Here is a 144,179-nt window from a genome sequence, read left to right on the forward strand (position 1 = left end):
CAAGCTTCCTTCACACAAAGAACAGGCACGCCAGGAGCAACAGCACTGCAAACTTTCCTCGCACAGAATAGGTACAGCATGGACATCATCATTCAAATCGCTATGAAATCAGTGCGTTACTGTGAGCATTAGTGCAAGTCTTTCTAGAAAAACAGGTCCAGCATGGACAGCAGATGTGAAAGCTTCTCTCACTAGACATGAAAAATATGAGCATCGGCTGTAGGATTCTCCTTCAAGAAACAGCACAGGAAACATGAGTACTGCAAACATCCCTTACAACAGCGATAAGCCAAGGGAAGCTCGAAGCAATGACTGCCACCTTCATTAGAGTAGTACTGTAGTGGCAGCATCTGTGCAAGCATCTCTCACTGAAACAGGTAAAATACCACAGCAGCAGATCAAGCCTATGTGACAAAACATGTGATGAGCATGAAGGGATAGGTGTGAACAGTTGCCAACATGTAACATGCGACACCAGCAGTCATTCCTGGCATTTTTTCCAAATGCACAGTTCAAACAAGGATTTCTGTTCCCAAGCTAAACACAAAACTACAAGTTCCAGAATGCACAGTGATCTTGGATAAAAAGCAAGAAACAACTGAGGTTTCTCATGTGATGGCAGGAAAGTGTGGGTGTAAGTGAAAACGTACACAACACTGTCAAATTTGCCAGGCACGAATAGCAAAATGTGATCATATATTCAACCTCAGTGTGCTATCAGGTGCATTTGTGTCATGCATTTAAGAAGCATTGTTTTTAATCTTGTAGCTTTCAGAGTTATAATATATAGGTTTTAGAGATACCTGCAGGATCAAATATGCTTTTTAAAGATATTTTGTTTTATTTTACCTATGGTTCCAATTCACCTTATGGGGCGTGCCTGGGTTCCATTTCACTATGTGTTTTTGGCTATCTGTTTATTGTTTTCGTCCATTCAGGCCATTTAATTGAACATGAAAAAACTTAGTTTAAAGAGTTGATAATGATCTAAGTAAAGAGGTAAGTCAGGGGATTCTGCACCATGGAAAATGAAATATGAATGGGTGATTGGCACTATGTTTTACTTTCTGAATCCAGGGTAGATCACACAAACTCCCAGGGCTGGGTTTCGCATTACAGGCACCCAGTAGGGCAATCTTTGTTGGCACACCGCCCCACTGCCATTGATCTTCTTCTCCGTGGATTCCCTCACTACCTCCCTCCATCGGTACACCTCATAACCCCAATGTATTGCGTGAGAGCACGCTTTATGTCACACACACATAGTACACAGAGACAATAAATCATACAAATGTATAAATCAATGTTAGGAAATGTTACATAAGACAATGTGAGCAGTAAGATGTAAGAATCATGTCATCCTTTCTGATTGGCATTATAGGCCACATGTATCATGCATTTTACCTGTCGCAAATGGCCCGATCCACAGAATAGGACTGTTTGAGACCAGTAAAAAGTTTTTGGGTATGTATGAAATCCAATTTGCGCTACAGTAACATGTTACTGAATCGCAATTTGGAATTGAAAATACATACCGATTCAGTTTTAGTAAGGGGTGTGTGCAGGGCGTCCCTTCCTAATATTAGATCGCAACGGTATGTATGAATGTTTTGTGACTGAAATGCAGTTGCAAAACAATCGCATTTTACTATCTACTTCAAGTAGGTTGTAACCCATTCGCAAATGGCCTTCTTCTTTGTGAATGTTCGTAAAAATGTTTTTAAGAGCAGGTAGTGGTCCCATGGACCAATACCTGTTCTTTAAAAAATGTTAAGAAAACTTTGCATTTTTCTTTTTTAAACGCATTCCGTTTTCCTTTACGGAAAACAAGCTGCATCTTTTTAAAAAAAACTGCTTTATTTAAAAGCAATCACAGACATGGTTGTCTACTGACCCCAGCAGGCCACCATCACTGTGATTTTTGAGAATCCTAATGGATCTCACATTGCGACCTGCCTCATTAATATCAATGAGGTAGGTCGATTTGCGACCCTTTAGGAAACGCTAAATGAAACTGATGGAGTTTCACTCATTCAAATAGCGATTGCCCTACTACGATTCGCAGAGAATCGCAATTCGGTAATTGCTGATTGAAATTATGCTACATTGGCCCTATATGTTAAGAGTGATTTCTCTGGAGAAACACAAACTCTGAATTTTAAATGTAACAGTGGTTGGGGTTTTATATATCAATGAGAACTTTTTTACTACTGAACAGTAACTTTTTTAGCAACCTTACAATAACAAAAGTTTGAGAAAAAAATAAGGTTCTAAGCTTATGCCTTGCAGTTTGCATGCAGCTCTTTGATAATGGTACATAGCTCACTGTGCTATATTATGAGGATTGTAGCTTACGAACTGCAAGTACCAAACATTCTCTGTGAGAAAAGCAGTAGCCTACTGAGCTATCACCATCAAATTCTAATCTGTGATCTGCTTGTTAGACAATTGCAGCAGGCTCATTAACTTTACTGTGCTACTTAATAAGTCAAAACCATGACTAGACCAAAAACAGCTCTATCCAGCAAGTACATTATTCATCAGAGTAAGCTTTCTGTTATTGTGTCGTGAAAAATTTGGGGCACACAAAGATCTTCGCAGGCTGCTTTGTCTCCCCTGTCCTCTGGCCTGTCTTAAAGACACAGAGGCACTGGGTGTGCAAACTGGAAGTGCAGAAGGAAAAGAGTGACCATATTTTAACCCTCCAAGATCCCCTCAATTTAGAATGAAAGGCACTCTTCAGTGAAATTGTTTTTTTCCATCCATCTTTGCCATTGATGATGCACCCTGGCCGGCCTCTGTAGCATTTTCTTTTCTCGTCAGCTGGATCTTTAGGGGCCCCCCCTGTGCTTTAAGGTGCAGGCCCCCCCCCCCGCATTGCGGGAGCCTCCGTTACGCCCCTGCTTTAGCACTCTTTCCAGCTTGTTGCTAAATACCTCTATAATCACTGCTATAATAACCTACAGTCATGATTACGTTGCCATGGGGCCTCACGGGGCTAATTAGATGTTTAAAAAGTGAAATATAACACCAAAAATGTAAACCCCATAGGGCCATCAATATATATCCACTTTTTTAACACAACATCCACATACATCCAGTGTGTTTAAGTATTAAGATCATAATTATTTTATGCAATTATTTTTTAGCAAAAGTGTTTCATTCATTCTTGGGCTTTTCGTCTGCAATACATGTAACAATTAACACTATATACAACATGTAATTCAATTAACAAAAAACAATACTACATAAACACGTTTACAGTGAAGAAAAAACATAAGGAATTTTTGGGGAATTGTTTATTAAACAAGATCCAGAATCCCATGAAAATCGTGAAGGTATGTGATGTCCAGGTTATTTTCACCTCATAGCACCTACAGCTAGATTCATGAAGCCAAATTGCGATCGCAATAGCTGCGAATTAGCAATTGCGATCGCAATTTGAAGGAAAGGAATTCATGATACTGAAATCTCCAAAAATGCGAATTCGCAAAATAAAAATTGCGACTTTGCAAATAAATTCGCAGAATCCTGGAAGATGGCCATTAGCGAATCTGAAATTGCGAGAAACCATGGATTCTGCAAAGTCATTCGCGAAATCGCAAAACATTCGCAATCGCTATTCATGAAAAATCACAAAATGCGAAAAACCCGAAAATCGCAATTTGCGACGCGCAAATTAAGAAGAACACAAATCAGGTGGTAACCAGTAAGGAAATTTATTTTTTTCAAAAAACGGTTAACAAACTACCAACAGGTGCAGGCCTGACCAAACACATTTAAGGACATGCAGCTGGAGCCTGAGTACTCTCACAATGCCAGGACTCTACATGGTGGTGAGGCGGCGAAGGCTACAGCGAGCAGCACGGAACAGACGTAGGATCCAGGAGCGGATATTCCGCCAGCGGGTCACCCTTCTGGGCCAAACCAGGGAGCAAATTTACGCATAGTACCGCCTGACTTGGGCAATGATCATCAAGCTTATCCGGGACCTAGACCCCCTGATGCAGCACCCAACAAGGAGGACCAATGCCGTGCCCACACATGTGCAGGTATTGTGCTGCCTGCACCTCCTGGCCTCCGGAAGCTTCCAGGGGATGTACGCTATTGCAGGGGGGATATCCCAGCCCACCATGTCCCGCTGCCTAAGGAGTTTCCTGGATGCTATGCTGACCCGGCTACACCACTACATCTCATTCCCCACCAGCCAACAGGACCTGAATGAGACCAAGCTACAATTTTACAATGTAGCAAAATTTCCACATGTCATAGGATGTATTGACTGTACCCACATCCACATCTGCCCACCTGCAGAAACGGAGTACATGTACCGCAACCGAAAAAACGACCACTCCCTCAACATCCAGATGGCGTGCAATGCAAAAACATTTATCATGGACATTGTGGCACAGTACCCGGGAAGCACACAGGACTCCTTCATATTCAGGCACAGCGGCATCCACACACGACTGGCCAGGGGAGACTTTGGGGAAGGACACCTACTAGGTAAGTACACATGCCCCAAAATAGTACACTGTGATCATATAGCTGCGCAGAACAGGCACTCACCCTCTGCTCCTTTCATTCAGGTGACAGCGGCTACAGTCTCCGTGAGTACCTCCTCACCCCGTACCTCAACCCTGCAACACCACAGCAACGGCGTTACAATGCTGCACACTTACGCACAAGAAATTGTATTGAGAGGACATTTGGCCTGTTGAAAAGCAGGTTCCGCATAGTTCACAACACTGGTGGGGCCATGAAATACGAGCCTAAGGTCTGCTGCCGCATCGTGGCCGTGTGTGCTATCCTCCACAACATTGCTACCAAGCGCAGGATACCTGTTGACATCTCTGGCAGTGAGTCGGAAGGGGACAACCGACCACCTGCACATGTGCGTCACACACGGGGGAGAATCCTGCAGAAGGACAGAGGCGTCGTAACCAAATCTGCATGAACTATTTCTAGTGCACCCACTCCCCACACCCATAACTTCACTCATGCATGACAATAGTAATAATGACATGAGTCAGATTAAGTTAGACAGCATGCATGTTATTGTTACAGCACAATAAAGTGGGGATTTCCCAAACTGTTACATGATTGACATATTTCGTCATATGTCCCATGTTCCTGTGGAGGGCATGCTTGTAGCAGCAGCATGGCCCCTCATGGTAATGTTCAATTGTTCAATGCCGCCTCCGGGCAGATGCTCCCAACCTCCTTTTACCATCCTCCTCCTGATTCGGCCGTGAGGCAGCAGAGGTGCTACCACCGGTGGCTCGGACTGGCTACTATGGCTGGAAGTAGACTTACTGGTGTCGTCACCCCCCCGCCTGGCCATGGGCAGTTGCCTGCATGGCCTGTACTGCTGTTGTCACCTGCTCCAGAGCTCTCGCGACGTCCTGACAACACTTGACCATTTGGACCTGCATGGCCAAGGAGCGTCGCGAGTGCTGGGAGGTCGCGTTGCCAATAATGTAATTGGACCGCGTGTAAGCTGACAGGCGGGTCAGCAGCTGCCGGTGTCTGCGCCGGTAGAGGTTGCGTTGGCTGTACATGGCCTGAGTGTTGGCCTCCATAGCAACTGTTATCCTCTCCATGCGGTAAGACATCTGACCGCCATTCCTGGCGGTCTTGTTTAATTGGAGGTGTATAGCCGCAAGATGACGGGCTTGGGTTTGATGGACATGAAGCATGCGCGCTCAATAGAGAGCCCACCTGGTCGCACGTTAGCTCCCCTGCCAGCACGGGATGTGTTATTGCGCTGGTCCCTCACCAGTCCACTGGACTGGCTCCTCACAGCCGCAGGGAGGCGGGTTTGTCGGCGTGCTGCTGCTGTCAGCACCACTGGTGGTTGAGTGACGCGCTGTTGTACTGCTGCGCCTGTTGGCGCGGAGGTGGCACTGTTCACAGGGGCAGGTGGAGGAATGACCGCTGGTGTGGCAGCTTGCCCTGATGGTCCTGGCTGTGGTGATAGATTTGAGTCTCCCTCAGTGTCCTCTGGGATATCCTCAATTTGCAGGGCATCGCTGTCTGAATTGGGGACTGCTGCGCCACCTGTGATGTAAAGTGGACGTTGATTAGTGACATGTTTCTTCCACATTTGATCTTCCTACATGCATGCAGGCTACCATTCCCTGACTCACTGTTGGATAGACTCTCACTAAACAGGTCTGGTTCAATGGGGCTAGATGGTAATTGTGGCCAGACTACATCTCCCACAATGCAATAGCGCTTTTGTGGTGTGCTGTGGCTGCATGACTGGGGTTTGAAATGGGATGATCTGGAGTCATGGACATTGTTAGGGGACAGGGGGGCCGCAGTCTCATGGCACTTACCTTCTGTATCTTGGGTGCGTCGGGAGGAGTCCAGCTGGGTCACCCCCACGCATGCCTGCGGATGAATGGTGTCCTCGACTCGGTCCTTGAGTGGTGTGTTTGGGGGGACAGTGGGATTCCCTCCACCTGTCGCAGCACTCTCCCCCAGCTTCTCTGCAATCTTCTCCTTTGCCAGCCCTCTGAGATCATACCACGTTTCTTGATCTCGTCAACAGTGCGCTGGGTCACCCCCACAGAGTTCACTCTTGCGCGGATGCGCACCCATATCCGCCTTTTATCGGCTTCAGGCACCCTTTGGGAGTCTTTACCAAAGAGCCGATTATGGTCCTTGCAGACTCCCTCGATCAAATATTCGAGCTCTTGCTCTGAAAATTTAATTTTCCTTTTTCTTCCAGTGGAAGTTTCTCCTGCAGCCTCCTGTGACATGCTGGGCACTTGGGTGTCTCCTGGTTTTCACCTGTAGGCACTCTGGAGGGGAGCTCTGGCAATGCTGATTCCACTTCAGGCTCTCACTGCTGAATGGGGGTGGAACCTGCCTATTTCCTGGTTGTGATGTCATCACTGTGCTCAGAATGCGACTTCCCGTTTTTGCGATCTCGCAATTAGCGAGATTGCAATTTGCAATATTGGTAATTGTGAAATCGCAATTTCAACACGGGTATCGGCAGATTCTGCATTTTTTTACTGATTTATGGTAACTCGCAATCGGCGATTGCAGCCGATTGCGATTCGCTTTTTTTAATCGCAATTTATCATGAATGCCAATATGTGATTTCTAAATTGCGATTCGCTTTTTCTCGCAATTTAGAAATCGCAAATTTGGACATTGATGAATCTAGCTGCTAATGTATTACCCCTCTGGGGATGAACACATGTCTTTATGATTCCCCCCTCTATTTGTCTGACCTACCATTTCTTTTGGTATGATGTATGCAGGGTGGGTATTCCCACGCAACAAAGCCTCGTAGGATTGGTACAGCGAAATCCATCAGATTTCACTGCAACAATTGTAGGACGCCAGTTTGTCAGTACCTTACTTCTGAAACATGGCAGGTATAAGGGTGACGCAGCGCCACAGGGACAGGCTGGCCCCATGCATTGCTGGAGGTGCGTCATGCTTGTGACACAACTGCAGCAATGTGTGACTTTAACTCTGACAGATATGTCAGGATTCCAGATGTATCTTTCATTAATTGTGACATGGAGCACCGTACAGTGAAGACAGTGCATCCAGGTTGTCGCCAGAAGGGCACAGTGAAAGTGTTGCAAAGCTGTTTTGTCACAGCAATGCAACAGTTTTCATGAATGAGGTCCAGGAATGTGCCTTATCTTATTGATGGTGTGCATTCCTGTCCTGCAGTTTTGTCGCATGGCAGCACAGCAACACTCCTTGCAGCGCTGGCCCGCACCAAAACGTTCTGAAATGAGGCTCCAGGTTTTGCACCATTTTTAAGACCAGCTATTTTCGGGTCTTAAAATACTGCTTCTAACTGAAGTTAAAGGGAGTTTTGGGGGTTTTGCACCATACAAGGAATTCCTTCTAAATATTGCGGAGTGTTGTTAGCTGCAGTTTTTGCACGGGAACGCCTACCTTGCATCTCATTTTCTTTAAGTCCTGCTAACAGAATTGGCGACCCTAAAAATTCACGTTTATGCCAGAAAACTGCCACTAACTGATGCTAGCAACAACTTGTAAATATGGCGATGAAAAAAAAGCCACTGTAAGGTGCAATTCACAAAACGTTTATCACTACTAATTCTGAGGATCGCGAAAAGGCACATAGTGAATATAATCAACCAGCCAGGAGTCACAATACCAGAATTAACAAATATATACACCTTTGAGCTTCTTTTACAAATGAGGAAATTCTATTTTTGGGGCGCGCCTGCCCACTTCAGAAGTTTAGAGAAGGGACTGTAGCCATTTCTCGGTAGGGGGGGCTTGCAGAAGTAGACAAAGATATGTCTGGCAGGTTTTTTTTCATGGTGTGCATATCTTGCAATGGATGATCAATGGAAGCCTCAAATGTTTACAGTCAATTAGATGGCCCCAAGGTTCAAGAGAGTAAGAGGAAAGTCGTTTTTTGAGAAAGCCTAAGGGTATAGAATAGCTCCAGTATAGCTGTGTGCTCTTTTTCTCTTATTTTGAAAATCAAAAAGAGAAAGTGAGCTACTGAATATTAAGTTGGACCTCGTTTGCTGTCTGGTCACCCTGCACAAAAAGCATTTCTATGCAGTATTGAACTATAGATAAATATTTACCTTAGTCAGCAGCTTCCATTTATTGTTTCTGTCTTCTCCTGTAATTGGTTTAGTGTGACCATCATGCCATGAAAAACAGACCAGCACACTAAGGCTAGAGGAGTAGGGAAATACACAATGCAAACTCATCAATGGATGGTAAGTTTTCCAATTGCTAGTAAGAGTGAATGAATGGTGGCTGCATGACCTATGCAGCTACCAAAAACCTTTTTCAATGAATCACAGGCCTCCAATCATTAAAACATTCGAGGACCAGCAAATCCTTAATATGCATAAAAATGCAGGTGTGATTTAAAAGTGTACGATTCGGTTCACCTAGCCATAATTGAGTTCATCTCAAGAAAAGCATAAATGTCGGCTCAGTCAAAGTGTAAGAGTAAGGATTTTCCATGGTGTGAATGTGGATGAAATATACTCTAATCAAAAGGAGGTTTTACAACAGGAAATATTATTTTACCCATGGAGAATAAAATAAAACAAGACGTGCAAAAGCACAATCATGTCCTATTTATGCATGCAGACATTTCCACCAAGTAGAAAGCTTGATTCAGTAAATTCAATGTATTGGCATGCCACTGGATATCTAAGCTGGCCACTGATTTTCTGCAGTGATTCTGGAAATGTTTCTGAATACCCAAAATGTTTCAAATTTGTGTCAAAGATCACAGTAATCCCACAGGAGCAGATTCCCAACTGTTGTTTCTTTCCCTCTCTAGACTTGAATCACAAAGGTAAACTTACACTTTTGTGTATGTTTACAATTGTTTGCTATTCCCAAAGGTATTCTACTAGAAGTATATTTATGACTGCAAAGTCTCCGCATATAAAGTCCTATATTTTTATGTAAAGCTACTACTAGGAAAATACCTTTGTGAATGACAAACAATCCTAAACATACACAAAACTGTAAGTTTACATTTGTGAATCAGGCCCTAAACGAGAGAGCTTAGAAACTATCATTCTGTCCAATGGAACATTTTTCATGCAAATGAATGCAACTGTAATAACTCTTCGGGCATTCCATTATTGAAAAGATTAACACAAACAAATACTTCAATTACACATAATGTATATAGAAATGTAGAAACAGACATAGCGTTCACCTGATTGCTAGTTAAGGAAATGGATCCACAAGGGTAGGTAACAAAAATATAATGTTTCTCATGTTATTACTTAATGGAAAGAACAGATCTCTAATGCAAGGTCACCTCTAAAACAAATAGAAAGGGGCATAATTCAATACACAGTGTGAATGTAAGAGTCAACTGCTTGAGTAAATGTAAACGCTGCAGTGATAACCTTTCAGAGAACAGCCGGTGGGCTCTAATAAGTTACTTACTGTGATGATGTTAATATGATCAGACATCAATGTCTTTCACAACGATTGGTTTCCATTTATAATCATACTTTATTACAAAAAATCTATTCTGTTTTTCATGGCTCAGTAATGTGACAGATTATCATGAAATCGGACATACTTTATTTATAAAATGAGGCTCTGCCTTGGAAATTTCCCTGGCGGTCATATCCTAACTTTTGGTTTTGTCACAGTACAGCATTTGTCATCGCCAATAGCACACGAAAGGCATTTTTAGAACCAAAAGTCTCCTTTATAAGGGTGGTGTTATTTTGCTCTGAAATTTATGCATGTTGCTGACACTGGTGTTGTTTAAACCGCATGCGCGGTAGCGGTTTTTCCGCTGTGCGCTGCGTTTTTTCAAAAGCCGCGTAACTCATGACGAGCTGAGCTCATCATAAGCGCGGAAGGGGTTAAGGAAACAGGTGTTTCCTTTCTATTACCAATCGCGCCAGGATACTCCCCAGTAACAGAGCGCGCTACAAAACATTTTATACATACATACATACATACATACATACATACTACATGTTCTACTGGGCCATTCCTGTTAGTGGCAGTCAGACGTCCTTCACAGGCTTGTGTGTCTCAATCCACATCAAACCCAGGGACATATTATCAAGGGGGTTTATCTCCGCTTTTTTGGCTTTAAAAGCCAAGAAAGCTGGGATAAAATTATCTCCCGATTACCTAGCTGTCGCTAACACCAGTTAGCGACAGCTAGTAGGAGATAGCGACCATCTTGGGCCCCACTTTGCATGTCAGTGATATTTATCACTAATGACATGCAAAGTGGGCGTGCCAAGATGTTAGCGACTGGAAACAGTCGCTAACATCGCTATCTCCTATTACCAACTTTTGGAGATATTCGCGCTAAGCGCGAATATCTCCAAAAGCTAACACCTGCCCCTGAGCAGTTCTTAGCCATGTTATCCAATGCTAGGTGGATAACATGGCTAAGAGCATTAGCTCGGTAATGCATGAATATCGCTGACTTCTCAGCGATATTCATGCATTTCGGCCGATTTTTATCGCTTAGGAGATATACCTTGATAATAGCAAGGTTCCTAAGCGATAAAAATCGCCGCAGCACGGCGATAAAAATATTGCCGCTAAGCCAACATAGCGATAATTATCGCTAGTTGTTGGTAATATGCCCCCCATTTTGGTCTTATCTAACTTTAAAAAAGAGGACCAATCATTCTGTGAAAAGTCATATGCAGGATGCCAGGATCATTGTGGGTTCAAACACGTGAGGAGTCTGTTTCCAGAAGAGGTGGTGGCGTGGAAAAGGACAGCCAGAGGATTCTTCTTGATATTGACTGTGTGAAGTGCTCATGATCGCCATCGATTAGGACCTGGGAAAGTGGCATGTGCTCCTCCTCCTCCTCACCACCTTGACGCTGTTGTTTTGATCGCTCCTCACTCAATCCTCACACTCACCTTTGCCTCCTTGACTCTACCTGCCAAATCCTTACATTTTCAGAGCATTAAATTGTCAAAAGTTATTTGATTTCATATGATCAGGGCCGGATAGGCCTCTATTCCACCAGGCATTTCCCTGGTGGGCTGGAGCCCTCGGATGCTGGTTTTGAAAGCCAAGGGCCATTCCTGGTGCCTCTTTCAATTTCCCCAGCTCCCTGAGAGTGATTGCAGTAGGCACAGGTGGTTTCAAGAAACGGAGAAAGGGAAGGAACGAGGGATAAGGTAAAGGGAATAGCGGTCAGAGAGGGGGAAAAAGAGAGGAGAGAGAATGGATGGCTGGATTGACAGAGATTTCACAAGGAGCAGAATGGAGCATAGTTGGTTCGGGTATTTTTATCAGGGCTGCTTTTTGGTTCCTCAGTTCACTCTGCGGGTGATAAAAGTACTTCTCTGCTCTGACAAGAATATCTTCATAAATGCAATAATATCACTGAAATTGCAGGGAGGAAACAGGAGGGTATCACTTGGAGACGACATAAATTTCACCAAAAGTGCAGCTTTTCTCCATACTGGGGAAATTCAGCTCTGCCACAAGCAGCAGAGAAACGAATCTTTTGGGTGTATAAGAGTAACATTTGAGCAAAATCCAATCCACATAGAATAGGGTACTTTGGGTTATACTTAGCTGGGCTAGCACATCGGACTTCCTGCACTGCAATTTCTCACAACTGTCAGGACTAGTAACATTGAGTGAGATATTTCTCTGGCAAAACATTCCAGATGTCTGCAGTTGATAGTATTTGTCCGAAGCATGACATGCAACAAACAGTGCATCAACACATCACAGGCTGGGCTATGCAGGTTATTCCCGTCACAAACGTTGTGTTTAGATTCACATTTACTATATTTGCTTGATGCACTGGAGTGGCCATTTGTTACACTGCAGACCCAATCCCACTGAAATAAATGTGGTCCAATCACCCCTGCAGGCTCTCTATTCATGTACAAGTCATCTGCTTTACAGAAGTAACTTCGTGCATGTGTACGCCATGTCCCTGGAACAAGATATAACAACATTTTATCAGGCTCACCAATAACTTTAGATCTACTGCAGGCTGGTACCTTTGGAACAAGTGCCTGATTACAATCTCTGGTGAATCAAAGGTAAGCACTAACAACACTTTATTACAACAGTAAGGGAGCACAGACAATTGCATTGTTTATTGTGGTAGGAATGCAGTTTGTGACATAAGCTCGACTTGTGTATTGCTTGATCAACATGTAATATACAACTTAAGCCTCTTTCTCCTGCCAACCAAGATTGTGCCCTCATAAAATTAATATTAGGGGTAGGTGGAAAATTCTGCTTCACCGGCTGAGTTCATGGAGTTTTACCCACATTCCATGCAATGAGAGTATCACAGAGATCTGGCAAAACACCACCAAGAGCAGCATGGCAGAGTTTTTTCTTATGTGCAGCTCACCAATGCTAAGTTGGCGAGTGATAATTTGCATTCCCTACCGTGACTTTCGGGCACTAGAACATCTCTCTGCGAGATTTTCTCAATGTGGGCGGTCATGGCAGGTCGCAACCGTTCACATTGAGTTAGCTTCTGCTGAAGTAGAAAATCTACTTGTGCAGCAGAAAGAATCAGCGACCTCTGGTTTGCCGTGCGGTGCTGTTCGTGCTGATTTTAGAGCACTGAGTAAGGTCCTGGCACTACAAATCAGCATGAGCAGAGTGACGTGCTGAACTTCGTACATTTGCGGAACTCTGTGGAATCTTGAGGAGTTTTTATGTAACTTTGCGTCTCATCTACCTTTAGTTCGGATGCATGCGATTCATCAGCCTGTTCGCTCATTACCTGCCTCTCATCAGCAAACAGCACAGAACCCACCATCATCATTGCATCCAATTGACGTAGTGCTGCCTGAACATCGTTCCACACCTGTCTTGCCGCTAGTAGTCAGGCGCTTAACTGGTTTGGACAGTATTTGACTGTGTTTTGGCCAGGCATTAAAATGTTACTTCCCTGTTGATAGTCTGGGCATTTTGACACCACATGTTTGTTTGTTTATGACACTTACATGCAAGCCCCGGCCATGAAGAGCTTATTAGCCAGACTAATTGGCTGCACTGTTCCCCAAGGTGCTCAATGCCATAGTTTCAGCCTACAGCATGGAGTCGCAATGGGATGTTTGGTAGCTACTGCTATTGTTTGAGGCTCAGTTCTGAGTAGCTTTCTGTGGGCTTGCAACAGCAAAGAAAGTAAAAAACAAACAAACCTGGAATAGGTCTGATTGACTTTACAAGGCTGTTAGAAGGTGGTGGCTTGTGCTTTCAGTATGCACTTGAAAGATTTGGATGTATAAACTGTTTCGAATTTGGTCACTAAGAAATTGGAGGGCATATGTACAAGCCCCTTTCATGCTATGGTTAGCGTGAAAGGGGTGGGCAGTGGATGTTGCGGAGGGCGTTCTACTGCAACACCCATTCATTTTGACGCTGCCCTCCAAGTACAAGGGTGGCGTACATAGCAGTCAGCGCCAAAATTAAGACCAGGTAAAATCTGGTATTTAGGTGAAACAAGGAGAAATGCATTATTTTTCCAGTTGTGCTGCCTTGTGCAGCACACATGAAAAGAGCGAAATGCCATGTTTTTTTTATGTACAGGAAGGTGTCCCTTCCTGTACATAACCAAACCTTTTAAAAAATGCAATTTTGTGACTTTCATGTGTGCTACATGAAGCAGCACACATGACAGTGACAGAATGGCATTTTAAGATTGTTTATGTGCAGGAAGGCACACCTTCCTACACATAAAAAATCCTCCCCTGCACGCAGACACCTTGCACTATGGTGCCTGCATTGGCGCTAAGTTGCTAAACTTAGCACCATCGCAGGGGGAAATGCAAGGTTGAACCACATTCTTGTAAATATGGTGCAGCCTTGCGTTTCAAAAGTTACGGAGAGAGGCGTTAAGGCAGACAGGCTAACATCTCTCTCAGCCACTTCCTTGTACATATTCCCCTGGGTTTCTAGCTGGTAGAGGTATGCACCATGTCCAAGCAGGAACCACAATCTTAGTTGGGTAGTTGGGGTAAGTCAGTATCACACTCTATAATAACCAGTGCTCACCTTCTGGTCGCTTTGGCACATAGCAGTCAGACATAGCTAAGAAGCAATGTGTAAAGTATTTGTACACACAACACACAGTAACAGTGAAAACACCACAAAAAGGGCTCCACATCCGCTTAAACAAATCTGAGAATATTGTTATGAGTAAAACAAGACCAAAATAGCAAACATCCAATAAGCAAAAGTCAAGATATGAATTTTTAAGGAATAAACTTTTGTAGTGCTTAGAAACAAATAGCTCCAACCAAGGTTCTCTGCTTGCGTTTTACCAATGCCAATCCAAAGTTCAGGCCAACTGTGAAGGAGCGCAAGCCGTACACAGGGACCAGCCTTAGCCCCCTGAAAAGTACCTTGGATGCGTTGATGCCAAGAACGATGTGTGGAGCTAGCCTATGGTTTCCACTTTTCAGTAGTAACTAGTCGTTTGTTGGACAACAGATATGTTGGGATGGTTCTAGACTGATTCTATGCACCCCCTCCCCTCAGGATATGTTGGCCTAGAGACCAGCTAACTCACAGTGCTACCATAAGTACCTCTAAACCTATTAAGGTAAAGAATGGTTAGTGCAACTTCAGAACATGACAACCCTGATCCTCCCAGGAATCATGGTAACAGATCTAGAACCTTTTTTGCTCTGTCATTCATGCTCTCTCAGAGAGATATACAAGAAATACATAAAGAAGAGTTTTCAATATTTATTGAACGATTGGGATTCTTGTATTGAATATATGTGCTGCAATACTTAATAGACAGCAGATAAAAGTGATTAGCAATATAAGGACGGTGAAGAGAATGAACAATTCCGCCATCGTGCTAAAACAGTGCATATATGCTGGCATAGAAATACTAGGTAAAGTGTAAACCTACTATTCGTTCCCTAACCTAGTAGCCTAGAATGAGTGTTCTGCCAAGAATCCCTTATTGGATGATCTAACTCCCTGTTACCTGAAGGCAAGGTATATACGTCCTTGTCTTGCTCAAAAGATGGACATCCCTCCTACCAGATGTATAAACATGTACCAGCTGGGCTGAAGCTCTGACAGAGCAACGACCTGGCAATGACAGCAGAGTGGTCCTCTGATTTGAACACGGAAATATGTGTGTATTTACAACAACAGTACCCATGCTTCAGTGCCGAAGTTTCAGCCAAGATGACAATGTTTATTCTCCTGTGGTAGCCATGTCGCCTCATGGATGAATAACAAAAATACAACATTTGCACCATGTGTGTTAAGGCCTTGTACTAAATGTCTAAGGTGTCATGATAGTGGACTTTCAAAGTGTAATTTGTAGGCAATATGGATTCAGAGAAACTAATCCTGCAATGTCACACAAGCAAATGTGTATCAAAAGACATCATGTAGAAAAGAAGGTAACTTACGAAATGTGCACTCTTAAAATGGCAGTGTTTCTTTCCGGGCCTAACCTAACCACATGGCACCCACTCCTCAGACATGAGTCAATAAAAGCTATCTATTACTTATGAAGGCAAAAACCAAAGCAATGCTACGGTATATAAATAAACAAATAAATAAAGGCCGCTAATATCAATGTCAATACAAAGTTTATTGTATAGATTACTAAAAACCATGACAATAGAAAACATTTAAAAAGATGAAACATATTATACAAAGGCAAAAGAGAATAATGGTTCCTTGCAAGACTCTATAGTTTAGCTGGCATGTTAAGCCCGAAAAAAAAAACTCTTGGGCCCACATGCATCAAGCATTTTTGTAGTCGCAAACGGTGCGATTCCTTAAAATCGGCCGTTTGCGAATGCAAAAGTGCTTTTTGGGATGCATGAAGCAATTTTAGAATTCGTAACATTTTTGCGAGTTCTAAAATTGCGGGTGCTTTTAAGAAGTCGCAGATGTGCGATTTCTTAAAAGCAATGCATCATTACTTTTACAAGTGCAAATTCGCAATTAGGGTGCCAAATTTACCGAGTGGTTGAACCACTCGGTAAATTTGGAAAAAGTGTTTAAAATGCTGAAAATGGTTTTTTTTCAACATTCATGTTTCACACACACATGTCCTTAGGACATGTGTGTGTGAAACATGATGCGAAAAATACATTTCAGGGGTGCATGGGGGGGTCCTTTGGACCCCCCCCTGCACCCATGAAATTTTCAAAGTGCCACTCGCAATTTGCTGATGCCTTCCCATTCACTCCTATGGGCCTTTTGGCCCATAGGAATCAATGGGAATTGCGAAAATTAACTTAAGAATTCGGTATTCATTTGGGATTCGGTAAAAATTGCGATTTTTACCGAATCACAAATGAATACCGAAAATAATGATGCATAGCATTTTGCATTTCTTAATTTGCGATTCCTTATTTTTCGCAAATTAGGAAGCGCAAAATGTAACAATGATGCATTTGGGCCATGGTGTACAGGCTTACTCTCTACCTTCTTCCCTTTCCCTTATCTTTTATGGTAATAATGAATAAAAGTGAGTTAAAAATCCACCATAAAATGGGTTAAGTGTTTCAACTAAGAAAGAACTCAATTACAGCGTGATCAAAACTCTACAATGCTTAATGTCCGTGATCCAAAAGCTAAGAGTTAACAGTTCATGATCATCTCAGTGCTTTGTTGTGAGTTTTTAAGAAAGTCCTGCGCTGCTTTGAAAAATTTGCCTATTCTTGCCAATTCGAGGGGGACCATGGTGCAAAAAAATGCAGTTCATTGCATGTTCTTATACCATGAATTAAGAAGAGTGGCTTTAAAGGATCGGTGGGAGTCGAGCAACTTCGGACAACAGCACAGTAGATGAAAAAGAGTTTCCAATTTGTAGCCGCAAAGTCTACACTTAACATCTTTAGAAAGCAGCGGCGAGTTAGGATTAAAGTCTTTGATATGTGATGCCAGCATCCTTACTGCCAAGATTTGGGTCAGGCAAGCTTTTCCTATTGAGCAGTTAAGATAAGGTTGTGCCCGAAGTCTAACCTGGCTGTCCTTGTTGTATGATGCTGTCAGGGCCCTTAGTGGCAGTGTAGAATTAATCTTTTGCAAGTCCGTGGTCTTAGAAACTAGTTTAGTCTGTCTTTTCATTCTGCTTTTTATTGCAGTAGAAGTAAGTGACGAAGTCTTTAGAGTAGTCAGGTCCATTTGTAGAGTTACTACTGCCATCCTTAAATAAGTGGACCACAAGTTGATTTTATGTTTGAAAATGTCTTGCAAAATAAATTTCAGGGTACCCGGCATTGCCGTTGTGTATCTTTGGTAGTACTTTATAAAATGCCCCATGCTAGACCATGTGATGTCCTTCAGGCCGAATTCAAGTCTCACCAAGGGTCCCCTGTTGTAATAGGGCAATTTAAACACTCTTTTATATATTTTTAGGTGTAGTTTTTTGATGGTTTTGGTGAGTTGACCTGGAAAGGCCTCCCTGCCGTAAGGAATTGCGGATGGTAATACTGCCCTGAGTACCTTTCTAATTGGCGCTGAGGAGGAGCTTTCAAGGGCTGTATGTAATTGGCAGAGCCTAGTAGTTATTACTCCTGCCTTATCATTTAGGTGGTGCTTGTGTGTTGTTGACACACCGTTTGCAGAAAACCATTTGCCCATATTTATAAAAGATTTGGCTCCAGAGATTTTTAAGGGACCCAGGGACCAGTTATTACTTATTTTTTGTACGTCCTTCCAAAGGATAACACCTTTGTTTTGGCTTCATTTACTTTCATCTTGTTTACACTATTTTATAAGAGAAGAGAAAGTAATGCTCTGTGGAGTCCTATTTTGAGGATGTATTTCGCGTATTGCAATATTGTGATCTTGGGGCCATATGTATGAAAGTACCGATTTGCGAATCCTAATTTGCGATTTTTACCGAATCGCACATTCAGATTCGCAAATCGGTATGTATGAAAGAATTCGCAAATTTTTAGCGATTCCTTAGAAATCGCTATTTATTTGCGATTTACCCAAGTGCGATTCCTTAACCTGTAGGATTCGGCCAAATTGCGAATTCGCACGGAAAAATCGCTATTTATGCGAAAAATCGCAATTTATGCGAAAAATCGCAATTTTGCGAATTTCGCAGAGAAGCCAATCAGGGACTCAGGTGCAGCATGATGACATCACAACCAGGAAGTGATTGACTACCCATGCTGCACTTGAGTTCCTGATTCAGAGGCAGAGTGAAGATGTGTTTGGGAGAGTGTAGTGTGTTCCTGGAGAAACATGGCTGAGAGTGGAGACAAGTCCAGGCAGGAATCCCAGCAGCAGGAGAGTGAAAGCTCCAGGAAAAGAAAGCAAACGTTTTCTGAGGCAGAACTGGAGGCTTTGATTCATGAAATGGTGTCAAACCATGAATTACTATTTGGAAAAAATCCAGGGAGGTGCCAGAGAGCCGCAAAAGGAGAATCTGTGAAGAAATCCAGCATAAGGTGAATGCTGTGGGTGTGACACCCCGGAATGTGGAGGACCTCAGAAAGCGCTGGTATGACCTGCGCCTGCACTAAAAAGAAAAACTAGCTGCCTGGCTGGAGCAGTCCAGGATAACAGGTGGTGGGACCTCATCTGTTTCAGACTCCACACCCCTTGAGGAACTGGTAGAGGGGACCCTGCAACCAGAGAGTGTGGGAGGAGTGGCTGATCTTGACAGCTCTGACCAGCCAGCATCTGGAAAAGGTAAGAAGAATACCCTCACACCCCTTACACCCCCACACCCCCCAGCAGTGAGCAAGGGTCAGGAAACAAGATAGGTAGTCAAGAGCAGGCACACAGGCAGACATAGCAATGCATCATGGGAGATGTAGTCACATGTAAATCAAAGTGCAAAAATTGCAGCTAAAATAGTAAAACATATATTCTGCAGGTCATGACAGGGAAGCAAAACACCAATGTAAATCAAATAGGTGTGAAAAATGTATTTATACAGTGCAAGTTAGTAAAGTCAATTAATGTGTGCTGTTCTGTCCACAGCACCATCTTCAACACAGCCCTCAGGCAGTGGGACAGTCAGTAAGAGTTTTGAGTCAGGAGATGCCAGCCAAGATGTGAACACGGATGGGGAGGACAGCCCCGTGACCACTCACAGACAAAGGAGGAGACACATTGTAAGACCACTTGAGCCAATACAGGATGATGCAGATGCAAGTGTTGAAAATGTAACCAATGATGACACGCAGCCACAGCAAGAGGGACCTGCAAAAGACCAGCAAGTCCCACGAAGTGCAGCCAGGCGCAGACGGCCAACAATGTTGAAGGGCGAGGCGAGGATTCAGTTTTTGCCGGACTGGAACTCAACATGTTGCAGCTGCAGCGCCTGCAGGCCAAAAACATTAAACTACTACAAAGGGAGGTGAGGGAAGGCTTCCGTGGCCTCAGGAATGACCTAAGGGATGGCCTAGAGGCGGTACGCGAGGAATTGCGTAGAGAGGGTGCAGCTAGGCACAGAGCTTTGCAACGCCAAGATAGGTATACCCGTGCAATCAACCGCTTGGCGGCTACAACAAGCATCCAGGCCAGGCGCAGTATTGATTTGCAGCGGCAATTCACACATGCTGCACAAGACATTGCAAGTGCACTTTTGCAAGTAACCACTGCTGTGGATGAGTTGCGTCAAGTACGCACAACAGGGCCGGGAGTGCTGACTCCAAGTGAAGAAGATATGCAGTCAGGTCGGAGCAGTACCACCCCACCACCCACCTTAGAGAGGCGCCGTAGTGGCAGGACCAATAGGGCTACACCTTCAAATTAGCATTAGGCTGTGCATCATCTCACTCTAAAGTCACTCCTTTATTCTTCTGAGCACTGTGATTGAAACATGTGCCAAACATATGTTGTATGACTACTGTACGTTTTCTGTTAATATATATCCTGCTATTAAGGATTAAAAAACCACATTCACACTTACATGACTTGGCATAGTGTCATTTTTTCTTACCTAAAAATAGTTGTGCATAATCTCATCACGCCTCTGGCGCCCTGCCGCTGCAACAGCTCTACCAGCTACCATACGTCCTGGTCCAGGCCCCTCTACGTCAAAGGAACCTGAGTCACTCAGCTCCACTGGTGTCCCTTTTCTTGTGGCAATATTATTGAGCATGGCACAAGCCACCACTATTTTGCAACACGTATTGGGGCTGTATTGGAGTGCACCTCAACTTTTATGGAGGCACCTAAATATGCTTTTCAGGATCCCAAATGCCTCTGGTTGCAATGTGTGCCCTGTTGTACCTGCGTTCACTAGCATAGTTGGGATTGAGGTAGGAAGTCAAGATGAAATCCCGTACTGCATAAGCACTGTCACCTGTGGGTTTGAAAAAAAATGTTAGTCTGTGAATTGCACATGGTAGTTGGTACTAATGACCCCTATGTCTGAAAGGTATTTACCGAGTAGGTATCCCTCGCCAAACTCCCCTCTTGAGAGTCTACGGTATAGCCCACTGTGACGGAAGATGAATGCGTCATGTGTGCTGCCAGGGTACTTTGATACAATGTCAGTAATGATGTGTTTGGCATCACACACCACCTGAATGTTCAGTGAGTGGTAGCATTTCCGGTTCCTAAAGATGTATTCATTCCTTGAGGGGGGGGATATAGCAACATGTGTGCCATCTATGCATCCTATCACGTGTGGGAAATGCGAGATTTGATAAAAGTCCTGCTTTGTCTGTGCTATTGCCTGTGGTGTGCTGGGGAAGTAAATGTGATGTTGCATCCTGATAGGTTTCATTTTCTGATGCCCCGCCCACTTACATTTACATTTATGAGTTAGCATAATGTGTCTAATTAATGATGTATTCATTTATGCACTTACGTTTATATTCTCCATCTCATTTTTCATTTATGCGTGTGATGTTATTCAGTTTTCTTAGCTTAGCTTGTGTGCCACCATTTTGGGGTGCTTCTCTCTGCGTGTGAGTCGCACTCGCTCACTCCCCCTCCCGTAGTAATAGGAAAAACCCTGAATGCAGCAGTTTTCGTTTCTTAGCTAACTGTGACCGAAACTAATAACAAAAACTCTAATCAGTAATATTCTCATGTGCTGGAGATGCTAAGGCCCGGCTCCGCGGCCTTGGGCAGAGATAACCAAATGTTGCTATTGCAGGTGCAGATGCCTCTTGTGTGAGGCCATTGTTCACCCTCTCCGGGGTCCAGTACTTTTCCAGTATGGGCGTGTTTTACTTTGCTATACCATGCTATAATGTATTGCTGTGATGAGATGAGTCAGTCCTCTCGGCGCACTCCTAGGGGTGAGGTCGGGCATGGCCCTTTCATATGGGAGTTTGTGGCCAAATAAAATACTTTGGGCCAGATGTAGGTAATTTTATTTTACCACTTCTTAAATACCGAATCATACCGATTCGGTATTTAAGAAGTGGTAAAATAGAGGGGGGGAGGTGTAGGTATTTCGGATTCGGTAAATACCGAATCGTTAAGATTCGGTATTTACCGATTCTGTAAATACCGATTCGGTAATGCCCATTGATTCCTATGGGCATTGAAGCCCATAGGAATCAATGGGCATTACCGAATCGGTATTTACAGATTCGGTAAATACCGATTTCAGCAAGGGTGCAGGGGGTGTCACTTTGACACCCTCTAGCACCCCAAATACAGGCATGTGTGCCATGTGGCACACAGACATTCCCTAAGGGCATGTCTGTGTGTCACATGGCACAGGTGTGCATGCACGGATGTGCATGCACACCTGAATTTGGTATTTTACCACCCAATTGGTTTGGGTGGTAAAATACCGAATTCTGAAGGCCTGTAGCACTGTGAACAGTGCTACCTACATCTGGGTTTTACCGAATCGGGAAAATTACCGATTCGGTATTTTACAGATTCAGTAAATTTACCGTTTCGGTAAATTTACCGAATCTGTAAAATATTGGCCCCTACATCTCGAAAACCAATTACCGGTCGGTAACGGCCGAAATCAGCCGTTACCGACCTGTAATTGGCGACCTACATCTGGCCCTTTGTTTATTCTTCTCCACTGTCCGGCTGACTTCTTACGTGGTAATTATAGGTGAGTGCGGTAAGTCACTCGGGTGGATTTGAGCCACACTTATCAGATGGCGCCCGAACAGGTACCCCGCGATAAGGATCTTTCTCACCCGTAAGTGGGTAGCAGAAGGCCGGGGACCCTCTGGTCAGCATGGTGGGTCCAGGTACCCATTTCATGCCGAGCTTGGTTCTCGCAGCGCTGCCCCACCCTGCTGATCTGGAGAGGTCCCGGTTCATGATCTTGCACCGGGGTCCGGAAGGCGGAAATTTGGAGCTGACCGTGTTGGTCCCAGCAGCCGGCGGTGGAGAACAATAGAGGTCGGTACCGCGTTTAGAAGGTGAGTGGTCCGACTGTTGATTGAGGGAGCTGGGACGCTCCAAGAGACTGGTGTGTCTCCGAGACCGGTGTGTCTCTAGTGGTTGGTGTGCTCCTGGGGCTAGTGTGCTCCGGGGAACTCTAAGAGTGCGAGTGGTGCTCTGACAGACTTGGCGGAGGTTGGGTGGACGTTTGTTTGGGGTCATCCGACCGGGTGGTACTGCGGTCGAGGCGTGGATCATTGCGGGCGGATTCTGGGACTCACCCGAACCCCTAGTGTGTGTGGTTTGTTGGGAGCGGGTCCCGGGTCTCCCGTGGTAAAGTGCGCAGTGATCTGTAGTGCCGCCTGGGTGGCGGATGTGTTCCCCAATCTCGGAACAGTGAGTGTACTGTTCGGTCTGCGGTAGGGTCCAGGTTCCTCAGGACTTGGTCGACGGGCCTTGTCCCATTTTGGTAACACGTGTTTGGCAGGGATTTGACGCATAGGAAGCGTGAATATATGTGTGTGTGCGGTCTGGGTGTCAGTGAGAGGGTGAGTGTGAATTTTGTGTTGGTGTGTGATTGAGTGGGTGAAGATGCCGTGTTTCAGTAAGCTACGGTGCCTCGGGTGCTGCTGCGGCGCCTCGGACACTAGATTGGCTGAGAGCCAACCCGCCCCAGTGGAGGGCTCACCCAATTTCGAGATGTATGTCAAACATGGATTGACTCCAATTTTGTTTAATACTTTGTGGCACAAGTATACCAAGGGTAACGTAGATTTGCAATGGCCGTTGATTGGTTCTTTCGATGTGGCAAAACTAGATTATTTGCAGGACAGATTATTTGCTAAGCGTAGCCGCCAGAGTATGTTCGATTCCTTGAGGATGTGGCAGAAAGAAGTAAGGGAATGACAGATGAGAGAGGAGAAGGTGGCTCAAAAGAGAGCAGCGCGGACGATGGCACAAAAGGCGAGAGCGCATACGAAGAAAGAGAATGAGATACAGATTGAGCGCGCAGACAGATTTCATAGGTTACAGACGGATAAAAGCTATGTAGTAAGAGAGGAAGAGAAAGATGAGATGGAGGAACTTTTGAATGTTCAGCCCCCTCCCCCGTATGCTCCGCAATCATTGTACCCCGTGTTGACAGGTTCTGTTTCCCCTGCGGTGGTTTCAGTTCCACAAACGGTTGCTCCTCCCTTGTCCGGCACCCCCACTTCCTCTGTTTCGGCCCCTACTTTGTTGAGAGAAGTTGAACAAGCAATGTCTTCTGTCACCTCTTCCATGACTGCGCCCTTGGTTTCTCTCTTTGCGGTGAGCCCACCTGCCCCCTCTGTGATCTCTTCTGCACTTCCCACTGTTTCTGCTAGCGCTACCCCCCAAGGTGAGTTGACGACCCCGACTCGAGGTGCCGGAAGTGGGATACTTACCCAAGTACGTAAATTGCTTACACGCTCTACTGTTGGGGTGGATGAAAAAACGATAGTGGCTAATCAGGCTTGTCAGTGGGCTAGGAGTCCTATTTATGCACTGTAAGACATCTGGTCCACAATGAAGGATTATGAGCCTCTGATGCAGCAGCATGCTTTATGGCATATGTCGACGACGCTAATAGCGTTGTGGGAGCAGGGTTATGGTGGAACGGCGCCCCAGGTTCTTTATGACATTAAGGACAGAGCCTATAGGGCTAATACTAGTATGAGGGATGTGTTACAGAATGTGCGGACTTTGCTGGAATATAGAAATGCATTGCCGTCAGCAGGAGGGCAAGATTTTTTTGGAGTGCACCCAATGCGCGAAGTCCACCCTATTTTCCATCCTGAAGTGCCTGAAGTGGTAGACCCAGTAACTAATAATGTGACCAGAGCTCGTGTAGAGGCTCATTTCCAGGAACAGTGGGTATACGCGCCTTGGAAATGGAGCGAGGTGTTGGCGCTGAAGGCGCAGTTGCCCGACTCTAGAAAGAACCCGACTGCTTATTACAAAGAATTGACGGAAGCAGCTTCCTCGATGGTCATGACTTTAGCTGACATAGAATTGTTCTTTGGATTACTGGTTCTGGTGGATGTGTGGAGGCAGGTGAAGGGTACAGATCATGAGGAGGAATTGGGAGGTACTTGGGAGGAATTTAAGGACTGGGACAAGGAACGGAAGCCAGGGGAAAAACCAAAACTTGAGATCTTAGCATTACCGGGGCGAATAATAAAATGTATGCACTCTCTTAATCCTCCAAAGAAGGTGGATTGGGATAAGGTGACTGCATGTAGACAAAAAAAGGACGAGGCGGTTTCGGATTTCTTCACTCGTTTTGAGGAAGCCTTTATGGATTTTAGTGGTCAGGATCTCTCTCAGGATGTGGGCTTGCGACTTTTCGTGAATAGGTTCGTAACTAAGTTGTACCAGAAATATCGGCTAGATTGCAGGCATCGGAGAGTACGTGGATGACGTCCACCCCCTCTGGTATTCTGAGTATGGCTCAGTATTATGAACATAGAGAGAACGAGAACAAAGACAGACAGGAAAAGAAAGCCAAAGACTTGAAGACAAGGGTGCTGCTGCAGCAGGTGTCGAAGGGTCGGGGACGTGGAGCCCCACCTATGGTAGCGGGTCGAGGTAGAAGTAGTTATGGAAGGGGAGAGAAGAGACAGAGTCTGGGGCCGAATCAGTGTGCGAACTGCAAAAAGGAGGGGCACTGGTGGACAGATTGTCCAGGGCCTCGGTCCAATGCTGGACCGGGCAGAGGTAGAGGTCATGGTGAATTTCGCAGAGATGACAGACAGTTTGATGAAGGAAGGCGACCAGGGAGAAATTGCTTTGACGGGGAGAGGGATCGACAACATTTTCAAACTGAGGGTGACCATGACAGAGACAGACAGAACTACCACGACGCATATGCATTGGATGACATGACTGGCTTCTCCCATAACTAGGACAGCGTAGGACAGAGCATGGGACCAGTTTCTGTGGATGTTGATCAACGAGGACCCTATGTGACTGCGGATTTGTTGGGGTCTCCTCAGAAATATTTGGTGGACACGGGTTCTATGAAAAGTTCTGTAGCACATTCTCAGGGCCCAGGGGCAGCTCTGTCTGGCAGGAATAATGTTTCCGTTGAGTTCTCAGGTACTCCGGTAATTAGCCCCATTTCTAAGCCTCTTACACTTACGATTGGTCCTTTCACCGTTGACTCTCCTTTCCTTTTGACTTCGAATTGTGGCGAAAATTTGCTGGGTTTGGATTTGTTGAAGAGATTGTATTCCACCATTTACTGTTCTCTGGACGGCGTGTACGTCACTTTGGGTCCTACTGTCGCGCGTGCGCAACAGTGCTTCTCAAAAGACAAGCCTCTTCCAGCTGAGTTTGTGGGTATTCCGGAGACTTTGTGGGCCAGTGGTGATACTGATGTGGGAAAGGTGGATATTGCCCCCGTGTCCATCAAGGTTAAGGTGGGAGCCCGATTGCCACGAATACCGCAGTATAAAATATCTAGGGATGGTGAAAAGGCTTTGCAACAAATAATACAGGATTTGATACGGTCAGGTGTAGTGGAGGAGACGGCCTCTAATATTTGTAATAGCCCCATTCTCCCAATTCTTAAAAGACCCTCTGCTGATGCAGGTGATGGTGCACCTGATGTCTATCGTTTCGTGATTGATTTACGCCGCATTAATAAGGTGGTTGAACCCCAATATCCGGTGGTCTCTGACATTACAACGAGTTTAACAATGATCCCTCCCACCGCCAGATATTTCTCTGTTCTGGATTTGAAAAATGCTTTCTTTAGTATCCCGGTACACCCTGACAGCCGTCATCTTTTCGGATTCTCATTGGCTGGCGGCAGCTTCAGATTTTGTAGAATTCCCCAAGGCTATACCCCGAGAGCCCCAGCATTTATAGTCAGGCTTTGAAGGCTCTATTGGATGATTTGGAACTCCCCAAGGGCAATGTTTTATTGCAATATGTAGATGATCTTCTAATAGCATCTGACACCGAAGATGGGTGTCGAGATGCCACAGTTAAATTGTTGCACCATTTTGCTCGAAATGGACAAAAAAGTGTCCCTTCCTAAATTTCAATACTGTCGACAGGAGGTTACCTACTTAGGTCATCTCCTATCGAAGGAGGGGAGGAGGTTGACACCGGAGCGCATCAAGGCGATAACTAACATGGCTGTACCTAACACGCAGCGAGAGGTGCACGCGTTTTTGGGCATAACCTCGTATTGTCGCCAGTGGATACCCAATTATGCCTTACTAACCAAACCCCATCTGTATCTGACTACTAAGGAGGTACGCGAACCCCTACCCTGGACTCCAGCATGTCAAGAAGCTTTTGAGTCACTAAAAACTGCTTTGTGTTGGGGGGAGTTGGGGGGGGGAGAGATTTGCACTTAGGTGGTGGGCACAAGCACAATACACGGAGGAGAGTAGAGTATGACTTGAGGGGTAGGCTAAATAACAGTGTTGTTAAAAAAACGATTAATAAGGAAGTAACGAAGCAGACTGAGAATTCTTGGTACAGGCATAAGCAGAAAATAGGAAAGAATAAAAACTATAATGACCTGTAGGATAGTCACAATAAATATTTGTGGGTTGAACGAGTTAAATAAAAGGCTTAAAACTGCTGCCCTGCTAAAATCATTTAATCCTGACCTGGTGTGCCTTCAGGAAACACACATTGAAGGTACGAAGGCTTATTTGCTAGATCAACTTGGCTTTAATGTATTAGCAAAAACTAATCAAAATACAAAGACGAGAGGAGTGGCCATTCTAGGTAAGAGGCATGACACACAGGTCAAAAGAAAGAAAGAGGACCAGAGGGGGAGGTGGGTCATAGTAGAATTAACATTCAGAGGGGAAACTATTACGGTGGTTTCGGTCTATGGATCCACGGGAGACGATCCAGATATCTTTCAATATTTAGATACAGAACTAGCACAGTGGCCGGAGCCTATCATATTATGTGGGGACTTGAATATACACGATGAAGATAGCAGTTTTTTAGACCCTGGTAGGAAATATTCAGGGAGGAAAAAAAGGACTTATAGAGCCGTAGCAGATATGGTAATGAACAACTCCCTGGAAGATCCATGGTTAAGGTGTCACCCCAATCTAGACGGGAGTACCTTCTTTTCAGCCCCACACCAGAGAATGGCTAGGCTGGATTATTTCTTAATCTCGAGAGATTTAATGGATAGAGTAAGGATTGACAGAGAACCAAGGATTATTTCAGACCATAATCCGTTAGTTTTAACTGCAGTAGTTGGGCAAAGGAGAAATAAAGAGATAAGACAATGGACTTTTGACAGAGCATTACTACAGGACCAGTCCTATAGAGAAAGAATGAATACTTGGATTAAGGAGTATTGGGAGATAAATAGGGAATCAGCAGCACCGGGGATAGTGTGGGATGCTTTTAAAGCCAGTGTAAGAGGGGAAACCCTGAGTTATGTTATTAAGATGCAAAGAAAGTCAAAGGCAAAAGCTGAACAAGATAACAAACTAATTAGGGAAGCAGAGGAAGCACTCAGTGCAGCTATACTTAGACATTCCCCAATCGACCAGATATTACTGAAAATAATCGAGTTAAAAAATGAAGCTATGGATGGGATAGCGAAAAAGACAGTGGAGAAGTATGTAGCAAATAAAGAGAAGGTATACGAACTTAGTGAGCGAGTAGGGCATATATTGGCAGTGCGAGCCAGGCAAAGGGAGGGGTTGGTTGATATCAGGGAGATTAAAAATTCTCAGGGAGTCACGGTTAAGGAAGCTGAACAGATTAGAGAAGTTTTTAGACATTTTTACACGGAACTATATACCTTAGATGGTCAGGAAAGGGATGAAGATATTAGGACTTATTTAAGTGAGATAGAGCCCTCTGTGTTAACAGAGGAGGATAGAAATGGATTGGAAGAGACAGTGCAGCCGAATGAACTTGTGGAGGCTTTGAGGGATTTACCATCTGGGAAGGCGGCTGGTCCGGATCAAATACCGGTGGAATTTTATAAAGTATTCCAGCCATCTCTCTTGAAGGAGATGTTTAATATAATGTCTCTAGCACAAAAGGGTGAGTCTGTTCCTGAATCATGGGGCGGTGCAGACATTATTGTAATACCAAAGAAGGGTAAACCTGCAGATGCTCCGGGGTCGTATCGTCCCATTACTTTAATGAATGCGGACGTTAAGGTATTTTCCAAAATTTTAGCGAAAAGACTATCTAGGGTAATTGAAACACTGGTAGTTTCTTCACAGCATGGCTTTGTTCCGGGCAAGGGAACAACTCAGCATACCAGACAAGTAGTCATGGCATTTGATGTAGCAAACATTTTAAAAGACCCTATGGCTGCTTTGTTTCTGGATGCTGAGAAAGCATTTGACAGGGTCTCCTGGAGGTATTTGTGGGAAGTTTTGAGATGGAATGGTATAGGACCAAGGTATATAAAGGCTTTACAATCCCTATATATAAAACCGACGGCTAAGATAAGGGTTAACAGAGGTCAGTCTTCTGCAGTTAACATACAGAGAGGTACAAGGCAGGGGTGTCCTTCTTCCCCCCTGCTCTTCGCCCTATATCTTGACCCCTATATACGAAAGTTGGAAAGCAATGTTCAAATTCCGCCACTAATGTTAAATGGATGTAGATTGAAAACGCTAGCATATGCGGACGACGTGGCCATTCTGACTGCAAGTCCTTTAGTTGCTATAAGTATAATTGAGGGTGAAGCAGGGCGATTTGGACAATTTTCAGGCTATAATTTAAATAACACTAAAACCCAGATTGTAAAGAATCAGTGGGTAGTATGCACTGATGATAGAGTGGTGGGAGAGGCAACTTATTTAGGGGTGCGAATTACAGCAGACGTAGATAAGATTGTTAAAAACAATATGGATCCTTTGATTGTTCAAGTTAAAAAGGATTTGGAAAAAATGAACAGCTTACATCTATCTCTGGTAGGATGTACAAACATCATTAAGATGATGATTCTACCTAAATTTTTGTATCTTTTTAGGGCTATTCCTTTGCTGTTTGAAGCCAGCTGGTTTAATGGTATAGAGGCCCTATGTAACAGGTTTATCTGGGCACATGGCAAGACCCGGAGGGCCTATAGATATATGACACTTCCTAGGGAAAAAGGGGGGTGGGGAGCACCAGATTTTCGGTTGTATTATATGGCCACTGTTTTGCAATATATACAAGGACTAATTGGGGGGAATACGGACGATGTAAGAATGCAAACTATGTCTACCGAAGTTTATGCTGTTGTATTGGGGCCAAATGCTGGTAATTGTTTTCTAAAATGCACAGATTTCAGTTATTTCAAGAGAACCAGGTTTAAAACTGTTATGGCAGCAGTTACGGTATGGAATGCTTTCTTAAAGAAGGTTAAGTTGGGGAGATATAATAGATATGTCTCCCTGATTAATAATAGATCGCTCCCAGCGGAAATATTTGCTGATCAAACTATGGCAGAATGGGCAACAAGAGGGATTACGCAAATAGGTGATTTGTTTACTCAGGATGGCTTTAAACAGTTCTCAGAATTACGAGAGATATATGGTTTAGATAACAGGGGGTTTTTCAAGTACCTGCAGATCAGGAGTTTTTTAAAGAACAAAGCAGGAGGCCCAGCAGGATTTAATAAAATTGAAATAATGGAGAAAATAAAACTGATGGGGGATTGCACAATTAGGTCCTTTTACGCAGCCCTGTTGAAAGAGAAGCAGGATGATTTACAGAAATTTAGTCAGAAGTGGGCAGAAAAATTGGGGGTAGAAAGTAATTTGTTTTTTGATTCTTTAAACCTAGGATGCACAGTACTAAGTGCAGCCCCTTTGCAGTCCCAGCACTATAAAACACTGTATTTTCTTTATTTTACGCCGGCGAGGATTGCAAAATGGGGTGGGAACACGGGAATTAATTGCCCCCGTTGTAATGAATTGGAAGCAGACAGCATACACATCTTTGCAACATGTCCTCAGTTGCAATCTTTGATTAAGGACATAGAGTGGTTCTTAGCAAGGTCCCTGGATATCGCGATCTGTCTTACTCCAACTAGGATTATGTTAGGAGTGGTTGAGCAGGAGCACGAGCAGTACACAGAATTTTTGTTTGTATTAATGGCAGTTTACAGATTAACAATAGCCAGGGCTTGGCTAGACAAAGATCCCCCAAAATTCCAAAATTGGTTGGCAAGTATGCTGTATGCTCAAAAGATAGAAGAAAATATTTATGCCCGGAAAGGGAGGAGAGGAAGACGTTTGGGGAAAAGAATATGGGAGCCACTAAGTAAATGGAAAGAGAAGCAAAGAAAGGAAGACTAGAGGGTGTATGGGAGGACTGGTTAATTTGTGGTTAATTTGTGTTAAATGTCATAAATTTATCTTGGTGAAAGCTACCCTTTGTATGGCATACTATAAAGATGAGATTTAGAAACTAGAAACTAAGTAAATTACTGTAATTGTTAAAATATAACTTGTGCATGTAGAATTGTGCTTATGTTTGTAAAAAGAAAAATAAAAACTTTAAGAAAAAAAAAAGAAAAAAAAAAAACTGCTTTGTGTTCTGCACCTGTTTTGGGAACTCCTGATTACCAGAAGCCTTTTGTGCTTTATGTACATGAGGCGGAAGGTTGCGCATTGTCTGTCCTAACTCAATGTTTTGGAGGGAAACAGAGACCTTGCGCTTATTTTTCTGCTATGCTTGACAATGTGGCGAGAGCGTTGCAGAGCTGTCTAAGGGCTACAGCGGCTGCTGCGGTCTCAATTAGACAATCAGCGGGGCTCGTGCTGGGTTCTTATCTCACAGTAATGGTACCGCATGCTGTGGACATTTTATTGAACAGAACGCAGACGCAGCATTTAACTAGTGCTCGTCTTACTGGTTATGAGATCACATTATTCGGACCCCATGTTACAATTACAAGATGTGCCACTTTGAACCCGGCCCCATTGCTACCCATCCCTTCAGATGAAAAGGACGATGAAGTCCATGATTGTTTGTTTCTGACAGAGGAGGAGACGAAGAGAAGGATAGATTTAACGGACACCCCCCTAAATGATCCCGACGGGGAGCTGTATGTTGACGGTTCCTGTTTTAAACTTGCGGATGGTACCTCAACTGCAGCATACGCAGTCACAACATTGAAAACAGTGGTGGAGACTTCTAGGGTCCCGTACCACTCAGCCCAAGCTGCAGAAATAATAGCATTGATGCGAGCATGTGAATTGAGTGAAGGACTGGACGTGAATATTTACACTGACAGCCAATACGCCTTCGGCGTGGCTCATAGCTCTGGGCGACTGTGGGCCGAAAGAGGGCTTTTGACATCACACGGACAAAGGATCCAGAATGGTCCGTTGATATTACGACTATTGACAGCATTGACGCTTCCCAGACGACTGGCCGTGATCAAATGTAGTGCACACAAAGCGGTGGTGGATGATGTAGGACGGGGCAATGCATTTGCAGATCAGACAGCTAAGGAGACAGCTAGGACAAAACTCCCACGAATGTTTGTGGCAGGACCAACTAGGTGGGTACCGGACGTTGACATGTTCATGAATACTGTACAAAGTGTGCGGAACATACAAGAAAAAGTGACTGAGGATGAGCTGAGGACATGGAAGGATGGTGGGGGACGGTTGGACAAGGTTTAGTGTTGGACGGATGCGTCAGACAAAAGACGATGGTTACTCCCGGACGCATATGTTCTCCCAGTGGTGACAATGGCTCATGGGCCAGCTCATATTAGTGCGAAAGGAATATGTAAATTACTAGACCCAGTGTGGAGTAATAAGAACATTTCCAAGGTGGCAACACATTTAGTGCAGCAGTGCATGGTCTGTTTAAGACATAATCCTGGAAAGGGAACATCTGTTCCGGTTGGCAATTTTGCTCCCCCTTCTTTTCCTTTTGAAGTGATCCAAACGGATTATATTGAAATGGAGAGAGTCAATAACCTCAAGTACGTCCTGGTGGTGGTATGCTCCTTTCGTAGGTGGGTGGAGGCTTTCCCAACTAAGGATTCTACGGCTATCTCAACAGCTAAGATGTTGATAAAGGAATATTTCTCCCGCTACGGATTGCCCCGGGTGATCTGGAGTGATAACGGCACATCTTTTAATGCCGAATCGATGAAACATATATGTAAGGGACTACAGATCTCACAGAAATTTCATGCAGCACGACACCCCCAGGCTGCGGGTTTGGTAGAGAGGTTCAATGGGACTCTGAAGTTAAAGATGGCCAAGATACAGGAGAGTACAGGGTTACGTTGGCCAGACGCACTCCACCTGGATTTGCTTTCCACTAGAGTGACAGTCAATTCCACGACAGGTGTCTCACCCCACGAGGTCATTTTCGGCCGTCCGGCCAACGTGTGGGGTGTCCCTAGACCTAAATGTTTCTCGGAAATAGAATACCCTTTGTTGATAGATTACCTGTATGCTTTGACTAAAGATCTCCGTTCTGTTCATCAGCAGGTAGCAGACATCCTGAAGCCGCGGCCGGAGGGGAAAGGACACACTATACAACCCGGGGACTGGGTTGTCGTCAAGAAGTACCAAAGGGGATGATGGACGGAGCGTTTAAGCAAATCCCTGGACTGGAAACAAGCATCCTGGGACCGGTTTCGGATTCATAATCCTCATCAGCCAGGCTATCTTGAATCCAGTGGCCAAGTGAGCAAGGGACTCACGTCTGAGCATACCCTGCCACACTTAGGGCGAACAAAGCGATACAAAAGGGGATGATGGACGGAACGTTTAAGCAAATCTAACACTCACCCCCAGTCAGATCAGTTGACTGGGGGTGAGTGTTTGATTTGTTCAAACGCTCCGTCCATCATCCCCTTTTGTATCGCTTTGTTCGCCCTAAGTGTGGCAGGGTATGCTCAGACGTGAGTCCCTTGTTCACTTGGCCACTGGATTCAAGATAGCCTGGCTGATGAGGATTATGAATCCGAAACCGGTCCCAGGATGCTTGTTTCCGGTCCAGGGAAGACATGGCTTGGCAGTTCGGGCTGGACTGTTCCCACAAGGCACAGGGTCAGACTGATTTGCATATAGCCATGTCTGAACTGGGGTGGCTGAGTGAACTAAAGAATGGTGATGGATTAAACCCAGATCAGTTGACTGGGGGTGAGTGTTTGATTTGTTCAAACGCTCCGTCCATCATCCCCTTTTGTATCGCTTTGTTCGCCCTAAGTGTGTCAGGGTATGCTCAGACGTGAGTCCCTTGTTCACTTGGCCACTGGATTCAAGATAGCCTGGCTGATGAGGATTATGAATCCGAAACCGGTCCCAGGATGCTTGTTTCCGGTCCAGGGAAGACATGGCTTGGCAGTTCGGGCTGGACTGTTCCCACAAGGCACAGGGTCAGACTGATTTGCATATAGCCATGTCTGAACTGGGGTGGCTGAGTGAACTAAAGAATGGTGATGGATTAAACCCAGATCAGTTGACTGGGGGGTGAGTGTTTGATTTGTTCAAACGCTCCGTACATCATCCCCTTTTGTATCGCTTTGTTTGCCCTAAGTGTGGCAGGGTATGCTCAGACGTGAGTCTCTTGTTCACTTGGCCACTGGATTCAAGATAGCCTGGCTGATGAGGATTATGAATCCGAAACCGGTCCCAGGATGCTTGTTACCGGTCCAGGGAAGACATGGCTTGGCAGTTCGGGCTGGACTGTTCCCACAAGGCACAGGGTCAGACTGATTTGCATATAGCCATGTCTGAACTGGGGTGGCTGAGTGAACTAAAGAATGGTGATGGATTAAACCCAGATCAGTTGACTGGGGGTGAGTGTTTGATTTGTTCAAACGCTCCATCCATCATCCCCTTTTGTATCGCTTTGTTCGCCCTGAGTGTGGCAGGGTATGCTCAGACGTGAGTCCCTTGTTCACTTGGCCACTGGATTCAAGATAGCCTGGCTGATGAGGATTATGAATCCGAAACCGGTCCCAGGATGCTTGTTTCCGGTCCAGGGAAGACATGGCTTGGCAGTTTGGGCTGGACTGTTCCCACAAGGCACAGGGTCAGACTGATTTGCATATAGCCATGTCTGAACTGGGGTGGTTGAGTGAACTAAAGAATGGTGATGGATTAAACCCAGATCAGTTGACTGGGGGTGAGTGTTTGATTTGTTCAAACGCTCCGTCCATCATTCCCTTTTGTATCGTTTTGTTTGCCCTAAGTGTGGCAGGGTATGCTAAGACGTGAGTCCCTTGTTCACTTGGCCACTGGATTCAAGATAGCCTGGCTGATGAGGATTATGAATCCGAAACCGGTCCCAGGATGCTTGTTTCCGGTCCAGGGAATACATGGCTTGGCAGTTCGGGCTGGACTGTTCCCACAAGGCACAGGCTCAGACTGATTTGCATATAGCCATGTCTGAACTGGGGTGGCTGAGTGAACTAAAGAATGGTGATGGATTAAACCCAGATCAGTTGACTGGGGGTGAGTGTTTGATTTGTTCAAACGCTCCGTCCATCATCCCCTTTTGTATCGCTTTGTTCGCCCTAAGTGTGGCAGGGTATGCTCAGACGTGAGTCCCTTGTTCACTTGGCCACTGGATTCAAGATAGCATGGCTGATGAGGATTACGAATCCGAAACCGGTCCCAGGATGCTTGTTTCCGGTCCAGGGAAGACATGGCTTGGCAGTTCGGGCTGGACTGTTCCCACAAGGCACAGGGTCAGACTGATTTGCATATAGCCATGTCTGAACTGGGGTGGCTGAGTGAACTAAAGAATGGTGATGGATTAAACCCAGATCAGTTGACTGGGGGTGAGTATTTGATTTGTTCAAACGCTCCGTCCATCATCCCCTTTTGTATCGCTTTGTTCGCCCTAAGTGTGGCAGGGTATGCTCAGACGTGAGTCCCTTGTTCACTTGGCCACTGGATTCAAGATAGCCTGGCTGATGAGGATTATGAATCCGAAACCGGTCCCAGGATGCTTGTTTCCGGTCCAGGGAAGACATGGCTTGGCAGTTCGGGCAGGACTGTTCCCACAAGGCACAGGGTCAGACTGATTTGCATATAGCCATGTCTGAACTGGGGTGGATGAGTGAACTAAAGAATGGTGATGGATTAAACCCAGATCAGTTGACTGGGGGTGAGTGTTTGATTTGTTCAAACGCTCCGTCCATCATCCCCTTTTGTATCGCTTTGTTCGCCCTAAGTGTGGCAGAGTATGCTCAGACGTGAGTCCCTTGTTCACTTGGCCACTGGATTCAAGATAGCCTGGCTGATGAGGATTATGAATCCGAAACCAGTCCCAGGATGCTTGTTTCCGGTCCAGGGAAGACATGGCTTGGCAGTTCGGGCAGGACTGTTCCCACAAGGCACAGGGCCAGACTGATTTGCATATAGCCATGTCTGAACTGGGGTGGCTAAGTGAACTAAAGAATGGTGATGGATTAAACCCAGATCAGTTGACTGGGGGTGAGTGTTTGATTTGTTCAAACGCTTCGTCCATCATCCCCTTTTGTATCGCTTTGTTCGCCCTAAGTGTGGCAGGGTATGCTCGGACGTGAGTCCCTTGTTCACTTGGCCACTGGATTCAAGATAGCCTGGCTGATGAGGATTATGAATCCGAAACCGGTCCCAGGATGCTTGTTTCCGGTCCAGGGAAGACATGGCTTGATAGTTCGGGCTGGACTGTTCCCATAAGGCACAGGGTCAGACTGATTTGCATATAGCCATGTCTGAACTGGGGTGGCTGAGTGAACTAAAGAATGGTGATGGATTAAACCCAGATCAGTTGACTTGGGGTGAGTGCTTGGTTTGTTCAAACGCTCCGTCCATCATCCCCTTTTGTATCGCTTTGTCAAGAAGTACCAGCAGAAGTCCTGCTTGGATCCAAGGTGGTCGGAGCCAAGGCAAGTTCTCCTCACCACCCGCACCGCACTTCAGATCCAGGGCCGCAAGGCGTGGACACATGTGTCCCACGTGAAGCGCGTCCCACTGCTACTGCCACTGCCATATGACGAATGGGTGAGAAACGGCGTCGCTGATGACAAATGTGAAGTAGTTCCTCGGTACATACCCTTCTCGGATGCTTTGTTGAGGGGTGAGGAGCTGGAGCAAAGAGAGGAGAGGCCGGCTCTGATTGTAAGTGGTGAGGCCTCTCCTGATCACAGTGAGCAAACATCAGCGGATAAATCCCCTGCCATTAAGCCCCCATTCTGTTCACAGATCCAGAGGTGCGAGGGAGCACTCGCTATAATCTGTGGCCCAGGAAGGGAAAGAAGGAGAACTGAGCACTGGAAGAAGGGCTGAGATAGGGACTAGAAGAGAACAGTGCTGAAGAATAGTTAAGTGTTAGGGACGGACTGCTGGTAAGAGCCCTGGTGCACTGTCGAGACATTGTCAGATGGGACACTAGGATTGCGCCTGGGCCCGGATTAAGTGCTCCTGAGTTGCAAAAGCTGTGCGACTCCGTCGTGGGATTAGGAAACGAACAATAGAAGCCTGCCTGTGAGGCTTTAACGGACACAGGGAGGAGATCCCTTCTGAGGGTGAAGACTCCCCCTGGCCGGCTTCGGTGTGACTGTGACTTTTGATTGCCTTTTTAGTTTAGTTTTGGACTTTTAGTTAGGGAACATGTACCCCTTTGGCCGTCCCATTCCTGATGAGGAGCAGCCTTTTGCAGCTCCCCGTAGACCAGAACCCGACTCTCCATGGCTCGCTCTGTCACGAAAAGGAAAAATTGTGGTCATTGTGATATTCATCATTGTATTTTTAATAATTCTTGGAATACTGTTTTTCCTAGACGAAGCCTATCCTGTTCATATGTTTATCCCTACCCCTTCTGCCCTTCCGGAGCACAATATGGTTACTGTTGATTATGGTGAACAATGTTTGCGAAAAGGTTACCGTGATAATGTTTTTATCAAGACTCTACATCATGCCCATGCCGTGTATAATGTGACAGATTGTTGGGTTTGTGGGTTGCTACCTTCTGCTGCCTCTAAAAAGGATCGATTGCTGGCACTCCCTTTAACTCCCGTGAATAGTTGTGTGGGATGGTACACTTTAATTGGTATGGTGAAATTCTTTCAACAACCTCATTTTCTAGATCCTCGATTACCTGGTAAAGGATCTACTTTGACAATGCGAGTACGCCCTATGCCCATCTCTTCTCTTGGACAGTTGTTTACTGACGGACGTTTCGATCAGACATTTCTGGAAACATGCTAGAAGAAAGTGGGACGATTTGTGACTCCTAACGACACTGACAAAGTTAGGGAGAGTTTTCTACAGTTGAACTCTTCTCTGGCTTATAGACACCCTCCTGTGACAAATAGTAGTAGTCATTCTTTGGTGCCCCTGGAAGTTGTTGGGCCCTCACCATTCTTCTGTATCCTGGGAAGGGGCCCTATAAAGGTTGGGAAAGTTCTTGCAATGTGACTGCTACGATTCGCTTGCTCATTACTCCTTCTTTGGTCACTCCTCGAATATTTAGTTTGTTTGTGGAGATAATGGTTACCTGTGGTTGCCTGAGGGTTGGGGTGGGGTCTGCTATCTGACTTATCTGCTTCCTCCTGTCTATGTAGCACCCCCAGACTATCATAAGACTCATCGTCGGTTTGCTATAATGCCGGGACAGCGTCAAAGGACGGCACTCCAAGTTGAGGATGTAGATCAGACTGATACTTCTTTGCAGCAATGGACAGATTTTTCTAAGTGTTTACTGCCGTTCTGGGGTCCCATATTTAACAGTAGGACTATTCGGAGACTGTCATGGGTGATGGAGAAAGTAGTGAATACTGAGGCAGACATTGCAGCCAATATGTCTGTTGAGGTGCAGGCTATGAGATTATTTACGATCCAGAATAGGATGGTGCTTGACGTCATTCTTGCTGATAGGGGTGGAGCCTGTCGCGTCATCGGGACGTCTTGCTGTGTGTACATTCCTGACTCGGCCCCCACTGTTAACTTAGCTGTACAGAAACTTCATAGATTAGCGACTGAACTTCATTAGGACACTGGTACTTGGTCAGTACAGAAATGGCTGTGGGGTGTTTTCTCCTCTTGGGGCAGGAAGATTTTGATGGGTGTTGTAGGAGTAGTGGGTATATTGCTGACTTGTTACCTATGTGTTTATTGCCTTCCCCCTTGTTGTTCCATGTGTGCCAGTAATTTGCAATATCCTAAAAGACCGACCCGCCAGTATCCTGTTTCTACTGATATGGAGCTCCATGATGTTAACTGGTTGATCCTTATTGATGATGATGTTTTTGATTGATATGATTTCCCCGTCACTAGTATGATGTGTAAAGACCTTATCTTTTAGCTAATAAAGGCTACGTCCATGTTAGCCACATAATGCTAATAGGAGGGTCTGATAGGTTTCATTTTCTGATGCCCCGCCCACTTACATTTACATTTATGAGTTAGCATAATGTGTCTAACTAATGATGTATTCATTTATGCATTTACGTTTATATTCTCCATCTCATTATTCATTTATGCGTGTGATGTTATTCAGTTTTCTTAGCTTAGCTTGTGTGCCACCATTTTGGGGTGCTTCTCTCTGCGTGCGAGTCGCACTCGCTCACTCCCCCTCCCGTAGGAATAGGAAAAACCCTGAACGCAGCAGTTTTCGTTTCTTAGCTAACTGTGACCGAAACTAATAACAAAAACTCTAATCAGTAATGTTCTCATGCGCTGGAGATGCTGAGGCCCGGCCCTGCGGCCTTGGGCAGAGATAACCAAATGTTGCTATTGCAGGTGCAGATGCCTCTTGTGTGAGGCCATTGTTCACCCTCTCCGGGGTCCAGTACTTTTCCAATATGGGCGTGTTTTACTTTGCTATACCATGTTATAATGTATTGCTGTGATGAGATGAGTCAGTCCTCTCGGCGTACTCCTAGGGGTGAGGTCGGACAGGGCCCTCTCATATGGGAGTTTGTGGCCTAATAAAATACTTTGTTTATTCTTCTCCACTGTCCGGCTGACTTCTTACTTGGTAATTTTAGGTGAGTGCGGTAAGTCACTCGGGTGGATTTTAGCCACGCTTATCAATCCTCTGAACCATGGCATCTAGGAAGGCATGGAAGAATCGTGAAAGGGCACTTTGTGACACCCCTCCTGCTGAAGCAATCACCCCTGAAAACTTCCAGAGGCCAACAGGTGTAATGAACACAGGACCTGTATTTCAGTGGAGATGGCATTTGTCCTGCGTGTGGGGTGTTCAAGGTAGGGTCTGAGTTCTGCAATTAAATCATTAATGCTGTCTTCCTCCAGCCTGTAATGGTTGTAGAGCTCCTCCTCAAGGCGCTGGGAGATGCTGATGCGCAAACGGAATATCCTCTCCTGGCGTATCCTCCTCTGTGCAGCAGCTCTCAAACGCATCCTCCTAGCTATGATGTAAAGCCCCGCCATTGTGGTAAACAGTTTTTTTAATTCTGTTGCTGCTTAAATAGTTTGCACCTGGTTACCACCTGCTCCTACTTGGTGGTAATTGCGATTCTGTAATTTGCGAATTTTGGGAAATCGCTAATTGCGGATTTTTCATACATATCATTGCGAATCATTATTTTGCGAAATTTGCTATACTGCGATTTTTGAGCGATTTCCTACATTTGCGATTTTCCTTTTGCGAATTTCGCAAACTGAAAACTCGCAAATGTACAAAATCGCAGATTAATCGCTGATTGGCAAATTTCGCAAGATAAGGTATCGCATTTTTTGCGATTCCTTAAATCAAATACATTTTGCATTCATACATGCCATTAAGCAAATTCGCATTCGCAAAGGCCGAAATTCTGCGAATTTTGGCCTTTGCGAATGCGAATTTGCTTGATACATATGCCCCATGGTATTGCCTATTTTTGGAGAGATTAAATTAGCGTTGGTAAGTGCCCGGGACATATCCACTGTATATAAATTAAACAACATTGGAGCAAGGACGCACCCTTGCTTTGGCCCTTGGTTGGTGGTAATCTTCTTAGTCAATGCGGTGTCTAACAACTTGACCCTCACCCAGGTGGATGTGTATAATGATTTGATGGCGTTGTGGAGGCCGCTGAGAATCCCCCATACCTGGAATTTTCTCCATAAGATGTCTCTGTCCACCAGATCGAAAGCAGATGAATAGTCCACGAAACATGCATAGAGAGCTGTTGTCCTCTGGTTTATTGCCTGGTGGACAAGATAGGATAAGGTGATTATGTTATCCAGTATGGAGGAATTGGGTATAAAGCCAATTTGGCAGAAAGGAATTATTACATTTGTTGTTGCCCAAGCCGCTAGATCTTTTAAGAGTGTGGCTCGATATCCAGTAAGTCTATCAGCCGATAATTGCAGGGATTCTGTCTGTCGCTCTTTTTAAAAATTGGCTGCAATATTGAACCTCTCCAGCCGTTGGGCACTTGATGGAGTTTGGAGCAGATTGTAAACAGTGAGGAAAATATTGTGGACCATAATGGAAAGTCTTCTTTGAACAGTTGGGCCGGGAGGCCATTTGGCCCAGGTGCGCCTGAAGATCTTGTTTTGCTTAGTACTTTTTGAATACAGTTAGTCGTAAATATGGAGACACAATCGTCTGAGTCAACAGAAGGATCTAAGTGTTCAAACTGAAAGACTCCTGGTTGATCAACTACATAAAGGTTATTTACGTGCAAAGACCACATGGCTTCGGTGATGGAATTGCTCCTTATGACTTCTTGGATTGTTTTTTTGTTGATTTATCTCCATAGGACTGCCTGATTATGTTTACTCATGATTGAGTGGACGTATTGCCAATCCTTTTCCCTCTGCTGATTTTTTTACTGTCATATCAGTTGCCTATGCTGTTGTCTTGCACCCTTGAGTTCCAATGAGAGGTCGGCTTTGACTTGTTTGTTCCAAGTTTTCTTACGTGCCGTCGTCAGCTTGCGAATGTGCTGTGAACCAGCCAAATTAGTTTGATTTTTATTAATGGGTTTTAACTGATGTCGCCCAGGGCCTGTTTGGGGATTAAGTAATTCACGGACGCCCCTAGTAATGGGAGCCCAGTGAGTTCTTAGGTATTTACCACTTTGGGCTTGTAGGGACAGTCCAGTAGCATCTTTCCAAGATGGTAGGTTCCGTAGATTGACGTGGCACCAATTTAATTCTTTGAGTTAGGTGTAGTGTTTCGTCATTGCAGGAAATACAGAGAACCTTGTGGCCTTTGCATTTAGGTAGATTAATGTTAAAGTTTGTGCGAAGTGGAAGGTGATCTCTGTCATTTGAGAAATGCACTTTAAAGCTCACAAGGTGATTCGTAAATTCTCTGAGGCAAAAAATTAGTCGATGGAACTTATTCCCCTGAAGGTCTTCAAAAGTTGAGATGATGGTTCCAGATTGTTAGCTAAAATCTGTACCGATTGTAGGCCATGTTTACTTAAAATATTATTTATTTGAGTGCTTAAGGGATTTAGAGGTGGGCAGGTGGTGTTAAATAATCCTAGTTGTCGCAGGTTAAAATCGCCACAGATTATTATATCATGATTAACGTGATCACAAAGGATTTGATTCAAATTGTCGCACAGTTGGTAGGGTCTTGTTGCTCGTGCTGAGCCAAAGCTGTTAAAGTAGACGTTAATCAGGAGGATTTTAAGTCAGGACGCCAAAGACTTAGTGCTCTCCAGTACGAGGGCTTGAAGCATCTCATCTTGAGTTGAAATTGAGTGTGTTTTTATTTTCATGTTCAAGTTGAGGTATATTGACAGGCCTCCGGAAGGCCTCCCAAAGATAAACTGGAAAGGGGTTTTTAGGAAATTCAGATCTCTCGGGCGCACTGCCTCAGTTTTTACGTTACAGTGTGTGATGTGGATGGTTGGTGTGTAGTGCGTGAAGAGCAGGCGGAAAAACACCCTTAACCGTCTAAAATAGTCAGGAGACTAAACATATATACACAGCTATGCTCTCGCAACTACAATAAGGTATCACATATACAGTACAATGACTGATGAGTATCAAAGAAACAGAAGCAGAATCTTTAGTGTGTTCCTTGTCACAGCAAGAAGATGGTTTATTTTCTCCAGACTTGAGGAATGTCAAACAGAGCCGACACGTGTTTCGTCGTGTACAGTTGAGTCAACACGACTCTTCAGGGCTTAGGGTTCAGCTCAATCGAATGGATTGAAAATAAGTCTGGACTTAGTGTTCATGTTCTATATAGGTAGATAGGAGAGAGACACTTGTTTCTCAGTTTGTGACTAATTAAGAAGGGTATGTTCAAAAGAGTCACGTAAAAAAGCACTTTTTTCTTTGTATTCTGCCTTATTGTATTAGGAGAAGATCTTCGAGTGTTAGCACTCTGAATACCGGTGTGTATCAGGTGGTAACCGGGAGGGGATCCATCTATTGAAAGGCTCGCAGGAAACGGGTGCGCTTCCTTTGTGGCGGTGCGCCGTGATATGGTATCCCTCCTCCTGTGGTTCCCGGTCGTCGTCTCTCGGGTACGAACCAAAGATGTTTTTTTTCTTAGCTGCGTGATGGATCCCTTGGAAGCCAACAATTGATAGATGGGTTAGTGACCATTTTTTTTGGAAACAGAGAACATCGGATGCCAACCGCAGTGATTTTGCTGTGTTTGAACTTAGAAGTCTTTAGAGCTCAGCTACATTCCATGACAGAAAAGTTATCAGTTGCTGTGGCTCTAATGGGCACTTCTCACTGCTAGGAATAGGCCAAGGCTTCACTGGACAAAATGTGGGAAACTCGTTTCCGGTCGGGTTGGTGTTCTCCCCCTGTTTGTCCTGTTACTATTTTCCTGGTCATGCCCCTTGTTGAAGAGTGAAAACAAGATATATGTATGTTATATATCTGTGATTTTCAAAGCGGGGGCCCTGTCCCCCTTAGTATACTATAGAGGTGGACTTTTGTGTTGGATGGATCATGTAGCTTTCTTAATGGTGCTGAGTACTTCGGTGCTTGTATTTTTGAAATTACTATGCCCCATTCCTCGAGGATGCCCTTACAGTCTAGTATATCTAGGCTGCTAATATCATTTAAAGAGGCAATCATACAATTTGAAGGCAAAGTGTACTAAAAACCATTGTTAAAAGTATAAAAGTGAATAAAAACGAAACTTTAAAGGAATTTAAGTTGTTAAAAACAGGCCAAAATACAAGTTCCCACCAAACAGAATAACAAAATGTTTGTTTTCCTAGTTGTAGACGAACAACTTCTGTTCTCAGCAACCCCAGATGATGACCCGAGTGACACAACTCAGAGGAGGTTTATGGAGCAAATGTATTCCCATCCTACCCCCCACCCCCAGCAGCCACGGAAGAAGAGACCACTGCCAGTTGTAGATCCGCAGACCCAGAGCCAAGATCCAATTCGACAGGATCAAAAGCATCCCAGTAGAACTCATAGAATGCGTTCAGAAGCAATGGCAAATGAAGGGGACATCCATACAAATTTGCCTTTTTAAGGGGTCCACCAGTGATTCTATGTCCAGAAGCCATACCAGTTGCGTTCCAGGCATAAGTCTAAGGCACACTCGAAAGTGCTCAGCGGAAAACAGGCTGCACCCAGTGAAGCCACACAGGCCAATGCTTGTTTAGTTCCTGAAGCAAGGGTGCCCTAAAGCACTGTACCATGCGTTCACTGCTCAGAAGCACATGTGGTACTGCCAGTTCTACTTGATCTCGAAACGGGACATCCATAGCGGAGCAGAAAAATTAAAAACACAGTCCCTACAATTAGGAGCAGGACCAGCAGAACACCGCCAAAAGTATGGAGTGTGTGAAGGATGGAATGACTCAGAAACTGTCTGGAAGGTGCTAACCAAAACAGAGCCTATACTGTAAAAAAACGAGCACTACTCCCGCAGTATCACACATAATAAAAAATGTGGTGCACCAGCTCTCCAAAATGCAATAGGAAGTTAGTGCAGAGCAGTGACTGTATCTCTGAAGAGGACTTTGCAACTTGAAAATTAAACGTCTCTGCTGCAGATGTTAAGGCCACACTTTTCTGAAACAGTAAGAATTTCAGTTTTCTCAAACCATCGAAGTGCACACACGAAAGATTTATCGAATGCCAAAGTGTCGCCTCCCTAACTGTCCGGGCAAGTGGAAATATTATTTGTGTACAGCAAGTAACAACGGAGGAAAGGAAACCGTGATCAAATAGGCTATGACTGTCTCATGCCACAGCAACATTGATGGTTCAACATCAAATAACTCCTAATAGAGAGTAATCTGAAAGCAGAATAAATCAGGTCCCCTGGGGAACTTTTCAAGTAGCAAGTTAAGTTTGCTATAGAAACGTTACAAGCCCTGTGAAGCGAAACATACTTGCTTACTAGAGATTCACTTAAAGTTTTCTCGTAGCCGGAACCACTAAGAAAAACGTTAGTTTCCTAATTTCGACACCAAAATTTGAACAGTAATTCCCAAAACTCATGTACATACCCTTCCCCTAATGCTTGATATTTAGCCACTTTGTGGTATTGGAGTCAGTATTGAAAATGAAATGTCATACTAGGCAGAGTAATGAACCTGTGGATTAACCAATCCGTGGAAGGTGTTTCAGCAACGAATAAAGTTAACCTTTCTCGCTTTTCCTAATATATCATAGTGTATGTTGCATATTTGCATGCTTGACTATTTGCTGTTTCGTAAGGTGCTACGGTGAAAACAGACTTGTGGTATTAATATGTCGCCGTGGTGCGCAGCCAGAATTTAGTGTCTGAAGTGTCCAGCTCAACATCAAAATAGACCTAAGCTGGACTGCCAATGTTGTAGTGCAGACATATTATGTTGTATAGTGTCTATTGATGACAATACTATGTTCCCTGAGGAATACATTCTAGAGGACAAGGGTGTCATACCGTTGTCAACCACTGCTAGAGCTTTTACTAAATTAGCCCTGTCGGGCCGTCTCTCAGCAGACTCCGGCTGAGAAACCTTTCATATTTCATTGTATAATGCATAAAAGAAGCATCTTTGACATGGTTTTTGAGGACCTAACAAGAAGTCCTATAGTTCCAAGTCATCAGACATAAGGAACAAGTGTTGTTTCACCTAAGACAATGTTGATGTTTTTAGCTAATCAAGGCACAACTTCCAAACACTGTAAGTTTTCACCACCCCGTGTTTTCAGTCTGCATTTAGCGCAGGTCCGGCCTGCTGATCTTAAAACCCTTGGTCTCACTAAGGAACCATGCTTGATATTCATTACTATATAACGCCACACTAGCCATCCCCTCTAATAATTGATGTCTGATGAATTGTGCATTCTATTGCTTATCATGGTGTTTATTGTTTCCTCTTTGTATTTTGTAAAATGTTGCCAGTTTTTAAAGCAAGTAAATGTGGGAATGCATGGTGTTTTAAAATCCTTCATTTTAGCTAAGCCAAGACATCACATTTGTTGCACAGTTTTGTTCTATAAATCGTTTGTTGTGGTTTAAGGCATGCCCTAAACAATGCCACGTTTCTCTGAACCTTCCAATCTTTTTTCCCCGAAATTCATTTTATATTAATAGTGTCCCTCCAAAAGTCGAACCCTTATGTGGACAGCTGGGAAAGAAAAGAAGCAGAGTATATCATCTTGGTATCTGTCAGCATATTTTTCTTTGCAGGTGATGGTGCAAGCCTCTAATAATAAGAGGCTGGGTCTGCTGTGTCATACCTAGAAAAATAAGCAAACTTCTGAACAAATGTTTTTGAGCTATCCTGTGGTGGTATAAGGCAATAACCCCAATGTATGTAATTGAAAACAGCACATGGAGTGCTTGCTTTATGCAAGAAATGATGACCATAATGTTGAAAACAGTACATTTCATCATAGTTAGATGTATCTTCATACAGTTCATCAGATGAAAAAAACTGTCAAATGCCCTAGATCTTCAAGCACTTCAAACACTGTATCAATATTTCAATCACCAGAGACAGCACTCAGGGTGAGGATGTCATTCAATCATAATTTTAACAAATTAGGAATTTGTAAAAGTGCTGTGGGGCAATAAACATCAATTTGATACCCTATACAATACAATCCCATCAGGAACTGTGACCGCTAATATATTCACCAGGCAAATGTCTCTTCATTTTTTGCGCGATGACAAATGTGGTTTTAGAACAAAGTTCACCAGTTGTACAGCAGAGTGTTCTGGGAGATAGTGTCAATTTGGAAGCAAGAAAAAGACTGTCTCAAAACCAATCCAAAGGACCAGGTAAAGTAATGCAATTGTAATCCAAAGTTGTTACCATGGAGAATCAAAGTATGCCTTTTTCAGCCAAAGATAGAAAGTATGTAGCTTCAAGAAGGAATGGTAGAGGTGGTGGTGACGGTGGTGGTGGACCAGATTATTCCTCAAAGAAGTCATCAAAGTCAATGAAGTGTCCAGAAGCAGTCTGCTCTATTGTTGGCAGCTCTGCAGGTTTCGTAGAACTGGAAGATGACTCAATCTGTGCTACTTTGATGTAAACAGTAATCTTGACAGGATTCCAAATTGAAATCTGTGTTTCTGTGCTGGTTGACTATACAGTAGTTTAGTAGCAACTTATAGAAGGGACACTTCATTGTTGGTTACTGTTACCTCTCGTTTGAGAGGGGATGCTTCATCTGTAATTAAAACTTCCATCTGAACTTCCTGTATGGTAGGGAGAGGAGGCAGGTAACTATCCAGGAGCCCACATGGCTGAGAATTGGCCACAAAATGTGGTTTGATCAGATCAAAGGAGACAAATCTCTTGTTTTTAGAGTTGGCAAGAGGTGGAAGAAGTGCTGTTCTGGTACCTTCAACATCCAGGGCAGGTACAGGCACTCCGTAGTATGGCCCAAATTCTTTCTTGTCCACAATTTTCTCTCTGACCAGATCCCCAATCTTTGGGATTCAGCCTGGCATTGTGAGCATATCCTTCACTTCACCAGTGGAGGTGTGTTTTACTTTGTCTTTGTTTTGCTCGTCCAGGAAACCATTCAGTTCTTGTAAATCAGCCAAACATTAGTTTAGATCAAATGGTGTTTCCGCCGCAACTGTGGTGGAGCTGTCGAGGTCTGAGACCACATCCTTACCCCAATTAGGATTTTATAGGGAGTCGACCACACAGGGATTTTATAGGCAGATTGTTCACTGCCCTCTGGACACCGTATAGATGATGGACCCAACGGCGACCTGAGCCTAGTGCCGTAGCTGTTAAAGACTGATTGGTCCTCTCCACAATCGCGTTTCTCTTGGGATGGTATGGCAAGGAAAAATGCAGGGTCACACCCAGACTTCCCATGGCCTCTTTGTAAGCACTGTAGCCAAACGCCAGACCCTGGAAGGAATGTAGTTTGCCAATTGCATATGTTCTCATAAAGACTCGCAGATCCTTTCTAACAGTTTGGGCGTCATCTGACAGGTGTGATGGCCCATAGGAATCCAGAGAAGGAATCCACTTCTACCAAGATGTACTTGTAAGCCCCATCCGATGGGAAAGGGCCCACTGGTCTAGATATACACAAACCAGAGGTTTGTTGGAAATTAGTAGAGGTGTCTGTGGTAGACGTGCCCTGGTGGAATCTTAAATCTGCTGGCAGGTGGCGCATTTAAGGACAAAGGTCCTGATATAGATTTCGGTGGATGGGCTACTCCATCACAATGCGGATGGATCTCCCGTCCACCAAATATAAATCCCATATTATCCTATGGAATTTATATTTCGACAGACGGAATTTCCATCACTGTTGCGACATATTAACCTGTCAACCAAAATCTAAACCACGCCCAAAGTCCTTAGTCCATTCATTGAGTCCTTGCCACCAGTATCTTTGCTGCATTAGTGAAATTGTAGCAGCCACCCCTGCAAGTGAAGATGGTAGACTCTCGTGTGAGGCTAGAATAACACTAACCTGTGGTCTGATTTTGGCCTTACTCTATCCTTCTCTCCTCTCCAGGAATGTGAGCAAATTGTGTATTTTGTCATCTAACTTGTAGGAGTACTCGAGTGTAAAGTCTTTTGGCAGGTGGGTGTAATTGTGCACAGCACTGACAGCCACCATGATGTCTCTGTCCTTCTTCGTACTTGAATGAGAGACTGCAGCAGTTTGCATTGTTGCTTTAGCGGCTTCATCAGCCATGGAATTCCTTGCATCGTTTACGCCAACAGGCTTGTGACTTAACATGTGTATTACATGAGTACTTGGCAAGCAATGTTTCAGCTTTGTTACCTGTTCCCAAGGCATCTTGTGCTTTGTTGTGCACCCTTTTGAATCTCTGAATCCATTCTGGCTCCAATAGTGTAGATATTCATTATAGGTCTGCACACAGTTATACGAATCACACATTATAAGTGTAGGGAATCAAGGACTGATATTTTCCACTGCAAGTATTTGAGCCCTATGTTCAGCCAACTATGCACTGCAGTCACCAAGTGAATGTGTGTAGGTTTTCTCAGTATGGAATTCTCCATCATGTATGCACCCCTTTACATCTGAGCACACTACTGTGTATTGATGCTTTGTCCCCATGGCAGGCTAGCAGAACCGTCAGTATAGATGATGTAAACAAACTGATCTATTGGCATTCTCTCATTGGGAAGAGGATATTCGAGTTCATATTGCAGAAAGGCTTGTGTTTGTAATGTAGAGTCAAATGTGTAGTCTATATCAGTTGCAGTGAGTAGGTTAGCACATTGTATCCAACGTTGATCTAAGGCTTTAGCATTCGGAACACTTGCTCTTGTTACTCAAAGAACTGCACTGGGGTCATGACAAATATTAGTTTACCTTGAACCAGGGCTCGCTCCCTCACCACAGCAGTCTGTACCACTATCAGTATCTTTGTGTCAGTGCAAAATGCATTTCCGCATTGTTGTATAAATGTTATTTGTATGCATTGGTAAAGTGTCAACATCATTCATTGTAACGTAGGTATACCTGTGATGTGCCCCAATGTTCGGGGATCGCTAGGTTTGTTGTGTTTAAACGTGTTTGTAAGTGTTTTGAAGCTAGCATATCAACTTTATCGAACACAAAATATGTGTGTGTCCTTCATTTCCATTGTGTAATTAAAAAGTCTGGATTTATTAAAGTGTAGAACGGTTTAACATGTTCTGCTTAATCTGGAATGTATGTTCTGCCAAAATTTAGGAACCCAATATGGATTGCAAACTTTTCAACGTAGTTGGGGCTTGTAAGAGGCACACTTCTCTAAGAAATGTGTTGCAAGGCTTTTGTCTTCACTCCACAGCTCATATACCAGAAACAGGACATTGATGTTGGCAATCTTTGAATTTTTAAAGTTAAATTTGTGGCCCATGTGAGCAAATCCCACAATTATGTGATCTACTCTTGTCAAGTGTACCGAGAGGTCATCATCCATTAGATACATGTCATCAATATAGGACAATGCCTAGACATCAACATTTTATAATAGATCTGCTAGTGTAGCTGAAAATAGCCTAGAGCTATTCTTATACCCCTGATGCAATTAAAAGAATTGCCTCTGAAAGCCTAGCACAAAGAATGCAATCAAATACCTGCTTCCAAGCGCTATATTTTGGCATAAAAATCCATTCAAGATATCTAGTGTTGTTTTGTATGTTTTACACACTCTGTTATTCATTAGTGTCGCGCTGTGCGCGTTTTGTACTGCAAACGTGTGGTAGCTGTATTTAAGTGTCTGTAATCTAATACTAGATGGTATGAATGATCTGGTTTCATCATGAGAAACAAGGGATTGTTCATTGACGAGGTGCAGTTTTATATTAGACCCTGGTATTCAAGTTGTTGGAGAATTTCCCTAACTTGTTTTTTAGCCTTATTTTTAATGGGGTTTTGTCTTTGAGGTTGTGATTTCGACCTCAGTAGTATTTCATGGTATGGTGAACTATCATCCCACCCCACAAGGTTGTGGTATAATGAAGGAGCTTGTGCTAATGCACACTCCTGGGCATACGAGTATTTCACATATTTCGGAATGAGGTCAGAGAAGGCAGTATAAACTACAGTTTCTCCTTTATGGTAGTTTGTAACGAATTCTGGTTGCCAATTCTTTTCTTCCAAGAGTGTCATAGCCAAATGACAAGTTCTCCCAAAAGAGAACTTTAATGGGTCTTTGTATGTCCCCCTTCATCTGGAGTTGCATATCATATAACTGATGTAGAACACTTACCCATGTATACGGTGTTTCCACCTGCATATGGTCACTCAGCGTGACTTTCACCAGACAATCCATCTGGTTCCTGCAAACTATCGTGACCTCTGCAACGCTGTCCGGCATGGTCAGTTCCCACTCTGAGGTTCCGTGACGATTTTAACCCGTGTTTGTAACATTGTCGCAAATGCATAATTTTGGTATTAGTGAACCGCAAATGATCCATTTAGTATATCCTGGTGTTTTCGCTATGCTACGAGCAAGAGCACTCCTGTTACAAACACATTTCTGTTCTACCCGTGGCATCCATCTTAGAACAAGGAAGCCATTTTGTATTCCTTGCCCTCACATAGTCAATGGACATGCAATGACCTCTTTTCATTTAAGGACACGTAGGCTTTAGCCGGCAATTCACCTTGCTAGTGACACGTGCACCTTAGGCCAGCAACGCTGTGGCAGCATGACTCGGCAAAAGCTGCCTCCCCAGCCTGAGGCCAGTCCTGCTATACTGGTTCTCGTGTTCGTTGGTCTGATCATGATTAGGCGGCCGAAGCTGGTAACCGTGCCCATTTACGACCCACAAACATCTCTTATCCTACTTTTCTATCTTCTGCACCTGGCTCTGCTCCTTTCCTTCTGGGCCTTTATTAGGGGGAGGTAACGAAATTTACGATGAGGAGGTCCGGGTCTTGAATGGAAAGTTGACATGGGATTATGATGGAATAGTGGGAACCCCTCGTTCGTAATGTTTTGACATCAGAAATTGTTGACGATTCCTGTGCAACGCCAAATATTTATTGTTTAAGATACAAAGGTTTTGGAATGTGCTAACATGTAAAGAAATTTGCCTGAAGCCCAATATTCAGTATATAAGGAGCAACCCTCTTTGTACAAATTGAACAGGCTCCTAGATACTGCCCATGTGTAGTTTCTGTGACTTCTGTATCCCTGCAGTAATAAACCTTTGGTCTTTGACGCCACCATCGAGAAGCCCGTGTTTCTGTTTGTTTGTGCACCGAGGCAGGTTGAACTCCGGGGTCTTCGGGTGTTATCCCTGACACCTCTGGACGGAACCAAAAAGTCCAGAACTCCAATTGGCGCCCAACGTGGGGCGACGTCATTCGGTACCGGTCCAAAAGCCTGAAGAGTTCGAGAAGCTTCGTGTGAAGATTTCAGAGGGTGGCGCCCCACTTCATCGATCCCGGCATATCGCAAAAGTGGCCCGACGTTCTCTTCCACGAGGGTTCCCGTTCAGACGGCTGCAGTGGTTCGTTGCCTTGACCGTCGCCCTGTCTTGGACCCGAGGTGCAGTCCTTAGTACGGCGAGACGTGACGGGTTTCTCCTTGGTGACGTCTTCAGTGCCTCAGTTAAGTATTAAGTGGTTGATAGTTGGTTACTTCGTAAGGGTTGCTCCTGTTTGGATAATCCTTTTAGTTTTTGGTTTGGTTCGGTTTCATAAGATTCTCGCTGGTTATTCTGGTTACGATAATCATTCAGTTCAGTTCGGGTATCGATACGTTTGTCTGTTCTGGTAGGCCTAAGTTCTTGGTTCAAGTGCGCACCTTTCTTTTAATTTGTGTTTCGTCTGTTTTGTGTTCCGGGTTATAAAATGGTAAGTCGGAAAAATTGTATGTTGTCTTGTTTTAGTTGCAACAGGGATTCCCAGTTGGAGGACTCGTGTTCGGTTCCTCCGATTGGAACTCCCCTTTATGATCTGTATTGCAAATTTGGTGTGGGCCCTATCTCTTATAACGAGGTATGGATCCACTACACAGAGAAAGATGGTGTCCTTAGTTGGCCACTGCATGGTAGTTTCGAACCTCAAGTTCTTGATAATTTAGAAACGAAATTATTCAAGAAGAAAGCCCGGCCGGCAATGTTTGATTCTTTCCGTTATTGGCGAAAAGAATCTAAACAGAGAGAAATTAAAAAGTTGAAGAAAGAACAGAAAGAGCAAGAGTTGACTTTAGAACAGTCTGCTAAACAGCTACAACTCAACGAGTCTGAGAAAGCGATGGAGGTGGCCAATAGAGAGCATAATTTAGCAATAGACAAGTGCTATCCTGCTTTGCCATCAAGTACAGCTAAGATAGTAGAGGACCCTGAAAAGGATCCCCTGTTGTCTTACTTGTTACGATCACCCCCACCGTATGCACAGGGTGCTACGGCTCCACCTATACCGAATGTTCAATTACCGGTTGCTGGACAACCTGGTGTTCCCGCTCCTCTGAATCAAGTTCCTGTACCTCCTGTGGTCACTATTAATGTTCCTTCGGCACCCCCTCTTTCAGGGTTGCCGGCTTCTTTACCTATACCTGTATCGCTCACACCTGCTAGTTCACAAGCTGTTTTGCCCGCTACTCCTACTGTTCCTAATCTATCTGTTCCAACTGCTACTCTATTTACTGCTTCTGCTAATATTATGACTCCACTTTCTGTTCGTCGAAGAATCACTGATTCTGTCTCTAACATTCTATCTCCCTTCTATAAAACTCTGATTAAGACTCCTACCTCTGACTCTGTGCAGAGACGAAGTCAGCTTCCCAGTACTGAAGAAAGAGGGATATTAGATTCCACTGCTCTTAGATGGATTTCGAAAGTTGGAAGATATAATGTACAAGATGTATTAGATACATTTATGCAATGGAACGAACCGACACAACGATATGTGTTTGATGAAATGTGCTTCCTTCTACGTGAGGAATTAGAAGAGGATGACCCTGAATCAAATCTAGAAGAATTAATTAATGTTCAGAAAGAGTTTGCTGCAGGTATGATAGTTGGACAAAATATAAAAGAAGCGATGGAACTGGTTTTAAGTTATAGGAATGACCCATCCCTTCGTTCTCCGAGGGAGTCAGAGAAACGTAGTACGAAACAAAATCGTCAATATCCAATGAGAGAGGTTCCACCAATTTGGCGTGAAGCTGTGCAAGCTAATGTAAACCTTGGTATTGCAGCCGCTCCGGCCCAATTCCAGAGAGTATGGATACATATTCCATGGAAGCGAGCTGAAGTATTAGCAGTGAAACAGGCCTTGCCAGATCCGCGTAAAAATCCTGCAGGGTACTACAAAGAGTTGGCTCAGACAGTTGACGCTTGTGTATTAAATCTAGCTGACATAGATCTGCTATTTGGTAATGTAGTACCGCAACCAATTTAGGCTAAAATTCGTAAAGAGAATCATCCAGTTGCCCTAGGTGGTGATTGGGCAGCTATAATTGCAGCGGATGGTCAACAAATAGGTGGTTCTAAACCTGAACCCTTAATTGCTAATTTGCCTGGTAGAATAATCGATTTAATGAAAACCCTAATGCCAGCATTACGCGTTAACTGGGACAAATTGTCCGCGTGCAAACAGAAGAAAGACGAAAGCGTCTCCGACTTTTTCACAAGATTCGAGGAGACTTTTGTGGATCATAGTGGTCAGGATATGAGCACAGAAGGAGGCCAGAGATTATTTGTTGATAAATTTGTGCACAATCTGTTGCCAGAACTTAGTGGTAAATTAAAAAATTCTGAAAGTGCGTGGGCTGTCTCTACGACTGCGCAAATACTTGCTACTGCCCAGTACTATGAAAATAGGGACAAAGAGGAGAAAGAAAAATCAGATAAAAAGACGAAAGAGTTAAAAACTAAAGTTCTTTTACAGCAAGCATATCCGCCTCGCACCAATCAGACCAATACACAGCAAGGGTCATATCAAAGAACGGAGTATAATTCTCAGAGGCCACAGTACCAATGGAATCAGTGTGCTTATTGCAAAATGGAAGGCCATTATAAGACTGAGTGTCCGGTACGGGCACAAAATAATACTGCGGCAGCTCAGAGAGGTCGTGGTGGTTATATGCAGAATTCTAGAGGTCGAGGAAGAGGTGCTATGCCTCCACAGACAAGTGATCGCCCTTCTAATTATTTCGACCAACGAAATGGACAATCTGCCCAACAGAATAGGTCTCAACAATATCATGTTGAAGATTACTATGAAGCTAATGAGGAAGTTCAGCCAAGGGAGTACTAGGACAGCCATGGACAAAGAGAGGGAGTAGTATCAGTTCCAGTAGATCAGAGTGGGCCTTATGTCGCAGTAGCAACATCAGGTATAGTCGAACCGTTTCTGTTGGATACTGGTGCAGCAAAAAGTTCTATCATACATGCGAAACTCCCTGGCGCACCTTTGTCTGGCTCAACAAACGTTTCAGTAGGTTTTTCAGGCGCCCCTGTTCCCAACCCTGTTTCTGGTCCTTTGTCTATTTCTGTTGGACCCCGACAATTGAAAGCACCCCTGATTTTGACGACAGGTTGTAATGAAAATCTGCTTGGTTTAGACTTATTAAAACGCCTATATGCGACATTGTACTGTTCTCCAGAAGGAGTACAGCTTACGTTGGGTAAAAGAATCATCTCTCCAATGTACTTGTCGATGGATGCACTCCCACCAGAGCTGCGTTCACTCCCTAATACTCTTTGGGCGACTGGTCCTAATGATGTAGGTCTTTTAGAAATTCCACCATATGTAGTAACTTTGAAAGCGAATGTAAAATTTCCACGAATTCCACAATACAGAATTTCTACTGAAGGTGAGCGTGCGCTCCTACTGATAGTACAAGATCTGATCAAGAAAGGCGTTATAGAAGAAACTAGAGGTAATGTCTGTAATAGTCCTGTACTGCCCATTCTGAAACGAACTGACCCAACAAAACCTCCAGTATATAGATTTGTAATTGATCTTAGAGAGGTTAATAAAATTGTGATTCCACAGTTTCCTGTGGTTCCAGACATTACTGCATTGTTAACGTTAATTCCTGCTACAGCGGCATGGTTTTCAGTTATCGACTTGAAAAATGCCTTTTTCAGCATTCCGATAGCCGAGGAAAGCAGAGATATCTTCGGTTTCTCTCTAGGAGGACGAAGCTTCAGGTTTAAACGCGCTCCACAAGGTTATTGTGAAAGCCCATCCATTTAAAGTCAAGCATTAAAAAGCCAGTTAGACTCATTTGTACTTCCTCCTGGTTCTGCTTTAATACAATATGTCGATGATCTTCTAGTGGCTGCCGATGACAAGGAAACTTGCAAAACAGCTACAATTTCTTTATTGCATTATTTGTCAAATTTGAATCACAAGGTGTCACCTTCAAAAATGCAATACTGTTGCCAAGAAGTGACCTACCTAGGTCATCTCTTGTCAAAGGAGGGAAGGAAGTTGACCCCAGAGAGAATAAAAGCAATTACACAGATGAATGTTCCTAGCACGCAGAGAGAAGTACGTGCCTTTTTAGGTATTACCTCATATTGTAGGCAATGGATCCCAAATTTTTCTCTTTTGGCAAAACCGTTGGTAGCTTTGACTGGGAAAAATGTTCCGAGTCCAGTGCCATGGTCTGCCGAATGTCAGGAGAGTTTTTCTGAGTTACGAAATGCACTGTGTTCAGCTCCTGTATTGGGTACACCCGATTACAGTAAACCATTCACGCTCTATGTCCATGAGAGAGAAGGTTGTGCGTTGAGTGTTTTGACACAGAAATTTGGTGATAAACAACGCCCTTGTGCGTATTTTTCATCAACATTAGATCCAGTAGCTAGAGCGTTGCCTAGTTGCTTGAGAGCTACAGCCGCAGCTGCAGCCTCCATTCGACAATCTGCTGGTTTGGTAATGAACAACATGCTAGTAGTTATGGTTCCTCATGCTGTGGATACACTCATGAACCGAACCAAGACGCAGCACCTTACCAGTGCTAGATTATCAGGTTACGAACTGACATTGCTAGCAAGTCATATTCAGATCAAAAGATGCAATGTATTGAATCCAGCAACATTGTTGCCGACTAGCCAAGAGTCGAGTGATTCCGAACCACACGACTGTTGTTTCAGAACTGAGGAAGAAACAAAAGGACGAATTGATTTAAAAGATACTCCATTATCAGATCCAGATGGCACGTTGTATGTTGACGGGTCTTGCTTCAAATTGGAGAATGGTGATGTAACTGCTGCCTATGCAGTAACGACTTTGAGTACAATTGTGGAGACTGCGAGAGTGAGTCAGAATTCTGCCCAGGCTGCAGAATTGATCGCGCTGACAAGAGCGTGCGTTTTAGCTGAGGGAAAGAGAGTGAATGTGTTCACAGATAGTCAGTACGCGTTCGGCGTGGCCCATAGTTTTGGCCGTTTGTGGAAAGAGAGAGGTTTCATTACGTCCCATGGGACTAAGATTCAACATGGCCAACTAGTTAAGGACTTGTTGGAATCTCTAACCTTGCCGACTGAAGTTGCGATTGTGAAATGCAGTGCTCATAAAGCAATCACGGATGATGTTGGTCGTGGGAATGCTTTTGCTGATGAGACTGCAAAACAGACAGCTAGAAATATGATGAGTAGAATGTATGTTGCAACGTCTGCAAGATGGATTTCTGAGTCTGGAATGTGTGAGGACACAGTGGAAAGCGTGAAAGAAATTCAGAAAGAGGCGACTGAGGAGGAAAAGCGTGCATGGAAAGAGAGCACGGGTAAATTGGACTCGAGTGGGTGTTGGATTGACTTGTCGGAACAACAGCGTTGGATGTTGCCTGATGCGTATGTGCTTGCAGTAGTAACGATGGCACATGGAGCAGCGCACATCAGTTCTAAAGGGATTTGTAAGATGTTGGCTCCAGTTTGGAAGAATGATGGGATTAGTAAGTGTGCAGAGAGAGTGGTGAGAAATTGTATGGTATGCTTGATGCATAATCCTGGCAAGGGAATCCCCACACCTGCAGGTCACTTCGCTCCTCCTTCCTGCCCCTTTGAAGTGATCCAGCTAGACTTCATTCACATGGATCGTTGTAATAATCTAAAGTACGTCCTAGTGGTAGTTTGTGCGTTCTCCAGATGGATCGAAGCATACCCACTGAAGGACAATACTGCTTTGTCCACTGCCAAGATCCTTCTTAAAGAATACTTCCCCAGATTCGGAATGCCACGGATTGTATGGTCAGATAACGGAAGTGAGTTCGTAGGGAAAGTTATGCAGAGTGTGTGTGCCGGTCTAGGGATTAGACAAAAGTTTCACAGTGCGAATCATCCCCAGTCCGCGGGTTTAGTTGAGGGTTACAATGGTACCCTTAAACTGAAACTTGCTAAGATACAAGCATCCACGGGTTTGCCCTGGCCAGATGCACTGCCTTTGGCTTTGTTATCAACAAGAGCAACTGTACATTCTAGAGTAGGGCTTAGTCCATATGAAATAATTTTTGGTCGTCCTGCAAATGTTTGGGGGGTACCTAGACCGAAAGAATTTAAACAGCTGGAATACCCAATGTTAATTGATTATCTTTTCGACTTGACTGCTAAATTGAGCCTTATTCACCAACAGGTTTTCGATGCATTGCCAAAACCACCGGAGAGTCCAGGTCATCAGCTGAAACCTGGGGATCAAGTAGTCATTAGAAATTTTGCAAGAACGAAAAATCTTCAGCCCAGATTCATTGGCCCTTTCCAAGTCCTATTGGCGACGAGAACTGCTATTCGAGTGGCCAGACGGAAGAATTGGATCCACACGACACATGTCAAACGTGTGCCTCTGCCACTCCCTTACAACAACTGGGTAAAGAAAGGAATCAGTGCCTCTGAAGCAGAACAAATACCCAGGTTCATCCTTTTCAGTGATGCAGAACTGATCACTGATACATCAAACTCTGACTCTCCTCCTGAAACTGCTCTTTTGAACCCTGAACATTTGCCATCTGCACCAAAAGAACATTTGTCATCTGCAAACGCGAACATTGCAGCGTCGGCTGAAAATATATTGTTTCCAGATCAGACAGCTCCTGCAAAACTGAGATACAACTTGCGACCTCGCAATATGGACAAATAAAGCAGGAAACTGCCTATTTTCAGATTTGAATTTTCTATACATTGCCTCCAGCCAGGAAGTTTGCTATTATTTTGTTGTTTTAAATTTTGCCTTGCCGTCTGGGTAGCCGTAGGGTCGTGGCTGTGTGCCTAGTTGAATCTGCGGGGGTCAGACATAAGGTCGATCTTTCTGTTAGTTCTGGGAACTCCCAGGGCTGATAGAGGCATTTTCATCTACGTACACATCATCAGTGGTCACGAGCGGATTGTAGAAGATGGAGCTTCCTGAGCTGCAACGAAAGAATGTAATTTATGTTCGCAGAAATAGACTGTACCGAATACTTCACAGCAAATGCTTTCTAATGCAATGTGCAGTTACATTTTTAATTGTTTTGATAACGTTGGTGGGTGGAATCATCTTTGGTGTGCATTTGATTTTTATGCCGGTAACTTCAGTACCTCCCCTTGATCCTACTACTTCTACGGTTTCTTCTATGCATTCTTTTCACTCGTTTCCTGAACACGAACAAGCTCGACGCTCTGAATTTATTAACAATACATTTGTACAGCTCTTGCATCAACACCAACTGGTAGTTAATACTACAGACTGCTGGGTGTGTGGCTTGATACCTCACACTATGGATAAAGGCATTCCCTATCTAGTCTTGCCTTTTAGCTATAATGGATCATTTCAGGCCTTTCAGACCATTTTTTCCTATGCCCTTGAGACCTATCCTCCACGTCCACCACGGTCCACTAAATACAACTCAGCCAACAAAGCTTTAGTACAGGGAATAATTGACATGATTAAAGACGTCAATAATACTCCATCTTACCCTAGAGATGAATTACGGGTGTATTTGAGTTGGAACTCTACCGAGTATCGCCTTAGTTTGGGAGAAAGCAAGCGTAAAAGCTCCACTTCAGTCTGGGTCGTGCCTCACCGAGGTCAGGTCTGTTTGCAAGGAAATGGGAGAAATCTGAGAGCTCAGCTAGGGAGGAGTGAGTGCGTTGAGACTTACGTATTTCCGTCTAACTCCTCCCCTGAACTTAACAGCTGAGCTTCAGGCGGATCGTCTCATGACGTTGCAGAACCGTATGGTTCTAGACGTAATACTTGCAGATCGAGGTGGGGTATGCAGAATGATCCAATCGAGCTGCTGTGTTTTTATTCCCAATAATGCTCCAACCGTCTATGAAGCGATCTCTAAGCTACACAAGATTTCCGACTCTATACACGTAGACAAGGGAAACTGGTCCTTCATGGAGTGGTTTTGGACTCTGGTATCAGCGTGGGGATGGAAGGTTCTGATGGTCATTGGTGTCATCCTAGTATTTCTGTTCTCATGCTGCCTTATTATCCAATGTGGTCCCGCTTTGTGTAGCCTCTGTGCTGCGACCTGTTTCAGAAAACCACCTGCATTAGGAGAAAAGACACGAGACAGAATGATGATGCAACAACATGTCACTGACCTAATGAGCATAGAGTTAGATTCAGACATAGACTGAGTAATTGCCTATGTAAGGGCAAAAGGAGGGGCTGAGGTTCCGTGACGATTTTAACCCGTGTTTGTAACATTGTCGCAAATGCATAATTTTGGTATTAGAGAACCGCAAATGATCCATTTAGTATATCCTGGTGTTTTCGCTATGCTACGAGCAAGAGCACTCCTGTTACAAACACATTTCTGTTCTACCCGTGGCATCCATCTTAGAACAAGGAAGCCATTTTGTATTCCTTGCCCTCACATAGTCAATGGACACGCAATGACCTCTTTTCATTTAAGGACACGTAGGCTTTAGCCGGCAATTCACCTTGCTAGTGACACGTGCACCTTAGGCCAGCAACGCTGTGGCAGCATGACTCGGCAAAAGCTGCCTCCCCAGCCTGAGGCCAGTCCTGCTATACTGGTTCTCGTGTTCGTTGGTCTGATCATGATTAGGCGGCCGAAGCTGGTAACCGTGCCCATTTACGACCCACAAACATCTCTTATCCTACTTTTCTATCTTCTGCACCTGGCTCTGCTCCTTTCCTTCTGGGCCTTTATTAGGGGGAGGTAACGAAATTTACGATGAGGAGGTCCGGGTCTTGAATGGAAAGTTGACATGGGATTATGATGGAATAGTGGGAACCCCTCGTTCGTAATGTTTTGACATCAGATATTGTTGACGATTCCTGTGCAACGCCAAATATTTATTGTTTAAGATACAAAGGTTTTGGAATGTGCTAACATGTAAAGAAATTTGCCTGAAGCCCAATATTCAGTATATAAGGAGCAACCCTCTTTGTACAAATTGAACAGGCTCCTAGATACTGCCCATGTGTAGTTTCTGTGACTTCTGTATCCCTGCAGTAATAAACCTTTGGTCTTTGACGCCACCATCGAGAAGCCCGTGTTTCTGTTTGTTTGTGCACCGAGGCAGGTTGAACTCCGGGGTCTTCGGGTGTTATCCCTGACACCTCTGGACGGAACCAAAAAGTCCAGAACTCCAACTCCCCATTCGGAAGCAGTGTTCTTAATATCTGTGGTATGCCTGACTTTGAGTCTAGCTATTCCACGCTGAGGTGTTCAAGAGTGTCTGTGTTGAGTTTTAGGCAGTTGTCCTTCATCCAGTCGGGGACGGTTGTCATGCATCTGTGGAATTTGTCCATGGTTTGTGGATGGGTCTACAGATAGCATTATGATTAGCTGGGTGTCACTGGTGATATGATATTTAGTCCGTGGGTTTTGGCGATGTTGGCCAACGGATCATATAAATGTTGAACAGTGTAGGGCTGAGGGGCGAGCCTTGAGTTATGCCGCAGATGATGTTCTTGGGTTCTGAGGTGAACAGAGGTAAGCAGACTATCTGTGTTCTTCCGGTGAGGAAGGAGGTAATGCACTTGAGGGCATTTCCTTTGATTCCAATATGATGGGGTCTCTTGACAAGGGTGTTGTGGGATACAGTGTTAAATGCGGCTGAGAGGTAAAGGAGGATCAAGGCAGATGTTTCTCAATAGTCCAGGAGTGTTCTAATTTCGTCTGTTGCAGTGACCAGGAGGAGGTATCCAGAAGACTGTTGTTCTCCAGGTGTTCCGTGAGTTGGCAGTTAATGGCCTTTCGAGGACCTTGGCTGGGAAGGGGAGAAGAGAGGTGGACAGTTGTTCTTGAGGGCATTGGAGTCGACGGATGGTTTCTTGAGAAGTGGCTTGACGTCTGCATGTTTCCATTCTTTCAGGAAGATGTCCGTGGAAATGGATGCATTGAAGATGGTTGTGAAATTGTTGCTGATTATCTTGCTTGTTGTTGGTGGGGACATGGGTCAGAGAGTGCTCCCAAGTGGATGAGTTCATGATGCTGGTGGTGAGCTGGTCCCAGTTGGTGAGCATGTGGGTAGGGTCAGGACTTGTGGTCTCTAGTCAGTTGAGTTGGGGTTTCGACATTTTTGCAGATAGTGGCGATCTTGTCTTGGAAGACGGTTGCCAGGGTGTGACACAGTTTCTGGGAGGGGGTGAAGAGGTTCCTGATGGGTGAGGGGTAGTAGAACTCTTCGAAAATGGTGAAGAGTTCTTTACTCTGTGCTCTGTACTGTGATTGGAGCTGGCTTCGATGTGGTCTATTAGGATGTTCCTTTTTGTCTTTTTCAGGAGTTGTTGATATTGGCTGAGATATGACTTGAAAGTGGCTCAGTCCATGGGCTCCTTGGTAGTGCGCCATCTACTTTCGTGTGTTTGGTGGTTCTCAGTTCCAAGCTGTACCAACTGGCTTGTTTAAAGGTTTAATTGAGTTTGATAGACTTGATGGGAGAGACCCTGCTGGTGCATTTGGGGATCCAGGTGGAGAGGTTCTTGAGGGTTGTTCTGGGTTGGTGTAGATGTCATGGTGGGCGCCGGTCCACTGGGTCTCAAGCACTTTGGGCCTGATTACGATGCCGGTCAGACCAACTTCTGTGGTCCTGTCTGAGGTTGTCGGACCACTGTGTTCTAATCAGAAGTGGTTGGTCCATCCGCAGAATTACAATGTATGCATCCTGTACCCTGACCAACAACTGAAAGACTGCTGATTCCAACAGCCTTTCTCTAACAGTGGAGATGGCGGTCGGAGAAAAACAGCATCTATAGATCTGTACACCGTCCAGATTATGAAGTGGGTTTCCAATCAACCGATCGTGGCAGTCCTACAAATTGCCTTGAGTCATCAGAAACAATGGATTTGGGGTGCATACTCACCCAAATCCGCTTCTCTCAAGCAGTCTCCACTGTGGATCCCTTACTCCAGGTCCCCCTACACCTGAGCAGTTGCACCCCCAATGACTATGATTTTGTGGATGCCAGAATCCTGGTAATTTCTTATGCAGTATGTATCCCCATTGACTGGACTGTGCACATTCCACCACACTCCAGCAATGGACTTGTGAACGTTGTTCACAAGGCTTATCCCCACATATTTCAGGCATATGTGTACAATTCAAAGTTTTTCTGTGATTTTGTATGCGTTTGCAGCAAAATATTTGTGGATATGTGCTCTGCTGCAAAGCAACTGCAGCGGTAGTAACATGTGCATCATAATACAGTGGGGAAACTTCCCAGCCTCGGTGGTCAGAAGGGCCCACAAAAACAGTGGTACGACATTCTGTCAGATCAGCATCATAATCAGGCTCTTTGTTCCTGCTGTGGTGGTGGCTGCTGGGCATCTTGGTGGAAGAGCCTCATGATGTGAAGTGGCCGATGGCGGGGTCTGTCCAGGTGAGCTCGGTGACATGGCTGTACTTGATTCTGTTGATGCCCATGAAAATGAGGTCAAGTGCATGTCCTGCTATGTGTGTGAAATTGGTGACAGTATGGGAGAGACCGATGTTGTCCATGCTTTCCAGTAGGTTTGCAGTTTGGTGTCGTTGAGGTTGTTGACATGAAAATTAAGGTCTCTGAGGAAAATGTAGTGCTTAGAATCAATGGTGGGTTGGACAATGAATTCAGAGATGGTGTTGCAGAAGCTAAGGCGAGGTACTGGAGGTCTGTAGGCTAGGGTACCTCTGATGGTAGTTTTGCCATTAGTTTAGAGTTGGAAGTAGAGGTGTTCCGTTAGCGGGTGACCTTGTCCATGGTGGTGGTACAGAGAATGGTTTCTGTGACGGTGGCAATACCACCTCTGTGTTGGTTGATGCTGTCCCGGTGTACAATCTTGTAGTCCCGTTGTGCTCCTGAGGCGATGTCAGGAGTAGAGGCGGTGTTGTGTGAGGAAGAGGATATAGAGGGTGAGGGAGATGATGGTAACCCAGATCTCTGTGATATGCTTGCAGAGTGGTCATGCATTGAGCAGAAGGCAGAGGAGTAGATTTGGCACAGTGGTGGACACAGTGCGTGGAGGTGCTTCGGCGTTGCAGGAAAAGAGGCAGTGCGGGCAAGTGAATGGTCCTCCCATGGAGCACGGTGGGGTGCAGCAGTAGTTGTTGCAGTCTACAGGGTCCAGGGTTCCGTTATGGGAGTGGAAAATCTTCGGGCAGAAAGAGAGCCAGGGCTCCTGGCTCTGGTCATGGTCCAGGCGCAGACAGGCTTGCCTTATTCCAAGGGTGGCGCAGATGCAATGCCGCTTCCATTTAGTAGGTTGGGAGGAGGGAGGAGCATAGCGGCAGTCGTTGGGATGGAGAGTCAAATGGTAGGAGTAAAATGGCAGGAGAGCAGCAGCGCAACAACAGGAGGAAAATACAAAAAGACACTATACAGAACAAAAATATCTATTAAAGAAAACCAAGTACAAAACAAAGTGCAGTTACAAGTTTACAACGATAACAATACAGTTTACAGAGAAACACGTTAAAGACACTGGAGGACAGGTAAGAGTGAAAGGATGTATGCTTGGGGAAACTAGAGAAAAGGGGCCTGCTCAATGAAGCCACGCTGAGGCCTCTATAAATTAGTTTGTGAGGAGGGAGAAGCTTGTGGTCTGTCTGAACCCAGAATTGAGTGCCAAACATGTATGGCCTTAGCTTCTTCAGTGCTCAGTCCACAGCAAAGATAATTGGGGTTGTGAGGAGCACTCCGATTTAGACAAAGTAATTATTCCAATCGTACTAACTATTCCACTGGTGCTATGATTACTCAGGATAGTCAGTCCTGGGCGATGAATTGATAAGTTATGGTGAGTGGTGTCCCACCTAATCATGCACTGTTCACCTGGTGCTATGCACTTTAAACCATACTCAAAATGTTATACCATAATAAAAAATGTTCGTGGTGATGATTATCACATTTATTCAACAATTTTTTGAAATAATTTGTACAAGATTCTTGTGTTTGTTATTGTGTCATCATAACAATTCGCACGTATACATATACAAATCAATTATAGAAGCATAACAGTTTGTACAACATTTTAACTGTATTTTACATTTCGAATGATCAACATGAAGCCCAATGCATTTCGGCACGTGAACCGTGCCTTCATCAGGGGCAGTTCTAAAAGAAATGAGAAAATAATGTGTGTCAGTATCTGTGTATTGGGAGACATGGGGTGTTGAAAAGTTATAATGTTTGTCGTACCTTACTGTTCAACTGCTGATGACGTAATGTCGATGAATACCAACTCTACAAACAAAAAAATTGATGCAGTAGGTAATGCTATTGTGTGCTCATTAATTAAATGATGAGCAATGAAGATATCTAAATGACATACCTGATGATCTGAATACTGATGGCTGTAATGATAAATAATAAATGTGGTTCAGTGTTTAAACCATAATTCCAATCAAAAAAATGCCATGTGCCGCGAGATAAAAGTAGCCCTACCTTATCTTCATGGATATCTTAATTCTACACGGAAAAAAGAACCGAAGGCAATATGTTATTTCCAACTGTAAAAATAAAAGCGTGCACAGTATAATGCGCAATAATGAATAACTATCAGTTTACCTTGCACTGGATAACGGGTCGTCTATCACAAACGCTCACTGTTAACCTGTTAGGTCTGATACGGAGTGCTGCCGGCTGACTCCATTAAAGTATCAGTAGGTCCACATGGTGGTGTGTCCATGAAAATCAATAACGGACTAGCCGCTTGACAGAAAAATAAAGTGTGCGTGCGCGCCATCTTAGAATGGGGAAATCAACTTATAATCACTTGTGATTGCTGTTGCACCATTATTAGCAACTGCAAAAATATAAGGGCTAATGATACTCTGTAGTCATGTGCTCCAACATAAATGGATACTTAATGTATCATAACAAATATAGGGGATATTCAGTACCCGCATTGGAATGCGGTATGTCCCAAGTGTACAATATTATTTACTGATACCCGATAGGACAACAGTCCTTAGTACCGAAGATACTGTATGTTATACAGTGGGGTGTGGCCACCCATGTAAAATAACGAACCTCGCCTGATAAGAAGTGAATGTGTATTATGATGATAAATGGTGCATCATGGGCTATGTAGTGCATCAAAATAACGGTGGCATTATATAATGATTATTTTGCGCACTATCAACAACATAAAAAATATATTATCCTAGTACGTTGTATTCAAGCCCAATATTTGATAATTTCAAAATCAAACGTGGCAAAAAGTAATAATAAACAATAAAATTTTCTGTCAAATATAAATATAGTATTCATCAACCATATTGCAGAAGATGATGCGTTAATATATAAAACATTTACTAACATGATACATCATAAATACTTCTGTGAACATACTAAAGGTAACTAACATCAACTAAGCCTCAGAATGCATGTGTCCTTGATGTAAATGAAGTATTCTGTGTGTGATTAAGCAGTCTACCCTGACAAAAAAAGGGGTGTCACATTATAACGATGAATAAATTTACAAGTATATATCCTATAGGTAACATGAAAGGTCATATTTATCATTCAAACCCACTGGGGTCAAGGTCCCGAGAAATTTAATCCAAAATATTTCTCTTCGTAATAATCTTTGGTGATTGTCTAGACCTTGCTGAGCTTTCACATGTTCCAGAATAAGAAACCTCAGTTGTGAAATGGTGTGTCGTTGTTCCTTCCAATGTAACACCAATGGTGAAGTAAGATTCTCATTGCGAATGCGGCTTTTATGCTCTGTAATACGTACTTTGGTTTTGCGTTCTGTTTTTCCTACGTACATTTTACCGCATGGGCATTTTATAGCGTACACAACATTGGTCGTGTTGCAATCACTTGAATGTTTGAGTTGAATAGTTTTTCCTGAAGTTGGATGTGGACATGTGTTTCCTAAGATTACATTATTGCAATTTGTACAATTAAGACATCGTGTAGTGCCCTTGTAGGCTGTTGGTTCAATTGAATGTGATTTCTTCTTCAATCTCTCCCTTAAGTTTGGTCCTCGTGTATACGCATGTAAAGGAAGTTCTTTAAAGATACCATGAAAGTCTGGTTCCAATGACAGCAGTTCCCATCGCTTGTTGATAATCCTCTTGATCTGTGCTGAGAGGGTTGTGTATTTGGTCACAAACACCATCCGGTTCTGTGAAGATTTCTTTTTTTGTGACAGTAGATCCTGTCTTTGCATCTGTTATACCCTGTTTAATTGCAATGTAATGACATCTGGTGGATATCCTCTAGCACCATATTTTTGAACTTGATTTTCAAGTGTAGTCTGGCACGTTTCTTCATTGGAGCATATACGTTTAATGCGAATGAATTGTGATACTGGTAAATTCCTGATCAAATTCTTAGGATGGAAACTAGTGTATTCAAGTGCACTATTCCGGTCAGTAGGCTTAGTATACAAGGCTGTGTCAAAGCCATTCCTTGTTTTCGTGATTCTGACGTCTAAATAGTCAATGGTGTCTTTACTGATTTTATGAGTGAACTGAATCCTCGCGTCAACTTGGTTTAATCTATTGATCAAAGATTCCAACAAATCCTGAGTGTCATTCCAAATTAAAAATATATCATCGATATATCATCCATACATCAGCACGTGTTTCCATTCATCCTGGGAGATGAGATTTTGTGATTCGAAGTAAGCCATATATGTATTCGCATACGCAGGAGCCCCTGCAAATCCCATGGCTGTCCCACTTAACTGGGCATAGAACTCATTTTGCCATATAAAATGGCTGTTATATAAGCAGAATTTCAGCAATTGCAGCAAAAAGATTTTTTTAGTAGTGGAAAGCTGCTCCATTTTTAGTAATGCCCATTCAATGGCTTCCAGTCCTGCTTCATGGGGAATAGAGGTGTAAAGAGCCACCACATCTATAGTGCACATAATCCAATGGTCCTGATACCCTTCTTCGATCCACCTCAGTTTGTTGAGGAAATCCGTGGTGTCTCGTATATAAGAGCCCCAATGTTGTACAAACTCCTGCAGATGGTAATCAATATATTGTCCGAGGGGGTCAAAAATTGACCCACATCCCGAAACAATAGGTCTAAAAGGTGGGTTAGTAGGGTGCTTATGGATTTTTGGGATCATGTATATCAATGGCCGTCTCGGGTGTTTTTGCGTCAAAAATGCAGCAGTCTGGTCATCTATCCATTCCTGTTGTGTGGCTGTTGTCAAAATGGTTTGCAGCATCTGTTGTAACGCAATTGTGGGATCAGATGGTAATTTGGAATAGATGTTTGTGTCCTTCACGTGCTCATTGACTTTGAGTTCATAATACGTCGTGTCCATAAGAACCAAGGCTCCGCCTTTATCCGCTGGTTGTATGGTGATATTCGGGTCGACGGACAAGTTGTTGATGATGTTCAATTCATTTTTAGTTAAATTGTTATGGTAGGTTTTTGTGTACTTTAATGTGCGTAGATCCCTTTTGACTAATGACTCAAAAGTATCCAACATCTTGTGTGAGACCGGAGCTTGAAAAACACTCTTGGGTTTAAATTGCCTTTCGGAAATATCCTGATTGGAATCTGTGGGTTCTGCCACATTTTCAAAGTAGTGCTTGAGTTTAAGTGTCCTCATAAATCTGAAAAATGCTCCTTCCGTTTCAATCTCATTGGTCATGATTGTGGGAACAAATGTGAGTCCTCTGTTTAACGTTCTCATTTGTTGTTTGGTAAGGGTGATAGACGAGATATTGATGACTAAGTCAGTGTTCGACCACTCCTCAATTCCTTTCCGACCATTTCCTCGCCTGGTTTTCCTCTTGATGTGGACTGTTCCGTCTGGGACGTTGGTGGTTGTGCTGGTGTTTGAGCCTGTGACAAAAAATCCACCTCTCTACTAGTGGTAGCTTGACTAGCCATCTCTGGAAGTATTATATTCCCATCTTGAGTGGTTCGTACTGGTCCCCTTCGAATGGATGTTTCCTTATCTGTTACAAGGCTTTCCTCTGAGGAACGTGCAGATGGTAATGTTTTTTTAGGAATAAACTGTCGTCTGGCATAGATGTCAGCCCACGTGTACACTTCATTTAATTTATAGTCTATCGTGTCACGTTTGTATTTCCTCAGTTTGCCCTCCTGCAGTTCTTTCTCATATTTATCCAGTTTGATATTGATGTTGTCCAAACTGATTTTCCAGGTGTCTGCCTCCATTCTGGACTCAAGTTCTGATTTCAAAGTATAGATTTCTTCTTCTAACTCTCGGATGGTTTTTGAGAGTTCCTCAATTATCAATAAAATGAGATCTAGTGAGCATTTGTTAAGTATGCTGAACCATTTCTCCATAAATTTCGAATTGAGATTGAATCGGAAAAGCATAGGTTTGATGGATAAGCGTAACCCTCTGGGTATCCTTTTTGCCCGATGATATTGTATCAACGTGGAGGCATGCATCCTTTGATTTAGTTGGCGCCGGGTAATATACTCCAATTGTTTTAATTGTTGACTGATGGATCCCCCATGTACATCCATATTTCTCACTTCCTTAATTAAAGAATAAATTTGATCCGCCTGATCATTGGTGTAGGCCATCGTGGTGGCCCTGTTGTCCGTCATTCCACTGATTGTTTCGAACTGCATCTTGGTTAGATGATGGGTGCCTCCTCGCAAATGACTAGGTAAAGTACTGATAATTGGGGTTGTGAGGAGCACTCCGATTTAAACAAAGTAATTATTCCAATCGTACTAACTATTCCACTGGTGCTATGATTACTCAGGATAGTCAGTCCTGGGCGATGAATTGATAAGTTATGGTGAGTGGTGTCCCACCTAATCATGCACTGTTCACCTGGTGCTATTCACTTTAAACCATACTCAAAATGTTATACCATAATAAAAAAATTTCGTGGTGATGATTATCACATTTATTCAACAATTTTTTGAAATAATTTGTACAAGATTCTTGTGTTTGTTATTGTGTCATCATAACAATTCGCACGTATACATATACAAATCAATTATAGAAGCATAACAGTTTGTACAACATTTTAACTGTATTTTACATTTCGAATGATCAACATGAAGCCCAATGCATTTCGGCACGTGAACCGTGCCTTCATCAGGGGCAGTTCTAAAAGAAACAGCAAAGGCTTCCCTTTCTATTGAGCTCCACCTCTGTTCCTTGGTAGGTAACCTTCTACTGCTGAAGGCTACAGGCTGATCCAGGCCCTCTTCATTCAGATGTCAGAGCACAGCCCCTATGCCATGCGCTGATGTGTCAGTCTGCACCACAAATTCTTGGGAGAAGTCAGGGGCCTTGAGCAAGGGTACTGGCACATAGCGTCTTTCAGGGTGTCAAAAGCTTTTTTTTGCCTGCCTCTGTCCAGATCACCTGATGTGGTTGTTTCTTGGACGTCAACTCTATTAAGGGGGCAAAAATGGTGCAATACCCCTTTACAAATCTCCTGTAGTAGCCAGTGAGGCCTAAAAGTCTCACTTCTTTCTGGGTCTTGGGGGTTCCCATGCCCCGGCGACCCTTGACTCCACCAGGTAGGTCGCTCCCCCTCCGCACAGCACCGCCTGTGTCTCCCTGCAACAGCTGCCGCTGCTGAGGAAGTTTGAGGCCCTCCACCACCCGCAGGATACCACCTGCTCCTCATCCCTGGTGGCCAGTGGTAGGCCGTAGGTAGGTTTGTTCATCCTCCGCTTTATTGCTTTTATTGTATTGCCTGTATTTTCATTGTTGTGTCTGTGACTGCTGTTGTCTGTCTTCCCCCGCTGCCTGTACGTGGTCTGTGCCCCTTTTTCTTCCCTCTGTTCCCCTCGCTGTCCCCGTGCTCTCTCTGCCCGGTCTTTCCTTCTGTACCCCTCACTGCCCCTGTGTCTCAGCCCGGTTTTCCCTTCTGTTCCCCTCGCTGCCCCCATGCCTCTCTGCCCATTCTGCCTTCTGTCCTTAGCTGCCCCTGTATTTCTGTGTTCTGCATTTTGCCTCTGTGCCACTTGTTTTTCTGGTATTTCTGTGCCCTTTTGACTTCTGTGGCGCTTGTTTTTCCCTCGTTTTTGTGCCCCTTTTTCCTTCTGTTCCACTCGTTTTTTGTGCCCGTCTGCCTTCTGTTCCACTTGTTTTTCCCTCATTTTTGTGCCCATTTTGCCTTCTGTTCCACTCGTTTTTGTGCCCTTCTGCCCTCTGTTCCAGTCATTTCTTTCCCTTCTGCCCTCTGTGCCACTCGTTTTTCCCTAGTTTCTGTGCCCCTTTGCCTTCTGTTCCACTTGTTTTTTGTGCCTTTTTGCCTTCTGTGCCACTTGTTGTTCCCTTTATTTTGTGCCTCTTTTTCCTTCTGTTACTTTTGTTGTCCCGCACCGCCCTCACTGCTGCGTCCACTGTGGCCCCACCCCCCCTGACAGCCCACTGCCCATTCACTGCTCCCGCCTCCCACCTCCCAGCTGCTCTTCCCTCCCACCTCCCCATATATGCCAGCCACTGCGTGGCCACGCCGCTGGCGCGCCGAAGACAAGCCCGTCTGCGCCCGTCCGTGCCTGGACCGCACCCAGCACCAGAACCCCTGGCTCCCGCCCCGCCACGATGACCGTCGCCACTTCGACGCCAGCACTCTGCACGCTCTCAACTCCGGACAAAGCCACACCTGCTTCAAGGCTGCCCCGAAACGCACACACGGCCCCTTCACCTGCCGGGATTGCAGCTACACCAGCCTCAGAGCCGATGAACCACCTGCCAAGAAAGACCCCAACCACCTCTGATGCATACTACTGAACACCTGCTCCGCACGCAAGCATGCCGTCGAGCTCTGGAACCTGCTTGACACAACATCCTTGGACGTCGCATTCCTGACAGAGACCTGGTTTAACGACTCTTCCGCACCCGACATCGCCATAGCCATCCCAGATGGCTACAAGATCACCCACAGAGACCACACCAATGGAGTCGGAGGAGGAATCGCCATCGTCCACAAGAACAGCATCAGGGTCTCGACTAGCACCGACGATGTGCTCAGCACCGCCGAACACATGCATTTCCAGATCCACACAGACCCTAACTCCACCCTCAGAGGCCCCCTTGTCTACTGACCCCCCAGACCCCGCCCCCAGTTCAGCGACTCCATCGTCGACTTGATCAGCACGCACGCCCTGACTTCCACCAGTACATCCTCCTCGGAGACCTGAACTTTCACCTTGAGAACAACAACAACAACAACTCCACGATAACCTCGCCAACCTCAGACTGAAGCAACTCGTCACAACACCCACCCACTCTGCCGGCCACATGCTCGACCCCGTCTTCTACTCAAGCCCGCACTTCTCCGTCAGCCACACCACCGAACTCCTCTGGACCGAACATAGCTGCATTCACTTCACCTTCCAGAAGCCCACCACACACCACCGCACCCAATAGTTCTACCCCCGCTGCTTGAGCAAAATCACTGAAGACCAACTACACGCAAACCTCGCTCTCAGCCCACCCACCGAACCCACCAACACCGATGACGCTGCCCACAGCCTCAGACACTGGATCGAGGACTGCGCCAACACCCTCGGCCTGCTGAAGAAACCCCCCTACAGAGACACCAGCAAGAGGGCCAGCTGGTTCACCCCAGAACTCCTAGCCTCCAAGCAAGCCTGCCGGAAACTAGAGAAGAAATAGCACAGTGAACAAACTCCGGACAACCACGCAGCATACAAGGACGCCATCCGCAACCACCAGCACCTCATCAGTGCGGCCAAGAGGACCTCCCTCAAAGACCACCTCAAAAACAACGCACACAATAGCAAGGGGCTCTTCAACATCGTGAAGGAACTCTTCAATCCCAGCTCCAACACCAACGACATCCCGCCGTCGCAAGCCCTGTGCGACTCCCTCGCCACCTTCTTCCACCGGAAGATAGCAGACATCCACGACAGCTTCAACACCCAGACAGCCCCAACAGACAGCAACACAACAGACCCTCCTCACACCATCGACCACGACCCCCTGCTAGCCTGGGCCAGCGTGAGCATCGATGACACCATCAAGACCATGCGCACAATCCACTCCGGCTCTCCGTCAGACCCATTCCCACACCACGTCTTTAAAAGAGCAAGCAGCTCCATCGCACCCCTCCTGCGCAACGTCAACAATCTCTCCTTTGAGACCGCGACCTTCACAGAGATCTGGAACACGCTGAGATCAACGCCCTACTCAAAAATCCTAAGCCAGACCAAAGCGACCTCAAGAACTTCCGGCCCATCTCTCTGCTCCACTTCCGGCCAAGGTCATCAAGAAAACCGTCAACAGACAGCTAACCCAATACCTCAAAGAAAACAGAATCCTTGACCCTTCCCAGACAGGGTCCTGCAGCAACCACAGCACCAAGACTGCCCTCATCACCGCCACCGATGACATCATGACCCTGCTGCACAACGACGAGACCGCAGCACTCATCCTCCTAGACTTCTTTGCCGCCTTCGGCACGGTCTGCCACTGCACACTGCGCGCACGCCTCTATGCTGCAGACAAGGCTCTGGATTGGACCACCTCCTTCCTCTCTGGCAGAACCCAGAGCGTCCGCCTCCCCCCTTTCCGTTCCAATGCCTCCGAGATCATCTGCGGCGTACCCCAGGTATCCTCCCTCAGCCCGACGCTGTTCAACATTTACATGGCCCCGCTCGCACACGTAGCCCGACAGCACTACCTCAACATAATCTCCGACGCCGACGACCCTCAGCTGATCCTCTCCCTCACCAAGGACCCAATCACCACCAAAGCCAACCTCCACGAAGGAATGTAGGCCGTCGCCGACTGGATGAAGACCAGCCGTCAGAAGCTGAACTAGATGGAGGTCCTCATCCTCGGCACCAACCCTTCAGCCTGGGACGACTCCTGGTGGGCGACGGTACTGGGGGCAGTCCCGACACCCACCAACGACACACGCAACCTGTGAATCATCCTCGACTCAACACTCTCAATGACCAAGCAAGTCAACGCTGTCTCCTCCTCCTGCTTCAACACCCTCCGCATGCTCTGCAAGATCTACAGATGGATCCCGACAGATACAAGAAAGATGGTCACCCAGGCCCTCGTCAGCAGCAGACTCGACTATGGGAATGCCCTCTATGCGGGAGCCTCGACCAAGGTCATCAAACGACAACAACGCATCCAAAACGCCTCAGCACGACTGATCCTCGACGTACCACGCCATGGCCACATCAACCCCCACCTGAGAAACCTGCACTGGATCTCCATCAACAAGAGGATATCCTTCAAGCTCCTTACCCACACGCACAAAGCACTCCACAAAACTGGCCCAGTCTTTCTCAACAGACGGCTCTCCTTCTACATCCCCAACCGCCAGCTACGCTCCGCCGACCTCTCACGCCCGCCGTCCCCTGCATCCGAAAAACAACCACCTGTGGGAGATCGTTCTCCCACCTCGCCGTCAAGCCATGAAACACCCTCCCACTGAGCCTATGACAGACCCAAGACCTGCTGACCTTCAGGAGGATAGTCAAGACCTGGCTGTTCGATCAGCAGCACCCCCTCCAGCGCCTTGAGACCCTCGCGGGTATGTAGTGCGCTTTACAAATGATTGATTGATGCCCCAATGGTTTTAATCTTTGGCTGAAGGAGCTGCACCTTGCCTCCCCCTTTTTGGTTTCCTAAGTAACCCACAGAAAATTGACCTATCTGGCACTTACTGGGGTGCTATTCACAGCTATCTGCACAGCCTGGAGGTGGTGCAAGTGGTCTTCCCAACTATAACTGAAGACCACAATATTGTCTATGTATGCTGCTCTGAAGTTCTCCAACCCAGCCGGGATCTGGTTGACCAACCCCTGAAAGTTGGCCAGGATCTTCTTCAACCCAAAAGGCATGACCCAAAACTGGAGGTGCCTTTCTGGTGTTGAGAATGCTGACTTCTCTTTGTCCCCTCTGTCACAGCAATCTGCCAGTACCCAGATGTTAAGTCAAACACACTGAGGAACTTGGCAGATCCAAGCTGATCTATGAGCTCATCAGCTCTGGTGGTAGGGTTACGTCAGTCTTGATGACCGCATTGAGCCCACTGAATTCTACACAGAATCGGAGTTCAGGTGTGACACCTAGCGGAGCAGCTTTGGGGACCAACACCACTGGGATGGGCCAAGGACTATTTGATGGCTCAATAACCCTTAATGCCAGCATCTTAGAGATCTCCTCTTTGATGCTGGACCTCACCTTGTCAGATAACCTGTACATTTTTTCTTCGCAGACAGTCTGTCCCCTTTATCAATATCATGGGTGCACCATGTAGTGACCCCTGGGGTAATTGAGAACATAGAGGTTAACTGCCCCAACAACTGGTAGCAGTCTCTCTGTTGATCCTGGGCTAGTGTAGGGGAGAGGCTTACATCCTACACTGACCCATTCTGCTTCTTTGAAAAAGGAGGTTGGGGAGAGGTTCACTCTCCTCTTCCATCCCATCATCAGTTACCAACAGCATGGTAAACTCAGATCTCTTGAGATAGGGCTTGGGGAAATTGACATGGAGGACCCTTAAAGGGTTCCTGGGAGTCTTTAGTTCCACCAAGTAGATGACATCCCTCTTGCTCTCTTTCACCTCATAATCCCCAGACCAACGGTCTTGCAAGGACCGGGCTTTATGGGCTCCATTACCCACACTTTTTTACTACGTTGAAACTCAACCAGAGTGGTATTTGGGTCATATCAGTGTTTTATGTCCTCCTAGCTAGCTTCCGGTTTCTCCTGTGTGAGAACACCATTGTTGTGGCATTTCTGCATCCAGGAATTTCTATTCTCTTTTACCTTATATTTTTTACCACTCTCTTGTTCCACTGAAGGACCTTGTTTTGTGCATAGGGGGTCGGATATAAAAGGGTCCCAACAGTCAACCAATGAGGACCAGGAACTCAATAACTAGACTACAAACTAGAAGTTAAAGTCATGTAAATTACTCTCAAAACAATGATTTAAAGGTAAGGGATTATTACAGCAAGCGCAAATCTCCTGAAGAAACGTAGGCGAGCCAAATTCATACACACCAAGAGATTGGTTAAAGCTATACAGAATAATAACGTTAGTTTTTGATATTCCGAGATCTATCTAATATGAACTCTCCTGATCATTGATAAACCCAAATTAAGAATGCACAGTCACTTGAATAGAAATAATCATGATAGCTGAGTAGATATGGAAATTTGTGTCTGGTTTATCAAAATTTAAAAGAAGGACGAATGCATCAGCAAAATTTCCATCAGGTTATAAGACATATTAGTCAAGTTCTAATGATATACCAGAGCTCAAGAGGTAAAGAAGGGACATGAATTATGCCAGTTTAAGCAGTCTCTCAGAAAGGAAGAGACTACTAGGTGCATATAGAATATGTGTCAGTTCGATGGAGGAGTGAGGTAAGTCCACATCAGGCAAGTTCAAATTTGCCAGGAAAGTTCTGCAAAGTCTCCACCACACAATTCAGCAGAATTCCGAAAGTAAAGAAATAGACGGCAGCACATCTGTCATCATCCAGCTCAAAGCAACTGTCTGTTAAATCTGGTTATATTATATTCATAACTCTCAGGGGGTGATGCCTCCTGGAATCATCTCATCTGATCAGATACTCAGTTCATTGGTCAGTTCGTATAGCATAAGTGTCAGGCGACATAAAGAAGACACAAAGCTTGGATAAGTACGCGGGACAATTTTGCAGTGCTTAAGCAATCCAATATGTGAAACATTAGGACAATGCTTCTTTGGCAAGAGCACATGAACAAGTTCAAGAGGACTGTTTCCCAGGCAGATGTTTTGGACTATTTGGGAAAAATATAGCAAAGTATCTTGAACAGTACATGAGAACTTCAGGAAAGAAAACACTGTTTCACGTTATCGGTTACATCGAGAAATTCTCTTATGAGTAGTGGACTCAGCAAGTCAAGAAACTTCACGTATGCAGTCAGGCCCATATTATTTTGAGCTAATATAATGTAAAACATATTTAATTATTAAACATACATTCATAGGGGGCGTGGCTAGCAGCCAAACATGGTGGCAGCATAGCGTGAGAGCTCCTGAGGGCACTAAGGCCTAATCTTTAATCCGACGCATTAATCCGCTACATCACCCACCCGAAGCGGCAGTGATCGGGTCGGGGGTTCGGAGCGACACCACCAGGCTGACTTTTGGCAGAAACAGAGGACCGGAGCCCGCCCAACCGCGCTCTGGCGCACTGTGGCCTATGACCGGATAGACAGCACCGACCTCCAGTGATCCTCCGGCCCCGGCGGAAGTGGGACCGGGCCGGCTTGGCAGCGGAGACACTCCCCGGCGCCCTGCTTGGAGCGCGAAACTGCCCACATCGGGAACCGGGTCAGTGAAAACATCCTCTGCGGCGCTGCTGAAAGTGGAATACGGCGTGTACAACTGTCGGCGTCTACACGCGGCCGAACAAAGGGAAAAGAGGGACCCGGAACCGGGAGAAAAGCGGAGCGACTGACGGCGCGCTGCAGGACAGTGAACACCCCCAAGGGAGCGAGTGATTGGCCCAGAACGTCCGTGCCTACAACCCGGCGGCCACTACGGGTAAGACAAGCCTCATCTACCCTCGGGGACAGTGCGGCCGACCACACGGAAAACTGGGCCGAGTGCAGTGACTGCGGGTGCCCCTGGGGGACGGAGGGAGACAGCGCTGGCACACGCGAAAGCACGAGGGAATACCAGCTGCGACCGCCTAGAGGGGACGACAGTAGCAAACCAGACCCACTAGAGAGGGACCGGACCCCAAAAAAGACACTACTATCACCCCGGCAGAACCTCAACCGAACCAGTGGTGATAACACCGTAGGGGGCACATTAGTGGCGTTGTGCGCACCCGGCAAGATACTCTGCCTGGCGGCGTGGCGGTGGAACTGATCCAGCCCACGAAACCCAACAAACCTACCGCTGGCGCCATACCTGCTCAGGGACCAACCGCAGGCAGTGGGCGACACAGTGCGCTGGACACTAAATGTAGAGGAACGGGGCACCACATTTATCATTGCCTCTGCAGCGGCCAACCGGACCTGCAGCACGACTGACCGAAATACAGGACTACACGCCGACCCATTGTCCCTCGGACTCACACGTAAGAGACAAAGTAAATCATCCAACGCTGACCACGGAACACAGGCGCACGACCCCAGACCACGCAGGCCTCGACGGCATGGCGGGCAGAGGAACTAGGAGTGGCAACACACAGGCCAAGCTGGATAAGTTTGCATACACCCACCACGGACAACCGCAAAGCAATGGGCGCAACTCCATGGGGGCTGCCCCAGAAACGGACGGGACAAAAAAGATAACATTGGAAGACATTATGAGAACCCTTTCAGAAGTGAAAACCACGGTGGGCTCCATCTCCTCTGAAGTCACGCTGTTGCGAGCGGACTTCCAGAAAATGACTGAAAGAGTATCCCAGGTAGAGGTGGTCACGAAGTCTCTGGTGGAGGACACGTCGGAACTGCAAATAGCCATGGAGCGCATGGAGAAAGTCACCAAACTCCTACAGGATAAGCTGGACGACCAGGAAGGGCGTTCCCGAAGAAATAATGTACGCATCCTTGGACTTCCGGAAACTGAGGGGAAGGGGGCATTGGACCTCTACATCGAAGATCTCATACAGACCAAACTGCAGCCCAAAGGACTATCCCACTTCTTCTCGGTGGAGAGAGCACACAGGGTTCCGGGCGGAACACCTAAGCCGGGAGCGGCGCCACGACCTGTGCTAGCCAGGCTATTCAACTTTAGAGACAGGGATGCAATCCTGCAAGCTGCGAGGGTCTCCCCACCTGTCAAGATTCAGAACGCAACCTTGTCCTTCTTCCCAGACTACACGGCGGAAGTGGCCAGACGAGGCAAATCGTTCACGGAGGTGAAAAAAGCACTACGGGACAGAGACTTGCTGTACTCCATGCTGTTTCCTGCCAAATTGCGGATAGTAGCCGATGGTAAAACGTGGTTCTTCGACTCACCAGAGGTAGCCCAAGACTGGCTTGAGGGTTGGAGGCAAGTGGGACAGCGTCAACGTCAGCACAGGGATCGGCCTAATCATCGTACCGGTAAGCAGACAGGCAACCAGACCAGCCACGCGACTCATCAAGATGGCACGACGGCGTCCGTGTCTGACACTGCACAGGTCCCGCTGGACTCTGGACAACTAGCTCCGGTCTGAGAATTGACTATATACGCAAGGACCTGAGCGGGCCGCAATGGACCTTGGACCTGTTGCAGCTGAGTAGGGTGGGTGCAGTTAGTGCCCGTAAGGGACTCACCAACCCCACGAGCAAGTAAGATAATTGGGGAGGGACTTAAGCACTCTGCAATGTTGGGGAAGCGGGCGGGGTTTTGTCCGTGGTGCAGGGGAGCAGGGAGGGGGGATGGGGGTATAGTTTTCTTGTTCACGTTTCTATTCATGGTCATCACTCACTCCACACGTCTTACTACCACTCTAAAAATCAGCAGACTCCTACACCTCACTGCGAAAGACAACGGCTGCATGGAGCCTACCGATCACACTCCATTTGACATTATCCCAGCGATTACATGGCCCAACCACTGCAAGCTACGCCCTCTGAGGGTGCCCCGGTGACAATAGAGGTCCCCCCATTGCGCATGCTAACTTGGAACGTCAGAGGCCTAGGGGACAAAATAAAAAGGGGCCTGGTCCTGCAAGCCATTAAACGCCAGTGCCCGGACGTAGTGTTACTCCAAGAAACTCACCTGGCAGGGACGACATGCAAAGCACTTGATAGGCGCGGTTACACAATGGCGGTTCATGCAGAATTTACTTCGGGGTCCAGGGGGACAGGGATCCTACTGAAAAAGACATCGCCCTTTATAGTTGCACATCGAGCGACGGATGATCAGGGACGCTTTGCAGCTGTACATGGCCAATGGGAGGGCAAACCGCTTAATATAGTGTCAGTATACATCCCCCCGGCGCTCCACTCAGTAGCATTACCTGCCCTGGGCAAATTCCTCCTAGATCTCCCTGAAGGGGACACTATCATAAGGGGTGACCTGAATGCAATAATAGACCCTGCGATGGATGCCTTTCCCGTTAGAACCCGCCCAAGAGGGAATGCATCACTACCTGACTTTTTAGAAGCACTGGGCATTGTGGACATATGGCGACATCTACACCCTGCAGCGACCCAATACACTTTTTACTCTGCCGTACATAATAGCCTATCTCAAATAGACTATTTTTTGTTCCTGGGGGTGGGACTGGGGTCGGTAGACAAAATAGACATCCTGCCCAGAGGGGTATCTGACCATTCTCCAATCGTTGTAACTCTTACTACTAGGGAAAAGAAATGTGCAAGAATCTACCCAGTTTACCCAAATTATTTAAAAGTACCTAAAATTCGGAGGAAACTTAAACTAGCGACGACAAATTACTTTGCTGAAAACGGGGGAACGGTGGCTTCACCATCACTCCTGTGGGAGGCTTATAAAACCGTCCTTCGAGGTGCTGCAATAGCAGCCATTACGGGACACAAACGTGATTCCCGGCGAGAGCTAACAGAAATAGAACTAGCACTCCACGAGGCAAACACCGAGCATATGGCGAACCCCTCTCCGACTACGACAAACACACTACTGTTGCGGCAACAGCAATACCAGGCCCACCTCAAAACGACTGTGCAAGGCTACATCACGAACACCTCACAGAGAAGTTATGACGTGGGCGACAAAGCAGGGAAAATGCTGGCGTGGCTGGATAAGAGAGGGGGAGGTGCAAGAGGTATTCAGAGACTGTGTACTAATGACGACCGAGAACTGACACATCCGGAAGACATTGTGCGCACTCTGGCAAAACATTTTCAAAACATATACACCCCGGACCACGTCGTCACAGCACACACGGCAGCAGTGTCGATGGCAGACATTGTTATCCCCAGCATAACACCAGAAAATGTACACGACTTAGAAGCAGATCCAACAGAAGAAGAAATTCAGATGGCGATTCAATCACTACAATCAGGCAAAGCCCTGGGTCCCAATGGACTGCCAGTGGAATGGTATAAGTCGATGGCCTCAGTGCTCAGTCGACCCCTACTAGACATGTATATGGAAAGCAGGGAAAAGGTGGAACTGCCGCCGGATCAACGCACGGCCACAATAGTGGCTATACCAAAGCCAGGAAAACCGTCAACCGAATGCACCTCCTATCGCCCGATCTCATTACTCAATGTGGAGGCCAAGGTGCTGGCGAAACTTCTAGCCAACCGTCTGCTACCGCACTTGCGCACCCTGATCCACCCCGATCAATCGGGCTTTATGCCCCATAGAAGTACGGCGCTGAATCTCCGGAGGGTACATGGAGTGCTGGCTCGCTCTCACCTCCTCTCGGAGAAGGCTGTAATTATCTCACTAGATGCCAAAATGGCCTTTGACCTTGTCGAATGGGAATATCTCTTTGAGGTACTTAAACGTATGGGCTTTGGACCGAAATTTATAGCCTGGATCAGACTGCTTTACACAAAACCGGTGGCGCAGGTAGTGGCTAATGGCCACATCTCGCCGACGTTCCCGTTGGGTAGAGGGACCAGAAAGGGATGCCCCCTGTCGCCCTTGCTCTTTGCATTGGTGCTCGAACCCTTGGCAATCCTGATTAGAACAACGCCCCTATTCAAGGGCATTAAGTGGGAGGAGGGGTGGGAGGATAAAATCTCCCTATATGCGGACGACATGCTCATTTATATGATCGAACCTGACGACGGCATCCACGCCCTGCTGGAACTTTGCAACACACACGGGAAATCATCAGGCTATACCCTGAATTGGTCTAAATCGATGATATATGTACTCAAGGGCCCAGCACCGAGGCTATGGGAGGGCTGCCCCCTGGCGGCACCAACGACCTCCTTTAAATACCTGGGCGTGGTCATTACACATTCTGAAATAGAGTTCTTTGCTATTAACCTCAAGCCGCCTCTGGAACGTTTCCGAGCGGACGTTAAGCACTGGGCGACCTTGAACCTCACCCTACTGGGGAGGGCGGCATTGTATAAGATGATGGCACTCCCCAGGTTCCTATACATATTGGAAAACACCCCGCACCCTGTCCCACCGCGATATTTCAAACAGAACGCGGCGTTGGTCTCTAACCTACTCTGGAACAATGGCCCAGCACGCATAGCCTATGACAAATTGGTGAAAAGTTGGTATGAGGGAGGGATTGCGCTTCCCAATATTCAGCTGTATTACTGGGCAGCCCAACTTAAAGTAATTAACCACTGGATTCACACCCCGAGAGATGACCCAGCGTACCGGGCAGACTGGTCGCAGCTGGGGACGGACTGTATGCTCTCGGTACTGTATAATAGAACACGACTCAAACATCTGCACGGTCCGACACGTCACACAGCGACCCTCTGGCATATAGCACAGGCACGACTGGGATGGAAGGGAAAGGTCACCAAAATGACACCATTATGGGACACAGGGTCACTTGGGAACCTTAGAACATGTAAAGGATTTGCACAATGGGACCATATAGGTATCTCCACGGTGGGGGACCTCTGGGACAAAGGCACGGTAATAACGTTCCCACAACTCCAACAGCAGTACGACCTCAGACCCACCGAAACATTTAGGTACATCCAAATTAGACATGCACTACTCCAGGCGATCCCTACGGGCACTGATTTGCCGGAATCCTCACCACTTGAAGATAGACTATTGACAGAATTTATGCAACAGAGCGCGACTTCCCTCTCATACAAAAAACTACTTAATAACATGAAAGACCCCACGCTGAAGCTAAAAGAAAAATGGGAGGGAGAAATAGGCGGGGCAGACAAATCGGAATGGAACGAAGCCTTGGCCTCCCCGAGAGAGGTGGGCATCTCGGCAAAGTTTAGACTGGTGCAACTAAAAATTTTACACCGCATCTATTACACCAGGACACTACTCCATAAAATAAATTGTGCACCCCATCCCTTTTGTTTGAGGGGCTGCGGGGAGGAGGGAGCACTATTTCATACACTATGGGAATGCCCGCACATACAGGAATTCTGGAAGAAAATAATGCGCACAATCTCACAGACACTCAAGATTTCCATTTTACCAGAACCACGTAAATGCCTCTTGAACATCTGGGACCCCAACGACCTGGATAGATATGGGATGATTTGGGCTACACTGGCCATGACAGTGGCTGAGCGTGATATTGCACAGAAGTGGGGGGCTCCGGACCTACCCACTGTGAACAGATGGGCTAAAAACATGGATATTGGATATCCTGATGGTCACGGAGAGAACGGTATATGTCCTCCGAGCTTCCCCCCGCAAATGGAACAAGGTATGGGCAGCATGGAATGTTTATAGGGGTGAGATTTGTGAACCCTTGCCAGAAGGAGACGACTTGGACTCTGAGGGGGAGGATGAATAACGGATGGAGTTGGGGATGATTGCTTGAGCAAACCAAATGCAGCGACGTATTACACAAATAGCTCACTTGTGGGTTGTCGACAGGGCACGGAAACTTGCTGATAGGAAGGAGAATGTGGAAATGTAAATAAACAGTGATGACGGATGTTTAGGGGGAAGGGGGACTTTTTCTTGTATTTATAGGATAGTTGACCTTGTTAGTTAACACGTACTGGGAGAAAATAGACGAACTCTGATAACTGAAGTAAAGTTACACGGAGGAGCAGATGCAACCTTTAGATAGGTAATTTGGGATACAAATGAGGAATGGAGTATGCAAATCCATACTACGTGAAATGTATCAAATGACTACGAATGAAAAAAATGTGAGCGTACCATAATACCTGTATATTACGACTTCAACTTAATAAAGTTTTTTTTTTTAAAAACATACGTTCATAGGGAATATAAAGACATCATGATTCTAATATAACTGTGATGCATTTGGAGCAATTTAGTATGGTTACAAATAACATGTGTCAGTATTGTATACTAATACTTTTCGAATGTACCATCATGTAAATATATTTCAAATCATAAATTTAGAAATTCATTTTAGGTGTGTAACATTAGTACATGTGTGAAATAGAATCTCTGAAAGTTTCACGGCTGCATTGTTAATTAGGAATGTGTAACACCTACTTTTCTTTTTGTCATTTCTGTGCAAACTCTGCTCACACAAAAGATAGATTTTAGTAAAATTCACCATCATAATCAGCTCTAATCATACTAGTTGATTACTTCTCCTTAGTTATACACACATAAAGGAATAATCAAGAATTATTACAGGTAACTCCATAACGTGAGAGCTCACCATTTGCACATTTCTAGCTCACGTTAACGAAATATGGTCCTTTACTAATTTGTAAATCACAGTCTCTATTGTTTATATGAATATTATAATCTTGACTACCTTTTTTTCTGCATTCTTTTATGGTGCAGTAACTAAACATTCTGTTGTCTTGTCATATGTTCTTGAATGTGGAGTTGGCACACATTTTGTTTTCTCTCAGAAGTGTCATAATTGGTTTCTCATATCATCAAAAGTTAAAATGTAGTTCCCTCTCTAACACCAGCATGTAGCTAACTACATCCTTGGGTGGCTTCTTGGGAGCTTGCTCCGAGCCTTCTTTAACCAAACTGAGAGGTCCTCTCACAGGGTGTCTGTACAGAAGTTCAAAAGGGCTGAAACCAGTCCCTTCTGTGGTACCTCCCTGTAAACAAATATAAAATGTGGAAGGAGAACGTCCCAATTATGCCTCATGGGTTCGGATAGATCCATAATCATGCTTTCAAGGGTATGGTTGAACCTTTCAACCAACCCATTGGTTTGGGGGTGGTAAGGAGTGGAGAACCTGTAGGTCATCTACCCCGATGTGAAGTTCTGCAACACAGTTCATATTATTGACAATGGTGTGTCAAATGCCATTTTTGGTCCCCAATGTCACCTTGGAGCTGACAAAGAGCTGGTGTTGATTCTCCATCACCTCCGCAATCAGGATCTTATTTTCCTCCTGACTGAATCTGAATTTCCTCTTCCTCTTCCCTCGAGACTCTGGCTGGTCATCCTGGCTGTTGGGGGGAGGGGGTGACGGGTTTGTTGTCCTGTGCTGAACTTGTTACTGGCTGCTCTATCCTGCATTTGGGTGAATTTTTTTCCTTAGCAGTGTATTTTTAAGCTTTTGTTCCATCTAGATGCTTAAAAGTTACATTGAGCTGACTAGTGCAAACTTTCTTGCCACTAATTCGCCGATGTCACTTTCTTCAAACTAACATGTAGTTTTTTTATCGCCTTGGTGCTAGAGTTAGCCTAATTTTTCACATATGTAGGTGATCCTAACGCCACATAGCAATGTTTTGTAAATACATCACAAACATAGTGTTAGGATTTGGTGATCGGCAGCGGTAAAAAAATTGCCATTGAACAGTGTGAAAACTGCTCAGTGGCAATTCTTGTGAAGATACCTCTTATCCCGGTACTTTTCAGGCGTGAGACCATACTGAGTAAAAAGGGCCTCCTTCATGTCTGTGTAGATGAGGTGATACCCCTCACCCAAAGCTTACGAGGTGTCCCTCCCCTCCTCTGAGAAATGAGGCCACAATCATGCACTCCAATTCTTCTCAGGTACCCCATTCATGTGGATAGATGCCTCGTAACCGTGAAACCACTCTGTATGTTTTCTCTCTTTTTGTACTCCTTTCCTACATTCTTGGGTATGTGTACTATTCTATCTGAGTGCACTGAGGCATTGCTGCCATCATCTGAGCTGGACCTACTCATCCGATCCGGCTCCTTTTCAAAGAGCTCATGTTCTAACATAATTATTTTCTCTTTTATTGCCAGCTTGAGCATCTACAGCTCCAAAGCATCTCTCCTAGCTTCCCGCTTGTCCTCCAGGTCCTCTGGGGACAAGTCACTGTTGCCTGTCCTGGAGGGATCCTTACTTCCCAAAAGAATATTAACCCTAGAATTACCTCCAGACTGAACTTGTCTGACTTCCCACTGGCATTCCTAGCTGCTGTCCAGGCCCTCAGTGCCTGCTGTAGCTCCTACTTCTGTTGAGCCCTCTGATTTGGACTTTCAGGTTTTTGCAATTAGCCTTCAACTAATTCACATTGTAAGATCCCAACCTTTCCTCCTCAAAGGCCACTTCTAAGGATGCAACTGATGATGATCATAGTTCAGGCATGCTGTAGTAAAAGGTTCTAGCTCAACCAAATGGACAAATCAAAAATAGACCAAAAATTAAACAGTATGTGGTGTGCAGTGGTCTGCGATATGGTAGCAGTGTACACCAATCACTCTAGATCAAGTGCAGATGCAAGTCCTATCCTCACTGCTGACAACCAAATCAGAGTCTCTAGTTGGCAGAGGTATGCACCAAGTAGGGCTCCTTCCGTCAAGTCAGGGTAAGGGGATTACACTTCTAAAATAACCCCTGCTCACCCCCTTGGTAGCTTGGAACGCGCAGTCTGGCTTATCTCAGAGGGAATGTGTAAAGCTTTTGCCAGTAACACAAAGTAATACAGCGACAAAACTATAAAAGGACACCCCTCCTAGTTTTTTTAAACAAAGCCAATATTTATCTGTGTAAATCAATACCAAGCAGTATTGAACATCATTGTCGTTGAGACCAAGGTTGAGGTGCATAGTAGGGCGGTGCTCTCTGCCGTGTCAACAGGTCACAGATGCGTCAGTGGCATAATTGACGGAGTTGAGTTTCTTTTTCCTCCGTGGCAGCTGAAACACACAGTTTTAGAAGTGGGTACCCAGAGGATGGTGAAGTATTTGCTATTCCTGAAACGCCTTGAACAGGGGGCAAGCTCTCCTGCAAGCCTTTGGAGAATCTTTGAAAAATAAGTTGCAGAAATATCAGTCCAGTTCTTTCACTGCCCAAGACAGAAGCAGCCACTGCAGGCCAACACAGCAAAGCACACAGCCAAGTGATAATTCCTTCTCACATCTTCTTCAGTTCTTGGCAGGTTCCATCGTCTAAATGATTTCTAAGGTTCTGGAATCAGGGCCCCAATATTTATACTACTTTTCCCTTTGAAGTCTTAGGCAAAAAGTCTCTGAGTTCAGTGAAAACAGGTTCTGTCCTCTCTAGTCCACCTTCACTACAGGAGGTGGAGACATAATTGTGCAGAGCAGACACATTCTATTCAGGTGCTTGGGAAAACTCCTCCCACCACTCTAAATGCAGGAAGGTATAGTCAGCCTGGCTATGAGTCACCCAGCAAAGGCAGGACATACCTCAACCCCCCTTGCGACTGTCTAGTGTAAATGCACATATCTAGGTCCTGTCAGTCTAAAACCACATGATGATACACAAACAGGCCCAGGCACACAGGATGGTTAAGTAAGAAATTGTCCACTTTCTGAAAACGGCATTTTCAAACACACAATTTAAAAACTATCTTAACTAAAAGGTGTGCTCTTAAATTCAGAGGTCAGAGAGCTCAAACGTCATTGCTCTATCTTGTCTCATTAAAAAGTTACACTTGTAAGATATTACAAGGCATCTCCATGTTAACTTATTGGGCAGACAGCCTTTCCATAGTACAAAATGAAATACAGAGTATTTCACTATCAGGACATGTAACACACACCAGTATATGTCCACCTTTCACATACACTGCACCCTGGCCATGTGGGTAACTTGGGCCTCCCTTAAGGGTGACTTACATGTAAGAAAATGGAAGGGTAGAGCCTGGCAAGTGGGTGCACTTGCCAGATCGACATGGCAGTAAAACCTGCATACTGTCACTGCAGTGGTAGGTCTGAAACACCTTTGAAAGGCTACTTCTGTGGTTAGCACAGCCAGTGCTTCAGGCCCACTAGTAGCATTTGATTTACAGGCCCTGGGGGCACACATTGCACTGTACTAGGGACGTACTAGTAAATCAAATATACCAATCATGCAAAACCAATCATAGCACAATTTACATTAAGAGCACTTGCACTTTAGTACTCAATTGCAGTGACAAAGTACGCAGAGACACTAAATTAACAAAAACAAAGTCAAAAACATAAGTCCAAAAAGCAAAATGTCAGAGGATAGACCTGCCAAATCTGCCAAGTCCAACAGTAGCTGTGAGCCATGCCATGCCTGTGGACTGTTTGCTGGAGAAGGACTTGGAGCACACTTCTTGGTAGGAAGTGGTACTTAAGTCGCACCTGGAAATGTAGGGGAGGCCGGTCTGCATGACAAATTGGTCCATGGCTGCCCAAGAAGAGAGTCAGGAGATTCTGGAGTCTGGAAGAGTGACCCAGGCATCTGTAATGAAGGGGAAGGGAATTGCGACTTACCTGGCAATAAAAGCAATAAAGGACAAACTTCACGATTTAACGTTTGACCCCTTGCTTCAGGTATTGCGTGCAAAGTTGCAGTCAACTCTCATGTATGGGAGCGAAGTTCTTCAAGGAAAGGACGCCGTATTACTGGACACAGTGATAGCAAATTCATACAGAGCAATTTTTAACTTGCCAAAATATACCTCCCCAGCACAAATACGACTGGAATTTGGCCTCTTAAGGCAAACACCTGAAAGAAGGGGCGCCTACGTCATTAGTTGGCATAAGATTCTTAGTACGGAGGCTGGCTCTTTATGTTCCAATCTCTGGGAAGAGTTACTCCGACACAGAAAATCCCGAGCCAAGGATTACCTATTTGACTCACTGAAAGTTCTGGCACTGACAGATTTGTAGTGCACTTCTACTGATCTTTCGTCTTTTAAATAAACTCGTGAAAAAATCTACGCAATTTATATCCTCCACTGAGGATAAGAAGGCACTAACCAAAAGAGCCTACGGCTGGATAACGCTCAGTGATTACCCATCACTGCAACCTCAAACATACTTCAAAATCTGAGTTGATATGAAGACAAAAGAAAAGTTTTTTAAATTATGCCTTGGAGTAATCCCAGTTACCCCTTATTTGCCACCTTGGGAAAGGAAAAACTGCCCGCTGCTCTGCCGTGGAGTTAGCAAGGAAGACATCATTCACGTTGTTTGTATCTGCTCTAAATTAAAGGAAATTAGGCACAGTCTACTACGTCCATCTTTTAAGCAACATGGTATTCAAACATGCAGGCAAGCAGTTAAACTGTGCTTCAACCCAGTTGACATAAAACTAAACTGTTGGGTCATAATGTTTTTTGACCTAGTACTAAAAAGGCACAAGAGCCCATAGCGTGAGGTGCAACAAAAACGCTTGACCTGCTACCTGATGGCAGTTTGAGTTACATGTAGGCGTTCACAACATAAGTTCTCAAATTCTAGAAACTGTTTAAAATGTACTATTAACACTGTTTTACTTTTTGTAAAGGTTTTAATTAATCATGCGATACAAAAGGGGATGATGGACGGAGCGTTTGAACAAATCAAACACTCACCCCCAGTCAACTGATCTGGGTTTAATCCATCACCATTCTTTAGTTCACTCAGCCACCCCAGTTCAGACATGGCTATATGCAAATCAGTCTGACCCTGTGCCTGATGGGAACAGTCCAGCCCGAACTGCCAAGCCATGTTTTCCCTGGACCGGAAACAAGCCTCCTGGGACCGGTTTCGGATTCATTATCCTCATCAGCCAGGCTATCTTGAATCCAGTGCCCAAGTGAACAATTTTCACCCGAGTGGGCTGGGTATGCTCAGACGTGAGTCCCAGGCTCTCCATACCGCTGGAGTCAAGCTATCCAGGCTGATGAAGGCTGATAGCCAGAAACCGGTCCTTGGATGCTTGATTCCGGTCTGGGTAAGACATGGCTTGGTAGTTCGGACTGGACTGTTCCCATGAGGCACAGGGTCAGAGCTGATTTGCATATAGCCAGTGTCTAACCCAGGGTGGTGTGGAGTGCAAAAAAACCGATGGATTTAGGCCCAGATCCTTGTACTGGGGTGAATGTATGACATTGTTCTACATTCTGTCCATCAACTGTGTTTTTTGCAATTTTCACCCCGAGTGGGCTGGGTATGCTCAGACGTGAGTCCCAGGCTCTCCACACCACTGGAGTCAAGCTATCCAGGCTGATGAAGGCTGATAGCCAGAAACAGGTCCTTGGATACTTTATTCCGGTCTGGGAAAGACATGGCTTGGTAGTTCGGACTGGACTGTTCCCATGAGGCACAGGGTCAGAGCTGATTTGCATATAGCCAGTGTCTAACCCAGGGTGGTGTAGAGTGCAAAAAAACGATGGATTTAGGCCCAGATCCTTGTACTGGGGTGAATGTATGACATTGGTCTACATTCTGTCCATCAACTGTGTTTTTTTATTTAATCATGTACAATAAATAGTTTACTTACTTACTTACTTACCTATTAAAACCAGCATCTGAGGCTCCTGTAGTAACAGTGGAGGGGCGCCAGATGAGGTGGCCTGGAGCCGACCAGGGAGGACATTTTCTCTATAGGAGACCTGTCTGAGCTTGCTTGAAGGAAGCTGAAAATGGGCTCACCAGGGGGGAATTCTGCAAGGTGAAGAGAGTGTGCCCAATCCTTGAAAGGCTAAGGAGACGGGCCACAGCCAAGGCTGCTGGTGACACCTGAGGAGATTACCTTATTTACTGGAAGAACAACCTCCCTTAAAGTGAGCCTAAGGCCCCCCCCCCCCAATATTACTGGACGTTTCTACTGGGTTTGGCTCATGAGATACCCCTGGCAGGAAATCTGGGGCAAGAAAAGACCTTTGACAAGCTTGCCACCCACTTTTATTGGCTCCAGATGAGGATAACCTCAGATGCCTTCTCTAGGACTTGCCTCGACTGCCAAGCCAGTAGGAAGACAGGGAAGAAGCTCAAAGCTCCCCTGACTCCCAAGCCTGTTGTCGGCACCTGCTGTGAGAGGGTGGGCATCGATGTTGTGTGCTACCTTCGGCGACAGGTTTAGTGTGGATTTGGTGAACCATGCCACATAGGCCATCCTTCTGAGGACCATAACTGCAGCTCCATTTGCAAGGGCCTTGATGGGGGTTTTTACCCGAGGGAGTTTCCCCAGGAAGTGGTGTCAGACAGAGACACAAACTTCATGTCTGCCTACAGGAAGACCTTGTGGAAGGAATATTTAGTAACCTCCCCAGACTAATGTGCATGTTGAGAGGTTAAACAAGACCATCAAGGGCATGATTATGGGCCTACCAGAGCCCATGAGGCAGAAGTGGGATATCCTACTGCCCAACCTACTCTTTGCTTACTGGGAAGTACCACAGAAAGGATTCGTGTTCAGCCCCTTCAAACTCCCCCTCCAAGGTCCTCTTGTAAGAGGAATTCTCACTTTGGTGATGGAGGGGTAGGAGAAAAGTCCCCAAAATCCCACCCATGATGTGGTTAGTTGCATGCTAGCCCTCTGCAACCAAATCCTGAAGTTCAGGATGAAGGCCTCTGAGAGCTTAGAAGCTAACCAGGAGATGATGAAGCATGTGTATGATCAGAAAGCCCTATAAAGTGATTGAGAAGAAGGGGGATGCCCCTTACGTGGTACGCCTCAAGAGCCTAGGCCAGCCTCTACGGGTCATATATCTCAATCCCCTGAAGCCCCACTATGAGAGGTCGGAGGTCAACATGTTGTTGAGGATGGATGATAGAGTAGGGGATTGAAACTCTCCCTGATCTCCTGTCACCTAAGGAGAAAGATGGGTCAGAGCAGGGTTTTAAACCCTCCCCTAACCGGACCCTAGAGCAGCAGAGGGACTGTTGCCAGCTGTTGGCAGAGTTTACCTCTCTGTCCCCTCCACCCCTGGGCTTACACACTTATGTGCTCATGGGATCAACACCGGTGTCAGTCCTCCTATAAAAAACAAACTCTGCAGACTGTCAGATAAAGAGAGGGCCAGAATCAACAAGGAGCGTCCAAGGTGCTGGGGCTGGAAGTGAATAAGCACTCCAGTAGCGCCTGGTGGAGCCCAATGGTGCAGGTTTTGTGTTCACAAGATCGAGCTCAATTCAGTCAAAAAGATTGATGCTCACCCCCATCCCCAAAACTGATGAGCTCATTGACAGATTATGGACTACCAAGATCTCGAGTACCTTTAACTTGACTTCTGGGCACTGATGATTTACTTAACTGAAAGGGCTGAAGAGAGATCAGCATTTTCCAAACCAGAGAGCCACTTCCAACTCAAGATAATGCCCTTTGGCCTGAAAAATTCCCCTGCCACCTTCAAGAGGTTGGTTAAACAGGTTTGCCTAGGACTGATGCCTTTGGTGATATTTACCTGGATGACATAACAGTCTTCTACATCTGGGAAGACCACCTTCTTCACCAATTTAAAGTGCTTCAGGTTCTGCAACAGGCAGGTCTGATTATCAAGGCCAGTAAGTGCCAATAAGGTAGGGAGTCAAAAGGCAGACAGAAGTGAGGGTCTTCCAGGGTCTCACTGGATACTAAAGAAGGTTTTTCAAGGTTAATGGCACACTGTGGTCCCTTTGTCTGAGCTGGCTTTGAAATAGCAGCCAATGAAAGTCATCTGGACCGAGGCCTGTCAAAAAAAAAACTGAAACTGGCCATGTGTACCGCCCCTGTTATCGAGGCCCCTTACCTTTATACAGAATTTATTGTGCAAACAGATGCCTCAAAGTATGGCTTTGGGCAATATTTTCACAGTTAAATGAGGAGGGCCTAGACCATCCTGTAGTTTTCATCTCTAGAGGTTTACTTCCCAGGGAACAGAGGTGGAGTTCTAATGAGAGTTGTTTGTTGTGGTCTAGGCACTTAAGAATATGAGACATATTTAGGACTCGCTTCTGGGTTCAGAAAGACCACAGGCCCCTCAGATCGTTGATGCAGATGAGGGGTAAGAATCCCCCAAATTGTTGAGTTGGTCTATCTCCCTACAGGGAAAGAACTTTATGGTGGAACACCGTCCTGGGTCAGACCATGACGATACTGATGGCCTCTCCAGTTGTAGCCACATCAGTGTTGAGAACACCCAAGAGGTAAGGTAGTTCTTCCCCCCACTTTCACCTGGAGGGGACAGGTATTAGACCTGTCAGCCTTAGAGCGGTCTTTCCCCAGACATCTTGCTTTTACCCCTCCTATTGTTTTTCTGATATCATTTTTGCTGGCTTTAGGACTCTGTGCATACCACTGCTAATCAATGCTAATGTGCTTGTGCTCTCTCCTCTAAACATGGTCAAATGTCTTACACCCAAATGGCACATATAATTTACCATTACGTTGCTACTAAAGTGGTACTACATGTACCCAGGACCTGTAAATTAAATGGTACTAGTGGGCCTGAAGCACTTGCTGAGCCACCCACTGAAGTATCCCAGCAAACAGGTCTCAGGACTGCCACTTCAGTCTGTGTGTGCAGTTTTAAACTTCCGTTTTGAATTAGCAAGATACACATTTTGCCAGACCCAAACCTTTCTTTTTTAATACTTATGTCACCGCTGCAGTAGTTCTGAACAACAGCCCAGAGGGCAGTGTGCAGTGCATTTAAAAAAGTTTGACATACATTTTTAAGTTTTACATTTCCTGGTAGTGAAAAACCCCTACTTTTCTTTTTGTCATTTCTGTGCAAACTTTGCTCACACAAAAGATAGATTTTAGTAAAATTCACCATCATAATCAGCTCTAATCATACTAGTTGATTACTTCTCCTTAGTTATACACACATAAATGAATAATCAAGAATGATTAGAGGTAACTCCATAACGTGAGAGCTCACCATTTGCACATTTCTAGCTCACCTTAACGAAATATAGTACTTTACTAATTTGTAAATCGCAGTCTCTATTGTTTATATGAATATTATAATCTTGACGACCTTTTTTCTGCATGCTTTTATGGTGCAGTAACTAAACATTCTGTTGTCTTGTCATATGTTCTTGAATGTGGAGTTGGCACACATTTATTTTTTTACTCTCAGAAGTGTCATAATTGGTTTCTCATATCATCAAAAGTTAAAATGTAGTTCCCTCTCTAACACCAGCATGTAGCTAACTACATCCTTGGATGGCTTCTTGGGAGCTTGCTCCCAGCCTTCTTTAACCAAACTGAGAGGTCCTCTCACAGGGTGTCTGTTCAGAAGTTCAAAAGGGCTGAAGTAAAGTCCCTTCTGTGGTACCTCCCTGTAGACAAATAAAAAATGTGGAAGGAGAACGTCCCATTTATGCCTCATGGGTTCGGATAGATCCATAATCATGCCTTCAAGGATATGGTTGAACCTTTCAACCAACCCATTGGTTTGGGGGTGGTAAGGAGTGGAGAACCTGTAGGTCATCTACCCCGATGTGAAGTTCTGCAACACAGTTCACATTATTGACAATGGTGTGTCAAATGCCATTTTTGGTCCCCAATGGCACCTTGGAGCTGACAAAGAGCTGGTGTTGATTCTCCATCACCTCTGCAATCAAGATCTCATTTTCCTCCTGACTGAATCTGAATTTCCTCTTCCTCTTCCCTCGAGACTCTGGCTGGTCATCCTGGCTGTTGGGGGGAGGGGGTGACGGGTTTGTTGTCCTGTGCTGAACTTGGTACTGGCTGCTCTATCCTGCATTTAGGTGAATTTTTTCCCTTAGCAGTGTTTTTTTTTACTTTTTGTCCAGCTAGATGCTTAAAAGTTACATTGGGCTGACTAGTGCAAACTTTCTTGCCACTAATTCGCCGGATGTCACTTTCTTCACACTAACATGTAGTTTTTTTATCGCCTTGGTGCCAGAGTTAGCCTAATTTTTCACATATGTAGGTGACCCTAACGCCACATAGCGACATTCTGTAAATACATCACAAACATAGTGTTAGGATTTGGTGATCGGCAGCGGTAAAAAAATTGCCATTGAACTGTGTGAAAACTGCTCAGTGGCAATTCTTGTAAAGATACCTCTTATCCCGGTACTTTTCAGGCGTGAGACCATACTGGGTAAAAAGGGCCTCCTTCATGTCAGTGTAGATGAGGTGATACCCCTCACCCAAAGCCGACGAGGTGTCCCTCCCCTCCTCTGAGAAATGAGGCCACAATCCTGCACTCCAATTCTTCTCAGGTACCCCATTCATGTGGATAGATGCCTCGTAGCCCTGAAACCACTCTGTATGTTATCTCTCTTTTTGTACTCCTTTCCTAAATTTTTGGGTATGTGTACTATTCTATCTGAGTGCACTGAGGCATTGCTGCCATCATCTGAGCTGGACCTACTCATCCGATCCAGCTCCTTTTCGTAGAGCTCATGTTCTAACATAATTATTTTCTCTTTTATTGCCAGCTTGAGCATCTACAGCTCCAAAGAATCTCTCCTAGCTTCCCGCTTGTCCTCCAGGTCCTCTGGGGACAAGTCACTGTTGCCTGTCCTGGAGGGCTCCTTACCTCCCAAAAGCACATTAACCCTAGAATTACCTCCAGACTGAACTTGTCTGACTTCCCACTGGCATTCCTGGCTGCTGTCCAGGCCCTCAGTGCCTGCTGTAGCTCCTCCTTCTGTTGAGCCCTCTGATTTGGACTTTCAGGTTTTTGCAATTAGCCTTCAACTAATTCACATTGTAGGATCCCAACCTTTCCTCCTCAAAGGCCACTTCTAGGGATGCAACTGATGATGATCATAGTTCAGGCATGCTGTAGTAAAAGGTTCTAACTCAACCAAATGGACAAAACAAAAATGAAACAGTATGTGGTGTGCAGTGGTCTGCGATATGGTAGCAGTGTACACCAATCACTGTAGATCAAGTGCAGATGCAAGTCCTATCCTCACTGCTGACAACCAAAATTAGAAATCAGAGTCTCTAGTTGGCAGAGGTATGCACCTCCTCCAAGTAGGGCTCCTTCCGTCAAGTCAGGGTAAGGGGACTACACTTCTAAAATAACCCCTGCTCACCCCCTTGGTAGCTTGGAACGAGCAGTCTGGCTTATCTCAGAGGGAATGTGTAAAGCTTTTGCCAATAACACAAAGTAATACAGCGACAACACTATAAAAGGACACCCCTCCTAGTTTTTTTAAACAAAGCCAATATTTATCTGTGTAAATCAAGACCAAGCAGTGTTGAACATCATTGTCGTTGAGAGCAAGGTTGAGGTGCATAGTAGGGCGGTGCTCTCTGCGGTGTCAACAGGTCACAGATGCGTCAGTGGCATAATTGACCGAGTTCAGTTTCTTTTTCCTCCGTGGCAGCTGAAACACACAGTTTTAGAAGTGGGTAACCAGAGGATGGTGAAGTATTTGTTGTTCCTGAAACGTCTTGAACAGGGGTCAAGCTCTCCTGCAAGCCCTTGCAGAATCTTTGAAAAATAAGTTGCAGAAATGTCAGTCCAGGTCTTTCACTGCCCAAGACAGAAGCAGCCACTGCAGGCCAACACAGCAAAGCACACAGCCAAGTGATAATTCCTTCTCACATCTTCTTCAGCTCTTGGCAGGTTCCATAGTCTAAATGAGTTCTAAGGCTCTGGAGTCAGGGCCCCAATATTATACTACTTTTCCCTTTGAAGTTTTAGGCAAAAAGTCTCTGAGTTCAGTGAAAACAAGTTCTGTCCTCTCTAGTCCACCTTCACTACAGGAGGTGGAGACATCATTGTGCAGAGCAGACACATTCTATTCAGGTGCTTGGGAAAACTCCTCCCACCACTCTAAATGCCGGAAGGTATAGTCAGCCTGGTTATGAGTCAGCCAGGAAAGGCAGGACATACCTCAATCCCCCTTGCGACTGTCTAGTGTAAATGCACATATCTAGGTCCTGTCAGCCTAAAACCACATGATGATACACAAACAGGCAGAGGCACACAGGATGGTTAAGTAAGAAATTGTCCACTTTCTGAAAGCGGCATTTTCAAACACGCAATTTAAAAACTATCTTTACTAAAAGGTGTGTTCTTAAATTCTGATGTCAGAGAGCTCAAACTTCATTGCTCTATCTTGTCTCAATAAAAAGTTACACTTGTAAGATATTACAAGGCATCTCCATGTTAACCTATTGGGCAGACAGCCTTTCCATAGTGCAAAATGAAATACAGAGTATTTCACTATCAGGACATGTAACACACACCAGTATATGTCCACCTTTCACATACACTGTACCCTGGCCATGGGGGTAACTTGGGCCTCCCTTAAGGGTGACTTACATGTAAGAAAATGGAAGGGTAGAGCCTGGCAAGTGGGTGCACTTGCCAGATCGACATGGTAGTAAAACCTGCGTACAGTCACTGCAGTGGTAGGTTTGAAAGGCTACTTGTGTGGTTAGCACAGCCAGTGCGGCAGGCCCACTAGTAGCATTAGATGTACAGGCCCTGGGGGCACACATTGCACTGTACTAGGGACGTACTAGTAAATCAAATATACCAATCATGCAAAACCAATCATAGCACAATTTACATTAAGAGCACTTGCACTTTAGCACTCAATTGCAGTGACAAAGTACGCAGAGGCACTAAACTGACGAAAACAAAGTCAAAAACAGGAGTCCAAAAAGCAAAATGTTAGAGGATAGACCTGCCAAATCTGCCAAGTCCAACAGTAGCTGTGAGCCATGCCATGCCTGTGGACTGTTTGCTGGAGAAGGACTTGGAGCATACTTCTTGGTAGGAAGTGGAACTTAAGTCGCACCTGGAAATGTTGGGGAGGCCGGTCTGCATGACCAATGGGTCCATGGCTGCCCAGGAAGAGAGTCAGGAGATTCTGGAGTCTGGAAAAGTGACCCAGGCATCTGTAATGAAGGGGAAGGGAATTGCGACTTACATGTCAATAAAAGCAATAAAGGACACACTTCCCGATTTAACGTTTGACCCCTTGCTTCAGGTATTGCGTGCAAAGTTGCAGTCAACTCTCATGTATGGGAGCGAAGCTCTTCAAGGAAAGGACGCCGTATTACTGGACACAGTGATAGCAAATTCATACATAGCAATTTTTAACTTGCCAAAATATACCTCCACAGCACAAATACGGCTGGAATTTGGCCTCTTAAGGCAAACACTGGAAAGAAGGGGCACCTACGTCATTAGTTGGCATAAGATTCGCAGTGCGGAGGCTGGCTCCTTATGTTCCAATCTCTGGGAAGAGTTACTCCGACACAGAAAATCCCGAACCAGGGATTACCTATTTGACTCACTGAAAGTTCTGTGACTGGGGGTTGTATGACATTACAACGCATGCTTTTACAACGCGGTTTTTACAACGCATACCATTATAACGCATAGTGCTTTGGGGCGCTGGATAGTGAATAGGTTAATTTACTATTCCAACTCCAGTCCCCGTGGATAGTAGGGAAGGTGTTGAACAGTAAATTAAACCTATTCCCTATCCTAGAGCGCCCCCCAGCGCAATGCGTTGTAATGGTTTGCGTTGTAAAAGTTGCATCGTAAAGGCACTGCGTGGTAAAAGTTGCGTTGTAAAGTATGTTTCCCGTGACTGACAGATTTGTAGGGCACTTCTACTGATCTTTCGTCTTTTAAAAAAATCCTGAAAAAATCTACGCAATTATATCCTCCACTGAGGATAAGAAGGCACTAACCAAAAGAGCCTACGGCTGGATAACGCTCAGTGATTACCCATCACTGCAACCTCAAACATACCTCAAAATCTGAGTTAATATGAAGACAAAAGAAAAGTATTTTTAAATTATGCCTTGGAGTAATCCCAGTTACCCCTCATTTGCCGCCTTGGGAAAGGAAAAACTGCCCGCTGCTCTGCCGTGGAGTTAGCAAGGAAGACATCATTCACGTTGTTTGTATCTGCTCTAAATTAAAGGAAATTAGGCACAGTCTACTACGTCCATCTTTTAAGCAACATGGTATTCAAACATGCAGGCAAGCAGTTAAACTGTGCTTCAACCCAGTTGACATAAAACTAAACTGTTGGGTCATAATGTTTTTTGACCTAGTACTAAAAAGGCACAAGAGCCCATAGCGTGAGGTGCAACAAAAACGCTTGACCTGCTCCCTGATGGCAGTTTGAGTTACCTGTAGGCGTGCACAACATAAGTTCTCAAATTCTAGAAACTGTTTAAAATGTACTATTAACACTGTTTTAATTTTTGTAAAGGTTTTAATTAATCTTGTACAATAAATAGTTTACTTACTTACTTACTTACCTATTAAAACCAGCATCTGAGGCTCCTGTAGTAACAGTGGAGGGGCGCCAGATGAGGTGGCCCTGGAGCCAACCAGGTGTAAAAACAGTTGCAATCGGGTCGGGGACAATCGATATTTGCCCGGCGGTATTGCCTTTGTGACCCTCTAGTTTTTTAAATCAATGAAGAGGCAGGCGCTGGAGACTGGAAAGCAGGAAACAAGGTTTTTTTTATTCTCTCCGGAGGAGAACACAACGAAACGGACAGAAGGTATCGTTCTGAGGTGCTCTAACTGTATTTCTGAGGCCTGGCCTCTTATATCCACATTTATGACTTTATTGCAGATTACACATACATGTTTAAAGCTTTGATGTGCGGAAAAGACATTCTCGGAACTCCCCTTTGGGCCCGTTCCCATACACATTTACAGTTAAAGTCCCCACCCTAGTCACAACAGGTGATGAGCATCGCGCAGCTGGATAATCCGCCGATTCACGGAATGAGGGGAGTCTGATCGGATCTCATGGGGTGGGGGGGCTTTGATCAACCCGGGGATTCTTTGATGGGGGAAGCTTTCTATTGTACGGGGAGGGGCAAGGATGGTATCGGCAGAGCTGGGTGTCGGCTTGGGAACGGGGAGGACAAAACGGGCTCACGGGGAAAAAGGGGTTTGCATCTAAGGGCCGGAGATCATGAAAGGAAAGCAGGGAGGTGTCGCGCTGGGAACAGGATGAGGGCCGGGGGCAGAGCAGCGCCGAAGAGGGGTTTATGACTCAAGGCAGGTGCAAGCAGGGGGGGGGGTGGTCAGCGTGCAGGCTTGGTGAAGGCAAAGGGCTATGTCAGAGGCCAGCGGCATGCAAAAGGGTTTGTTCTGATCGGGACATCTTAAAATGGCGGGCGCGCACGACAAAAGTGTGGCATCAGGGGAAGAGGCAAGATGGCGCAGATAATGTTCACCAAAACGCACTAATTTTCCACAGTCCTCCCTTTAACATATTCAAGACATCTTGCTGGTCCATTTTCTACTCGGGTCTATTGTGGTGGGCATGAGAAAGAAACCGGTAGGAACCCTCGAAAAAGAGTTGTAAACAATACATTTTGAGGTTCCTAGTTTTTAGGAGGTGCACCTATTTGATAAACTTTGATAAATTTGTTCAGCAGGAAAGTCATAGGAATGAAATACAAAAAAACGGCGAGCAGCAAGTACATATCATAACGTGAACTGGCAGGTTAATACATATTTCAGATTCGGTTTGGAGCAGGATCAATACAATGGCGGCTGGGAGAGAAATGAGGCAAAAAAAAACGGTGATTGAGGATGTCAAATGTTCGAAGTTTACGAGTTCTCATTGTTCTTTGTGGTCTTTCGTTGGCGCTGTTGAGCACCGGCGGTGGAGCTACAAGTCCAGCTCTGTTCTAAGTTCTGCGTTGCAGGGCACGACCCTTTCCTCGCGTTTCTGGTCGGAAAGGTCCTTTTCGCCCCGTGTCCTTTGAGGTGATTGTCAGAAAGTTCCGATGGAAGAAGAGCGTTCAAAACAGTCCATAGGGTAGGTCAGAGGAAAAAAAGGGGGATGGAGCAAGGCCAAATTAGGAACAAACTAGGGGAACGAGAGACTTCAAATAGGCGGGCGTGTGACGGAATTCAGAGAGCGGGGACTTGTCGACAGGCACTGGACGTCGAGCAGGGGCACCAGGTCGACCCTTTCTTTTCATGCTGTCGAAAACAGTGCCTCGTCCTGCAGCTCTTTTCAGTCGTGGTCTCGCCTTGGCCAATGTCGCAGGTGTCCCTTAGTCTGCAGTCGGGCCTCGTGCTCCCACATCCGGTCCTTCTCTCCTCCAACAGCAGTACCCTTAAACAAGTTTGAAAAGACAGTCTTTTAGAAAATTTTCGGATGAAGATAATCAAAAAGTCTATTTCTCTCCCAGCTCCAGGCAAAGAATGAAAATGTCCGTCATTTTTAACGTTCACAACTGGCATATGAATGACCGGTGGCGGACCTGCTGGATTTACTATGACTTTCCTTCATAATCATTTATTACAGGCATGACAGTTCATCTGATGGTAACCCACCTTCGGGAGATAAATCTGGCAAAGATATGCCGTTCTCTAGAGTTTCACATTTACAAAAGGGTACAGTGAGTCGTCAACATGGTACTACACAGGTATTTTGCTGAGAGACGAACATGGCTAAACATTTCCTTTCTATCGGTGCATCCTGTTTTTCAACTACTGCGGGGTTCATTTTGATGATTTCTTTACCTTGGTCTAGTCTGTTAACCTTGTAAAACATCATTCTGGGTCCTACGTAACCTTTTACAGCCCGGTTACTTAACTAGGAAGGACAGGGGTTTTATGGGAGACAACCAGGGACATAGACAGGGGAGGTAGCGGGGGTGATCGTTTTTCTGGTTTGGGTATTGCGACGATTCGGGGAGGGTAGGGTCGCGTATTCTGAGGTCCTTGTTTTATACTATAGGAGCCGTTGACATGTAGTTCCCTTATTTCGGGCCAGATTAGGGAACCTCTGTCGTCTTACCTGTCCTTTCCCTTATGGCCCAACCTGGGTTCATTGACTTCTAGCGGAAAAGGAGAGGTAATGACGCGGCCTCAGGGTGATTGTTTTAAAGACAAATGTTTGTGCAAATACTGACGGTATTTGAAGCCAATTAGGTGGTGTGCTAGGGGCGGCAATCTGCCAATTTCGGGGCCAACCACTCGGAAGAGTGGTAGTGCAAAAAAGGGGGGAGAGAGTGAGAGAGTGAGAGAGAGAGAGAGAGAGAGAGAGAGAGAGAGAGAGAGAGAGAGAGAGAGAGAGAGAGAGGGAGAGAGAGAGAGAGAGGGAGAGAGAGAGAGAGAGAGAGAGAGAGAGAGTGCAACGGCAGGCTAAATAGTACACGTGCAACAGAGAGGGCGGCAGTGCATTCAAGAAAGGCTATTTAGTGCATTACACAGTAAAGGGTATTCACGAGTCCGCGTTAGAATCTTGTAATCACGCAGTTTGAGCATTAGACAGGGTAGAGGGGACGTACTTTGAGGAAAGGAAAGAAGAAAAAGGAGGTACCATTTTGTCGCACTTTCTCGCATTCTCGGTCCTTTGATCAGTTGGGTCAACGCCTCAGTCACACACACACACATTCCCTCACAGTTTCGCATCATACGTAACGTGGGTTCATTCGCCCGGTCTGGTTTAAGGGTGATCACTTTTTATCAGGTTGTGCTAATTTTTCGGGTTTGTTCGATACGTGAGTAGTTTGCAGGCGTGCTTAGACACCACCCCGCGGCGCTAGTCCGTTTCGCGTATTTAGACGTGGCAAGGTCTCAGATCTTCGCCACACCTTGGCTGTAATCTCTGATGTAACCTGCAGAGGGAGGAAAAAAGGGGGGGGTGGGGGAGACAGCATTCGCGCGCATTCAAATACATGGATTCATAAGTCCTTTACTTACTTTTTACTCGTCTTTCCTCCTTGGGGCAGGGTCCCCGGGGATATGGTTTTCGGAGTCGGGGGGGGTAGTGTGTTCATGTAGGGCGTGTGCGGGGAAACATAAAAAGGAAACCAGAGGGGCCTAGTGCGAGGTATCTAGTCAAAGGGTATATCTCACTATCCGGATCCTTAAACCTCTTTCAACGCCGTGGCGTTCTAAAGTTCTTCGGTTCTTGGGTCCCTGCTACTTTGGAACGTTGTACTTTACAATATTTACATTATTTCATTTCACCCTCCTTTTACATTCCCTCATTTACACCATTCGTTTTACCCATCCTTGGAAGTCACGGTCTTCCTCTACGCGAGAGTTCATGAGTCAGTCGCGTACTTTTAAGACGGAGTGTCGTGTTGTCGATCCGATCCGTCCTCCAGGGCTGGGCAACCATCTTCCTTTAACCTTAAAGAGAGAGCAGAGTAGGGTGCACAGAAAAAGAACTTTCCTACCCATCCCATATTGTTTTAAAATAAAGCATGCAATACCCGTCCATAGTTTCAAAGACTTTATTTTGCAAATTCATTTCAGCATATGGATTAGGAGGGTGTGGTCGTATTTGGTCGGTCGTGGCAATGGCTAAAGTGCGTACAGTGGGGGGTGTCGTTTGCAACAGTAAAAACATCGGAAAGTTTTACTCATTCATTTGTGAGAGACTAAAACGTCTATTAATTGGCTGGGGGTTCGGGGGCATATATTTTCATAATTTAGAAACATAATCATAACAGTTGTAATCAGATTTCCTATATGCATACCGTACGTATGCATCGTAAATGAGGTTTACATCAGTTATAAAAATATAATACATTGTATATTCGTAGTCAACATTTGTAACGGGGATCTTTTCATACTGTTCGTCGAGTGAGCTCTCCTTGTCTTTTCTAGCCAAGTGTACAAAGGATCACAAAAATCTCAGAACATCAAGTTTATATTAGTGCGAAGGAACACCACGAGGTGTTCGTAAGTTCCGATTGATACCAGCGCCATTTTGGGCGGGGCCGGCACAGTCCGGAAGCAGCATCAGGGGGAAATGTTTCCATTACTGGCAGTTTGGACCAGAGTCCTTTTCGGCAGTTCTAGAATTCACGCTAACAGAAGGTGTGGCAATGTCATGTTTGTTTCGTTGGCGATCGAAGCAGCCGTCCCTTACCGGAAACCTGCAAAGGCCGAAGGCTCCGCCGGGGACCTTTGTATGATCTTCAAGGCTGCGGAGATGCTGCCGGAGATGGGGGCTCGTGCTCCATGGGACAAATGTTCGAGTTGTATGGCTGGCCAAAGTTACTCTAGTGGCCGGGGCCCGCCTTCCAGCGGATCCAGACGCCATTTTGAGGCCCTACAGGGGCCACTCTCGTCGAGTTTGCAAGAATGGAAGAGACCCTTCGGAGTGAAAGGAAGAGGTCCCTGTTTTGTGAGAGCGGGACGTTCAGCTGGGGTGCAGCTGTGATGCCCCCACCTGGGGGGCGAGGGAGACTCGTTCACATCGTCTCCTTCTCCCGGTGCACTCCATGCCGCTCCTTTTCATCGCCCTGCATGAAGGCCTCTCCACATCCGGTGTTCCCCAAGTGTCACCATTGTACGTTCGGTGCTGCGCAAATACTGGGGTGCCACCATTGTGTGTTCGGTGCTGCGCAAGTACTGGGGTGTCACCATGGTGTGTCCGGTGCTGTGGAAGTATGGGCACCATCGCCTGGCTGGGGGTGTTCGGCGCCGGGCTGGGGGCTGGGAAACCTCCTACCGGTGGAGGTGGGAGAGGCTCGTCCGCGTCGCCTCTCCCTCCCAGCCCAACTTGGACAAATTGTTGTGGAGGTACGTGCAGGGCATCCCGCCGTCCAGGACTGCTGCGGCTGTGACGGAAGAGAAAAGGAAGAGGTGCCTCGCTCTCCTCTTGACATGTGGCGGGACTACCTTAGTCTTTCCAGGCCCGTTGCGGCCGGCCAAGGAGACATGTGGCGGGACTACCTGCAAATGCCCAGGCTGCGGGCTCCTGCCTCTCCTCCGGCTCCCCCATACGTTAAGATTTCCTGACCAAGAGTTGGCGGCGGGGCTCGCCTTATATGGGTTGCCGTTGGTTGGGCGTAGCCGTAACCCTGCCCTACTTTGGAAGGTTCCAGAATGGGGGGGGGGGGCGAATGTTCTGTTTGACTTCTACTTTCTACAGTTTATCGTTATTATTCCTTGTTTGTTGTGTTAAATTAAAAGTTCAAGTTTATTAATGGTCTACGGATTTTGTTTTACCATTTCTTTCTTTCCAGGTTGCTTTTATGCTAAGTTTCTGCTAACAGGGGTCGAGTAACACGGAAACACGTGTAGAGGGGTGACGCAGATTTGTACATTACATACACACGAACTCAGACGGGGGACAGTACAAGTACGACATACAAAGACCCAAGACAAATATAAAAACAGTTATCGGTCATAATTATCTCTTTCCGTCTGTGAGTTTTTAAACGAGGCTGGGTTCCCGTCTTGACATTGCCCGACCTAGGAGAACTTGATCATGCCGCTGAGATTTTCCTGGCGAAACCTGTGCCATCGGGCATAATCAAACGTGGTGGTTCTGTCTGGTCTGTCTATGTAAGTCGGGTTCTTCTCTGTCTCGCGCCTTTTCTCGTACTGTCGGTCTGTCGTTCTTGTCGGCCCTTTGCTTTTACTCACGCTCAGTAGAGTCGGGCATCGGGCTTTCCAGTGTCCGACATACCTACAAAAAGCGCATTGGTCTGACCCTAAGTCTGGTCGTCCTTTGTATAGTGTCGGGGGATAAGTTGTGGGTAGCGGTGTCCTGGGGTTGTCCTGTCGGTATATTTCCCTACTTGGTTTATCCTCGTCTTTTCTCTGTCGTTTCGTAGCCTCTCTGCGCCACATACCGAGACTGTCGAGCATAATTGGCGTCGTCTTATTATTTCGAAGGGCTATTTCTAACGTTTCTATTTTATCAAGGTCAAAGGATCCTGCCAGTGGCCACTGTTTGTCTTGGCTGTCTTCGGTATACCTGTGCCATAATTTATTATAAGCTATGGTGACTAACCCATAGTTTATGAACATGTCCTTATTAGGGGTGCCTTCTAGTGGAGCCATATGGTCCACCTCTAACACCCGGTTCGGGCTAAACAGGCTATTTATCAATGGGGAGAAGACAGACATGACGGCTCGTAACGAGGGACTAAAAAGTCAGCACTGCCTATCTTATCACTAGGTGCAAAGACTAGACAGAATATTTCTATTCTACGTTGTTTGCAGGCAGTGAATACCTCATGGATCCAAAAAAAACCAATAGACCAACAAAATAACAATGGGGAGAATGAGTAGGACCGCAAAGATCTGCGTTACCTACCCTTTTCACTATCTGCAAAAAGGATGGTCTCTTCCCTGCTTGCAGACAGAGAATCTCCAGGAAACAATAGTTTGTGAACAACAGTTCAGTTTCAAGCAATTATTGAGTGGGGGAGAAAAAGAATAAGCACGGCTGCTACCCTACTTATCCTCCACTGCTTGCAAAGGGAGAGAGAGCCTGTTGCTTCTCCGTTTGCAGACAGTGAATCTCTAAATAAAAATAAACAAGGCAATACTAGTATTTTTGAACAATCAAGCAATCAAAACAAATTCTTTCGCAACTTGTCGTGGCAACACGACCTTACCCGGACCATGTGGACAGTTTCTTGTCTTCCGAATCCAGCGCCCGATCGTCCTCTTTTTCTCGTATTTCTCACGGCACTCCTGATGGTTCCCAGTCAGGACCGTAGATCACTCGAGAGAGGTCTGTTCGGAACTAGTGAAGTTCGGATGATCGGCTGCCAGACGAGGGTCTATTGGGCAAGAGCTCTCCCGATCGTTGCAGTCGTTCACTCTGTCGTCGGGACCTCTCCCACTGGATCCACGAGTCGCTGATGGGCCCCACGCTTGGGACGCCAATTGTAAAAACAGTTGCAATCGGGTCGGGGACAATCGATATTTGCCCGGCGGTATTGCCTTTGTGACCCTCTAGTTTTTTAAATCAATGAAGAGGCAGGCGCTGGAGACTGGAAAGCAGGAAACAAGGTTTTTTTTATTCTCTCCGGAGGAGAACACAACGAAACGGACAGAAGGTATCGTTCTGAGGTGCTCTAACTGTATTTCTGAGGCCTGGCCTCTTATATCCACATTTATGACTTTATTGCAGATTACACATACATGTTTAAAGCTTTGATGTGCGGAAAAGACATTCTCGGAACTCCCCTTTGGGCCCGTTCCCATACACATTTACAGTTAAAGTCCCCACCCTAGTCACAACAGGTGATGAGCATCGCGCAGCTGGATAATCCGCCGATTCACGGAATGAGGGGAGTCTGATCGGATCTCATGGGGTGGGGGGGCTTTGATCAACCCGGGGATTCTTTGATGGGGGAAGCTTTCTATTGTACGGGGAGGGGCAAGGATGGTATCGGCAGAGCTGGGTGTCGGCTTGGGAACGGGGAGGACAAAACGGGCTCACGGGGAAAAAGGGGTTTGCATCTAAGGGCCGGAGATCATGAAAGGAAAGCAGGGAGGTGTCGCGCTGGGAACAGGATGAGGGCCGGGGGCAGAGCAGCGCCGAAGAGGGGTTTATGACTCAAGGCAGGTGCAAGCAGGGGGGGGGGTGGTCAGCGTGCAGGCTTGGTGAAGGCAAAGGGCTATGTCAGAGGCCAGCGGCATGCAAAAGGGTTTGTTCTGATCGGGACATCTTAAAATGGCGGGCGCGCACGACAAAAGTGTGGCATCAGGGGAAGAGGCAAGATGGCGCAGATAATGTTCACCAAAACGCACTAATTTTCCACACAGGGAGGACATTTTCTCTGTAGGAGACCTGTCTGAGCTTGCTTGAAGGAAGCTGAAAATGGGCTCACCAGGGGGGAATTCTGCAAGGTGAAGAGAGTGTGCCCAATCCTAGAGGGGCTAAGGAGACGGGCCACAGCCAAGGCTGCTGGTGACACCTGAGGAGATTACCTTATTTACTGGAAGAACAACCTCCCTTAAAGTGAGCCTAAGCCACCCCCCCATATTACAGGACCTTTCTACTGGGTTTGGCTCATGAGATACCCCTGGCAGGAAATCTGGGGCAAGAAAAGACCTTTGACAAGCTTGCCACCCACTTTTATTGGCTCCAGATGAGGATAACCTCAGATGCCTTCTCTAGGACTTGCCTCGACTGCCAAGCCAGTAGGAAGAAGCTCAAAGCTCCCCAGACTCCCATTCCTGTTGTCGGCACCTGCTGTGAGAGGGTGGGCATCGATGTTGTGTGCTGCCTTCGTCGACAGGTTTAGTGTGGATTTGGTGAACCATGCCACATAGGCCATCCCTCTGAGGACCATAACTGCAGCTCCATTTGCAAGGGCCTTGATGGGGGTTTTTACATGAGTGAGTTTCCCCAGGAAGTGGTGTCAGACAGAGACACAAACTTCATGTCTGCCTACAGGAAGACCTTGTGGAAGGAATATTTAGTAACCTCCCCAGACTAATGTGCATGTTGAGAGGTTAAACAAGACCATCAAGGGCATGATTATGGGCCTCCCAGAGCCCATGAGGCAGAAGTGGGATATCCTATTGCCCACCCTACTCTTTGCTTACTGGGAAGTACCACAGAAAGGATTCGTGTTCAGCCCCTTCAAACTCCTCCTCCAAGGTCCTCTTGCAAGAGGAATTCTCACTTTGGTGATAGAGGGGGAGGAGAAAAGTCCCCCAAAGCCCCCTCAGGATGTGGTTAGTTGCATGCTAGCACTCTGCAACCAAATCCTGAAGTTCAGAATGAAGGCCTCTGAGAACTTAGCAGCTAACCAGGAGATGATGAAGTATGTGTACGATCAGACAGCCTATAAAGTGATTGAGAAGAATGGGGATGCCCCTTACGTGGTACGCCTCAAGAGCCTAGGCCAGCCTCTACGGGTCATATCTCAATCCCCTGAAGCCCCACTATGAGAGGTCGGAGGTCAACATGTTGTTGAGGATGGATGATAGAGTAGAGGATTGAAACTCTCCCTGATCTCCTGTCACCTAAGGAGAAAGATGGGTCAGAGCAGGGTTTTAAACCCTCCCCTAACCGGACCCTAGAGCAGCAGAGGGACTGTTGCAAGCTGTTGGCACAGTTTACCTCTCTGTCCCCCCACCCCTGGGCTTACACACTTATGTGCTCATGGGATCAACACTGGTGTCAGTCCCCCTATCAAAAACAAACTCTGCAGACTGTCAGATAAGGAGAGGGCCAGTATCAACAAGGAGTGTCCAAGGTGCTGAGGCTGGAAGTGAATAAGCACTCCAGTAGCGCCTGGTGCAGCCCAATGGTGCAGGTTTTGTGTTCACAAGATCAAGCTCAATTCAGTCAAAAAGATTGATGCTCACCCCATCCCCAAAACTAATGAGCTCATTGACAGATTATGGACTACCAAGATCTCGAGTACCTTTAACTTGACTTCTGGACACTGATGATTTCCTTAACTGAAAGGGCTGAGGAGAGATCAGCATTTTCCAAACCAGAGAGCCACTTCCAACTCAAGATAATGCCCTTTGGCCTGAAAAATTCCCCTGCCACCTTCAAGAGGTTGGTTAAACAGGTTTGCCTGGGACTGATGGCTTTGGTGATATTTACCTGGATGACATAACAGTCTTCTACATCTGGGAAGACCACCTTCTTCACCTATTTAAAGTGCTTCAGGTTCTGCAGCAGGCAGGTCTGATTATCAAGGCCAGTAAGTGCCAATAAGGTAGGGAGTCAAAAGGCAGACAGAAGTGAGGGTCTTCCTGGGTCTCACTGGATACTAAAGAAGGTTTGTCAAGGTTAATGGCACTACTGTGGTCCCTTTGTCTGAGTTGGCTTTGAAATAGCAGCCAATGCAAGTCATCTGGACCGAGGCCTGTCAAAAAAAAAACTCAAACTGGCCATGTGTACCGCCCCTGTTATCGAGGCCCCTTACCTTTGTACAGAATTTATTGTGCAAACAGTATGGCTTTGGGCAATATTTTCCCAGTTAAATGAGGAGGGCCTAGACCATCCTGTAGTTTTCATCTCTAGAGGTTTACTTCCCAGGGAACAGAAGTGGAGTTCTAATGAGAGTTGTTTGTTGTGGTCTAGGCACTTAAGAATATGAAACATATTTGGGACTCGCTTCTGGGTTCAGAAAGACCACAGGCCCCTCAGATCGTTGATGCAGATGAGGGGTAAGAATCTCCCAAATTGTTGAGTTGGTCTATCTCCCTACAGGGAAAGAACTTTATGGTGGAACACCGTCCTGGGTCAGACCATGACAATACTGATGGTCTCTCCAGTTGTAGCCACATCAGTGTTGAGAACACCCAAGAGGTAAGGTAGTTCTTCCCACTTTCACCTGGAGGGGACAGGTATTAGACCTGTCAGCCTTAGAGCGGTCTTTCCCCAAACATCTTGCTTTTACCCCTCCTATTGTTTTGCTGATATCATTTTTGCTGGCTTTAGGACTCTGTGCATACCACTGCTAATCAATGCTAATGTGCTTGTGCTCTCTCCTCTAAACATGGTCAAATGTCTTACACCCAAATGGCACATATAATTTACCGTTACGTTGCTAGTAAAGTGGTGCTACATGTACCCAGGACCTGTAAATTAAATGCTACTAGTGGGCCTGAAGCACTTGCTGAGCCACCCACTGAAGTATCCCAGCAAGCATGTCTCAGGACTGCCACTTCAGTCTGTGTGTGCAGTTTTAAACTTCCGTTTTGACCTAGCAAGATACACATTTTGCCAGACCCAAACCTTTCTTTTTTAATACTTATGTCACAGCTGCAGTAGTTCTGAACGGATGTATGACGTTACAACGCATACTTTTACAACGACTACTATTACAACGCATTTTTTACAACGCAAAAACTTTTACAACGCATACAATTACAACGCAGGATTTTACAACGCAAGTACCTTTACAATGCATACCATTACAACGTAAATATTGGTAAGTATATAAAAATTTTTTAAATATAAATTAATTTAAATTATTAAAATATATTTTAATTTTATGTAATTTTATTTAATTCATTTAATTTAAAATTAACTTTAATTTATTTTTACAAATTAACCCTGTACCCCAAAAACTGAAAACTGACCCTGAACCCTAAAAATACCCCTTTACCCAAAAACTGAAAACTGACCCTGAACCCTAAAAATACCCCTTTACCCAAAAACTGAAAACTGACCCTGAACCCTAAAAATACCCCTGTACCCAAAAACTGAAAACTGACCCTGAACCCTAAAAATACCCCTGTACCCAAAAACTGAAAACTGACCCTAAACCCTAAAAATACCCCTTTACCCAAAAACTGAAAACTGACCCTGAACCCTAAAAATACCCCTTTACCCAAAAACTGAAAACTGACCCTGAACCCTAAAAATACCCCTTTACCCAAAAACTGAAAACTGACCCTGAACCCTAAAATTACCCCTTTACCAAAAAACTGAAAACTGACCCTGAACCCTAAAATTACCCCTTTACCCAAAAACTGAAAACTGACCCTGAACCCTAAAAATACCCCTTTACCCAAAAACCCAAAACTTACCCTGAACCCTAAAAATACCCCATACCCAAAAACACAAACATATAATATTTTTTTAAAAATTATATACTTACCAATACTTACGTTGTAATGGTATGCGTTGTAAAAGTACTAGCGTTGTAAAATCCTGCGTTGTAATGGTATGCGTTGTAACAGTTTTTGCGTTGTAAAAATTTCGTTGTAATGGTAGTTCGTTGTAAAAGTTGCGTTGTAAAGGTTGTTTCCCGTTCTGAACAACAGCCCAGAGGGCAGTGTGCAGTGCATTTTAAAAAGTTTGACATACATTTTTAAGTTTTACATTTTCTGGTAATGAAAAACCCCTACTTTTCTTTTTGTCATTTCTGTGCAAACTTTGCTCACACAAAAGATAGATTTTAGAAAAATTCACCATCATAATCAGCTCTAATTATACTAGTTGATTACTTCTCCTTAGTTATACACACATAAATGAATAATCAAGAATGATTAGAGGTAACTCCATAACGTGAGAGCTCACCATTTGCACATTTCTAGCTCACCTTAACGAAATATAGTACTTTACTAATTTGTAAATCGCAGTCTCTATTGTTTATATGAATATTATAATCTTGACTACCTTTTTTCTGCATGCTTTTATGGTGCAGTAACTAAACAATCTGTTGTCTTGTCATATGTTCTTGAATGTGGAGTTGGTACACATTTATTTTTTTACTCTCAGAAGTGTCATAATTGGTTTCTCATATCATCAAAAGTTAAAATGTAGTTCCCCCTCTAACACCAGCATGTAGCTAACTACATCCTTATTTATTTATTTATTTTATTTATTTTGAAAGTTTTATATAGCGCGGACAAGATCTTTGCAGATATCAGAGCGCTTTACAAAAAAGGGGTAGATGAGGGAACATAGTCAAAAAGGTAAGTCAATAAAGCTAGCAGTACAAATAGGTGGGGGCAAAGCCAATCATGTAAATCAATAATACAAGTCATACAAATAAGCAAAGCGGTCAAACAAGTAGTACAGATCGGTTCAGAGTCTTTAAAGAGTCCGAAATAATAGTTCAGGTGTATTTAGCCATGAGGATAGCTTTTACTTCTTTCTTAAAGAGTGTAGTGGAGGAGATGAGCCTGGTTTCGGGAGGGAGTGAGTTCCAGATCCTAGGTGCCATTCCTGAGAAGGAGCGTTTATAGTTTTTTTCCTTCCGGAATCTTCGAGGCTTCAGCAGAAGATTGTTTGTGCCTCTAGTGTTTCTAGAGCCGCCAGAGATTGTCAGCTTCTGAGTGAGGTAGCTGGGTGAGTTCAGGTGTACTGCCTTGTGTGTCAAGCAGGCGATTTTCAGATGTATTCTGGCTTCAAAAGGCAGCCAGTTCAGGGATTTCAAGTCAGGGGAGATATGAGAATGCTTTTTTGACCCAGTGATGAGTCTCGCTGCAGCGTTTAGAGAAGCTCTTAGGGGTGCGGTAGTAGTTAGGGGGAGTCCGCAGAGGGCGATGCTGCCATATTCTATTCGAGGGATGACTAGTGCTTGTACTGCGGTTTGGAAGTCTTTGGCTGGGAGGAAGGGTTTAAGTTTCCTCAGGGTATTGATTTGGAAGTTCGTTCCCTTAGTTGCCTTGCTGATATGTTGCTGCATGTTGAGATTGGTGTCGAGTGTTATGCCTAAAGATTTTGCTGAGTCCACAATGGTGGGTTGGACATTGAGTGCGGTTAGGTGTTTAAGCCAAATTTGAGTGGTAGAGATCTTCGCTGGAGGTGAGCTCAAAAGGAATTCTGTTTTCAGAGCATTGAGTTTGAGATGATTATCGGCAAGCCAGGATTGGGTGCTTCTGATCGTTGAGTTCAGGAGCAAAATGTCTTTGGGGGATTGTAATTTGAGATAAAGTTGGGTGTCATCGGCGTACATGTGAAAGCGTACATTGGATGCTTGTAGCAAGGTGGTGAGAGGTTCCATAACTAGGTTGAACAGAGTCGGGGATAGGGAGGATCCTTGTGGGACGCCTAGCGATACAGGTATTGGCGAGGACATCAGGTTGTTGCTCTTGAATTTCTGCGACCTGTTGTGTAGAAAGGAAGTGAACCACTTGAGAACAGTTCCAGATATACCCATTCTTGTGTTTAGTAGTTCGAGTAAATTCTCATGTTTAACGGTGTCGAATGCTGAAGAGAGATCAAGAAGGATGAGGAGGCAGGTGTTGTTTTGGTCTAGTATTTGAAGTGCATCGTCAATTATGTGAGTCATAGCAGTTTCTGTACTGTGCCCTGCTCGGAAGCCTGATTGATGAGGGTTGAGGAGGTCAAACTGATCAATGTGTTTAGTCAATTGTAGTTGTGCGCATTTTTCCAGCAGTTTGGCGAGAGTGGGAATATTGGTAATGGGACGGTAATTGTTCAGATCAGAGGGGTCGGCTGTAGGTTTCTTTAGTAAAGGTGTGACTTGTCCAACTTTGAGGGAGTCAGGTATGGTTCCTTGTTGAAGGGAGCTGTTGATAATTTTAGTCCAGAGTGGGAGAAGCAAAGGGGTAAAGTTTTTAACAGCGTTAGCAGGAAGGGGGTCCGTGAGGTGATTGGATAGTTTCAAGGTGCTGAGCAGTTTGCCAATTTCTTCTTCAGAGTAGGTGCCAAAGGATGACCATGAAGCATTGTTTTTTCGTTCAGTGGGTGCTAGGCAGTGGGGTTTGGAGTAGAGGCTTGCGTCAATGAGGAGATCGCTCTTTATGTTGTCAGTTTTTTGGATAAAGAAGGCGGAGAAGTCTTCACAGGAGGGTGCTTCGCGCACAGTGCTGGGTGGTTGGGGTTGTTCCTTGGATTGTGTTCTGATTAGCTCAAACAGTTTTCTTGGACGGTTTTTTGCTTGGTCGAGCTGGAGGCTGAAGAAATCTGATTTTGAGCGTTTTATTTTCCTGAAATAGGCGTTTCTCTTTTTCTTCAGAGTTTTTAGGTGCAGTGCAGAGGGAGCTGATCTCCAGGTGCGCTCTGCCATTCGCATGTCTCGTCTATCCTCATTGAGACTCCCGTCGTACCATGGCTTGGAGGTTTTAGTAGAGACTCTTTTTAGCTGCATAGGTGCAGCCTCGTTAATTATTGAGGTCATAGCGTTGAGATAGTGGTCAGTCAAGGATTGGACGTCCGTAGCGCCGGTAGGTGGAAGTAGGAGATTGCAGCTGTTAGGAGGCAGAGAGCTTGGGTCGAGTTTTTTCAGGTCTCTTTTCCAGACTTTGGGCTTGGAGGATTGAACCGGGTTAAATTTAACTTTTTCATTGATGAAGAATGTGACAATATGATGATCTGACCAGTCACAGGGTTGGATAGACTCGAGTTGGATAGAGTCCTCTTTGGAGATGATAAGGTTGAGGATAGAGCCTTTCTCGTGGGTCGGGCTGTTGCATATTTGGGTGAGGTCAAGCGCATTGAGGACATTTTTGAGACTATTTACCACCGCGTCATTGCGATCGTTCCAGTGGAGGTTGAAATCGCCAAGGTATATTTGGGTGAGCTGCCGTCCGGAATTGGTTGAGATCATATCCATGATTTGCTGGGAAAAGATGAGGTTGTCCCTGGGTAGGTGGTAAATGCTCTGAAGAGAGCATATCGGTTTGCCCTCACTAATAATGTCGAGGCAGATGTATTCACAGGATGTTGGGGATGGTAGGGAGGTGGAGTTGACTTTCAGAACAGAGAGTTTGATCCTGTAGATGCATGCGATTCCACCACCTATTTTGCCGGACCTGTCAAGTCTAATGATGTGGTAGTTGAGAGGAACCAGAATATCCATTATAGGTGACGACGATTAAGTAAGCCAGGTTTCAGTCAGAATGATTAGGTCAAGGTCCAGTGTTAAGAGATTAGCGATGGCGGCGGAGTGTTTCGAGGCCGATCTGCAGTTGAGGAGAGTGCATTTGAGACGGGGTGTGTTGAGGGTGGTAGAGGGTTCTAGAGTGAGAGGGACTTTTCTAAGGTTATTAGGGATGGAGATTCTGCTGTTTAGTGTGGGGGGTCTAAGGGGATTTGAGTGTATCGTGGGACTGGTGAGGTGTGTGGTGGATGTGTGATTTTGGGGGGCTGGGTCGTAGGAGCGGAGGAGGGTGAGTGTGTCGAGGTCTGAAAGAGGGTTGCAGGGGCGGCGAGGGCGGTTGTTGCGATTGCGAGCAGGGATTGGAGTCCAGTGTGGGGAGTGTTGAGTGAGAGAGTCAGCCGGAAGGGTGGGGGACTTGTTGGGAGGGGAGGTGGAGGTGGGTGAGGGGTTGCAGGGGTGACGTGGGCGGTTGTTGCGATTGCGAACAGGGATTGAAGTCCGGTGTGGGGAGTGTTGAGTGAGAGAGTCAACCGGAAGGGTGGAGGACATGTTGGGAGGGGATGTGGAGGTGGGTGAGGGGTGTATGGTGTGTGTGGAGAGTAATTCTTTGATGTTGTGTATGTCTTCTTTGATCTGGATGAGGGTGGCCATAATCTTGTCCAATGTGGGGTAAGTGTTGGAGGTGGGGGTGGAAATCAGAGGTGAATGACTGCCCAGGGAATTAGCATGTGGGGGAGTGGGCTGGTGTTCGTGCAGGGCTCCGTTGTGTCAGTGTACGGGATGGTGTTAGGGAGGAGAGAGGGTTTCGGCGGGAGGGGTGTGGATGAGGTGGGGAGGAGGCTGGTGGTATGAGTGAGGGCATTGGTGGTAGGCGGAGAGATCAAGGTGGAGGATGGGTGTATGTTAGCGGTGGTGGGGGTGCAGGAAGGGTAATGGGGGCTGAGAGTGGGGGGGAAATGGGATTGGTGATGGTCCTGTTGTGGGGAGGGGGAGTTAAATTAAGAGAGGAGGTGTGTTCTGCGTAGTTAGTTAGAGGGTAGTGGGGACTGAGAATGGGGGGATAAAGGGTGAGATTTGTCGTTATGCGTGTCGTTCTGGTGCTGAACTAGGTTAGATGTGTTGTGGGTGGGAGCTGTGATGACAAGGGTGAGAGGAGTGTTAATGGTATGCGTGGAGGTCCGAGGGTTGGTAGGGGGGGTGGGGGTGCGAATGGTGTATGAGGGGGAGAGATCTGTGTCTGTGTTTGAGGCGTGTGTGGTAGCTACCTGGTGCTGAACTGGGATAGAAGGGTTGTGGGAGAGAGCTGAGAAGTCCGGGGTGGTAGGTGTGTCTCTGAATGAGGAGTGTGTGTTAGCTACCTGGTGCTGAACTAGGTTAGAGGGGTTATGGGTGGTGGGAGCTGTGAAGTCAGGGGTGGTAGGACTGGAGGTGATATGAGTGTAGGTCCGCGATATGGAGAGGTGCTCTTTGAAAGTGGGGAGCAGGTTGTCTAATAGTTCCAGGTTCCTATCTGTGGATTGAAATAGGACAATCCCGTTATTGTAGATAGTAATGGTGGCTCTGCCTGGGAAGAGTTGGGATGGTGTGATGGTGAGAGTTAGGCCATGAGCTGATTTCCTGGTGGTTTAGACGGTGACTAAGGTGAGGAACGCTTTTCTCCATTGACCTCTGCGTGTAGTGTGGAAGATGATATCGGTGTTCAGGGATCCATTGACCGGTGAGAAGTAGGTGTCGGCAAAGGGGGTTTCAGGGTGGGACCTCAGGAAGTTGTGTTTAAAGCGTTTAGCGGCTTTTTTGGTGAGTGTGGATGGGTAGTTGATTTTATATGTGTGCTTGCCGATGGGATCCATGTTGGGATGGCGGTTTAGGTGGGTATGGGAGGGTGAACGATAACATGGAACAAAAGTGACACTAGTGAGCAACCAAAATAGCCAAAAATATAAGAGGTAGCAATTGGTGCAGTCCAGGAATAAAAAGTGAAATGGGTGCAGCTTACAAAAAATGTACAAAAATATATGAGGTAGCAATCAGTGCAATACAGGAATAAAAAGTGAAATGGGCGTCAAAAATGTACAGTATACAAGTAGAAGTATAATACTAGTGGTATACTAGAACAAAATACAGGTGCAAACAAAAAGCTACATGAGTCAAAATGACACTAGTGAGCAGCCAGAAATATATGAGGTAGCGATCGGTGCATTATATACAAGTAGAAGTATAGTACTACAATAAAAGGCAGACACTTAATCCCACGAAAGTTTAGATACAGAGCTATGAAAAGTGTGCGGTAGTTGAGATTAGTCTAAAGAGGCCAGTTCTTAGGGTATGGTCAGATCGTGACAATGACAAGTCCAAGATGGCCGCTAAAGAGAGAGAGAGAGAGACCAGTCTAAAATGGCCTCCAAATAGGGGAGATAGAGACGATAGTCCTCTGTTTGTTGTTGTTGCTTTGAGAACAGGGAAGGGCAGTTTCAGTTTCCGTTTGAGCAAGCCCAGATCCTAGCTTGCTGGGAAGGAGTCTTATCTCTATTTTGGTGGCTTGGATGGCTTCTTGGGAGCTTGCTCCCAGCCTTCTTTAACCAAACTGAGAGGTCCTCTCACAGGGTGTCTGTTCAGAAGTTCAAAAGGGCTGAAGCCAGTCCCTTCTGTGGTACCTCCCTGTAGACAAATAAAAAATGTGGAAGGAGAACGTCCCATTTAAGCCTCATGGGTTCGGATAGATCCATAATCATGCCTTCAAGGGTATGGTTTAACCTTTCAACCAACCCATTGGTTTGGGGGTGGTAAGGAGTGGAGAACCTGTAGGTCATCTACCCCGATGTGAAGTTCTGCAACACAGTTCACATTATTGACAATGGTGTGTCAAATGCCATTTTTGGTCCCCAATGGCACCTTGGAGCTGACAAAGAGCTGGTGTTGATTCTCCATCACCTCTGCAATTGTAGTGTAGCTCCTATTTTCCCAATAGGCTCTGCGCATTGGAATAGTACCTACAGCAGTAAAGGCCTAGGCCAGACGTTAACTAGGTCTACTACTGTCGATGCTAGACTTAATTTTTGGGTTTGCCAGCTAAGCTCAGAGTTCGCTAGAAACTTTCTCGAATGTTCAAGGAAGGATTAACTTCCCTGATTAGACAAGAAGGGATTTAGTTTCTGACAACCATAGAACATGACAACTTTGCTCTCCCCTAATCAAGAGTCAATCTCGAGAGTCGTGTGAGCACAAGGCAATTATTTTACTCAGTCAGTACGTGCATTCTTAGTCTCATCAGAATGTAGAGAAAAGGAAGAGACGGGCGTGTTCAATAAAAGATGTTATTTATTGATCAGTCTCTTTTCTCATACATGAGAAATGGATCGATATTATTGCAATACTTATAGTTAAGTAAAGTGCATACATTAAAAGCAATAGTATAAAATAATACTGTAAAAACATTGATATGGTTTCTGAGCCATATGATGTTTAAAATAATTAAAATATATTTACATACACATATACATTTGACTAAACGTACTCAACTGGTGTTTCTAAATACGCCTACCCCGTGTACCTGACCTAAGTCTAATGCGTGGGCGGGAATAGAAAGTTACAGTTTAAGTTAAGTTTGTTTTTGCCAAGTGAATAACTAAAGAATTCTCTGTGAGGGGTTATTCAGTTCTGTACCTGGAAGTTAGGATGAATGAGGAATGGTATCTCTTTCTCTGCTCTCGATATTCCAGGCTGCCTGCGAGGGCTGCCCAGAAGCGCCGGTGCTGGGTCTCTCGGCTTGAGATAGCAGCGCGTCTCTCAGCGCGTCAGGAAGGCGGGGCTGCTGCCAGCGGGGTCTGCTTCTGCTCTCGGCTTCGGCAAGTATGGCTGCTCCGTCTTGTCACCACGCGTGTGTTTGCATAGGGCAAGGTCGGCAATATTTATACCTTAAAGGTGCCGAGATTGACGTAAGGATGGACATAGGTACGTCAATAAAGATGTCATACGACTTGCTCGTTAGCACATTCTTTTGCAAAAGTTCTCTGTGAAATCAAAACAATGGCCGCACGGATTATCCAGGTTGTCATAGGTTTGATTTGTTATGAGAACGTCGTATGCCTTATCAGGGGCTGGAGGAATGTCGCTTGTCTAATTAGATCTCAAGCGTTATGACCTAATCAGATAACACGTTCCTGTGCCGTAGTGTGACTGCGTCAGATAACGGTATCTGCATCATGGGGGATTTCTTGCCTCATGGGCTGACTGTTAGTTAACTTGATAGTTAGTTTAACCAGAATAGGGTCAGGAATAGGGGGATCGATTCAGAACCTATAGAAATACACGACACCCACTCCACGCTAACTATGGTCATATCTACTAATCTATGCATAGTATAACATAGTACAACATACTATAGAGTATAGTGTATACCTTACCACCCCAAAATACATAAATGCATTTCGAAATTTTCAAATATACTGAAAAATTGCAGTCATATATATTGTATGCACTTAAGCTATGAATTAAATGCAAAAGTAAACACGCATTGTTATGCATTATTGCTTTTTGGTATATGAGAAATACACATGAAATGGCTCTTAATATGGCTATACAGAAAGGAAGTCCGAGACCATTTCATCACATAATAAAATATTTGTGAACCTACCAGCGGGCAGCTAAAGTCTATATAAAGTATCTAAAAATAGAAATCTTAGTTCTCTAGGAATAGTTTCTTACTTTAAGCAGAAGATCAGTGTCCCGGAAAAAAATATGTAGAAAAATATTTTAAGGGGCATGCTGAAAAAATTGCTGTCCGTGAACTGGATTGTAATTGTTCATGTGACTTTATTTTTAAAGTTGAAGGCCGAATTCAGGGAACGCCGTGTGCGAGTTTACTCAAAAGTCTCTATTTCTGTTCCGGAGAGAACATCATATCATTCAGGCTTTCGAAAAAACTGTCAACAGCTTCATGGGAAAGTTCCACTAAGTCGGAAATAGGGGTAACCATGCATTCGTGCGCATGATTGTCTCCATTGACATTCTGATTTGCATTGTTGACAGAAGGTCGTACCTGTTCGATGTTGCTTTCATCTTGAACTTCACTACTCTTCAATCGTAGTGGTGAAGATTCCAGGAATGCCGTCATCAGGATTGGCAGCCTTTGAGGGCAGCACAAAGCGTGAACCTTGGTAGGAACCAACAGTGTATCTGCATCCACTGGCGCATCCGATTGTAGCGTCAGACAGGTGTCTAACACGCATTCTTCTCCGCATAGCAGACACCTTAGTACAGGTAAAACACACCTTTGCCACATTGGTCGAAATGATAGAAACCAAGTCATGTTCAGGTCTCTAAGCCGGGAGAGTCCCAGGATTTTTGATATCCGGTCCCGGTATCCAATGGCTAGGATCGTATCTTCCATTGTCGCGAGAGTTTGATCTGTGACATGGGTTGCCATAACGAAAAATAAGGACTAGGAATAGGATTCCTGCAATTAGTCCCAGGATCAGGGGAAGTCCGCCAAAAATCGAATGGACGAAATCTGGAAAAATACCCAGTATGGCTTTGAATGGTGTTAATGCCATCGAAAATACTGTCTTAAATACCTTTGAGACCCCAGTGGTATCAGAAATATTTAAGATTTCGCTCAGGATTTCCGCGAAATGTACGGGGGAATTAGTTGATAATAATGTATGTATCTCTGCAGTCGTCCTTGCGACTTGTAGATCATACGTTTCTTTTGATGACGTGAGCCTTGTAGGCGTCTGAAGAAGCACTGTTTTCATTCTGCTTAAAGTGTCTATTCGAATAGAAGTAATTTTCAAACTGGGCCATGCCCTTGCCTCCCTGTCTGGAAAGGAGCTGGGGAACAAAGAACGTCCACAGCACTTGACCTTCGCTGTTGTAGTTACTAGATAAGGAGTCCCGGGCATAAGACTGCAACATCTGCGGTCTACAATAAGAATGTAACTCCCATTATAGAGTCTTTGAAAGAATGGTTCTATTTCTGTTACAGGTGCGCCTTGCTGGTGACATGAAAGGTTGTATGAATTCCCTTCACAGGCTCCGTGTAAACTAATTCCGTTACACAGAAGCGTGCCGCTTAGTGACATAGCACAATTGTTGCCACTAAGAAACACTTTCTGTCCTTTATTACTGACACATGCATGTGAATAGGGCAGGTTCCAAGTTGTTTTAAGGTACCCCTTTCCCAATTTCTCGTACATGCCAGCCTGTATATATTTTTGGCAGTATTGAAACCTGAAGGTTGAGATTGGAATATTTATGATTCCGTGTATTATCCATTCACTGACAGGTCGTTCTGACATTGTCATTGGTAATCTTTATAGTTTTTCAATGCTCAAGATTGTATAATCAGCACCCTTTTGCGCCATACCGATTTGTCTATCAGTAAGGTTAAAGATTTGGAATAGTGACGTTGTGTTGATTAAACGCCAAGGCACATAGCCTGAACGCAGATTTTGTAACGTCCAGCCAAGCTGTACAATGGAACGCAATTGTGACTGACCATGTTGTAATAACAGTAAGTCTTGCGATAATATATCGATTGCTGAAGACACAATGCTGTCCAATGAAAAAATTCTGGAGGACAGAGTCATTAACCCATTGTCCACTACAGAAAGTTATTTTTCCAAATTGATACGGTCAATTTCCCGTATTCTTTCTGCTGTCTCAATTTGAGTAACCTTCCAGGCCTCATTGTATGCTGCATATACAGAGGCTGCTATGAAACGCTTTTGACGCTGTTTGCGTGGTCCCAGTATGAAATCACGCAAGTCAGCACCATCAGTAAGTAAAGTTAGGTGTTGCTTAATTTCAGGCAGTGTGGAAGTCTGTAGCCATTGAAGGCATAATTTGCCCACACTGTAGGTTGTTATTATCCCTGGGTGATGTCTTTGGGGATATCTAGGGTCTGGCCTGGTCATTTTGAAACCCTGTGTTTTATTCAGGAATCTATCTTGACAGTTATTTGTATCTGTGGGCCAGATCAACCATTGTTTCCAATCAGGATGTGTTCTGTTTTGGTTAAGTATATGGTTTATGTCTATTCCTTCATCTGTATCAGAGTTATTGCTAAACATTGTTGGCTTTGGAATAGACGGGTTATTTAAATCTTTGATTTTGGCTAAGCCAAGACAGGTGGTTTGTTGAACAGTGTCATTTAAAAATATCATTTGTTCTGGGATCATGCAGGCTCTAAACAAAGCTTCTAAACCCTGTACTTGCCATTCTTTTGTACCCCAAACACTTTTCAAATCAACATTTTTGTCCCAATAATCAAATCCAAAAGTATTCATTTTTTCAAAGAATGAATCTGAATATATCAATTTTGTGTTGGTTATCATGGTTTTCATCCCTGTCTTGTTTGACAATTTGTAATAAAATGTTTCAGCATTAGTTATGTTAAAACCTGAAAAATATGAATATTTGTCATAAACGGTTCTAGAGCTCCCTTTTGGAGGTGTAGCACAATGTTCCCATTGATTATAATTTAAAACATTTCTAGGTTGTGCAGATTTATGCAATGAAATGGTTACCATAATGGTTATAGCAATACATACTATCATAATTTGTAGAACCTTGCAAATAATCATGTTTTGTAAATTTAGCAGACATTACTAAGTCAGACATCATATTGTTAATACTTTCAAAGTCCCAATCATCAGCAAATGAGTTTGGTTTTGCAAAGTCACTCAAGGAGATCTTGATTTGGTGTGGATATTTCAGGATCTCGACCGGACCATAAATTTCATAGTCAGTGTTGTCCCAGGCTACCCCACCAGGTATCGGATTGGCTGTGAAGTTGGCTGAAGAAAGTTCTGGAGAAAGTTCTCTTTTCTCGACGTGTGAAGATGTGTGTGGTTTGAGGACCAAGTTGATGTTCTGACTTGCTGTGTCCATTTTAGCATATTTTCCCTCAATGAAGCGTCCCAAAGTAAATACCATGATGAGCCAAAGTATGAGGATAAATGCACCAAAACCCACCCAAAATTCAATCCATGGAGAAACCAGATATGTTTCTTTCAGTTGTTTCAAAAGTTCCTTAGCTTTGTCTTTAAAGGATTTTGATGATGGCTGTGTCTTTGGTTCACTGAAGCCTTCAGAGGAATCATCGAAGTTGATGAAGTAACCAGATGCAGTTCTGTCAATTGTTCCAATTGGTTCAGGATTTTTGTTTTTTGCATTGTCACTTGGTACTTCAGTATAGATTGGTGTGTCTCTGCTAAATGTTTTTATTTGGGTTTTCAGAGGTCTTAGTTCTATTGCATTGTTGCATAGTCCTTGTTGTTCTTCTGTAGGCGTTTCGAATGTGATGAGCCTCTTTGATAGGACCTCTGTACTGGTAGCAAACCTTGGTGTTCTGCTACTTATTGGGAGTCCACTTGGCCTACTGTTTGTTATCGGCCACATGTTGTGGTTTTACCAGGTCGATGGATACAACTCGGTTCTCCTTTTTTCCAGCAAGTGGCGGTAGTACAACTGATCTTGTCCCGTTGACAGACAAGACAGGAACTGCTTTTCTGTAAGAAGACCCAAATTCCTTCTTTACCGCGATCTTCTCCCTGACTAGATCCCCGACTTTTGGAATCCAGACAGGTCTTGCTGGGACAGGTGGTGATTCTTCAGTGGTTGTTGGCTGTTGTTTCAACTGTATGTTGCTCAGGTCTTTTCTTGTTTTGTTTAAGTCCTGCAAAATAGCCAAACGGTCTTTGACATCAAAGGTTTTTTCTATTACCACTGAAGTCTGACTATCAAGGTCAGAGATCAACATCCTAGTTCCGAATAATAATTCGTACGGACTGAATCCCTTCAGAGAATTTCTTGGCAAGTTATTTAGACTACGTTGGACACTTATTAGATGTTTGACCCACCCAGCTCCCGAACCTAATATCCTTTCTATTATAGATTGCTTTCTGCCTTGGTTTTTTCTTTACACCATCCCATACCCTCAGGAAGGAAGTGAGAAGATTCCCGCTGGGCTGTGCTCATTTGGCCATGTTTCCCCCCCAGGCTGGTTTGCCTGAGTGAAAGAAATGGTCGAACGTAGCATGCTCTTAGCGTATATGCCATTTAGACTCGCAAATCTTGTATAATAGTACGGACGTCAGCCGAGTGCTGTGGATCTACATTATAAGTGGAAACTAGCCTGTATATGTTAATCGCAAGCCATTCTTTTTGCTGATAATATTATCTGCCTTGATTCGACGAGGTATTAAACTGCTTCTCTCCCCTCTGCGATCTCTGTTGCAGTTTGGGCAGTTTTTTACAAACATGGTGTAGTGCAGGCTCATGCCTGGCCACCAGTACCGTGATTGTAATTTTTCCAGAGAATCTTTTAATTTAAGGTGTCTGTGACCCTCGCCCATGTGTGCGTCTGCGATTAACAAGTTTCTCCTGTCCATGTTTGGAATCACTCTATCCCCCACTCCAGGGATTCGAGCAAAAGGGACGGAGTTTGCATCGATTATGTATGTATAATTGAGTGGATAGTTGATCGGTAACGCTGAGCAGTCGCCTTTTGATGACGTTTTCACCGCCAGCATTGTTTCACCGTCAATGTATTTTAATGTACGCTTTTTTCGATCTACGGGAGCCGATTTAGTGGCTGCCGCTGCGGCTGTTTCAGCCAATGAATTCCCTACAACGTGAACGCCATCACGCTGATGACTCAGTGAGTGTGTCACGTGAGTCTTTGGTAGTTCTTTTTTCAAAAGAGCTACTTGTTCCCAGAGTAGTCTCTGCTTTATTGGTGCATCTGTGTCATCTTTGTAACCGTTCTGAATCCATGTCTGCAAATCCTTGTTATATGCTTTGACGCAGTAATATGAATCTGACACTATAAGTGTCGGGAATTCGCGATCCGCATTATCTAGCGCCATTTTCAAAGCTATTATTTCAGTTTGTAGTTCTGAATTAGTTTCTACTGAGTGTGATTTTGTTAATAGAGGTTTTAGTTTACCTCCGCGCCACACTTCTTTTGTAATCTCACATGTGGGGTTGTATGCATGTTCTCCCCAAACGGAGGGTTGAGCATGTCCGTCTGTATAGATTACACAGGCGTAATGTCGTAGAGGTAGAATGTCGATTGGCAGAGGATACGTCTTTTCATATTTTAGATTTTTCAATTCTTCTAGTTCTGGATCAAAGTAGTAGTATACTTTGTCCGTTGTGATTGAATTCACCCATTGTATCCATTCCGGATTCAATGTTGTTGTTGGTAAATTACACGGTGTTGTTAGTGCCTCAAAGGCTGATTCTGCTGTTCTGACTGTGATATGTCTACCGTCAGCTATGTCTTTTTCTCTAGCTATTGCGGTTTGAACTGCACGAATGATTTTTTCTGTATTACTGAATTTCTGTTCAGCTTCTGTGTACATGTGTGATTTGAATGCAATTGGTACCTTATCTCCCTCATTAGAGGTTAGGTATGTGAATCCGCATCTCCCTGGGATGACTCGGATCACAAGGTTGCGTGTATTATCACAGGTTTCTAATTTTGTTTTAATTAGCATGTCTGTTTGTAAGGATCTCAAAATTTCTGTGTGTGTTTGAGTCCAACTGGATCTTTTAAAGTCTGGTTTAATTAGATCATAAAGGGGTTTTACCCTTTCTGCGTAATTTGCAATGTATGTTCTTCCGAAATTTAGGAAGCCTAGAATTGACTGTAGGTTTTTTAGTGTTTTAGGAGCTTGGATTACGGCACATTTCTCTAGGAAATTGTCTGCCAGGCTTTTACCTTCACTTGATAACTCATATCCTAAGAATAGGACCGTCAGATGGGCAATTCTGGACTTTTTGAAGTTGAATTTGTAACCCTCTGCAGCGAACCCAAGTATTATGGTGTTCACCCTTTTCAAGTGAGTCTCCAAGTCATCATCTGTTAAGTAAATGTCATCGACATAAGATAATGCTTCATCATCATATAGTTGTAGTAATTCTGTTACTCTCGCTGAGAATACCCCTGGGCTGTTCTTGTACCCCTGGGCTAACCGACAGAATTGTTTTTGAGTGCCATTTACTGAGAATGCAGTTAAAGATCTGCTCTCTGGTGCTATGTTTTGACAAAAGAATCCATTGGAGATGTCCAAGGTTGTTTTGTATTTTTTGCGCACTATGTTATTCATTAGTGCAGCACTGTGTGAGTTTTGCACTGCAAAGGTTTTGCAACATGTGTTAAGGTGTCGGTAATCCAAAACTAGACGGTACGAATTGTCTGGTTTGGAGACCGGAAACAAAGGATTGTTCATTTGTGAGGTGCAAGTTTCAATCACCCCCTGGTATTCTAGCTGATCTAGTATTTCATTTACTTGTTTTTTAGCTTCTTGCTTAATTGGGTACTGCCTTTGTGCAGTTGGTTGTGATTTTAACTGGATTTTGTGAGGAGGAGAATCCTCATCCCATCCTACATGATTTTTATATAAAGCAGGTGCTAAGGCCACTGCCCACTTTCTAGCAAGTGTGTATTTTTTATGAATCGGTATTTGATTCGAAAAGGCAGGCATAATTACTTCTTCGCCATGAGGGCACTCCCTGACAAACTCTGGTGGCCAGTCTTTTTCAGCTAGAAGGATGTCATAGCCTTTGGAGAGGTTATCCCAAAATAGTCCCCTTATTTTCCTAGTCTTATCTCCCTCTATACGTAATGTTATCTCGTATATCTTGTGGGGCTTGCTAACTCTGGTGTCTGCAGTTTCCACTTGAAGGTATTCATTCGTGTCCACTGTCTCCAGATGATTCATAAGGACTTTGCGAGCTATGCTCACCTCTGCTGCGCTGTCTAGCATTGTCTGAGCCCACTCTCCGTTTTTCAGTTGTGTCCTCAGTATTCTCGGCATTTTTAACTACCTTGATACTGGCTACCTTCTTTTTTGGAAATTGTAATTTCTTTTTTAGTTGAGCAGGTTCCTTGTCTTTGGACTTGGCGTGCTCTTCTGATCGTCCTCTTCTTTCCGATTTCTGCGAGGAATTCTGAAAAGATTGAGAGGGACGTGTATCAATGTCTTGATATCTATCAGGTTTTTTAATATTATCCCTATTTCTAAGGTTATATCTATTCCCAGAGGGGTCACTCTGCGGTGACCTCTGTCTTTGGTTTGGAGATTTCTCTCTTCGCCTAGGAGACCTTCCTCGGGACTGGAATTTCTTTTCTTTAGGATTGGATTGTTTGTTCCCATCCCAGTTCTTTTTTGGTGAATTATTATTATTAAAAAATATTTTTTCTGGACTTGTAGTCAGTTGCGGTTTTACTGGTATTCCACCTAGACTATCTCTGCCTAGTTCTTCATAGGATTTTTCTATGATTCTGGCAATTTCAGCTGGTTGGTCTGCTATATCTGTCTCTTTTAACCTCTGGCGGATCGCCACGTTTGCTGCTTCACCTTTTATGTTGGCTAGTAATATAGCCGAGACCTGTTTGAAGTCTTTTAGTAATTTCATACCAAGAGTTAAAGCAGGTTCTGGACCGTATTCATCTTGAATTTGTTTTAGCACATCTGGTATCACCGAAATGGATGGGACACCGTGCTTTTTTGTGTAGATGGAAGCAAAGACTGTACCCCAAGTGTCACAGTCCTCAATGTGTGGTGCGATTCCCATTGGGAGACATATAGTCAGAATCCTGTGTTTTTCCAATGGGGTGGTGTCAGGAAACACCGCCTCTAATTGGGTGATTTTCTGTGCCAACCAGAATGGTATTTGTTCCCGTTTTGCCGGAACTTTACCTAGGCAGGATTGGATGTTCTGTGGTGTAATTTTATTTGTGTTCCCCTGGTGAGGGGTCAGCTGCGGAAGTTTAATCGCTGGCTGAATTGTTGAAGTCCGCATTACATACTGAACTAATTGTCTATGAATTTTTAGTAGTTGTTTTAGCTGTATTAATAGCTCTGCTGCAGGCATTCTTTCGATGTCTGGATGTGGTGTGTATCCGGCTAAGACCGGCCACGTTGCTCCTGGTCTTCCTAAAGGACCGAGCCTTGTAATGTGATTATTGTGTATTAGGGCGCCATCAAATAAGAGCAAATGCTCTTGGAATTTGAGTGGTACTTCCACCTCCTCGAAAGGAGTGTACTCATTAGGAGGTTCCTCTACTTTGTAATAGTGGAAGTACTTTGTTACAGCATTTGCTGCTGGAAAATGTATCCATGAATAGTATACCTCTGTCTGCCGATATTCGTGTGCCTCAATTACGAATATGACTGTGCCACCTCTAGGTGTCAGTCCATTTTCTATAAGTTTTAAGGTTATAGATCTCCTTTTAATGACCGGAATGAGTGTTATATTCGGGTCTGCTGCTTGCATGGTAGCATCAGCATCTGCGAGTTCAGTAGCTAATCTAACTGCCTCTCTTTCTTCATCACTGTCTCCCATTTTACAGACAGGATGATATTATGTCTATTTGCAGATCAGGTTTCTTTATGGAACAAAGATTAGATGCACAATATTTTGGAACTGTTTATCCTTCAACGTTGACTTGACCAAGAACCATACATCGGAGTTCCCTCCTGCGAGGTTTTGGAGGATATAACCTTTCACCCACTCCAGACGTCTTTGGAGTATTTGGGAAAAGGGGTCTGAGTGAGAAAGCACGACTGAGTTACTCTAAATGTCTTACGTTAGTTTTATCGCCCTTTCCAAATGCGTTGGGCGCCATGTAGTGTAGCTCCTATTTTCCCAATAGGCTCTGCGCATTGGAATAGTACCTACAGCAGTAAAGGCCTAGGCCAGACATTAACTAGGTCTACTACTGTCGATGCTAGACTTAATTTTTGGGTTTGCCAGCTAAGCTCAGAGTTCGCTAGAAACTTTCTCAAATGTTCAAGGAAGGATTAACTTCCCTGATTAGACAAGAAGGGATTTAGTTTCTGACAACCATAGAACATGACAACTTTGCTCTCCCCTAATCAAGAGTCAATCTCGAGAGTCGTGTGAGCACAAGGCAATTATTTTACTCAGTCAGTACGTGCATTCTTAGTCTCATCAGAATGTAGAGAAAAGGAAGAGACGGGCGTGTTCAATAAAAGATGTTATTTATTGATCAGTCTCTTTTCTCATACATGAGAAATGGATCGATATTATTGCAATACTTATACTTAAGTAAAGTGCATACATTAAAAGCAATAGTATAAAATAATACTGTAAAAACATTGATATGGTTTCTGAGCCATATGATGTTTAAAATAATTAAAATATATTTACATACACATATACATTTGACTAAACGTACTCAACTGGTGTTTCTAAATACGCCTACCCCGTGTACCTGACCTAAGTCTAATGCGTGGGCGGGAATAGAAAGTTACAGTTTAAGTTAAGTTTGTTTTTGCCAAGTGAATAACTAAAGAATTCTCTGTGAGGGGTTATTCAGTTCTGTACCTGGAAGTTAGGATGAATGAGGAATGGTATCTCTTTCTCTGCTCTCGATATTCCAGGCTGCCTGCGAGGGCTGCCCAGAAGCGCCGGTGCTGGGTCTCTCGGCTTGAGATAGCAGCGCGTCTCTCAGCGCGTCAGGAAGGCGGGGCTGCTGCCAGCGGGGTCTGCTTCTGCTCTCGGCTTCGGCAAGTATGGCTGCTCCGTCTTGTCACCACGCGTGTGTTTGCATAGGGCAAGGTCGGCAATATTTATACCTTAAAGGTGCCGAGATTGACGTAAGGATGGACATAGGTACGTCAATAAAGATGTCATACGACTTGCTCGTTAGCACATTCTTTTGCAAAAGTTCTCTGTGAAATCAAAACAATGGCCGCACGGATTATCCAGGTTGTCATAGGTTTGATTTGTTATGAGAACGTCGTATGCCTTATCAGGGGCTGGAGGAATGTCGCTTGTCTAATTAGATCTCAAGCGTTATGACCTAATCAGATAACACGTTCCTGTGCCGTAGTGTGACTGCGTCAGATAACGGTATCTGCATCATGGGGGATTTCTTGCCTCATGGGCTGACTGTTAGTTAACTTGATAGTTAGTTTAACCAGAATAGGGTCAGGAATAGGGGGATCGATTCAGAACCTATAGAAATACACGACACAATCAGGATCTCATTTTCCTCCTGACTGAATCTGAATTTCCTCTTCCTCTTCCCCTGAGACTCTGGCTGGTCATCCTGGCTGTTGGGGGGAGGGGGTGACGGGTTTGTTGTCCTGTGCTGAACTTGGTACTGGCTGCTCTATCCTGCATTTAGGTGATTTTTTTCCCTTAGCAGTGTATTTTTTTACTTTTTTTCCAGCTAGATGCTTAAAAGTTACATTGGGCTGACTAGTGCAAACTTTCTTGCCACTAATTCGCCGGATGTCACTTTCTTCACACTAACATGTAGTTTTTTTATCGCCTTGGTGCTAGAGTTAGCCTAATTTTTCACATATGTAGGTGATCCTAACGCCACATAGCGACGTTTTGTAAATACATCACAAACATAGTGTTAGGATTTGGTGATCGGCAGCAGTAAAAGAACTGCCATTGAACAGTGTAAAAACTGCTCAGTGGCAATTCTTGTAAAGCTACCTCTTATCCCGATACTTTTCAGGCGTGAGACCATACTGGGTAAAAAGGGCCTCCTTCATGTCAGTGTAGATGAGTTGATACCCCTCACCCAAAGCTGACGAGGTGTCCCTCCCCTCCTCTGAGAAATGAGGCCACAATCCTGCACTCCAATTCTTCTCAGGTACCCCATTCATGTGGATAGATGCCTCGTAGCCCTGAAACCACTCTGTATGTTATCTCTCTTTTTGTACTCCTTTCCGACATTCTTGGGTATGTGTACTATTTTATCTGAGTGCACTGAGGCATTGCTGCTATCATCTGAGCTGGACCTACTCATCCGATCCAGCTCCTTTTCAAAGAGCTCATGTTCTAACATAATTATTTTCTCTTTTATTGCCAGCTTGAGCATCTACAGCTTCAAAGCATCTCTCCTAGCTTCCCGCTTGTCCTCCAGGTCCTCTGGGGACAAGTCACTGTTGCCTGTCCTGGAGGGCTCCTTACCTCCCAAAAGCACATTAACCCTAGAATTACCTCCAGACTGAACTTGTCTGACTTCCCACTGGCATTCCTGGCTGCTGTCCAGGCCCTCAGTGCCTGCTGTAGCTCCTCCTTCTGTTGAGCCCTCTGATTTGGACTTTCAGGTTTTTGCAATTAGCCTTCAACTAATTCACATTGTAGGATCCCAGCCTTTCCTCCTCAAAGGCCACTTCTAGGGATGCAACTGATGATGATCATAGTTCAGGCATGCTGTAGTAAAAGGTTCTAACTCAACCAAATGGACAAAACAAAAATGAAACAGTATGTGGTGTGCAGTGGTCTGCGATATGGTAGCAGTGTACACCAATCACTGTAGATCAAGTGCAGATGCAAGTCCTATCCTCACTGCTGACAACCAAAATTAGAAATCAGAGTCTCTAGTTGGCAGAGGTATGCACCTCCTCCAAGTAGGGCTCCTTCCGTCAAGTCAGGGTAAGGGGACTACACTTCTAAAATAACCCCTGCTCACCCCCTTGGTAGCTTGGAACGAGCAGTCTGGCTTATTTCAGAGGGAATGTGTAAAGCTTTTGCCAAAAACACAAAGTAATACAGCGACAACACTATAAAAGGACACCCCTCCTAGTTTTTTTTAAACAAAGCCAATATTTATTTGTGTAAATCAAGACCAGGCAGTGTTGAACATCATTGTCGTTGAGACCAAGGTTGAGGTGCATAGTAGGGTGGTGCTCTCTGCGGTGTCAACAGGTCACAGATGCGTCAGTGGCGTAATTGACGGAGTTCAGTTTCTTTTTCCTCCGTGGCAGCTGAAACACACAGTTTTAGAAGTGGGTACCCAGAGGATGGTGAAGTATTTGTTGTTCCTGAAACATCTTGAACAGGGGGCAAGCTCTCCTGCAAGCCCTTGCAGAATCTTTGAAAAATAAGTTGCAGAAATGACAGTCCAGGTCTTTCAATGCCCAAGACAGAAGCAGCCACTGCAGGCCAACACAGCAAAGCACACAGCCAAGTGATAATTCCTTCTCACATCTTCTTCAGCTCATGGCAGGTTCCATAGTCTAAATGAGTTCTAAGGCTCTGGAGTCAGGGCCCCAATATTATACTACTTTTCCCTTTGAAGTTTTAGGCAAAAAGTCTCTGAGTTCAGTGAAAACAAGTTCTGTCCTCTCTAGTCCACCTTCACTACAGGAGGTGGAGACATCATTGTGCAGAGCAGACACATTCTATTCAGGTGCTTGGGAAAACTCCTCCCACCACTCTAAATGCAGGAAGGTATAGTCAGCCTGGTTATGAGTCACCCAGGAAAGGCAGGACATACCTCAACCCCCCTTGCGACTGTCTAGTGTAAATGCACATATCTAGGTCCTGTCAGCCTAAAACCACATGATGATACACAAACAGGCAGAGGCACACAGGATGGTTAAGTAAGAAATTGTCCACTTTCTGAAAGCGGCATTTTCAAACACACAATTTAAAAACTATCTTTACTAAAAGGTGTGTTCTTAAATTCTGATGTCAGAGAGCTCAAACTTCATTGCTCCATCTTGTCTCAATAAAAAATTACACTTGTAAGATATTACAAGGCATCTCCATGTTAACCTATTGGGCAGACAGCCTTTCCATAGTGCAAAATGAAATACAGAGTATTTCACTATCAGGACATGTAACACACACCAGTATATGTCCACCTTTCACATACACTGCACCCTGGCCATAGGGGTAACTTGGGCCTCCCTTAAGGGTGACTTACAAGTAAGAAAATGGAAGGGTAGAGCCAGGCAAGTGGGTGCACTTGCCAGATCGACATGGCAGTAAAACCTGCGTACAGTCACTGCAGTGGTAGGTTTGAAAGACTACTTGTGTGGTTAGCACAGCCAGTGCTGCAGGCCCACTAGTAGCATTTGATTTACAGGCCCTGGGGGCACACATTGCACTGTACTAGGGACGTACTAGTAAATCAAATCAAATATACCAATCATGCAAAACCAATCATAGCACAATTTACATTAAGAGCACTTGCACTTTAGCACTCAATTGCAGTGTCAAAGTACGCAGAGGAACTAAACTGACGAAAACAAAGTCAAAAACAGGAGTCCAAAAAGCAAAATGTTAGAGGATAGACCTGCCAAATCTGCCAAGTCCAACAGTAGCTGTGAGCCATGCCATGTCTGTGGACTGTTTGCTGGAGAAGGACTTGGAGCACACTTCTTGGTAGGAAGTGGAACTTAAGTCGCACCTGGAAATGTTGGGGAGGCCGGTCTGCATGACCAATGGGTCTATGGCTGCCCAGGAAGAGAGTCAGGAGATTCTGGAGTCTGGAAAAGACTTACCTGGCAATAAAAGCAATAAAGGACAAACTTTCGATTTAACGTTTGACCCCTTGCTTCAGGTATTGCGTGCAAAGTTGCAGTCAACTCTCATGTATGGGAGCGAAGCTCTTTAAGGAAAGGACGCCGTATTACTGGACACAGTGATAGCAAATTCATACAGAGCAATTTTTTTAACTTGCCAAAATATACCTCCACAACACAAATACGGCTGGAATTTGGCCTCTTAAGGCAAACACTGGAAAGAAGGGCGCCTACGTCATTAGTTGGCATAAGATTCGCAGTGCGGAGGCTGGCTCTTTATGTTCCAATCTCTGGGAAGAGTTACTCTGACACAGAAAATCCCGAGCCAGGGATTACCTTTTTGACTCACTGAAAGTTCTGTGACTGGGGGTTGTATGACATTACAACGCATGCTTTTACAACGTGGTTTTTACAACGCATACCATTATAACTCATAGTGCTTTGGGGCGCTGGATAGTGAATAGTTTAATTTACTATTCCAACTCCAGTCCCCGTGGATAGTAGGGAAGGTGTTGAACAGTAAATTACACCTATTCCCTATCCTAGAGCGCCCCCCAGCGCAATGCGTTGTAAAAGTTGCGTCGTAAAGGCACTGCGAGTTACTCCGACACAGAAAATCCCGAGCCAGGTATCACCTATTTGACTCACTGAAAGTTCTGTGACTGGGGGATGTATGACATTACAACGCATGCTTTTACAATGCATGCTTTTACAACGCGGTTTTTACAACGCATACCATTACAACGCATAGTGCTTTGGGGCGCTGGATAGTGAATAGTTTAATTTACTATTCCAACTCCAGTCCCCGTGGATAGTAGGGAAGGTGTTGGACAGTAAATTACACCTATTCCCTATCCTAGAGCGCCCCCCAGCGCAATGCGTTGTAATGGTTTGCATTGTAAAAGTTGCGTCGTAAAGGCACTGGTTGGTAAAAGTTGCGTTGTAAAGGATGTTTCCCGTGACTGACAGATTTGTAGGGCACTTCTACTGATCTTTCGTCTTTTAAAAAAATCGTGAAAATATCTACACAATTTATATCTTCCACTGAGGATAAGAAGGCACTAGCCAAAAGAGCCTCCGGCTGGATAACGCTCAGTGATTACGTATCACTGCAACCTCAAACATACCTCAAAATCTGAGTTAATATAAAGACGAAAGAAAAGTTTTTTAAATTATGCCTTGGAGTAATCCCAGTTACCCCTCATTTGCCACCTTGGGAAAGGAAAAACTGCCCGCTGCTCTGCCGTGGAGTTAGCAAGGAAGACATCATTCACGTTGTTTGTATCTGCCCTAAATTAAAGGAAATTAGGCACAGTCTACTACGTCCATCTTTTAAGCAACATGGTATTCAAACATGCAGGCAAGCAGTTAAACTGTGCTTCAACCCAGTTGACATAAAACTAAACTGTTGGGTCATAATATTTTTTGACCTAGTACTAAAAAGGCACAAGAGCCCATAGCATGAGGTCCAACAAAAACGCTTGACCTGCTGCCTGATGGCAGTTTGAGTTACCTGTAGGCGTGCACAACATAAGTTCTCAAATTCTAGAAACTGTTTAAAATGTACTTTTAACACTGTTTTAATTTTTGTAAAGGCTTTAATTAATCATGTACAATAAACAGTTTACTTACTTACATACTTACCTATTGGAACCAGCATCTGAGGCTCCTGTAGTAACAGTGGAGGGGCGCCAGATGAGGTGGCCCTGGAGCCGACCAGGGAGAACATTTTCTCTATAGGAGACCTGTCTGAGCTTGCTTGAAGGAAGCTGAAAATGGGCTCACCAGGGGGGAATTCTGCAAGGTGAAGAGAGTGTGCCCAATACTAGAGGGGCTAAGGAGACGGGCCACAGCCAAGGCTGCTGGTGACACCTGAGGAGATTACCTTATTTACTGGAAGATCGACCTCCCTTAAAGTGAGCCTAAGCCCCCCCCCCCCCAATATTACAGGACCTTTCTACTGGGTTTGGCTCATGAGATACCCCTGGCAGGAAATCTGGGGCAAGAAAAGACCTTTGACAAGCTTGCCACCCACTTTTATTGGCTCCAGATGAGGATAACCTCAGATGCCTTCTCTAGGACTTGCCTCGACTACCAAGTCAGTAGGAAGACAGGGAAGAAGCTCAAAGCTCCCCTGACTCCCATGCCTGTTGTTGGCACCTGCTGTGAGAGGGTGGGCATCGATGTTGTGTGCTGCCTTCGACGACAGGTTTAGTGTGGATTTGGTAAAACATGCCACATAGGCCATCCATCTGAGGACCATAATTGCAGCTCCATTTGCAAGGGCCTTGATGGGGGTTTTTACCCGAGTGAGTTTCCCCAGGAAGTGGTGTCAGACAGAGACACAAACTTCATGTCTGCCTACAGGAAGACCTTGTGGAAGGAATATTTAGTAACCTCCACAGACTAATGTGCATGTTGAGAGGTTAAACAAGAGCATTAAGGGCATGATTATGGGCCTACCAGAGCCCATGAGGCAGAAGTGGGATATCCTACTGCCCACCCTACTTTTTGCTTACTGGGAAGTACCACAGAAAGGATTCGTGTTCAGACCCTTCAAAATCCTCCTCCAAGGTCCTCTTGTAAGAGGAATTCTCACTTTGGTGATGGAGGGGGAGGAGAAAAGTCCCCAAAAGCCCCCTCAGGATGTGGTTAGTTGCATGCTAGCCCTCTGCAACCAAATCCTGAAGTTCAGAATGAAGGCCTCTGAGAGCTTAGAAGCTAACCAGGAGATGATGAAGCATGTGTATGATCAGAAAGCCCTATAAAGTGATTGAGAAGAATGGGGATGCCCCTTACGTGGTACGCCTCAAGAGCCTCGGCCAGCCTCTACGGGTCATATCTCAATCTCCTGAAGCCCCACTATGAGAGGTTGGAGGTCAACATGTTGTTGAGGATGGATGATAGAGAAGAGGATTGAAACTCTCCCTGATCTCCTGTCACCTAAGGAGAAAGATGGGTCAGAGCAGGGTTTTAAACCCTCCCCTAACCGGACCCTAGAGCAGCAGAGGGACTGTTGCCAGTTGTTGGCACAGTTTACCTCTCTGTCCCCCCCACCCCTGGGCTTACACACTTATGTGCTCATGGGATCAACACTGGTGTCAGTCCCCCTATCAAAAACAAACTCTGCAGACTGTCAGATAAGGAGAGGGCCAGTATCAACAAGGAGCGTCCAAGGTGCTGAGGCTGGAAGTGAATAAGCACTCCAGTAGCGCCTGTGCAGCCCAATGGTGCAGGTTTTGTGTTCACAAGATCGAGCTCAATTCAGTCAAAAAGATTGATGCTCACCCCATCCCCAAAACTGATGAGCTCATTGACAGATTATGGACTACCAAGATCTCGAGTACCTTTAACTTGACTTCTGGGCACTGATGATTTCCTTAACTGAAAGGGCTGAGATCAGCATTTTCCAAACCAGAGAGCCACTTCCAACTCAAGATAATGCCCTTTGGCCTGAAAATTCCCCTGCCACCTTCAAGAGGTTGGTTAAACAGGTTTGCCTGGGATTGATGCCTTTGGTGATATTTACCTGGATGACATAACAGTCTTCTACATCTGGGAAGACCACCTTCTTCACCTATTTAAAGTGCTTCAGGTTCTGCAGCAGGCAGGTCTGATTATCAAGGCCAGTAAGTGCCAATAAGGTAGGGAGTCAAAAGACAGACAGAAGTGAGGGTCTTCCTGGGTCTCACTGGATACTAAAGAAGGTTTGTCAAGGATAATGGCACTACTGTGGTCCCTTTGTCTGAGCTGGCTTTGAAATAGCAGTCAATGAAAGTCATCTGGACCGAGGCCTGTCAAAAAAAAAAACTCTAACTGGCCATGTGTACCGCCCCTGTTATCGAGGCCCCTTACCTTTGTACAGAATTTATTGTGCAAACAGATGCCTCAAAGTATGGCTTTGGGCAATATTTTCACAGTTAAATGAGGAGGGCCTAGACCATCCTGTAGTTTTCATCTCTAGATGTTTACTTCCCTGGGAACAGAGGTGGAGTTCTAATGAGAGTTGTTTGTTGTGGTCTAGGCACTTAAGAATATTAGACATATTTGGGACTCGCTTCTGGGTTCAGAAAGACCACAGGCCCCTCAGATCGTTGATGCAGATGAGGGGTAAGAATCCCCCAAATTGTTGAGTTGATCTATCTCCCTACAGGGAAAGAACTTTATGGTGGAACACCGTCCTGGGTCAGACCATGACAATACTGATGGTCTCTCCAGTTGTAGCCACATCAGTGTTGAGAACACCCAAGAGGTAAGGTAGTTCTTCCCACTGTCACCTGGAGGGGACAGGTATTAGACCTGTCAGCCTTAGAGCGGTCTTTCCCCAAACATCTTGCTTTTACCCCTCCTATTGTTTTGCTGATATCATTTTTGCTGGCTTTAGGACTCTGTGCATACCACTGCTAATCAATGCTAATGTGCTTGTGCTCTCTCCTCTAAACATGGTCAAATGTCTTACACCCAAATGGCACATATAATTTACTGTTACGTTGCTAGTAAAGTGGTACTACATGTACCCAGGACCTGTAAATTAAATGCTACTAGTGGGCCTGAAGCACTTGCTGAGCCACCCACTGAAGTATCCCAGCAAGCATGTCTCAGGACTGCCACTTCAGTCTGTGTGTGCAGTTTTAAACTTCCGTTTTAACCTAGCAAGATACACATTTTGCCAGACCCAAACCTTTCTTTTTTAATACTTATGTCACCGCTGCAGTAGTTCTGAACAACAGCCCAGAGGGCAGTGTGCAGTGCATTTAAAAAAGTTTGACATACATTTTTAAGTTTTACATTTCCTTGTAATGAAAAACCCCTACTTTTCTTTTTGTCATTTCTGTGCAAACTTTGCTCACACAAAAGATAGATTTTAGTAAAATTCACCATCATAATCAGCTCTAATCATACTAGTTGATTACTTCTCCTTAGTTATACACACATAAATGAATAATCAAGAATGATTAGAGGTAACTCCATAACGTGAGAGCTCACCATTTGCACATTTCTAGCTCACCTTAACGAAATATAGTCCTTTACTAATTTGTAAATCGCAGTCTTTATTGTTTATATGAATATTATAATCTTGACTACCTTTTTTCTGCATGCTGTTATGGTGCCGTAACTAAACATTCTGTTGTCTTGTCATATGTTTTTGAATGTGGAGTTGGCACACATTTATTTTTTTACTCTCAGAAGTGTCATAATTGGTTTCTCATATCATCAAAAGTTAAAATGTAGTTCCCTCTCTAACACCAGCATGTAGCTAACTACATCCTTGGATGGCTTCTTGGGAGCTTGCTCCCAGCCTTCTTTAACAAAACTGAGAGGTCCTCTCACAGGGTGTCTGTTCAGAAGTTCAAAAGGGCTGAAGCCAGTCCCTTCTGTGGTACCTCCCTGTAGACAAATAAAAAATGTGGAAGGAGAACGTTCCATTTATGCCTCATGGGTTCGGATAGATCCATAATCATGCCTTCAAGGGTATGGTTGAACCTTTCAACCAACCCATTGGTTTGGGGGTGATAAGGAGTGGAGAACCTGTAGGTCATCTACCCCGATGTGAAGTTCTGCAACACAGTTCACATTATTGACAATGGTGTGTCAAATGCCATTTTTGGTCCCCAATGGCACCTTGGAGCTGACAAAGAGCTGGTGTTGATTCTCCATCACCTCTGCAATCAGGATCTCATTTTCCTCCTGACTGAATCTGAATTTCCTCTTCCTCTTCCCCTGAGACTCTGGCTGGTCATCCTGGCTGTTGGGGGGAGGGGGTGACGGGTTTGTTGTCCTGTCCTGAACTTGGTACTGGCTGCTCTATCCTGCATTTAGGTGAATTTTTTCCCTTAGCAGTGTATTTTTTAACTTTTCTTCCTGCTAGATGCTTAAAAGTTACATTTGGCTGACTAGTGCAAACTTTCTTGCCACTAATTTGCCGGATGTCACTTTCTTCACACTAACATGTCGTTTTTTTATCGCCTTGGTGCTAGAGTTAGCCTAATTGTTCACATATGTAGGTGATCCTAACGCCACATAGCGACGTTTTGTAAATACATCACAAACATAGTGTTAGGATTTGGTGATCGGCAGCGGTAAAAAAAACTTTCCATTGAACAGTGTAAAAACTGCTCAGTGGCAATTCTTGTAAAGATACCTCTTATCCCGGTACTTTTCAGGCGTGAGACCATACTGGGTAAAAAGGGCCTCCTTCATGTCAGTGTAGATGAGGTGATACCCCCACCCAAAGCCGACGAGGTGTCCCTCCCCTCCTCTGAGAAATGAGGCCACAATCCTGCACTCCAATTCTTCTCAGGTACCCCATTCATGTGGATAGATGCCTCGTAGCCCTGAAACCACTCTGTATGTTATCTCTCTTTTTGTACTCCTTTCCTACATTCTTGGGTATGTGTACTATTCTATCTGAGTGCACTGAGGCATTGCTGCCATCATCTGATCTGGACCTACTCATCCGATCCAGCTCCTTTTCAAAGAGCTCATGTTCTAACATAATTATTTTCTCTTTTATTGCCAGCTTGAGCATCTACAGCTCCAAAGCATCTCTCCTAGCTTCCCGCTTGTCCTCCAGGTCCTCTGGGGACAAGTCACTGTTGCATGTCCTGGAGGGCTCCTTACATCCCAAAAGCACATTAACCCTAGAATTACCTCCAGACTGAACTTGTCTGACTTCCCACTGGCATTCCTGGCTGCTGTCCAAGCCCTCAGTGCCTGCTGTAGCTCCTCCTTCTGTTGAGCCCTCTGATTTGGACTTTCAGGTTTTTGCAATTAGCCTTCAATTAATTCACATTGTAGGATCCCAACCTTTCCTCCTCAAAGGACACTTCTAGGGATGCAACTGATGATGATCATAGTTCAGGCATGCTGTAGTAAAAGGTTCTAGCTCAACCAAATGGACAAATCAAAAATAGACCAAAAATTAAACAGTATGTGGTGTGCAGTGGTCTGCTATGTAGTAGCAGTGTACACCAATGACTGTAGATCAAGTGCAGATGCAAGCCCTATCCTCACTGCTGACAACCAAAATTAGAAATCAGAGTCTCCAGTTGGCAGAGGTATGCACCTCCTCCAAGTAGGGCTCCTTCCGTCAAGTCAGGGTAAGGGGATTACACTTCTAAAATAACCCCTGCTCACCCCCTTGGTAGCTTGGAACGAGCAGTCTGGCTTATCTCAGAGGGAATGTGTAAAGCTTTTGCCAATAACACAAAGTAATACAGCGACAACACTATAAAAGGACACCCCTCCTAGTTTTTTTAAACAAAGCCAATATTTATCTGTGTAAATCAAGACCAAGCAGTGTTGAACATCATTGTCGTTGAGACCAAGGTTGAGGTGCATAGTAGGGCGGTGCTCTCTGCGGTGTCAAGAGGTCACAGATGCGTCAGTGGCGTAATTGACGGAGTTGAGTTTCTTTTTCCTCCGTGGCAGCTGAAACACAGAGTTTTAGAAGTGGGTACCCAGAGGATGGTGAAGTATTTGTTGTTCCTGAAACGTCTTGAACAGGGAGCAAGCTCTCCTGCAAGCCCTTGCAGAATCTTTGAAAATTAAGTTGCAGAAATGTCAGTCCAGTTCTTTCACTGCCCAAGACAGAAGCAGCCACTGCAGGCCAACACAGCAAAGCACACAGCCTAGTGATAATTCCTTCTCACATCTTCTTCAGCTCTTGGCAGGTTCCATCGTCTAAATGAGTTCTAAGGTTCTGGAGTCAGGGCCCCAATATTATACTACTTTTCCCTTTGAAGTTTTAGGCAAAAGTCTCTGAGTTCAGTGGAAACAAGTTCTGTCCTCTTTAGTCCACCTTCACTACAGGCGGTGGAGACGTCATTGTGCAGAGCAGACACATTCTATTCAGGTGCTTGGGAAAACTCGTCCCACCACTCTAAATGCAGGAAGGTATAGCCAGCCTGGCTATGAGTCACCCAGGAAAGGCAGGACATACCTCAACCCCCCTTGTGACTGTCTAGTGTAAATGCCCATATCTAGGTCCTGTCAGCCTAAAACCACATGATGATACACATACAGGCAGAGGCATACAGGATGGTTAAGTAAGAAATTGTCCACTTTCTGAAAGCGGCATTTTCAAACACACAATTTAAAAACTATCTTTACTAAAAGGTGTGTTCTTAAATTCTGATGTCAAAGAGCTCAAACTTCATTGCTCTATCTTGTCTCAAAAAAAAGTTACACTTGTAAGATATTACAAGGCATCTCCATGTTAACCTATTGGGCAGACAGCCTTTCCAAAGTGCAAAATGAAATACAGAGTATTTCACTATCAGGACATGTAACACACACCAGTATATGTCCACCTTTCACATACACTGCACCCTGGCCAAGGGGGTAACTTGGGCCTCCCTTAAGGGTGACTTACATGTAAGAAAATGGAAGGGTAGAGCCTGGCAAGTGGGTGCACTTGCCAGATCGACATGGCAGTAAAACCTGCGTACAGTCACTGCAGTGGTAGGTTTGAAAGGCTACTTGTGTGGTTAGCACAGCCAGTGCTGCAGGCCCACTAGTAGCATTAGATGTACAGGCCCTGGGGGCACACATTGCACTGTACTAGGGACGTACTAGTAAATCAAATATACCAATCATGCAAAACCAATCATAGCACAATTTACATTAAGAGCACTTGCACTTTAGCACTCAATTGCAGTGACAAAGTACGCAGAGGCACTAAACTGACGAAAACAAAGTCAAAAACAGGAGTCCAAAAAGCAAAATGTTAGAGGATAGACCTGCCAAATCTGCCAAGTCCAACAGTAGCTGTGAGCCATGCCATGCCTGTGTACTGTTTGCTGGAGAAGGACTTGGAGCACACTTCTTGGTAGGAAGTGGAACTTAAGTCGCACCTGGAAATGTTGGGGAGGCCGGTCTGCATGACCAATCGGTCCATGGCTGCCCAGGAAGAGATGCCCGACACTTAGGTGCAGAGGAAAAATCCTGACAAACTTTTAACAGGAAGTGCATGTACCAACGCACATAGCCACCAGCAACTGTAGGTGTATCCAATGTCCAAAGATGGATTCCCATCAAAGTCTTGTAAATGATCAATACTATCATTTGGTCATCCAAAGGTAGGGATGGTAGGTCTCTAGATCATTGAGACAGGATCCATACCCTCCATAAGGGACAGGAATATACCTCCCGAGTTGCTCGTAGACCATATGTTTGATCATTAAGTGGGAACTAGTGCAGTGCAAAAAGAAATAAGTGAGAATAAAATGAATAGAGAAAGTCAGCACGGGGTAAACTTTAATGGCTATCAGTCTCTTCCAGATTAAAACCAAGAACAGCGCAAACATAGCAGTTCAAACAAATAGCTGCTGAGGGGCCGACATGTTTCTGCCAAACGGGAAAAACTCCTAAGGCTTTCTTCAGGGCCTCTGTTCTAAATAAATCTTGCAACTGCAAATGTATAGTACATTTGAATCAAAAAACCAAAAGTCATAAGTGAAAAAACCATAAAGGATATACGTGACAATTCCTCCATGTCACTTGGTGTGATGTTCACCTACAAAAGCAAATGATGACGTCAGTACGTTGGACCTAGCAACATAAAAGAGAGTTTAAAAATTCATTCAACTCACCTATAGTAACAGGGGATCGGACCTCACCTCACCTGGACCATGCTCAGGGTAGAGGAGGCCACGCGCTAAGAAGGCAAGGAAAAAAGAAGGTGCTAGATCCAATAACAAGAAGATTGACCTTCCTAGTTCACCACAGATCTGTGCCACCTTTCCCTTTGCTAAACTTCCCATCTCTCCTAACAACTCACTGTCAAAGAGCTCAACCACCCCTCACTAGGAGGCAGTCCCTCAAGTATAATTATAAATACTCCAAACATTTCACTTGTGCCCAACATTGGTGACAAACACTGAGCTCCCTACCTCTCCATCGTTGCCTCAGACTGATCCTGAGTCTGGGGGAGGCAACGTGGAGAGGAGAGGGAAGCTATTTTATAAATGTAAGGGACGGGCCCTTGTCCAATCGGGGCAATACCCAAGCGAAAACGCCATGTTAGTAGTTCAGATATAGCCAAAAGAAAGTAAACTCGAGCAATAAACTTACTCTGAGTAATAGTGTAATAACCGGCGATGTCCATCACTTAGTTCAACCCAGTTCCCTGTACTTGCGAGTTCTCACGATGAAATGCGGGACTTCGACACAGTATGCCATAAAACTACAAAATTACGTCATACGCGACTTCGCAGTAGTTTTTGTTATATCGAATCTTAAACTGATACTAACCACTTCGAATGAATCGATATAAGTCACATCATTAATTTTATTTCTAAAAGTGTAGGAGATTGGCCAGTCTAACACTCTCAAATACTATGCAAACAACTAAACCTCGTGTGTGATTACAACAGAGGAAGCGGAATGCAGGTGCAGAACGGTAAAATGGTGTGGTAAAATCTGGTAAAGCGGCATGAGTTGGCACTAAGTTGTCATTGTATTAAGTGTAATGGCGGTAAAATATCACTCATAACTGCCGCATAACATATAGATTCATATCCCCTTTTATACTCTGTATGTTCCATAGAGTCCACAACACCCTCGCTCTTAAGACAAACTAATCCGCATGTGACCACCCTTACTCGGACCGGAATACACCAGCCGGGTATCAACACGTAATACTGTCGTGTTGTTTCTTTATTAAATACAGGCCAAAATAGTGTGTTATGCTGTGGCTTACATCTCCAGAACATCTGAACTTAATGCTGTAATGTTGTTCTATCTGGATAAGGACTTGAATAGTATGTATTGCTGTGGTAATGATATATATATATGTTGCAATGCTATGAAAGTCAATCAGAGGTATACACAAACCCCTGGATCAATTCTGGTTTATAGGGCTGTGGCCTCACACCATGGCTCTCACCACATAGCATAGTCCCCCAGATGAACTATAGGGCTGTCATGATGTAAAATCCAACATTAGTATAGGTATACTTTCTTCTCAATGAATTGGGACGCTAGTCAGTCATAGACCTCATTATGTCAGAGTTGATGTCCGAAGCCTGACCCTGGGCTCGGGACCTATACTAGTAGTAAGTCATACTCTCAGAGCGTCGTCCACGGAATATCATCATTCAGCCCACCAGTGTCAGTCGATAGTTTATAAATCCATTTTTGTTCTTTAGTGAAGAGATATCTGGTAACATCCCCAATGTGTGAGGGTAT

The sequence above is a fragment of the Lissotriton helveticus genome, chromosome 2_1 (genome assembly GCF_964261635.1).
Source record: "Lissotriton helveticus chromosome 2_1, aLisHel1.1, whole genome shotgun sequence".
Lineage (NCBI taxonomy): Eukaryota > Metazoa > Chordata > Amphibia > Caudata > Salamandridae > Lissotriton > Lissotriton helveticus.